The sequence below is a fragment of the Styela clava genome, chromosome 4, assembly GCF_964204865.1.
Source record: "Styela clava chromosome 4, kaStyClav1.hap1.2, whole genome shotgun sequence".
In the NCBI taxonomy this organism is placed as follows: Eukaryota; Metazoa; Chordata; class Ascidiacea; order Stolidobranchia; family Styelidae; genus Styela; species Styela clava.
In genome coordinates this window covers 14,791,237-14,913,398 of record NC_135253.1, presented here as the reverse complement: position 1 = coordinate 14,913,398, position 122,162 = coordinate 14,791,237, and the positions used below count along the sequence as shown (strand labels likewise).

Below are 122,162 nucleotides of genomic sequence, written 5' to 3'. Positions count from 1 at the left end.
GACCTAAAATCTCTTTTTTCACAATGAAACGCCGAAAAGTCATTTTAACATTTAATTTTAATCAACTTTATGTTCGGTAATGCAAGAAATGGCTAATGACATGTCACCAAGCACGCGGAGTTTAAAATCAGGGAAATTTATTTCAAATAACTTATTTGGTTTGACGTTTCTAAATTTACGGAACCGTCGGTACTTTTTTTTGCAAAATATGAAATTGAAACGATACGTTAAGTGCAAAGATAAGTATATAACACCATACCGCAAAGACAACGAACGACTTTTCAAATTTGTCTTTTTTTTTGATAGTGAACGCCGTTGGGAAATCTCGCACCATTCACGATTGAGTTGGAGACGCGCGAGTTCGGTGTCCAAGCAGAGCGGTGCAGGTCACGTGGTGCCGGATATTCGAATAGTAAAAGGTCATTCGAATATTTTATTATTCGAATATTTTGCCCAGCCCTAGTTGTTTCGTGTGTTGTTGTTACGACGACTTGGTATTTTAAATACGCGCTTAATGTTTATTGCTATTTTACCTTGCGTTGTTTGTGTGCGGCTCTTCATAACTTTGAGGTTTGAAATGCGGCTCTGGGACTAAAAAAGTTTGAGAACCACTGACATAGAGGACTTGCACAAGTCACGTGACTGTGTTTACTGCACGGCAAAAAAACAAAAACGTCCATTTGGCTCCTGTCAGCTGCGAGTTGGATTTTACGTTTCCGTTTTGTTCGGCTGTTGAAAATGGTTATTTCGTATTGTTCCGTTGGCTGTACGTATAGTATAAACCAGTGGTCGGCAACCTTTTTTAAGTGACGGACCGGTATATCCTGATCGAAATTTTGGCGGACCACCTTCATACAAATGGACTAAGCGGTGACCGTACATTTGAACCCATGTACATTTGAACCCATGCGTATATCCACGGGTTCAACCTATATGCGGGTGCTAAAACCCATGGGTTAGGGTCACTATGGGTTTAACTATCCGTGAAACACAAAAAATTTCCATAGGTGCAATAGCATACAGGTGCAATTGTCATGGGTTCAAATGTACGTGGGTTCAAATGTAATGGAACCGGACTAAGCCTATGTAATTAGGTACACGCGTTCGAAAATTTATTCAAAAAGGTGATGCTATGCGAGATCTCTATTTGTTTGTTAGCCATTAACAGTTTCCAATCTAGAGACATGGTCGACAGTGGAACACGTAACGCGTTTCTTACATCCAGCCTTTTTCGATATTTCGTTTTTGCAGTTGTCAATATTGAAAACCCGGCCTAAAAAAACGATGTTGTGAAAGTAACAATGCTTGTACCGCTTCTGTATCTATATCTGGGTATTGCCTTATGTTCGTTTAGCAATAACTAAGGCGTTGTGATTGTCTGCTTTGATGTTGGGTGATGTTTTTTAGTCGTAGGATTATTGGTTAGATTGTAGAGGTGTTATTAAGGCCTAGTCCGTTTTGTGTCACCTCACTGCGGACCAGTAGTGAACTTTCGGCGGGCCGGCAATGGGCCGCGGCCCGGTGGTTGCCGACCACTGGTATAAACAACGAAATGGATCTTTAGTTGTATTCCACTGTTTTCAAAAGATCCGGAACGTCGCGCAATGTGGATATCATTTATTGGCAGAACTGCTTGGTGTCAAGTCAAAAAGTCATCTCGCTTGTGTTTCACTGTTTGCTGACAGCACTTCGTTGATGGTGAGTGATAATGTGCCGAGTGCCGTTATCATTTTCTTTAAATATCCATAAGCTCCCTCATTTCAATGGAAAGAAGATGACAAACTACTGTTATTGGTAGGCCTGGGCGTAGGCCTACTTGCAGACTTGACTTGTGTAAGGAATCAATCATCAATTGCCATAAGGTATTGTTTCCCTAGTTAGCAGGTAATCTATTAGTAAGTGTGAAAAGTTGAATAGATAACTAAAGTTTAACGCCAGTGCTCAAGCAAAAAATAACCAGAATTCAATTGTCTGATTGTTTTGTTAGTTAGCAGCTAATCTATTACTGATCTGATACACAAACCTGGCACTGTCAAATGATGATTATTGTTTAATTTTTTTTCAGGAAAAAGAAAAGATAACCAATTATCAGCTGCTTATGTCCCATCAATATTAGGATTTTAGTCATTTTTAAGAATTTTTAAGAAAGGCAAAAGGCAGGACCATTTCAACAAATTCTGTTAGCTGTATGCGTTGCAATATCACTTTGCCGTTGTTAGCATAAACATTTAATGTGTCTTTCGACTAGACCTACCACACTTTTAAAGAAGCCGCCTATACCCATTTTCACTAAAACCATAACACTGTAAAATATTTGATAGAAATGGACGTTTTTGTATTTTTGCCGTCCAGTAAACAAAGTCACGTGACCCGTGCAAGTCCTTTATATTTACGGTCAGACTACCGGTCCTGTAAATAAAATATTTGATGCTACTTCATTTTGATTCTGAGCATAGCTCTCTTTTTATTTAGGAATTGATGACACTAGTTCGTATTGTGAGAATATTTAGATATTTGATGTTGGCCTGTTATCTCAAACCACTTGAAATTCTGATCATTTGCAGTGGACTGAACATAATGAGACGGGGAAAAAAGATGACCGAATATAATTCTATAAAACAATAGGTGTTTAGCAATAACAAATCATTCTGTATGGGAAAATTTACAAAGAGCTAAACAATTTTTATAGCATTCCTAAACGCGCAATTCGTCTTTTTGACAAGCATTCACATACTTTCTTAGCTTTTCATCGATTGCCATAAGCAAAAAAAAATCAAATCAAAACGTTACTGTGTCTATGATATACCCAGAGTAAGGAAAACGATATATATTTATATAATTTGAGCTCAGGCTGAACCATATTATCACATTAAATCATTATATGACATCATCACGATACACCACCAATCTGTTCTTTTTGATTACAAAAGTCTAATAGATCGTTCAGCAAATTAGAAAGAGTTTGCACAGAATAAACTTTATTTAATTGCTTCAAGTAATTTATTATCCCTGGGTTTATTCGATGTAATGTGTCGATTAGAATGATAGCGATCAATAAATATTCCTCTGTATCTACAGTCATTATTAGAGTAGCATCATCATTATTATGCATACAATCGGATCAATCAAAACGAGTGAGATCTACTCCATATTATGCATAGGTTTGAATGCAATTACACACATGCACTGATGATCTTGTACAAAATACAGTTTACTTGTAGAGTATACATGGGCGTTTCATTAGGTTGAGGACGGGATACCATTTCAAATAAAACTCTTTTTTTCTGGCTACAGATGGGTTACATGCATATGCGTAATAACAGTGGACCCCTTGACATTTTTCTACAAAAAATTAGCTTCAAAAATAAGGTTTTAATTTGCGTTTTATTGTTCATTCGTGAATCCTTGAATTTTTTTTTCTTTTTCTGATCTTTTCACTACCTACTTTCTTTACCACACAAGCGAGCACATCTTAGTTATTGTGAATCAAATGTATTTTGCACAATTGAACTTGAGCTCCGTGTACAATGAATTGAAATCGGTAGTTACCAGTTATATAGAATTACGGTGTGAAATTTAAAATTAGTGGTCGAAGGACTCAAAGCTAATCAATTTATTTAAATCAGAAAAGAAGAAAGTTACTACATATATATATAAATTGGATGTTTCGTCGTTTATAATAAAAATCCAACATTGAATCCTGAAGTGTTCGCAAGTACTTACTTCAATACTTATATTTGCAATATATGTAACTGTCAATCAATATGACAAAATAAAATAATGGTATGGTTTGTACAAAATCACTCAACATCGTGGGATGCCTGGTTAAAAAATTGTTTCTTCACATTTGGCTTCGTTAGAGTTTGAGACTTCGTGATCATTTTCATTGTTGAGATAGCCGGCATTGATGTGCTGCACGGTCTTTGTTTCTTCCTCGTCTCCCCGGTCTACTAGTGTAGTTTTAGGAATGCCAAAACGAAACAGTTTACAGCTTATAAATGGTACAAATAAGTCTGGATTAGCCTCTGAAATTTTGTTGAATCCTAATCAAGAAACGAAGATAAAAATAATATTAAAAATACAATTAATTTAAATTAAAAATTAACATTCTACAAATAAGTAGAAACATAATAAGCACAAAAATTGCTTACTACAGGAAACGTTATCAGTTAATTAATTCCGTGCTCAGTCGTGTTTTTACTATTGAATCAGAGCCAGTATAGAAAAAGAACGGACATAAAAATTAAATTTTTAGTGTGTGTGCAGTATGAAAGTACTTATGACGCTTTCAACAATTTAAATCTCTTGCGCCAGAAATTCAAAACCAAGTTTTATTGGGCATAGAATAGGCCTGTTCTTGTTCTTTATTATGAAATTTTAACGTTATGAAAAAATCGCTCTTTTTATCACTGGACCAATTGCTTTGAAATTTTCAGTGGTTGAAGATTGTATTTTTCGCTAGAAGGCTATTACTTTTATTTAATTCCAATATTTCTGTGAGATTTATGGGATTTGTTTTTTGTGTGCTATGACGTCTTCAAAATTTGCTTATCTTGTGGCGGTTCCACGAGCGCATATCGGCGGATCTCGTGCTAAGCGAAAGTCGGTGGATCTCGTGCTTAGTACAAGTGGGAAGTTTATTTCTACCGGGAATGGTAGACTGCGGTATCTGATCTGGTAATACAGAAGTGACTCGGATCACTTGGTATTTCAATTCATTTTATACCCAAAGTGATAATTTTTAGAGAAAACCCAAGCAAACTTTACGATCGAGCGACATCGAAAAATATTCATTAACCTGTTAAAAATGACGCAACATGCCCCAAAAATATTGATACTAGAAATCCACATGTTCCATATAAAAATGGCGACAGAGAATATAAGGTGTCACCGAGAACAGATCTGAAATAAAACAAACGAATCAATGAATTTTATTTTATATAATGACTTTTCTATATTCGAGCTGATAACCGATTCTTTTGTCATTATGGTCATATTTTTTCTTTAAACGTGAGTGGCTGCTGAGCAGGGATGTGTCTCGGACATCACAATAAAGATTTTAACGTTGGGTCAACTACATACAATAACACTCCTTTTCATACACTCTTTATATAACATTTGTAGGATACACATTATGATTAAGAAAGAAATTTGTAATTGGGAGATGATGATTGGGAATGGGATTAACATTGCTTTGTTCGCAGCGACTCCAACGGTTGAAAAGCATTCTATAACTGAATCTTAACTTATTAATTCAAGCAATAAGGCTTGTAGAAATTCCAAAATTACCGTTCTTCTTCAGGTATCGTGGATATCTGTGAAATCGTGGTTAAATCTGCGTAGTTTCCAATTGAAGACATGGTTGTGAGATTATGAGCAAAATTCACGGTGCAGTTGTCCGTAGATATGGGTAAAGTCTCACTTGTCGCTGGAAATGTTGCTTGATAAGATGAGGCGATAGCGATCCAGATACTAAATGCCGTGCCACCTGTAACTCCTGATAAAGCTCCCTGCAAAGTAAAAATCATATCGCGGAAACAAATTCCATCTATTCCAGATAATTTTATTTTTGGATTTAAGTTCAATATTTTATAACTCGGGAAGATATATGCAGAATAATTTATTCATACCCAACTATTTATCCATGGCATGAACAAGCCCATCGTAAAAGTGCCGAGTATAGGTGATGATATTGACGCTACAACAATGTTGATTTGGAATATATGAGTAGATATAGTGGACACAAGATAAGCAATTCCCATAATGACTGCACCGAATAGAACACCTGAATAAGGAAATTTTTTTTAAGTGTATTGGTGGTACTATTTGGTTAAAAATATCAATGGAACTTACTCAACAATTTGCTGCAAAGCATTTTCTTTCTCTTAGGCATTGTTGGAAAAAATCGTAAAACGAAATCTTCTAGTGCTAACGCTGACAAAGAGTTCACTCCAGACGATACTGAGCTGTTGTATAAATATTAGATTTAATAGTAAAATTTATATATTGATGTATTAAATAATAAACTAAATTTACTATTAGAAGGATAACAAAAAGAGATCAAACGCCCTAAGGTTGATCGTACTTGCAACTTACCGGTACGTATACATATATTGGCTTTTACACACTTTGTAGTTAATTGACAGGATCTCCTCAGTGTATTTGTATTGAAGTGAATAATGTATGAGCATTTTCAGGTGTACTTTATTTATAATAATTACTGACGTCAATAATCATTCCTAATTTAACAAATCACGTGATTTTTATATGCTAGTGCAAAAACTCGATTACTCACCTCAGAGTCCCACTGAACGCAGCAGACACAAACATTCCTGCCATTCCAGGCATATCTCGAAATAATTCCAATGCTAATCGTGGTATCGTCTGGTCACTTTTTGTAACCAAACCCGAAAGAACTGGATCACAACCTTCATAATAAGCATACAGAACTAACCCATTCGCTACACAGAGTATCAACAGGATTGTGCTAGGAATCCATTGTAACCAAACAGCTCTGGATAAATGAAATAAAAAAGTACAAGCAATTGAATATATACTTTTCAAGTATGAAAAATTATCAATATCATAAAGTAAATATCATAGTTTAAGGGCATCACTGGTTTTCAAAATGCTCTCTTTTTTGCCGAATAGGTAAAATTTTGAAAACGACACGACATCTAAGTATCACCATGAAATATACCTCATTTGAAAGTTATTTTCTAGTGCTTTTTTACATTCAGTAATTTCATCAGAATTATTTGCAACATGTGGCCATGTTAAAGTTAATTCTACCAAATAGCAATGTATATGCATACAAACTTACATCCTAGAAGATCGAACCGAATCACATGACAAATATCTTTGAACAGTAACTTGATTGCAACACGCAGAATAACAGCCCCCAACTGCCCCACCAATTAAATGTGTCCATGTTGAACTTCGAATTCTGGGATCTATATCAAGCCTAAAAATGAGAATGACATTTTTTTTTTTTTATAATTTGTGAGTTTAAATAAATAAGGTTGTGATAAAATTAATTCCTTTTTGTTAACTCGGTTATGAACATAATATGCTCGCTCGTGTGTTTTATCAAATCTCTTGAATTTAGTGTGCTGCTTTCGGTGGCAGCCGGTGCGTTATGACAAGCCCAATGTATATGCGTCATAATCAATGAGATGTTTACACTTACTTGAAAAAATTGAGTCTATTTCCACGTTCTGCGGCATCCCATATATCTCCAAATCCGCCATACAGAAGTGTAGCGCGTATGAAAAGAGAAAGTACGCCTCCGAGCATAATAAGGCTCTGCAAAAGATCGGTCCACACCACTGCTTTCAATCCACCCTTAATATATACATGGGTATTTTACATACTTGAATATAACGTCTCAACTAATTTATTTTTCCAAAAGTTATTTAAGAATGCATCTATTTTGAAATATTTGAAAAAAGGTCCCAATGCATAAGCGTGACAATGCCATGGGCACAGATGTCGGTGGATGCAGATGTGCATGGATACAAATGTACGTGTGCGCATGGGTACAAATGTGCGTGGGTGCATGGATACAAATATACGTGAGTGCAAACGTGAATGGGTGCCATTGTACGTAGGTGCAAATGTACATGGGTGCAAATGTCTGTGGGTGCAAATGTCTATGGAAGCGAATGTACGTGGGTACAAATGTACTCGGGTGCAACTGCCCGCGGGTGCAAATATGCAGGGTGCAAATGTACATGGGTGCAGATGTTCGTGGGTGCCAATGTCCTTGGGTGCAAATGTACGTGGGTGCAAATGTACCTACGTGCAAACGTCAATGGGTGCAAATGTTAGTAGGTGCAAATGTACACGGTTACAAATTTCCGTGAGTGCAATCTATATGCGGGTGCTAAAATCTATAGGTGGAAATGTCCGTGGGCGCAAATGTCGGTGGGTGCAAACGTATGCAGGTTTCAAATGTCCTCGGTGCAGTTTACGGGAGCAAATTTACGCGGGTGCAAATGTGCTGTCACCAAATAAAAAGAACGTCGTCCATATACTGGATACAGTAAAGTTCAACTATTTAAATAGACTATTAAATAGACTGATAACTAAAAAACATTCAAAAAAATAATAATCAGTCCTGTATACGTAGAACAACACTTTTTCGTAAACCTCATTGTTTGATACATGTTTAAGAGCTATTTTACTTATCTGAAACGCTAGTTCTTCATCTGGATTGTTTTTCGATCCGTTTATAAATATTTTTCTATACACTCCGAACTACGAACACCAAGCTGACTGCGATCTACCAACTTGTTACATTCGATGACTATGGTGGCCCATCGTTGTCACGCGCAAAATTTAAAAAAAAATGAAAAAATAAAATGAAAAAGCGAAAATAAAAAAATTGTTGTGAAAAAACATAAAAATAATTTTAAAAAAAGGAAAAGAAAAAAAAATTAAAATAAAAAACAAAAAATTAAAAAGAAAAATTGGATAAAAAGAAAATAAAAAGGTTGACAACGATGGTCCGCCTCGTGGCCCATCGTTGTCACGCGTTTTTATTTTTAGAAATTTTGATGCTGCTTGGGACCAACGTTGTCAGGCTTAATCCTACACGCACAAATGTGTTTCCTGGGTTTCTAACTCACTACTGATTTTCATGAGCAATATCCAATAAATTCAAAACGAAAATGTTCTATAAATTCTCCATGCTAAGTTCAACCACAAGCAATATATTTATAATAATGATAGGAGAATATAGAATTGAATACGAAAATTTGTTTTTACGTGTAAAAGGTAATTGAATTGGAAAATGCTGCTTAACTGCTCAGTTGTCTGGACACTCTTGCGATGCCGGTAAGGTACCGTCTGACCGTACCGGTACCCATGCAATCACTCATGAAAGAATGAGAGATACGGATAGTCTTGTAGAATATAGAGTATAGACTATACTGAAACACTCTCTGCGCCTGCCCCATAACGTACAGCCGTAACGTACCGATCCAGACAAATGATGAATCGCCCGTGCTCAACCATTTATTTCAATCCATACCTCGACTCACTATATTCTACTAGGATCGAGGCATGGATTGAAATAAATGGTTGAGCACGGGCGATTTATCATTTGTCTGGATCGGTACGTTACGGCTGTACGGTATGAGGCAGGCACAGAGAGTGTTTCAGTAGTCTATATTCTACGAGACTATCCGTATCTCCCATTCTTTCATGAGTGATTGCATGGCTACCGGGACGGTCAGACGCAAAGCGACTATAACCGACTATCGGTATTTGGTAAGACGGTACGGTACCGGCATCGCGAGTGTCCAGACAACTGAGTAGTTAAGCAGCATTCTCCAATTAAATTACCTTCTACACGTAAAAACAAATTTTCCGAATTTTCGTATTCAATTCTATATTCTCTTATCATTATTATAAATATATTACTTCTTGTTGAACTTGTAGCATTGAGAATTTATAGAACATTTTCATATTGAATATTGCTCAAGAAAATCAGTAGTGAGTTGCAAACCCAGGGAACACATTTGTGCGCGTAGGATTATGCATGACAACGTTGGTCCCAAGCTGAAGCAAATTTTCTAAGAATAAAAACGCGTGACAACGATGGGCCACGAGGCGGACCATCGTTGTCAACCTTTTTATTTTCTTTTTATTAAATTTTTTTTTTTTTTTTTTTTTTTAATTTTTTTTTTTTTTTAATTTTTTTTTTCCGTTTTTTTTTTCGTTTTTATTTTTAGTTTTTTTTTTTTAATTTCAATTTTTTTTTTTTTCATTTTTTTTTTCAATTTTTTTTATGTTTTTTCACAACTATTTTTTTATTTTCGGTTTTTCATTTTATTTTTTATTTTCAATTTTACGCGTGACAACGATGGGCCACCATAGATGACTTTTAGGTAAACCAGTTATATTTTGTATTATAGAAATCTGACGTTTTGATTTCAAATGTGAACTATATGATAGAAAAAATAGTATATAATATTTGAAAAAAAAAAATAGAATGAGTGAATAACAACATATACGTACGATGGTGGTATAGAACGTACACACTATGCTTGTGATTGCAATCGTCCATTTTAATTCAAGGATCGTGACAGCGCTCAATGCAAGGGCTGGAAGATAGACGGTTATACCCAAGTAGAATATCTAGAAAATTTAAAGATTCAAAAACAGCATCGCAAAATTTCTTATGTATTTTCGGAAATTCCAACTTTAGTGTTGTTAAGAAAAGACCTTGAATATAATTGCAAACTTCTTCTGAGTCCATGAACAGGAATTGTGGTTCAATGTTATTTCTATTTAACATTGTTCCCTCAGTTTATTTAGTATCTAAGATCGCTCTTCGCATTATCATTGTACAGTACGTATATACAATGAAAATCCTTGAAGGCGTTTATATCATTCGTTGTTTTTATGGATAAAGTTCACGAATAGGTTACCAAAGCCGTCATTGAAATTGCCGAGGCAAAAAAACGAATTCTTCGATTGAAGCGCAGGTCCAAATACTGAAAAAATAAAATCGAAATATGGGTTGTAAACATTTGTCCTAAACTTTTAGTTTCACAAACAATTGTTTTGAATACTATCACAATGGCAATCATATATGTAAAATGCAATGAATTAATAAGTATATACTGCAAATTCAATCCATAAATTTTGAATACAAAATATCCAGACCTCGAACACGGTCTTCAATCGTAGCCGACGATACAATGGGATGTAATATGTAGACGCCACGAAGTAATATATCAGTGCAGCAATTCTATCCCAAGCAAACACCGCACCAAATAGATATATTTCAACAGGAATGGAAATGACAGAAATTGCTGATATGAGAGACACCGATAAAGATATTGCTACGAGAACCTGAAATAAAATTTTGGGCAATTATGACATTCTACAAATAATTCATTTACCTCTTTCACACGTATTATCGCAGCGTCACGTCTGCTGCCAGTTCCACCTTTTTCTTTCCCCCTTCTCATGGGGACGTGACAGTTTTGCTCCACATTCGCAAGTGGTCGGGTGATCAAGAACAGTGGTCCCCAAACTTTTTGTTTTGCAACCCCAATTTTCGTAAAATCATTAAATACAGATATTCGCGCCCACACACCAAAAAATTAAAACAATTCCAAAATGAGTTCATTTTATTCGATTATCTTCATGAAAAAATGTGTCGATATATTTTCTCTAGCTTTCTGGAACTTTGTTGTGTTCTAAACCTCAATAGAATCAAAAATGGTGATATGTGAACAAAGGAAGGAATTTGATAGTCAAATTACGACACCGATATGTTTGAACGTTAACAGTAGGAGCGAACAGAAAACCCCAGAAAATAGCACAACAACAAAGTTTCTCGTGGACCGACAAAAAACTTGCTTAAGCCAGCTACTGGTAACCATTGGTTTAGCTCACAGGTAGCCTAACTCGTGAAAAAAGATTGCCAAATCAGGAGCAAAGTTAATTTAATCGCATTAAATGCTACCCGACCAGCGCAAATTTCACTTTGCAGCTTTCATATTCTTGTTACTTGTGTGCTCATGTTCAGCGAAAGTCAGGCGACCCCGAAATTCTGCACGCCACCCACAGTTTTGAAGCCACTGGACTTAGAGCAGGTTTTCGTTGATTGTCAATGTTGTACCGGTAGTGTGCTGGATTAGATTAGCCGTAGACCCGTAATATCTCAGTGTTTGAGTTTCACTGTAGACTACATGCTGACAAAATTTGATATCATGTATACTAAACGGCGGTAGTGGTATCTGCTACCTACCCAGCTCAAACCAATCTGTAAGTAGTAGGGCTGGTCATTTTCGAATACCTGATGATTTCAGAATCGAATCGAATATTTTTTTCGAATCGAATCTCGAATACTTATAATAATAAAATGGAGATATAAAATCGTATGTAACTTTCTTATTGTATATAATATATATTAGGTCCTCCAGACACATAGATTACTGAAAACATAGAATACATTACTCAGGCAGATTACTGAGCGTTCACACACAATAAAAACACGTTTTTATCAATAACTCACTACAGAAAAGAGTCATATGTCATAATTGCGTTCAAAAAATATGGCTTCAATGGCCCTGCCCTAGTAAGTAGGCCGTAGTAATCTGCCTTGGTCAATCGGTACCGATGCCTTCCATTTATTGGAAAGCTTTATAAACAAACCAAAAACTAATATGTTATGTTTTTGCTGTTGCGGACTTAACAACATACGGTGCAATATAAATTGTAATCTGAAAATCCTTCTAAGGTCTGTTGTACTCCGAAGCTTTTCCGCAGCAAGTTCACCAATCGCAAAACCTAAATAATACATGCAGATAACATAATAATTACTCCAGTTTTGTAATTTTCGGTTATGAATGTGATATATGCTCAAACATTGGCATAGCTGTTATCATTGCCATTGCCCAATGAAGAACTAAGCAAACAAGCGCTTTATTAACAGTGCCAAACTTTGCCGATTGCTTGTAATACGAAGAAATATTGTGTTCAAATTTGAATCTGAAAACTGCTTCTGATGCTTCAAACCAGTGTTAAACGGCCGATTCTTTGGAAATCAAAAATTCAATCCCAACACAAATTATAAATTAATGAAAAGATGGCTTATATACCGGTGATACATTTCTTCGGCCAAAGTAATAATTTTCGATCGTTTCATCGCGTCTGTCTTTATAAGCAAAATAGATTCCAATCGCAGCAGAGGAAAGCAATATTCCTAAATAAGGTGTGAGTGAATTGAATAAGACAAAGATAATAAACGTCAGATCTATTCTATCACTATTCTAAATAGAAGTTTTGAACGGGGAAATCGCTATTTCCCACGAAGCAAAGTTTCGATGCCAAGGAATGTGGTTGCCGGAAAAAACTTTTTTCAAGAAAAACTTTGCCATCATAACTGAGCCACAAAATGATTGTTGCCGTGGGAATTCGAAAATTCATTCAATGTTATTATTGCAAGCAAAATATTCAAAACTCACCCCCAAATATAACGAAGTCAGCAACTTGAATGTATCCATTCGAAGACTCCATTTTATCTCTGATAATTAGAAGTGGTTTTCAAACTAAAAGAATATATTGATATACGTATATTACTCAGTTGTGGTTTAATACGATAATAATGAATAGGAGGGATTGTCAATACTGGCAAGTTGAATAAGACAGTGTATTAAGTAATGTTTGAGCCGCCCGTAAAAGCCCCTTCGCTTTTCATAACTCGACAACCGTTTGATAGATTGTATAAAGGTAGTCGGTACTGAGTACTTTTTCCCAATGTTGCGTTCTGCCCGTCTTTTTCTTTTTATATCAGATGCTCATATCTGTTCGAGCTGGATGCACTTCTGCATGTCCCAGCATTTCGTGACGTGATACAACAACACCATTGAACATTCAAAGTGATAAAGCAGTTTAGGGTATGGAAAAGGATTTGTTTGACAATCAACATTGAAAAAGATTCGTTTGGACTGCTACATAGACCGTGAATTTTAATTTTGCGGTATTTCGAAGCGCGGCGAAATGTCAATCAAAAACAGATGTATCCTAAAACCCCTGACCTGATCAAAGAAAAATTTTAAATAGAAAAAATTCCAAAGAAAAATATGTCACTATAAACTGAGTATTTTAGCCTAGGATAGCTCCAGGATCCGGACACTGGGACGATATTGAATCGCCAACTAAATGCATTTCATTCAAAAAATTGCATCTAACATTGTTCCCCACCTAATGCGTGTAAGCTTGAAAACACCAGTTTTATTCGAAACAACATCCCAAATTGATTTATTTCTATGAAACGACCATGTATACTCCATAGACTTTTTGAGGGTTGTGGCGTTTTTGTTAACGGTAAGCACAGAAAGGTAAAATGAATTTATTGATTCATATAAACAGCTTTTAAAATAAGAAACAATATAATAAATGGAATATGTAAAATATTCAATCATATTTTAGTTCTGTTAGTTTTCGCGGCGCATTTGGCAACTCGCTACCCCTTTGGGAATCGCTGCACTACATCATTTTCTTTATCAATTTTACCCTTTTATTTTCCGCGAGGCGAGATAAAAAGTGTTCCGTGGCCAAAAAAGTTTGGGAAACGATGATCTAATCTATTGAAATGCATTGGGATATGAGTATTAGAAGAGAGTCTTGTCACGTTACAACTAACAATCACATGAATAATAAATTTCTTTAATCAAGATATCGTTCTGAACAAACCCTTTTTAGCTTACGAAACGATTTATTAGACTTTCGCAATCAAAATTAACAGACTGATTGGCCTATCCTGAGCTCAAATCGTATCGTTATACATACTCTGGCAATTTCAAAGACACAATAATTTTCCATACATAATATTCCGATTCAATGTATTCAATGATCGGATTCTGCATTTCCCACTGTTATGGAGAATTATTTGTAATCGCGGGTAGTGAACTTATATTAAAGTTGTCGCATTGCATGTTAATAATACAGCGTGTCGTAAATCCCTGATATGTAGGATTTTTAGGAGTAATTTCACGACATAAAAGAATTATATTTTGATTCATAGTTGCGTATTCGTAAACCGTAAAATTTAATGGTTTTTTTATTACATAATTTGGCAAGCTTGAACATTCGGTCATGAGCAAATTCCAAGTGCACTACTTCGCAAATGCCAATGAGCAGGTGTCTATTTGTAGGGATTTGTTCAAAAAGATTTGTTTTGGATCCATGCAGCTTTTCTACCTGCTTACTTTCAAATGGTCGTTTTATTTATTTATTTTGTATGACATAGATTTAGAAAAAAATGGAAAAAAATTGCCTAATCAGATTCTCAACCTCAAAATCGCTTACTTTCAAATGATCGTTTAATGTATTTACTTTGTTGACATAGCATAGAAAAAAGGGAAAAAAATTGCCTAATCAGATTTTCATTCTCAGTATCGCTTACTTTCAAATGGTCGTTTTATTTATTTACTTTGTTGACATAGAATAGAAAAAAGGGAAAAAACTTGCCTAATCAGATTTTCATTCTCAAAAGCGCCACAGGTATCGATGACTATCCCATACACGCCATTTCAAGCTATAGAACAATGCGTCCACAATCGATGTTGGCGGAGCAACCTGTAACCGACAAGTCGTTGGGTGAACCCCCTTGCGACGGCGAGGAGACAGCAATCCTCTAGCACAGTGTTCTTCAAACTTTTTCCATTACGACCCCCCTGGTACCGCCACATTTTTTCACGACCCCCAAAAACTAAAATAAAGTGAAAAAAAATTTAAACTTACAATATATACTTTGAATGGGACCGATGTGCTTGTATAATTTCACACAAAAGATCGGGGATCTTGACTTTATTTCGGTGATTCTAAGTCTCAGTACTGATTCCAAATTAGATCCATATTTTTTTCAACAAAAGTTAGTGTCGAAAAAGACTTCTTTTATCTACCTATAAAACCTATTGAATTCGAAATGTACTAATTGGTGAACTCACTTATAATAGTCGCGGAACCGTTGTACATTTTACTAAACACTTCTGCAATGGGTAGACTTTCTATTTGAGTAACATAATTGTTGTAGTTGGACACATAGATGAATCAGTTGTTGAGAGTGAACCTTTAGATTGCTAAGATATAGCTACCTGCTATATGCATGCGAATCCGTTTTCTCAGATGACTTTTTTGAAATAGAGTCCAGAAATGCCCTATTCCTGATATAGGGGCTTTATGTACATAGCGCCAAACTACACAATACCGAACAAGGATTATAAGATCTTATCCATCGTGTTAGAAATTGTTTAAATCAGAAGCTTGGCTCAGACGCCTCTGTATACGCGACCCTTGTCTTGGGATAATATGAATGAATAAAACAATGGGCAATAGCAAAATCTACCCCATCGCAAACGATTATGATCATAGGTGTAAAACTTGAGGGTCAGTAATATTGTTTTTCGTGTTCGGAAAATTCCATAAACATTATAAAAATATTAGGTCGGACGTCACAGGAGTACAAACACGACGACTTTTGAGCGCGTGCTCGCCCCAGATAGATGGCTCACTGGCATTTGCCATTTGTGTGATCAAATTTATGAATACGCAACTATGAATAGAAATATTAATTTTATGATCGTAATCGTTGACAAGGTTTTACGTCACGCTGTATACTGCGTATGAAACCTCAATGTAATAACTGCAATGTAAATACGACTCAAACGCAGAATTCATTCACTGCCATTGTATTGGAATTTTATATGGAAAAGTTTACTGAAAGTTTAAAAAATTTTACAACACATAAACACGCAATTCCTCTTTATCATTTATTTCCCTGCATTAGATGCAATGGTGCCCTTGATTGCTAACTGCAAAAATATTCAACTCAAAAGACACCTGTACCTTTGTACCCACGTAAATTTGCACACGTAAACTGCATTCAGGTTATTTGCACCTCCATACGTGTGCACCCACACTCCACAGACATTTGCACCCACGTACATTTGCATGCACGTACATTTGCACCCATGGACATTTGAACTCGTTTTTTGGAAACTGAAGAAGTCGCCAATAACACGTACAATTGCCTTTTGCTAAAATCGCCGATTGTTTTTATCATCGTGACGTGTTATTTAGGCCGTAAACGCCTTTACGTTGATGTAAATCACAAATTTTCCACAAATTAACTCCACTATAACGATGATAATTATTTTATTTTTGTACTTGCGCGGAATTATGCATCCGGTGAGAGTTATTTTACGTTCATCGGCGGCGAGATTCTAAAGACAAATTATGGAATAAACCCGCGACCTATATTATTGATTGAAAAGCGGCAATATAGAATACTGAAAATAAAACCATGAACAATATATATAAGTTTTGTTGGAGCCCGCGACAGTCTAAAAACGCTTTTCTAGGCAATGAAAATCGCAAAATTTCGTGTGCCTAAGGTCGTCGAAAATGTTCGTGGTAATATAAACAAGGTTGAGAACGCGACTTTTCCCGGTTTGTGATGATATTTGAGATAATTAATCTAGAGTAAATTCGATCAATTTTTATTATACTGAAATAAAATTTACTCCGTGAGATTTTACAGCAAATTTTTCGAAAGGTTTTATCTTTAAAAATAATCGGAGTGGCAGCATTGCGATTGAGCGGAGTCAGTGTTACAAGTACATCTCAAATTTGTCGAATTCGCAAGAAAGCAAAGATACGGATTTAATGTCGGCGGAATGCCGTGGTGTTTCAGAGGGGCTCTTGTTTTGTCGACGCAACCGCAGTTCAAATTGAAGACGATTAAATTAACAAATTGAGACATTTTAAATATGCCCCTACCGGTCATGGATTGATTACTTTGCACAACAGAAAAATCATTTTGCGTTGAAAAAGTGGGCTTTTTTAACAAGTGGCCTAATCGCAGCGACCATTCGGCGTGGATTTCGAGGCCGTGGATATGTATTTTTGATTTACTGGTATACTTTATGTGTATTTTCTTTGTATGAAGTAAAAGTGTATTATATGGAATTTAATATCAGATATATATTGAGCTTATCTCATATTTTTATGTCCACAGATCGCCGTGGTATTTTACTGCAGTAATGTTTTTATTTTGACGTAAGAAGTCGCAACCGCTAGTTTTGGACACAATTAAATTAATATATAACAACATTTTAGAATCTCGTAGTTGTCATGAATTGAATATCGTCACGCTAATAACCGAATTGCATAAGTCATTTTTAGCAGTTTTGAGAAAAACGTAAAAAACTTCCTAATGCCATTGAGAGTCAATAATTTGCCATGGTTCAATTTTTTGATCGTAGCCGGATTTAAGTTAATTTTTATGACGCAGTTAAGTGACGTCATAATGGCGCACTGTGACTTAGGCAGAAATGTGTCTATGACTTGGGGACATACGCTTTTTTGCAACTTTACTATATGCACCAGTCCTGAAAACTAAACATTCCAAAAACGAATGTAATTCTCAGTATCTACAATTTCCAATCCCCAAAATAGCTAATCAGTTTCAATTACATTATTTTTTATGTTTAAAAATATATATTTCATCAATATAACACGTTCTGCATACCCACCGAAATAAGACTATGATTAAATATGAAGAATAAAACTGCAATGCACCCAATAAAATAGCCAATCAAGGTGAATTGGACTCGGATAGTAAATATCACAAGTGCACGTCTTCCTATACTGTAGTATAAATTCAAATTAATACGCGCTAAGCTAGAATCGGAGATACAAAAACTCGAAAATACTTCGCCGAGGCTATTTTGCCTTTGTGAAATCACAATAGTCCTGCGGTAACAATGATAATTGATTATGACGAAACAACGAGAATATCGGTTGGAAACCGAAGACTTATCGAACAATAGTTAGGGGATCCCCCAAAACAGAAACTGCAGTTTCGATTCATCCGCTCTTGTAACTTGCGCACTGCGCATCGCACACACACACTCGGTGGGTTTCAGAATTCTCTCGCTTTACAAAAATCTAGATCACTATATCAATAATTGATTGATAACTTGCTAATTATACGACATAATTCGCCCAAAATCAATAGGCTTCTGGTCCGAGATAAGATGAATGCACATGCAAAATCTGGAGCAGATTCAATCTCGCTTTCGTGAGATATCGCGTGCATCTAACAGACACACAGACAGACAGACATACAGACAAATACCTATCAATATACTTACCGATCTTAAGATCGATAAGTAATTACACAAATGTGCATGTCATATTAAATCTCCATATTTATGGGTTTCGGAATTTTTAAAATAAAATCTGAGTTAACAGACACGTGCGCAGCATTACATAAATACCTATTTAAAAAAAACTTAAAATCGCCAAAAATGACTTACGCAATTCGGTTATTAGCGCGACGATATTTTACCCGACAGAAAAAATCATTATGCGCTGAAAAGGCGGCTCTTTTAACGAGCGCGTAATCGTCGTGACTGTTTTGGACGGCAATGGGAATTTTCGATTTTGAAACCTCCCCCCCCCCCTTTTGAAGATCCTGGTTGCGCGCCTGCATGCGCCTCATAAGCATGCACCCAATTGCATGTTCGCGAATAACGGTGTTTCATACAAACTTCAATTACCAACTATAAATATGTATATATTCGAAATGAAGACAGATTACAAATTTTAAGTAGACTGTATTCTTGGTGAGGGTCGCTACGTTTTTACTGTCATTGCGAGTTATAAATCCTATTCCTTGCCCAATTTTATCGGTCATTTTCTTTCGATGAAATAGCGCAGTGTACATTTCTTCGCTGACGTCACTTTTATTCTCTCATTTAAAATTTCACAGATTAGATTTTTCTCAAGTTTTATTGGTATCAGTAGAGATTACGCGAGACTAACTTACAATTCTTCCTCAATGCCTCTGCGCTAGTGGATCCGTATGCGTATAATGCAAGGATGATGTAGCGAGAATAAAAATATCATACTATGCAGTTCAACAGTCCTGCGGCACACTAACACAAATGTGTTTCTGTAACGTTTCGTTTGACCAAAATTAGACTATTTCAAACAAGCAGTTTACAACAATGAAAAGTAAAAAGCAATCGTTCTTTTCCTGTCATTGTTGTACTTTGCTAGTGTGCAGCAGGGCTCTTGAATTGCGTAGTGTTTATTGGGCTCCAAATTTGGACTCTGTGTGCACCTAACCACTGCGCCACAGCCATTTTGAATTTCGACTGTTGTGCGATTTTTCGTCATTGCATTTTTTTGTGTACATTGACTGTGGTTGCTTAGAGAATATATTCGTATGAGTATTGCTACTATAACTGTCAGTTGAGGTTAAGTGAGACCAACTAACTTTCGTTTATCTATGCCTTTGTTCGAGTGGATCCGTATGCGTATAACGCATGGATGCTGTAGCCAGAACAAAGATGTCTAATATATTTAATTCAAGAGCGCACAAACACAGGTGCAGCATGTTTCAAATATGAAAAAGAAAAGCAATAACAAGCACATACATAATGATTGAAGACAAGTTCAAATGTCAATTAATGATATGGACGTTTCCCCGACCCTTGAATAGTGAGGAACAATTTTGAAATGTAGTAGAGACCGAGTATTGAACTCATAATCGTATTATTATGGACGAATCCCCGACCCTTGGCCCCTGAAAAATTTTCCCTATACCTTATTGCAACATTTTCAACGCTGGTTTTGGGAAGTTGGCGCTTACAAACTGGCTCACATGTTAAAAACTGTCATTTTTATTCAAAACAATAAACCATGTCCGGTTATAGGTAGAGGCGCAGTTCTTACCACTTCATGGCAGCTCCTGCCACAAACGAACCGCAGCAGCTCTTGCCATGGTTTTATAGCGCTATGGACCTTTCCCCGACCTTTGACCCCTGAAAAATTCTCCCTATACTTTACCATTGCAAAATTTTCGGGGCTATTTTAAGAGTGCTTTTGCAAGTTGGCGCCTGTAAAATGGCGTATGTGTTTCAAATCATCATTATGATTCATTGCATAAAACAATCTGTTTTTAAAAAGTACTGCTAAAGAATTTTAGCCTAGTCTATCACAGCTATTTCTACACTAATTTTTTATTACTGTAAATAAATTAAAACTCCTAGAAAGACAGAGTGATCATTGAAATATCTTATTTATATTTAGGTTTACGAAACACAACTGAAAACTAACTAATAGAGCTCAAAAACGCGAAAAAGAGGTAATGTTTACGACCGCGCTTGAAAATCTGTCTGAGTGAGAAAAGTGTCTGAGCGGAAAGGGAGCATTGTTACGTCGCTTTTTGCATCTTGCTGATTGGCCGATGTCACGGAGTAAACAAGGTGGTGGATGCTTGGGGAAAAGTTCATTCAGCATTTAGTATTAACGGTATATTCACAAATAAATGTACCAGAATTCAATTGATAATTTGGAATTATATCTACTTAAACTCTAACCACAAGTCCATCAAAGCTGTATCCATAAGAAAAACGTCCCAACTTACCCAATATTTGTCACCATAAGGAACAGCCCTGTCTTTACGGCCCACCTGCCGTGGTTACGGCAGTAAAATTTTACCTGCCATAGGTTTTCTATTTGCTGCCGCGGTAACGGCAGCTCGTCATTGGTTTGTGGCAGCTAAAAAGTCAGTCGCCATCATTGAGGTCTATATAACACCTGTTATATACACCTCAATGGTCGCCATAGGTTTGGCCGTAGCCGCCATGGTATGGAAATACCGCCATTGTTTTGCGGCAGCTGCAGACGCCGTAGAATACTTGAAACTGCACTTGTATAGGTACTGATAGCTAGTATAGGTATAAGTTTATTTCGACTCCATAATCAGAATAACAATACATTTGACAAATAAATAAAAACTGATTATGAAATCAGGGGAGCAAACGAAACTTTAGATAAGGATTATAACGTACAAAATATAAGATGGAAGGTTTTGCCAAGAGGAATTGGTACGTGTTTACTCACCTAAAATTATTAAGTTATTTCACACACGCTCACATGCACCCGCCAGCCACACACACACACACACAGCCACTGAGAAGTTATTTAAGTAAGAATAAAACGCGATAAATTTAGGATATACTATACCAGGGATGGCGAACCACTGATCCGCGGGTCACAAAGTGACCCACCGCGTTTTATTCGTGACCCGCCAAGGCACGAAGGAAAAATGCTAACATATCTGTGATAAAAAAATATTAAAATCGGCCTTAAATTAATCTAACAATACCTAAACTATTATAATGTACCGTCAGTTGGGCAGTTAGGGCTGCGATCGCTTATATTCAAATTGTTAATTTCCGGTATGATAATATTCAAAACCCCTAATCTTGGACGCATGTCTGCACCGTTGTGTGCCGTTCTTCAGCTATTGGCTCTGGCGTAGTTTATGACATAACAATCCAATCGATGTCCATTTCTCGCAACGTCTTGTCTCTTCAGAAGTGCATCTGCAGACTGTTTTAGGGGTTGTACGAGAACTAGATGCCTCTTTGCATTTTATTAGTTTCTCGCCTACAATGCCGTTGAGGATACAAAATCTTTCAGACTTGAAATAAAAACCTAGAAATCTGGAATAACAATGGGGCAGTGTAAAAGTGCTTTTTATATGGTTAAAGCTGATATAAAAATATAGCACTATCAGAGTGGAATTCCCTTCAAACTCTTTGAAACCGTAAGATAATTTGCCGCATCATCCAAAACGTAATTCATATGTGGGTTTTCGTACCCTAAACTCTCTCGCCGCACGTTAGCCCATATGGGCTTCTCAACGCTATTAAATCTAGCACATGGTAACCTACTGTTAATATCACTCTTAGCTGTTTATTGACGTAATGATATGAGATATGAGAGAAGCGATAAAACCTTCCAGCCGTGACGCAAAGTGCGAATCGTATAAATAGCGTGGATTTCAAAATCGCCTGTCAGACGTCTGAAAATGTCGACTCAGCTCAGACAGGAAATACTCCTTATTATTCGCTATTTGATTAAGGCAACCCTTCACTGGGTTAGGCCCTCGATAGCGAAGAAGAACGAAGAAAACGAAAAACAAAGACGATGAGCTACGCCGCCGCCGCATCCTCGACCTCAGCCACAGAAGAAGTTTCCGCTGCTGCACCATCTCGACCTCGGACGCTTTTCCTGAAGACCGACGAAGACATGGATTTCCCGAAGATGATGGACGTCCTCCGGAACAACACCACAACAAGTAGGTTCTGCGATCAGGTGAAAGGGCTGTTCGAAGGCCGCAGAGGGATTTGGATCCTCACCTTTGCGCCAACGGACAGCCCGAATTCTAGCTGCAGAGAGAGTTTTCTTTCTTCTACAGGTGGCCTGATACAAACGGCTAAGAGTAACATCACTGTGACACTACCAAGTGAAGCTCCTGTCCGGATCTCCATACGGGGAATTCCGGCGGAAACTCCATACAACATGGCGGTGATCAAGATCAACAAGCTGGGCTGTGGAACGGTACGAAATGCAGTCCAAAATTGGTATCGAGGGACCGACGTCTACAACGGGCACACGTCATTCCTAATGGACGGTTTTAAAAAAGACCGTCTGCCGGAATACGTGGTTATCAATGGTGAAAGCTGCAAGACCTTCCTCCCACGAGAGTTATACACTCCGACGTGTGGGAAGTGCCTCACCAATGGCCATATATACAGTGAATGTAAGAACGAAGCCGTCTGTAAGTATTGTAAAACACCGGGTCACTTACTAAGAGAATGTCAAAAACGGGAGCGTGATCCAGTCATCACCAACCCCGTGACAGGATGGAACATGCCTCCGCAGAAAAGAAAACCCCTGCGAAAAGATACGCAACAACAACGTCAGAATAGCGTGCAACCTGCTGAAACATCAGAGCAGAGCCAGAATGACGAGCAACCTGCCGAAACAACAGAGCAGAGCCAGAATGATGCACAACCTGCTGAAACAACCGACAAGGTAGGTGATTTTTCTACCTCCGACTCGGAGTTAAACTGCCTAAGAGAAATTAAAAACTGGTCTGAATGTGAGGACGTCGGGACTGTAGTAAGTCCACTCAAAACTCCATCTCCACAATTGCCAAGACCACCCAGGCAAATCTACAGATTGAAGGAGTCGTCAACTATTGGAAACACGCCATTCCATCCCCTTCCAAAGGGCAATCCTTACATCAAAGTAAGGATTGATAACTTTGAGTCTTGCGACACCACGTCTTCGTCGGTCTTCGAAACAACACCGGAAGCAACGACATCTGCACCAGCGAACCTTGAGTCGAATCTACCGCCGCCAATTGTGGATCTTACAGAGGAAAATAACAAAAGAACCAGAAAGGACACAACAACTTCCACAGAATCCTCAACATCCGAATCAATCGTCAAAAAAAAAATACGGTAAAAAGAAAAGGTAACTACCATGTTTCGGCCCCAGGTAATCAAATTCCTCTGATGTCTCTCATTTCGGTTCTTTAGACATGCCATATTTCAATTCGGCTTCTCAAACCTCTTGTACATAAAACGCCCAGTTGCCGGCGTAAAATCTCAACTCAGTAAATACCATCTCACATATAGCGGATGTGATGACAGGAAGCCCACCACTCTACGTGGTATACAAAATGGTGATCTCTATTACAAAGAGAATTGATCCATAAACTTCCGTCGGCATAGTCTGGGTATGAAGGCATTTGGGCTGGATTCCAGACTTGTCGTTCTGATCCGTTACAAAAAAAAAAAAAAAAGGAAATACTCCTTTATAACGACTTATTATTGTTTTAGCATGTATTTTCAGTCATACTAACTATCCCTGATCATTCCTGGCGCTGTGTTGTTTTGATAAATATGATTTCGACTGCTCCATAGTTGGCAGAGGTATGGAGATTTTTTGTATGTAAAAAAAACGTAAAATTAATGGTAGTTTTAACGCGTAAATGCGCGTATGGGATTGTTTACGTCGTTCTACGCGCATTTCCGTCGAAAAAATTTAATTTTTTTACATTGGGGGTGGTCTGTGCAGTAATAATAAGAGCTGTGACGTCATCAGTATCGGTAATTTGACCTTGAACTTGACAATACTGTAAATACAATTGTGAATTTCAGAGTAATAACCATTTATGCTATAATAGTCGTTTCGGTATTGTTATGTTAGGAAAAACTTGAACGTTGAAGAAAAAATTAATTAATTAGGAATTAATTATTAACCCTCTACTGTACACAGAATATCTCGAAGTCCAATTTTTTTTTTAGAAATTTTTGAAATTTTTTTGCAAAATTTTTTTTTCGAGGAGTGTGTTTTAAAGATATATTGCTGAATAGAACTCTAGCAGACGCTCTTAAAAAGCCATGAGTGAAGCTTAAGGGCTTAATGGTTGACAAAAAAAAAAGGTTTAAAAATACCCATAAAATGGTCAGGGATTGGAGCGGTCGGAAGTAATTACCCCTTTTACAGCGGCTAAGCTCATATGAGAGAATATTCACGCTTAATTTTGTGCTCGGTAAACTACTGTTAATATCACTCTTAGCTCTTTGTTGACGTTATCGCCTGATATGAGAGAAGCGATAGAACCTTCCAGCCGTGACGCAAAGTGCGAATGCTATAAATAGCGTGGATTTCAAAATCGCCTGTCAGACGTCTGAAAATGTCGACTCAGCTCAGACAGGAAATACTCCTTTATAATGACTTATTGTTGGTTTAGCATGTATTTTCAGTCATATATACTATCCCTGACCATCCCTGGCGCTGTGTTGTTTTGATAAATATGATTTCGACTGCTCCATAGTTGACAGAAGTATGGAGATTTTTTGTAGTTGAAAAAAACGTAAAATTAATGGTAATTTTAACGCGTAAATGCGCGTATGGGATTGTTTACGCCGTTCTACGCGCATTTCCGTCGAAAAAATTTTTTTTGCGTTGGGGGTGGTCTGTGCAGTAATAATAAGAGCTGTGACGTCATCAAAATCAGTAATTTTAGCCTTGAACTTGATACACCTGTAAATACAATTGTGAATTTCAGAGTAATAACCATTTATGATAAATATGATTTCGACTGCTCCATAGTTGACAGAAGTATGGAGATTTTTTGTAGTTGAAAAAAACGTAAAATTAATGGTAATTTTAACGCGTAAATGCGCGTATGGGATTGTTTACGCCGTTCTACGCGCATTTCCGTCGAAAAAAATTTTTTTGCGTTGGGGGTGGTCTGTGCAGTAATAATAAGAGCTGTGACGTCATCAAAATCAGTAATTTTAGCCTTGAACTTGATACACCTGTAAATACAATTGTGAATTTCAGAGTAATAACCATTTATGCTATAATAGGCGTTTCGGTAATGTTGTGTTAGGAAAAACTTGACGAAAACGTTGAAAAAAAAATTAATTAATTAGGAATTAATTATTAACCCTCTACTGTACACAGAATTTCTCAAAGTCCAATTTATTTTTTAGAAATTTTTGAGATATTTTTGCAAAAAAATTTATTTTTCGGAGTGTGTTTTAAAGATATATTGCTGAATAGAACTCTAGCACACGCTTTTAAAAATCCATAAGAGAAGCTTTAGGGCTTAGTGGTTGACAAAAAAAATAACTTTAAAAAGACCATGTCAAATAAATTGGGTCAACAGCTGGAAGAGAGCAAACATAGAAGAAAAAACTGCCAGATTGCTTTGAATATGATTCTTTCACCTTAAAACCTGTAACCCACTTTCACTTGTGAATAGATATATGTTTTGTATATATTTAAGATGATTGTTAAAAAATTGAATAGTTGAAGATTGATAGCGTTTTTCGAAGAGTATGCAGTTAATCTTGCTTACAATTGTTTAAAATCACTGCCAGTATATGTTAGTTCTTCCTACTTTTGTAATATAACGATATCTTCAAAGTAGATGTCTGTCTTCTTTTACATCTGTGTTGCTAAAATCTAGGTAGTCGAGATTGCGAAAAATCATGTATGTACTGTACTATGTTTTTTGAGAATATTTGTGGTATGTTTCGGTCAGTCCAGGAATCTTTATATAAGTCGAATGCATCCATTACTGAATTGAGACAAAATTCTTTACATCTGGTCGTAAGTAAGGATGCCAAGTATGACTACTTACAAAGTATTCGATTCCTAAATTTACGATTCCTCTATATATCCTACCGAGAAAACAAGGGAGCGATGTTCAAATATATTACAAGAAGGCCAAAACTAAATAGTATGGGTATCCAATCTGTCACATGAAACAAAATCGCACAAAAAATCCCTCGGAACCCACAGAGATTTTAGAAATAAACAAACGTAAAAGCCTTCTAGCTGAGTGTATATGATATATAGCAACTCATGTCGTAGCAGGAAAGCAGTTTATACATACCGGTATACGTGAGGGAATTGCCACAAAACGTTACACATTGTTTGCAATCCAAGTTATAACCTCGAGAATCGATTCCAATGCATCAGAATCAATTCTGTAATGGAATCCGGACTCGGTTCCGCCATCGTAAGTCGCGCATCTTAAAACTTACAAATTGTTTAAGATTTTACCTGTTCACCAAGAATGTGCTAGAGGCACTCTCGTGGTGATGAATATATATATATCGCACAAAATGCACATTGGTGTGTTAATAAGGAGCAACACAATATTTAGGATCAATACTTAAAAAACTGCTGTGGTGCGCTTCCTTGCATTCCATGTCATAACCAATTTTTCGTCCTGCAGGGATTTACATCCTATTTTTTCGTCGTACGTGTTTATCGTTACTACGTCGCATAGATACACAGGATTTTGAAATTGCCAGGCTGTGACTAATAATTTTTTATGTTAATTGGAATTTAGAAATAACCCATTCGTGTTAGTTGTGAGAAGTTTTTGCGCCACGGAGCCATGTGGTTTGTTTTCAACATCGTTCGCCAGCCCCAGCAATTTTTTTTGGACATATACATTTTTATATTGGCTTTGCATATCATCCGCGCAGATTTATTTATCGTTCTATCTTTTTGGTTCAACCACTCCCTTATCGCCGTTTTACCTACTTTTTTGTCGCCTCTGTTTTCTTTCCAGCTACTTTGTTCGCCAACCTGCACTGACCTCCGGCCGCTTCATTGTACACGAAATGGGCGTATTGATCGCTTTGTTATTGGACTCGAAATGTACCTATAGATTGTTTTGGTATTATTAGACACGGAGGGATTGAAGATTGTATTTTTCGCTAGAAGGTTATTACTTGTATTTATGTCAAATATTTATGTGGGCTCTATGAAATTCGTTTTTTGTGCGCGATGGTGTCTACCAAAGTGACTACTTTGGTGTCTACGAAATCAAAAATAAAATGCGCACCGTGCCGTGGTTTCGTGACTGCATTTCAGTAAATTGGTGGTCAGACCGTAGTAGTATATATTTACGGTCAGACTACCGGTCCTGTAAATAAAATATTTCATGCTACTTCATTTTGGCCCTGAGCATAGCTCTCTTGTTATTTAAGAATTGATGACACTAGTTCGTATTGTGGAAAATATTTGAGAGATTTGATGTTGGCTTTGTTATCTCAAACCACTTGAAATTCTGATCATTTGCAGTGGACTGAACATTATGAGACTGGGTAAAAAAGATTACCGAATATAATTCTATAAAACAATATGTGTTTAGCAATAGGAAATCATTGTAATGAAATATTTTGTATGGGAAGATTTACAAAGAGCTAAACAATTTTTATAGCATCCCTAAACGCGCAATTCGTCTTTTTGACAAAGCATTCACATACTTTCTTAGCGTTTCATCGATTGCCATACGCAAAAAAAAATCAAATCAAAACGTTACTGTGCCTATGATATACCCAGAGTAAGAAAAACGATATATATATATATAATTTGAGCTCATGCTGAACCATATTATGACATTAAATCAGTATATGACATCATCACGATACACCACCAATCTGTTCTTTTTGATTACAAAAGTCTAATAGATCGTTTAGCAAATTAGGAAGGGTTCGTACAGAATATTCTTTATTGAATTGCTTCAAGTAATTCATTATCCCTGGGTTTATTCGATGTAATGTGTCGATTAGAATGATAGCGATCAATACATATTCCTCTGTATATACAGTCATTAATAGAGTAGCATCATCATTATTATGCATACAAACTGATAATCAGAACGAGTGAGATCTACTTCATATTATGCATAAGTTTGAATGCAATTACATAAATCCACTGATGATCTTGTACAAAATACAGTTTACTTGTTGAGTAAACATGGGCGTTTCATTAAGTTGAGGAAGGGATACCATTTCAAATAAAACTCTTTTTTTTTTCTGGCTACAGATGGGTTACATGCGGTGGTGGGATTCAGCCGGTTCGCACCGGTTCTATAGAACCGTCTCACGGAATTTTATGAGATCAGCGAACCGGTTAGCATTACTGGTTACTCCCAATGACTATATGTGACAGAACCGGCTGAAAAATATGACTTTTGTGATGGAACCGACTGAAAATTTTTTTAATCCCACCACTGGTTATGTAGCGAATGTGCATTGTGTAACTATGGATTATAATGTATTTAACCCTTTCATATTAATAGCATGTAATATTTCACAAAATAGGCCGCATTATGTTTCGCAACAGCGATAGTGCATTCGCTCCATGTATTGCCTTTCTCGTTTCGACCACGTATCGTTTCCGGTTTGCCGAGAATGCTCTATAATATTGTGTTTTTTGTTTCACTCGATATATGCCTTGTGATCTGACTGCATTAGAATTAAGTGTGTACAATTTTATCTGTATTTGGAATTTGGATCGTGCATCTTTTCAATAATATACAACAATTCGACAATCATCATCGTGTACTTATTATCGTCTGAGGGAATCCAGATTGGAGTCACATTCCATAACACGTGAAATTAATAACGTGGGAATCGAACTTTGAATATTAGGGTGAACAGTCTTTATCCCTAAGACCGCATTTCGTCTCCCTATAGTTACATACCTTGACATTTTTCAAATACATTAGCTTCAATTTGTATTTTAATGTTCATTAGTGAATCCTTGGATTTTTTTTTCGTTTTCTCATCCTTTCACTACCTACTTTCTTTACCACACAAGCGAGCACATCTCAGTTATTGTAAATCAAATGTATTTTGCACAATTGAACTTGAGCTCCGTGTACAATGAATTGAAATCGGTAGTTACCAGTTATATAGAATTACGGTGTGATATTTAAAATTAGTGGTCAAAAGACTCAAAGCTAATCAATTTATTTAAATCAGAAAAGAAGAAAGTTACTACATATATAAATTGGATGTTTCGTCGCTTATAATAAAAATTCAACATTAAATCCTGAAGTGTTCGCAAGTACTTACTTCAATACTTGTATATTTGCAATATATATATCTAAGTGTCAATCAATATGACGAAATAAAATAATGGTATGGTTTGTACATAATCACTCAACATCTTGGGATGCCTGGTTAAAAAATTGTTTCTTCACATTTGGCTTCGTTAGAGTTTGAGACTTCGTGATCATTTTCATTGTTGAGATAGCCGGCATTGATGTGCTGCACGGTCTTTGTTTCTTCCTCGTCTCCCCGGTCTACTAGTGTAGTTTTAGGAATGCCGAAACGAAACAGTTTACAGTTTATAAATGGTACGAATAAGTCTGGATTAGCCTCTGAAATTTTGTTGAATCCTATTCAAGAAATGAAGATAAAAATACATTAAAAAATAATATTTTTCAAATAAGTAGAAACATAATAAGTACAAAAAGTGCTTACTACAGGCAACGTTATCAGTTAATTAATTCCGTGCTCAGTCGAGTTTTTACTATTGAGTCAGAGCCAGTATAGAAAAAGAACGAACATAAAAATAAAATTTTTGGTGTGTGTGCAGTATGAAAGTACTTATGGCGCTTTTAACAATTTAAATCTTTTGCGCCAGAAATTCAAAACCAAGTTTTATTGGGCATAGAAAAGGCCTGTTCTTATTCTTTATTATGAAATTTTACCGTTATGAAAAAATTGCTTTTTTTGATCACCGGACCAATTGCTTTTCAGTGGTTAAAGATTGTATTTTTCGCTAGAAGACTATTACTTTTATTTAATTCCAATATTTCTGTAAAATTTAGGGGATTAGTTTTTCGTGTGCTATGACGTCTTCAAAATTATCTCATCTTGTAGCGGTTCCACGAGCGCATATCGGCTAATCTCATGCTAAGCGAAAGTCGGTGGATCTTGTGCTTAGTACAAGTGGGAAAATTAGACCGGCCGGGAATGGTAGACTGCGGTACCTGATCTGGTAATACGGAAGTGACTCGGATCACTTGGTATTTCAATTCACGTTGAAACTGAATTATGAAGAATGGATCAACGTCACAGGACCTGGAAAAGCTGTGACGGTCCCTGACAGTCCTTCGAAAATCAAAGTCATTATCTTTAATGCGGATACCTTATTAAATTATCAAAATATTCGGTCATTAGACTGTGCCAAATGACATTGTAAATTTTGCCTGCATTTTATACCTAAAGTGATAACTTCTATAGAAAACCCAAACAAACTTCACGATTGAGCGACATCGAAAAATATTCATTGACCTGTTAAAAATGACGCCACATGTCCCAAAAATATTGATACTAGAAATCCACATGTTCCATATAATAATGGCGACAGAGAATATAAGGTGTAACCGAGAACAGATCTGAAATAAAACAAACGAATCAATTAATTATATTTTATATAATGACTTTTCGGACCTCCTGAAGTATGCGCACCAAGATGGCGCATAGGGTTCAGGTTGTGCGACATCTTGGTGCGCATACTTCAGGAGTACCTGTCTTTATTCGAGCTGATAACCGATTCTTTTGTCATTAATGTCAAATTTTTTCTTTAACAGTGAGTGGCTGCTGAGCAGGGATGTATTTGGGACAGCACAATAAAGATTTTAACGCTGGGTCAATTACAAACAATAACACTCGTTTTTATACACTCTTTATATAACATATGTAGGATACACATCAAGATTGGGAATGGGATTAACATTGCTTTGTTCGCAGCGGCGCCAACGGTTGAAAAGCATTCTATAATTAAATCTTAACCTCTAAATTCAATCAATAAGAGTTTGCAAAAATTACAAAATAACCTTTCTTCTTCAGGTATCGTGGATATCTGTGAAATCGTGGTTAAATCTGTGTAGTTTCCAATTGAAGACATGGTTGTGAGATTATAAGCAGAGTTTACAGTGCAGTTGTCCGTAGATATGGGCAAAGTCTCACTTGTCGCTGGAAATGTTGCTTGATAAGATGCTGAGATAGCGATCCAGATACTAAATGCCGTGCCACCTGCGACTCCTGATAAAGCTCCCTGCAAAGTAAAAATCATATCGCGGAAACAAATTCCATCTATTCCAAATAATTTTATTTTTGGATTTGGGTCAATATTTTATAACTCGGGAAGATATATGCAGAATAATTCATTCATACCCAACTGTTTATCCATGGCATGAACAATCCCATCGTAAAAGTGCCGAGTATAGGTGTTGATATTGACGCTACAACAATGTTGATTTGGAATATATGAGTAGATATAGTGGACACAAGATAAGCAATTCCCATAATGACTGCACCGAATAGAACACCTGAATAAGCGAAATTTTTCTTAAGTGTATTGGTGGTACTATTTGGTTGAAAATATCAATGGAACTTACTTAACAATTTGCTGCAAAGCATTTTCTTTCTCTTTGGTATTGTTGGAAAAAATCGTAAAACGAAATCTTCTAGTGCTAACGCTGACAAAGAGTTCACTCCAGACGATACTGAACTGTTGTATAAATATTAGATTTAATAGTAAAATAGATATATTGATGTATTAAATAATAAACTAAATTTACTATTGGAAAGATAACAAAAATAGATGAAACGCCCTAAGATTGATCGTACACATATAACACTGCAACTTACCGGTACGTATACATATATTGGCTATTACACACTTTGTAGTTAATTGACAGGATCATCTCAGTGTATATTATTGAGCTCATATTTTTATTGTAGTGAATAATGTATGAGCATTTTTAGGTGTACTTTATTTATAATAATTACTGACGTCAATAATCATTCCTAATTTAACAAATCACGTGATTTTCATATGCTAGTGCAGAGACTCGATTACTCACCTCAGAGTCCCACTGAACGCAGCAGACACAAACATTCCTGCCATTCCAGGCATATCTCGAAATAATTCCAATGCTAATCGGGGTATCGTCTGGTCACTTTTTGCAACCAAACCCGAAAGAACTGGATCACAACCTTCATAATAAGCATACAGAACTAACCCATTCGCTACACAGAGCATCAACAGGATTGTGCTAGGAATCCATTGTAACCAAACAGCTCTGGATAAATGAAATAAAAAAGTACAAGCAATTGAATATATACTTTTCAAGTATGAAAAATTATCAATATCATAATGTAAATATCATAATTCAAGGGCATCACTGGTTTTCAAAATGCTCTTTTTTTTGCCGAATAGGTAAAATTTAGAAAACGACACGACATCTAAGTATCACCATGAAATATACCTCATTTAAAAGTTATTTTCTAGTGCTCTTTTACCTTCAGTAAATTTCATCTGAATTATTTGCGACATGTGGCCATGTTAAAGTTAATTGTACAAAATAGCAATGTATATGCATACAAACTTACATCCTAGAAGATCGAACCGAATCACATGACAAATATCTTTGAACAGTAACTTGATTGCAACACGCAGAATAACAGCCCCCAACTGCCCCACCAATTAAATGTGTCCATGTTGAACTTCGAATTCTGGGATCTATATCAAGCCTAAAAATCAGAATGACATTTTTTTTTTATAATCTGTGAGTTTTAATAAAAAAGGTTGTAATAAAATTAATTCCTTTTTGTTAACTCGGTTATGCACATAATATGCTCGCTCGTGTGTTTTATCAAATCTCTTGAATTTCGTGTGCTGCTTTCGGTGGCAGCCGGTGCGTTATACAAGCCCAATGTATATGCGTCATAATCAATGAGATGTTTACACTTACTTGAAAAAATTGAGTCTATTTCCACGTTCTGCGGCATCCCATATATCTCCAAATCCGCCATACAGAAGTGTAGCGCGTATGAAAAGAGAAAGTACGCCTCCGAGCATAATAAGGCTCTGCAAAAGATCGGTCCACACCACTGCTTTCAATCCACCCTTAATATATACATGGGTATTTTACATACTTGAATATAACGTCTCAACTAATTTATTTTTCCAAAAGTTATTTAAGAATGCATCTATTTTGAAATATTTGAAAGAAGGTCCCAATGCATAAGCGTGACAATGCCATGGGCACAAATGTCGGTGGATGAAGATGTGCATGGATACAAATGTACGTGTGTGCATGGGTACAAATGTGCGTGGGTGCATGGGTACAAATGTACGTGAGTGCAAATGTGAATAGGTGCAATTGTACGTAGGTGCAAATGTCCATTAGTGGAAATGTATGGGTGCAAATGTACCTACGTGCAAACGTCAATGGGTGCAAATGTTAGTAGGTGCAAATGTGAATTTGTTGTGAAATGTTCTCGGTGCAGTTTACGGGAGCAAATTTACGTGGGTGCAAATGTGCTGTCACCAAATAAAAAGAACGTCCATATATTGGATACGGTTTGGTAAAGTTCAACTATTTAAATAGACTATTAAATAGACTGATAACTAAAAAACAGTTGAAAAAATAATCAGTCCAGTATACGTAGAACAACACTTTCTCGTAAACCTCATTGTTTGATACATGTTTAAAAGCTATTTTACTTAGCTGAAACGCTCGTTCTTCATCTGGATTATTTTTCGATCCGTTTATAAATATGTTTTCATACACTTCGAACTACGAACACCAAGATGACTGCGATCTACAAACTTGTTACATTCGATGACTCTTAAACTAGTTATATTTTGTATTATAGAAATCCGACGTTTTGATTTCAAATGTGAACTATATGATAAAAAAAATAGTATATAATATTTGAAACATAAAATAGAATGAGTGAATAACAACATATACGTACGATGGTGGTATAGAACGTACACACTATGCTTGTGATTGCAATCGTCCATTTTAATTCAAGGATCGTGACAGCGCTCAATGCAAGGGCTGGAAGATAGACGGTTATACCCAAGTAGAATATCTAGAAAATTTAAAGATTCAAAAACAGCATGGCAAAATTTCTTATGTATTTTCGGAAATTCCAACTTTAGTGTTGTTAAGAAAAGACCTTGGATATAATTGCAAACTTCTTTTGAGTCCATGAACAGGAATTGTGGTTCAATGTTATTTCTATTTAACATTGTTCCCTCAGTTTATTTAGTATCTAAGATCGCTCTTCGCATTATCATTGTACATGAGTATATACAATGAAAATCCTTGAAGGCGTTTATATCATTCGTTGTTTTTATGGATAAAGTTCACGAATAGGTTACCAAAGCCGTCATTGAAATTGCCGAGGCAAAAAAACGAATTCTTCGATTGAAGCGCAGGTCCAAATACTGAAAAAATAAAATCGAAATATGGGTTGTAAACATTTGTCCTAAACTTTTAGTTTCACAAACAATTGTTTTGAATACTATCACAATGGCAATCATATATGTAAAATGCAATGAATTAATAAGTATATACTGCAAATTCAATTCATAAATTTTGAATACAAAATATCCAGACCTCGAACACGGTCTTCAATCGTAGCCGACGATACAATGGGATGTAATATGTAGACGCGACGAAGTAATTTATCAGTGCAGCAATTCTATCCCAAGCAAACACCGCACCAAATAGATAAATTTCAAGAGGAATGGAAATGACAGCAATTGCTGATATGAGAGACACCGATAAAGATATTGCTACGAGAACCTGAAATAAAATTTTGGGCAATTATGACATTCTACAAATAATTCATTTACCACTTTCACACGTATTATCGCAGCGTCACGTCTGCTGCCAGTGCCACCTTCTTCTTTTCCCTTTCTCGTGGGGACGTGACAGTTTTGCTCCGCATTCGCAAGTGGTTGGGTGATCAAGAACAGTGGTCCCCAATCTTTTTGTTTTGCGACCCCAATTTTCGTGAAATCATTAAATACAGATATTTGCGCCCACACACCAAAACATTAAAACAATTCCAAAATTAATTCATTTTATTCGATTATCTTAATGAAAAAATGTGTCGATATATTTTCTCTAGCTTTCTGGAACTTTGTTGTGTTCTAAACCTCAATAGATCAAAGATGGAATACGTGATATGTAAACAAAGGAAGGAATTCGATAGTCAAATTACGACACCGATATGTTTGAACGTTAACAGTAGGAGCGAACAGAAATCCCCAGAAAATAGCACAACAACAAAGTTTCTCGTGGACCGACAAAAAAACTTGCTTAAGCCAGCTACTGCGAACCATTGGTGTAGCTCACAGGTAGTCTAACTCGTGAAAAAAGATTGCCAAATCAGGAGCAAGGTTAATTTAATCGCATTAAATGCTACCCGACCAGCGCAAATTTCACTTTGCAGCTTTCATATTCTTGTTACTTGTGTGCTCATGTTCAGCGAAAGTCAGGCGACCCCGAAATTTTGCACGCCACCCACAGTTTTGAAACCACTGATTGTACCAGTACTGTGCTTGATTAGATTAGCCGTAGTCCCGTAATATCTCAGTGTTTGAGTTTCACTGTAGACTACATGCTGACAAAATTTGATATCATGTATACTAAACGGCGGTAGTGGTACCTGCTACATACCCAGCTCAAACCAACCTGTAAGTAGGCCGTAGTAATCTGCCTTGGTCTACCGGTACCGATGAGTGCCATTTATTGGAAAGCTTTATAAACAAACCAAAAACTAATATGTTCTGTTATTGCTGTTGCGGACCTAAAAACATACGGTGCAATATAAATTGTAATCTGAAAATCCTTCTAAGGTCTGTTGTACTTCGGCAGCAAGTTCACCAATCGCAAAACCTAAATAATACATGCAGATAACATAAAAATTTATCCAGTTTTGTAATTTTCGATTATGAATGTGATATATGCTCAAACATTGGCATAGCTGTTACCATTGCCATTGCCCAATGAAGAATTAAGCAAACAAGCGCTTTATTAACAGTGCCAAACTTTGCCGATTGCTTGTAATACGAAGAAATATTGTGTTCAAATTTGAATCTGAAAACTGATTCTGATGCTTCAAACCAGTGTTAAACGGCCGAATTCCAATTCTTTGGAAATCAAAAATTCAATCCCAACACAAATTATAAATTAATGAAAAGATGGCTTATATACCGGTGATACATTTCTTCGGCCAAAGTAATAATTTTCGATCGTTTCATCGCGTCTGTCTTTATAAGCAAAATAGATTCCAATCGCAGCAGAGGAAAGCAATATTCCTAAATAAGGTGTGAGTGAATTGAATAAGACAACGATAATAAGCGTCAGATCTATTCTATCACTTTTCTAAATAGAAGTTTTGAATGGGGAAATTGACGCCATTTCCCATGAAGCAAAATTTCAATGCCAAGGAATGTGATTGTCTGAACAAAACTTTCTTCAAAAAAAACTTTGCCTTTATAACTGAGCCACGAAATGATTGTTGCCGTGGGAATTTAAGAATTCATTCAATGTTATTATTGCAACAAAATATTCAAAACTCACCCCCAAATATAACGAAGTCAGCAACTTGAAAGTATCCATTCGAAGACTCCATTTTATCTCTAATAATTTGAAGTGGTTTTCAAACTAAAAGAATTTATTGATATAAGTATAATACTCAGTTGTGGTTTATTACGATAATAATGAATAGCAGGGATTGTCAATACTGGCGAGTTTAATAAGACAGTGTATTAAGTAATATTTGAGCCGCCAGTAAAAGCCCTTTCGTTTTTCATACTCGACAACCGTTAGATAGATTGTATAAAGGTAGTCGGTACCGAGTACTTATTACCAATGTTGCGTTCTGCCCGTCTTTTTCTTTTTATATCAAATGCTCATATCTGTTCGAGCCATAAATCCTGGATGCACTTCTGCATGTCCCAGCATTTCGTGACGTGATACAACAACACCATTGAACATTCAAAGTGATGAAGCAGTTTAGGGTATGGAACTGGATTTGTTTGACCATCAACATCGAAAAAGATTCGTTTAGACTGCCACATAGACCGCAAATTTTAATTTTGCGGTATTTCGAAGCGGCGAACTATCAATCAAAAACAGATGTATCTTAAAACCCCTGACATGATCCAAGAAAAATTTTAAATAGAAAAAATTCCAAAAAAAAATATGTCACTATAAACTGAGTATTTTAGCCTAGGCTAGCTCCAGGATCCGGACACTGGGACGATATTGAATCGCCAACTAATTGCATTTCATCCGAGAAAATGGAACAAAACATTGTTCCCCACCTAATGCGTGTAAGCTTGGAAACACCAGTCTTATTGGAAACACCCTCCCGGATTGATTTATTTCTTTGAAACGACCATGTATACTTCATAGACTTTTTGAGGGTTGTGGCGTTTTTGTTAGCGGTCAGCATATAGAGGTAAAATGAATTTATTGATTCATATACACAGCTTTTAAAATAAGAAACAATATAATAAATGGAATATGTAAAATATTCAATCATATTTTAGTTCTGTTTTCGCGGCGCATTTGGCAACTCGCTACCCCATTGGGAATCGCTGCACTACACCATTTTTCTTTATCAATTTTACCCCTTTATTTTCCGCGAAGCGAGATAAAAATCGTAAGTGTTCCGGGGTCAAAAAAGTTTGGGAAACGATGCTCTAATCTATTGAAATGCATTGGGATATGAGTATTAGAAGAGAGTCTCTGTCACGTTACAACTAACAATTACATGAATAATAAATTTCTTTAATCGACATTGTTCTGAACAAACCATTTTTAGCTTACGATACGATCTTTTAGACTTTCGCAATTAAAATTAACAGACTGATTGGCCTATCCTGAGCTCAAATCGTATCGTTATACATACTCTGGCAATTCAAAGACACATTAATTTTACAAAATATTCCAATTATGTATTTAATGATCGGATTCTGCATTTTCCACTATTATGGAGAATGAATTGCAATAGCGGGTAGTGAACTTATATTAAAGTTGTCGTATTGCATGTTAATAATACAGCGTGTCGTAAATCTCTGATATGTAGGATTTTTAAGAGAAATTTTACGACATAAAAGAATTATATTTTGATTCATAGTTGCGTATTCGTAAACCGTAAAATATAATGGATTTTTTATTACATAATTTGGCAAGCTTGAACATTCGGTTATGACCAAATTCCAAGTGCATGATAAACGCGCAATTTCGCAAATGCCAAGAAGCAGATGTCTATCTGTAGGGATTAGTTCAAAAAGATTTTTTCGCGCCCCTCAAGAACTAAAATAAAATAAACAAAAAAAATAAAAAAGCCTACAATACTTTTAATGAGACCGACGTGCTTGTATAATTTCGCACAAAGGATCGTCTTGACTCTATTTCGCTGATGCTGCGTCTCAGCACTAATTCCAAATTTGATCCATATTTTGTTTTAACAAAAGTTAGTGTCGAAAAAGACTTTTTTAATCTACCCATAAAACCTATCGTTTAGATTTGTAGCACGCGCAATCTTCGAAATGTACTAATTGGTGAACTCACTTATAGTCGTGGAACCGTTGCACATTTTACTAAACACTTCTACAATGGGTTGACTTTCTATTTGAGTAACATAATTGTTGTAGTTGGACACATGAACGAATCAGTTGTTGAGAGTGAACGTTTAGACTGCTAAAATATAGCTACCTGCTATATGCATGCGAATCCGTTTTCTCAGATAACTTTTTCGAAATAGAGTCCTGAAATGCCTCATTCCCGATATATGGGCTTCATGTACATAGCGCCAAACTACACAATACCTAACAAGGATTATAAGATCTTATCCATCGTGTTAGAAACTGTTTAAATCAGAAGCATGGCTCAGACGCCTCTGTATACGCGACCCTTGTCTTGGGATAATATGAATGAATAAAACAATGGGCAATAGAGAAATCTGCCCCATCGCAAACGATTATGATCATAGTTGTGAAACTTGAGGGTCAGTAATATTGTTTTTCGTGTTCGGAAAATTCCATAAACATTATAAAATATTAGGTCGGACGTCACAGGAGTACAAACACGACGAATTTTTGAGCGCGTGCTTGCCCCAGATATATGGCTCACTGGCATTTGCCATTTGTGTGATCAAATTTATGAATACGCAGCTAAGAATAGAATTATTAATTTTATTCTCGTAATCGTTGACAAGGTTTTACGTCACGCTGTATACTGCGTATGCAACCTCAATGTAATAACTGCAATGTAAATACGACTCAAACGCAGAATTCATTCACTGCCATTGTATTGGAATTTTATATGGAAAAGTTTACTGAAGGGTTTAAAAAATTTTACAACACATAAACACGCAATTCCTCTTTATCATTCATTTCCCTGCATTATATGCAATGGTGTTCTTGATTGCTAACTGCAAAAATATTCAACTCAAAAGACGACAGTACCTTTGTACCCACGTAAATTTGCACACGTAAACTGCATTCAGGATATTTGCACCTCCATACGTGTGCACCCACACTCCACAGACATTTGCACCCACGTACATTTGCACGCACGTACATTTGCACCCATGGACATTTGCACCCACAGACATTTGCACTCGTTTTTTAAAAACTGAAAAAGTCGCCAATAACACGTACAATTGACTTTTGCTAAAATCGCCGATTGTTTTTATCATTGTGACGTGTTATTTAGGTCGTAAACGCCTTTACGTTGATGTTTATTGTCTCAAAATCACAAATTTTCTACAAATTAACGCCACTATAACGATGATAATTATTTTATTTTGGTACTTGCGTGGAATTATGCATACGGTGAGAGTTATACGTTCATCGGCGACGAGATTCTAAAGACAAATTATGGAATAAACTCGTGACCTGAATTATTGATTGAAAAGCGGCAATATAAAATACTGAAAATAAAACCATGAACAATATATATAAGTTTTGTTGGGGCCCGCGACAGTCTAAAAACGCTTTTCTAGGCATCGAAAATCGCAAAATTTCGTGTGCCTAAGGCCGTCGAAAATGTTCGTGGTAATATTAAACAAGGTTGAGAACGCGACTTTTTCCCGGTTTGTGATGATATTTAAGATAATTAATCTAAAGTAAATTCGATCAATTTTTATTATACTGAAATAAAATTTACTCCGTGAGATTTTACAGCAGATTTTTCGAAAGGTTTTATCTTTAAAAATAATCGGAGTGGCAGCATTGCGATTGAGCGGAGTCAGTGTTACAAGTACATCTCAAATTTGTCGAATTCGCAAGAAAGCAAAGATACGGATCAAAACAATATATATAATCGGGTAGTTTACCACACATTTTAATGTCGGCGGAATGCCGTAGTGTTTTGTCGACGCAATCGCAGTTCAAATCGATAGGGTTGGTAACGTGCCATACATATACTGCCAAGAATATGCATATAGCGCCAACTAAATATACATATAGCGCCAACTGAATATCCATATACAGCCAATGTTATATACATATACAGCCAATTAATATCCAAAAACAGCCATTTTGTTGATGTACAATTACTGCCAAGTCATATGCATATATAGAGAAATCAATATATTAAAAAAAATCAAAATAAGATAGATTTACCTATTTATACCGGGAGAGAAGAAAGCCGATAAGACGACTTAACCATATGGCGAACCACGGCCGCTCGTCCGGTTACCATTTCATGTCGGGTATGGGATTAGGTAGTTATTTGTTTTCGGAAGCATGAACTTGATGGTGGAGGAAGCTGTAACCGACAAGCGGTTACTTGAACCCCCCTACGGCAGCAAGGAGGCCAGAAATTCTTTCGCACATAACCATCCCTGCTTGGGATTCGAAACTGCGAACTCACGCAGATTAATCAGAGATGCGGTGGCGAGCGTATTCCTAACGCTTGGTACGATGAGTCACACCGCGTAAACTGCCAGTGTTAATATCATAATATATACCCCACAATAGCTGGTCATTGATTACACAAGAAATGTGCTGGCTGAAAATCGCTCTTCAATGAACTATTCTTTGGATAATGGCAATAAACTGTTCACCAACTAATCGAATTAACGCTTGGTGGAAAATAAAAAATATAAAACTGCCAATGTGCGTAGTTCTTGAGAAATATCCAATATGCACCAACTTAGCTCTTCAGAAATATCCAATAAGCGCCAAATCTATGATGTCACAATACCCCGCACGACAGCTTATCGTTGAAAACACAAGAAATATCGTCACGCTAATAACCGAATTGCGTAAGTCATTTTTAGCAGTTTTGAGAAAAACGTAAAAAACTTCCTAATGATTTTGTTATGCAATTGAGAGTCAATAATTTGCCATGGTTCAATTTTTTGATCGTAGCCGGATTTAAGTTAATTTGTATGACGCAGTTAAGTGACGTCATAATGGCGCACTGTGACTTAGGCAGAAATGTGTCTATGACTTGGTGACATACGCAATTTGCAACTTCACTATATGCACCAGTCCTGAAAACTAAACATTCCAAAAACGAATGTAATTCTCAGTATCTACAATGTCTAATCCCCAAAATAGCTAATCAGTTTCAATTAAATCATTTTTTATGTTTAAAAATATATATTTCATCAATATAACACATTCTGCACACCCACCGAAATAGGACTAAGATTAAATATAAAGAATAAAACAGCAATGCACCCAATATAAAAGCCAACCAAGGTAAATTTGACTCGGACAGTGAATATCACAAGTGTACGTCTTCCTATACTGTAGTAAAAATTCAAATTAATACGCGCTAAGCTAGAATCCGAGATGCAAAAACTCGAAAATACTTCGCCGAGGTTATTTTGCCTTTGTGACGTCACAATAATACTGCGGTCACAAGGATAATTCATTATGACGAAACAATTGCACAAATGTGCATGTCATACTAAATCTCCATTTTTATGGGTTTCGGAATTCCTAAAATAAAATCTGAGTTAACAGACAGGTGCGCAGCATTACATAAATACCTATTTTATAAAAAACTCAAAATCGCCAAAAATGACTTACGCAATTCGGTTATTACCGTGACGATATGCTGCATAAAAATCTATTTTTAGAGAACTATTCTTTGGCTATCGGCAATAAACTGTCCACAAAATAATCAAATAAACGCATGGTAGGAAATACAAACATAAAACTGCCAGTGCGCTAGTTCTTCAGAAATATCCAATAGGCGCCAACTTGGTTCTTCAGAAATATCCAATAGGCGCCAACTTAGTTCTTCAGAAATATCCAATAGGCGCCAACTTAGTTCTTAAGAAATATCCAATAGGCGCCAACTTGATTCTTCAGAAATATCTAATAGGCGCCAACTTAGTTCTTCAGAAATATCCAATAGGCGCCAACTTGGTTCATTCAGCAATATCCAATAGGCCCCAACTTAGCTCTTCAGAAATATCCAATAGGCGCCAATCTATGATGTCACAGCGCTCCACAACAGCTGATCGTTGATAATACGAGAAATGTGATGGCTGAAAATCTTATAACTATTTCTCGGCTATTGGCAATAATCTGTCCACAAAATAATTAAATTAACGTTTGGTGGAATATATGAAACATAAAACTGCCTGTGCGCGTAGTTCTTGATAAATATCCAATAGGCGCCAATCTATGATGTCATAATACCCCCCAACAGATTATCTTGGATAGCGTGAGCCGAAACTATTACTGCACACCTTGCAGTTCGTTTAATTCAAGACGAATCGTCATTGCATTTAGTAGGATGAGAATTGAGACTACTACCGTTACGCGTACAGAAACTCGAAAACAACTTTTGATTAAAACATGAGAAATGACTTGTAACAAGCGTAAAGTATAAGGAATAAAATATCATGATATGAGCATCATTTAACATAAGACATAAAACTGCCGGTGAGGAGTTTTTGAGAAATATCCAATAGGCCCCAACTCAGCTCTTCAGAAATATCCAATAGGCGCCAATCTTTGATGTCATAGTGCTCCAAAACAGATGATCGTTGATAATAAGAGAAATGTGAGGGCTGTCCACAAAATAATCAAATTAACGTTTGGTGGAATATGTGAAACATAAAACTGCCTGTGCGCGTAGTTCTCGATGAATATCCAATAGGCGCCAATCTATGATGTCATAGTGCCCCACAACAGCTGATCGTTGATAATACGAGAAATATGATGGCTGAAAATCTTATTTGAAAGAACTATTCTTCGGCTTTTGGAAATAATCTGTCAACAAAATAATCAAATTGATGTTTGGTGGAATATATGAAACATAAAACTGCCTGTGCGCGTAGTTCTTGATAAATATCCAATATGCGCCAATCTATGATGTCATAATACCCCACAGCTGCTCATCTTGAATAGCGTGAGACCTGGAAATGTCGGAATTGTCGTACTTATTCAGTTGAAGATTCAAAAACAAATGGCGGAATTGAAAACTTGGCAAGATGCTATATCATCCCACCATGACACACCGATGGTAGTGTCAATCTACAATAGCATCCGTGACCTATTTCCATATACAACCTTGCCCACTGGTGATAATAAAATTGGATGTGTTTCCAATGAAACATATTGCAAATTAAGCGGCAACACATCCAAAATTTCGACGGGCGTTACGTATAAAATCGACCTGGACAAATTCATAATTTTAATTTTGGAGCCGGATAAGCTAGATATTTCAGTAATCTTTCACACGATTATGCATGAAATGGCCCATGTCATGGTGCCGGTAAAAATTTTCAGCCAAGCACATGCAAAAGAATTCAAAAAATGTGGGAGATTCATTCTAAGGCATGTTAAATTGAATTGAAAAATGTTACCCGAGCAGTGGCAGTGTTTTCCAACAATTGACCATTCAGTTCTTAATAAGTCAGTATGATGGGATATTTAATATTTTCATATGTAATGAAAATACCTTTCTCGAAATCAAGTTGCAAGTACAAGCTGACAATTAAATTGTGTAATTAAATTAGTTTGTTGACAAAATAACCAAAGAAAACCAAATAAATAAAAAAACCGAATAACCAAAAGAGATTTTCAATGTCGTCGTTGGCAGCGACACATTTCGCATGTTATCACAATCAGCTGTTATGGGTATATAATCAGCTGATTATTTATCTTATGGCATTATGGATTGCAACCTATTGTATGTATTCGTGCACCACGAGAGGCAGGCATTGTAAGCTTCGAACAAATAACATGTAGACTTACTTGTCACTAGAGACTAAATCATGCTAATATCACAATATTTTATTACATATATTTTACACTTATTGTAAGTAGCGTCATCAAAAGCCGGTTTGAAGTTTCTGAGAGTTATTTTTAAAACCCTAACCCTAACACACTTATTATATCATATGTATATCCAATTGGCTGTACATGCATATGACTTGGCAGTATTTGTACATCACTTAAATGGCTGTATTCGGATTTTAATTGGATGTATATGACATTGGCTGTATATGGATATTTAGTTGGCGCTATATGTATATTTCGTTGGCGCTATATGTATGTTTTTGGCTGTATATGTATATCACGTTACCAACCCCACTCGTTCAGATTGAAGACAATTAAATTAACAAATTGAGACATTTTAAATATGCCCCTACCGGTCATGGATTGATTACTTTGCACAATAGGAAAATCATTTTACGTTGAAAAAGTCGGTTTTTTTAACAAGTGGCGTAATCGCGTCGGCGTGGATTTCGAGGCGGTGAATATGTATTTTTTAATAAACTGGTATACTTTATATGTATTTTCTTTGTATGAAGTAAAATTGTACTATATGGTATTTAATATCATATATTGAGCTTATCTCATATTTTTATGTCCTTTACTGCAGTAATGTTTTTATTTTGACGACGTAAAAGTCGCAACCGCTAGTTACGTTGGACACAATTAAATTAATATATAAGGACATTTTAGAATCTCGTAGTTGTCATGAATTGAATATTTTACCCGACAGAAAAAATAATTATGCGCTGGAAAGGCGGCACTTTTAACGAGCGCGTAATCGTCGTGACTGTTATGGACGACAATGGGAATTTCCGATTTTTAAACCTCCCCCCCTCCCCCCCCCCTCTCGAAATGAAGACGGATTACAAATTTTAAGTAGACTGTATTCTTGGTGAGGGTCGCTACGTTTTTACTGTCATTGCGAGTTATAATCCTATTCTTGCCCACTTTTATCGGTCATTTTGTTTTGATGAAATAACGCAAACGTAGTCGAATGTGCGGTGGTTAGTAGACGATGGGGAAGAAATGTGGTCGTACATGAATTAATCAATTCAGTGTTAAATCAATTGTACAAGACAAGAGAGAGGTGCTTGGAGAAAGACGAATAGATAAGAGAAAAACAGGGAGCGAGATACGACTTCGACTTGACGAAAGCATGATTTTGGGACGGACTAAGTGTAGGCACCTGCAAATTAGGCACTTCGGAAAAAAGTGAAATGGGCGTAATAAGTTTTAAAAAGATAATGAATTATTTGAAAATAATCAAATTAAATGTTGAACACGCTACAGGTAAACTTAATACCAATATTTGAAACGTGGTATTAAGGGGAGTCGCACGCGCTCGGTCACCACATATGCTATTCACGTTTGTAGGCACTTCGAAAAAAGAAGAAAATAGGAATTATCAACCAATAAAAGACCGAGAAAGACAGGTATTTGGGAAAAATAATAAATTGTTACCGGTAGGCACTTCGACAAAAAGGTTAAATAGGTGTAATAACTCTCAAAAAGTTTTAAAATGGTCAAATTAAATGTTGAACACGCAAAGTGCCACAGGTAAACTCAATAACAATATTCAAAATGTAGCATTAAAGACATACGCATACGCGCTCTGTCACCGCATATGCTAGGCACATATTTAGGCACTTCGAAAAGAGAAGAAAATATAGATTATCAACCAATAAAAGACCGAAAAATAACAATATTAGTCACACTAAGTAGCCTGGGTAAATATCAACTAGATGCATTTGAGTCTAGTAGTGGTATTTAGAAATAATAAATTGTTACCTGTAGGCCCTTTTTTAGGCACTTATTGAGGTACCTCGAAAAAAAGAACGTAATAACATTTAAAAAGATAATGAATTAGTTTAAAATACTCAAATTAAATATTGAACATGCAAATTGCAACAATTAAACACAATGATAATATTTAAAATAAGGAGGCGCACGCGCTTTATCACCACATATGCTAAGCACATATTTAGACACTTCGAAAAATAAAGAGAATGAGAATTATCACCAAATAAAAGATATCGAATGTATATATCATTTTTACGAACGAAAAATTATCACTAAGTAAATATCTAAATTTGAGGGCATCACTGGTTTTCGGAATGCATTCTTTTTTGTCAAATAGTTCAAATTTAGAAAACAGAAACGTTCATTTCCTAAAAAAAATCATTTTAAGTGAATCATCTAAAATAATGACTTTGCTAAAGTTAATTCCACCGAACAGTAACGTATATAGATATAAACTTACATCTTAGAAGATCGGAATGAATCACAAGACAAATATCCTTGAACAGTAACTTGAGTGCAACACGCAGAATGGCAGCCCCCCGACTGCCCCACTAATTGAACGTGTCCATGCTGTACTTCGAATCCTGGGATCAATGTCTTTTTTAGCTTTTCTCTTTTTCTAGTTTTCCTTCAACTCCTTTTTAAGCTTTTCTACACTTTTTTCTCAATGTGAAATTTTCACTGAAGAGCGACCTGCTGACCAAGGCGGAGCACGAAGCTTAGAATTTCATCCACCTGCTTTACATAGCCCACGAGTTTCATTCTTCCATCGCTGTTTATGATGCCCACTTTGCAAAGCACGTGTCTTAGCTCTCGGGTCTCTAACACCTTTCTTTTGCAAAACTTTCCCTCTAAGACCAATAGGAACCCGAAAATGGGGTAGTAGCGCCTAGGTGTACTCCAGTGCAATAAACAAATGCATTGCCGACGCCTCCGACCCAAGAGTTTGAAAATTTGCTTTTGAAAAATGCATGATAATTTATTTAATCGGGGGATCCCAGTTGAACTGGTCCTATTTTTTTTTTTGTTAAAAGTACTCCGTGGAACAAAGACAGTTCCAATGTTTCGGCGTCCATAGCGTCGGCGAAGATACATAAAATGGAATTGTATTCAATTCACAATACGGAAAATTAAATCAGCACTTACACACTGTCAGTTGGGTACGAAGTTAGGTTTCAGGTGGTGCGCCATCTTTGTGCGCATACTTCATGAGGTCCAAACATTGATTATATACCTGTGACCCACTCTCTTCTGTTCTGCGATAAATATATAATTTCTGACCCATTCATTGAAAAAGATTCGCCATCTCTGATATAGACAATGCCTGATCGGCCTGTAAAAGCGGATGCATCGAGTTGCATGCTCATAATGGAGCGTGGCGGAAAACCCGGTAATGCAGACATTTTAGGAGGCATTTCACGACAAGAAAAATGATAATTTGATTCATAATTGCGTATTCATAAACTGAAAACATATTAAATTTGTATCACATAATTTGGCCAGTAAGCAGACGTCTATCTAGGAGGGAGCAATCAAATAAAAATCGGTTTTCATATATAATATATATATATAGCCTACAGTTTTCTACGTAATGCTGCTCGCCACTCTGTTAACTCAGTTGGATTCGGAAACACATAAAGAGGAAATAGCATGTGACATGCACATTGTTGCGTGATAATAAATTACTACAGTTCAACATAGAACTGTTGTGGCGCCACAAAAACATTTTCGATTTTTTGCACCATTGATTCTAGCTGAGCGCTCATTAATTTGGATTTACACTATAGCATAGGAAAGTGAAGTGGACCCTTGTGATATCCCACTTTTTAAATTGGATGGCCCTATTCTAGAATGTATTGGTATTTTAATCTTTGCATTTAATATTTATGGAAAATCTCATTTTCGGTGAATGTGTGAAGCGCTTCATATTGATAAAATATACATCCCAACTCCCAATGCCTTTGGGCTAGTCGACCGGTGGATCTCTATGCGTATATGTAATGCAAGGATGCTGCAGCAGAAATAAACATATCATAGCTTACTGTGCAATTCAAGAGTCCTGCTGCATAACAATGATTTTACACAAATTTATTTATTGCTGTATTTGAACCGCATGTTGTTCTTTTCTTGTCATTGTTGTAAACTGCTTGTCTGAGGAAGTCTGATTTTGGTCAGACGAAACGTTACAGAAATACATTTATGTTATTGTGCAGCAAGACTCTTGAATCTCATATAGTATAGAAAATCTGTTTTTGGATTAGACATAGGATTACTGTGAATAGCATACGTGTTTGGAATGTTTGGTTATCAGGACTGATCGATATAATCAAGTTTCAAAATAGCGGCCCTCAAGTCATAGGGCATTTCTGCGTGAGTCGCAGAGCGCCATCATGACGCCACATGCCGGCATGCGCAATACAGATAAATTTAAATTCAGCAACGAATAAAAAATTGAACCATGGGAAATTATAAATGGCATAACAATATCTTCAGGGAGTTTTTTTTTTCATGTTCTATTCAAAACCAATAAAAATGACTTACCCACTTTTGTTATTAGCCGAACGATATAAAAAACGAAAAACAACCCTACTGACGCCTTAGTTTCACAACTATGTCCATATTCATTTGCGGCGGGACTGGATTTTCTATTTTTTATTGCTATCATCTATATTATAACATTAAAGATTGCGCGTGCGGGAGTGCCTGGCGCCTGACCCATGGTTGCGACTTCCACAGTTTCTAACCTAAAGGATAAGATTTATCTCTACGTGTGCATCAAACTATGGAACCTAATAATTAGACTTGTAACAATTCCTTTGGATTCACATCCAATCGTCTTCGGAATGGCATTAGTCCGGCAGAATCGGGCTTTAACATTGTTTTGGGACATAAAGTTTTTTTTATTGTTTAGATATAATGTATATGACATATATAAAGATACCCAGGTGGGTGTGGAGTATATAATGTTAAGCAATTTTTTTTAAGTGGATTTAAAGTATTCGGTCTAAGATGACGCACATCCTGAACCGTAACCTGGTAAACATACAATGTTCAGGTTGTGCGCCATCTTAGTACGAATACTTCAGAAGCGCCTTTTTGTTAAAAACAATTATTTCATAACTACATGGTTTAGTTTTGCATACATAGTAACATTGAATCTCCTTACAATGTCAGAAATTCAATTTTAGTAGAATAAATGGTAGTTTATTTCACTAATACAAGCCAAGATCCATCGACAGCATCTAGCCACTTTCTATTGCGCTCTTCAAACTACATTTGCGTTGCCGCGCGCATTTCGTTTTCCTAGTTTAAGCTTAGGGACTTGGGAAAAATTTTATTAGTTGAATTGGATTGGAATATTTGACTTCGTCTTTCACTCCGAACAAGGCCATGTAAAACCATCCACTGGTATCTAAAGATGTGTAACGTGTTTTCTTTTGGAAGAACCGCAACCTTTCAGTGCTGCATTGACTTTGGCAAAATTAATATATCCTTGTGGAGATAGAAGGTATGCGTATGCAAAACCGAGATGTGCACCTGTTATGCCAACATAGTTGAGTCAAACGTTTTGAATACTAGTACATCACACACATTTTCCTGCGTGCTTCGGTTGTACGTAGTAACGCGCACATTTTTGCGCACATGCATCAAATTCCACTTGATTATTGAGCTATAGGTTTTTGACGAGCTTTTGTGTATGATTTCATTCCATAGAATTTGTATGCTGTTCTAAAGAATACTAGTTTCAGCTTTTTCATTCATTCAAACCGCGTGTTGAAAGTAAGTTTTGTAATATTGCGTGTTGGTTTCCAACATCCTTAAATCGGTTATGCCAGTAAATCTTCAATACAAAAAGATCAGTAACATCTGCAATAATAACAGCAGTACCCACTCAAATGACAGCTGGGGGATGGATACTCTTAGTATCTGCTCCATCGCGTGCCTCTTACAGTCTTACCAGTTTACATGGGTGCAAATTTGTATCTAAGCTCTGCCAGAGACAAAAAGTTTCGGACTGCAGTCGGCGTGACAAAATGTTTTTAAATATATATTCTACAATAAGATTATTTGATTACTACTGAAAGTTCTGCCTTATATGTCTTTTCCCATTGCACTATTCCTTTACTGATATTCGATAATATGACGCTCATCTGACATAGTTCTTAAAGTGTGTAGATGGGTATAGTCTTTTCCACGCTGTTCATGGGAATGCGCGAATATATATAAGAATTGCTAATATTGGTTTGCAATGCGATGAAATCCCATCTTGGCATTTCTGCCTCTCGCAATTGCTACTTATCGGGGAAGTTCTGTGGCGTGGTTATTAAATGAAAAAAAAAACATGGGAGTATTTTTTCTACTTCTCTACTACTATCAAACCTTGACATTTTGTGAAAACTTTTTTCCATGCAACCTTTTTTTAAAACATCCCCAACAACCACAATTAATTCTGTTATTAAAACTTCCGAAACAAACACATAAAATCATCAACAGATGCATAACACCAAGTAGATATTGCTGAATTGATCTTTATTTTACCATTTCTCATGTAATTCTTTTTGGTAAACCTGTTATCTATCGTAAATACAGCACATTTGACAATGTTGTAGTGTGACTTTTTTGGCCTCACATTTTTGATATTTGTAGTTAGAGCTCTTGGGGCTCTGTCAAACAAAGTTACATACAAAATATTGGTTGTAAATTGCAAAACATGATCATGTTGTTGGAATAACTTGGCATTTTACCACCCGTATATCATTCATTGTTGAGAATATTAATAAAATCATAAAATTAATAATCCGTTTTAGTGAAATTTTTGTTGTAGCTGAATTCCAGGGACAGCATGACAACAGGCAAGAGAAGCACGGTCGCCTCTTTTAGTTTATGACAGGGTTTCTTAAAAGGGGACCCCGTCCTCCTTGGAGGCCGCTGATCGGTTATCTGGGAGCACGAACAAACAGATGAAAATGCGAATATATAATAACAATGTAGTTTTATAGAAGAGAAGAAGCAAAAGTGTTGAGAGTCTTTGGTAGTTTGAAAAGCATTGGCATGAAACAAAAGAATGAACTACATTCTTTCCCAGGGATATACTATAAAATGTAGCAATTTTCTCATTCTTGTTCTCGTGATATCATTATCTTTCACTGCGTCGTCGTGATCATCCCGCTGCATAACAATTCTCGCTAACAAATAATTGACTTTTCTCCACCGGGTGTATATCCACTTGAACCACTGGCGACTGCATTAGCAGGCTTGTATGGTTAATTGCAACAAAAACGGGTATTTTGAAATAGTACTCTTTATTTTACGCGTATGTTTCGACAGAATATCCATATACTATATATGGGTCGCGACCCAAAGCTGGGCTCAACAAATACCTAAAAGTTATTGATTTTACTTCCTAGTAAATTTGGTGCTTGCGTAGTTTGTGCACCAAGATTGCGCACAACCTGAACGTAGTATTGTAACAGATTATGGTTCAGATTGTGCGTCATTATGATGCACATGTTTGACGAAAAACACTAATACAAATATCGAGCCGTAAAAAAAATTGCTCAAGGCTGCAAACTCCACACCCATGTAGAAATGATGGGCAATGACTCCAAGATGAATAATTACAAATAAAAAAAACTTGGGCCAAAAAGGTCCCCTTATCTACCGGACTACATCCGTGTAGGGCGCTATTGGGATGCCATATAGCTACACAGCGTGTGTACGTGCCAATCAAGTGGGAGGTTTCATGTCAAAAAGTTCTTCAAATGGTTTCATTTTTAAATGAAAACGTTGGAAAGATTCCCAAGATCTGTGTAAAGTTTGTTATAAGAAAGCCGGAAAGAAATACGCGAGTCATAGGGTTAGCACAAGCGTATAGCACATAAACGAATAGCAACCGCGTGAACTGGCAAAATACGAAAAGATGTGCTGGGCCGAGTGTCCCCTCTCAGACCAGAGAAAACGATGCGAGCAGCATAGGTCAACGGTCATGAAAGTTGGTACGGTATATAGCAGTTCGAAATTCGGATTTTTGCCTATTTCTGCTGTTTTTATTGGATTATCGTCAACAATTAGCCTCATACATGTACATTCTTCGCTGACGTCACGTTTATTCTCTCATTTAATTTTTCACAGATTAGATTTTTCTCAAGTTTTATTGGTATGAGTAGAGATTACGCAAGACTAACCTATAATTCTTCCTCAATGCCTTTGCGCCATTCACTCGGCTAGTGGATCCGTATGCGTATAATGCAAGGATGATATAGCGGGAATAAAAATATCATACTATGCCATTCAAGAGTCCTGCTGCTCACTATATATATATATCACAAATGTGTTTCTGTAACGTTTCGTTTGACCAAAATCAGACTACCTCAAACAAACAGTTTACAACAATGAAAAGTAAAAAGCAATCGTTCTTTTCCTGTCATTGTTGTACTTTGCTAGTGTGCAGCAGGGCTCTTGAATTGCGTAGTCTTTATTGGGCTCCAAATTTGGACTCTGTGTGCACATAACCCCTGCGCCACAGCCATTTTGATTTTCGATTGTTGTGCGATTTTTCGTCATTGCATTTTTTTGTACATTGACTGTGGTTAATTAGGGAATTATTGGTTAATTAGGGTTGTGGTTAATTAGGGAATATATTGCTACTATGACTATCAGTTGAGGTTAAGTGAGACCAACTAACTTTCGTTTATCTATGCCTTTGTTCGAGTGGATCCGTATGCGTAGTAGTATATATTTACGGTATAAAGCATGGATGCTGTAGCCAGAACAAAGATGTCTAATATATTCAATTCAAGAGCGCACAAACACAGTTGCAGCATGTTTCAACTATGAAAAAGCAATGCAATAACAAGCACATACATAATGGTAAAAGGCAAGTTCAAATGTCAATTAATGATATGGACGTTTCCCGACCCTTGAATAGTGAGGAATAATTTTGAAATGTAGTAGAGACCGAGTATTGGACTCATAATCGTATTATTATGGACGAATCCCCGAGTCCCGACCCTTGGCCCCTGAAAGATTTTCCCTATACTGTATTTTATTGCAACATTTTCAACACTGGTTTTGGAGAGTTGGCGCTTACAAAATGTCTCATATGTTAAAAACTGTCATTTTTATTCAAAACAATAAACCATGTGCCGCTTATAGGTACTGATAGCTAATTTTGGACTAGTCCATCGCAGCGTTTGCGGTATTAATTTTTGAATATTGTAACTAAACTAGGTCCTCGGGAGACATAATGACAATTAAGTTATTTGATTTACAAATATATCTTGGATAAATAACTGAAAACAGACGAATAACACGCAAAACTACTGAAAAGAGGCAATGTTTACAACCACGCTTGAATATCTGTCTGAGCGAAAAAAGTGTCTAAGCGGCGGCATAAATTCCAATTGTTACGTCTTGTAAACTTATTGGTGATTTGCAATTGTTACGGAAATAAACAAGGAAATCGATGCTTGGGGAAACCTTCATAATGTTCAAACTAATACATAATCTTTACAAAATACATTTATGTTAGAGTGCACTTAAACTGATGAATTAAATAGAATGGACGATGTAATAACAAGTGGAAAAGAAGCTTCAGTCACAAGTTACCGGTACGGTACCCGCATTAAGCAGTAAAGAGTAATAAAGATTGGAACTTATTTAACAAAAATGAAAAAAAAGGATTTATAATGAATTGCGTATTTATGAAAAACTGTTTTCTTACGTGTGTTTGAAGGCGGGAGCGTGATTTAATTCAGCTTGTTGCAGCGATGTATCACAGCTTGAGTCGAGTGAATGTTCACATCACCAGTGAGTGACGATATGCAGGATATCATATAATATTAAAGGAGTGGTAAAGGTTACTTGAGATTCAGAGATTGCAAAAGCAGAAAAGGTGTTCGGTATATCTACATATACGGTACCGGTACTCATAGAGCAGTAGAGTATGAATCTATCTAACCTGCATACAGCTAAGGATGATGAAGATCAAAATTAGGAAAATATACTAAATTAAAGTATTTCTAACAAAACTTATTACTGTATTATGATTGCATTCTACTGTTGTGGGTGGACAAGCGGAGAAAACAATTACCCTAGCTGATTACTGGATTAGTATGACTGAATGATGAGAAATTTTAATAAAATAAAACAAAGTATTGCAGTATTGTAGGGTGCTCATAGACCTGTAGACGCAAGAAAATAGAGGCATGCTTTTTCTAAAAATTCAAATACAAGCACTGCATTGCAGAAAATAAACTATTGCCCGAATTTTATAAGCCATGGTGTCGATGAGGAAACTTCATATAATTTTGTCTCCGAAGTTGCAAATTCGCAAATCATATAATGCGTGTTCAGTGATTCAATTGCATAATCGAGGAATAGTTCAGACTTGGATTTATCATTTATGTCCAAAAAATTGTCTGTCAAGAAATATATTGACCATGTCATGTCATATTGCAGTATTGAATGAAGCTATTATCATATTTGTCATCTCGAAAACAATAAATTGCATTTATGAGGAAATTTCACAATCTCTTTCAAAAAACTGATTCAGTCTGCTTTATTATGTGCTCACAGCGATGCAATACTGCAATATGATCTGGGTCCATATTGACGACTTGATTCAAATTGAACATCCCACCATGAATCGTTGAAATAACATGTGCTTGTACAGTTTAAGTTGTTAGTCACAATTGTTTCATCCGTGGTGATAACTAGAGATGTATCGGCCAATTTATCGGTATCGGCTAAATTTAGACCGATATTGCCAATATATTCAGCTTCTCAATATGGTCCAGAATGTTTTGAAAAATAGGTTAGAATACCGATCTTGAAATTATTTTTTGCTTGGATTTATTGTGAACTTTGAGCTATGCAAAATTCTGCGCACATAACTCAATGTATCAGTTTCATACGATAAGTATACTAAACATTTACTTATTTTACCACCAACACAGCCAAATCCTATTAGTTTTCTAATTGAACACCAAGATTACTAGCGCCAGTGCTCAATGCATCTGAATCAATTGGAGCATTTGAATCCCAAACATCTACTTCTTAATATATATATATACATGTGTGTGATATTTCTCTTTTTGACCCCAAATAATGTGCACTATTAATAATGCTCGAAGACTCTTGTTTCAAACCGTCTGTGCTGCACACTTAAGGTAATATTTACATATTATCGGAATATCGGTATCGGCCTTTTTAATTGGTATCGGTATCGGTACATCTCTAGTGTGAACTGATGCTTTACAGATGATTTTTCAAGATATAATTTAATGTTCACAGGTTATCCTTCGTGTGTTATCAATATACTGTTGCTCATTTCTTAATATTGTTACAAAATTGTGGAACATTTGAAAGCGATAAAATATGTCAATGATTCAAATTGATCGCTAAGAGCTTGAAAGATGTAATGCCCTGGTGAATGCACAAATTTATGTACTTGAATCGAAACCTTACATTTTATATGTAAAATTTCCTTGGGTTAAATAAAAAAACTAGTTGTGTTGTTAAATTCATATTGAAGTATACATTGTATTTTACCCTTCAGATAAAACTAAGTGAAAAGCGTTAATAGTTGTTAAATTCAAGCGAAAGCTATCTTCTGTTATCTGAATTCATTATATGAAAATACCAGGGAATACCATGTTGCCTCCCACGGAAATACACATCATACAGAAAGACAAAGCTATCGACAGGGGGTATGTTGATTTTTCTACATAGTAATTTAGGACAATAAGCCATGCGCTTGACTTTTTAATAGAAGCTAAGTCTGATATTTTAAATACTATTTCGTGTTTCATATAACGATTAATGACCGAAAACTGTCTTTACGAAGCTTGACGTACTTGAAGCTGGAGTTAAGGTTTTATACTCACACAAAAACCAAGTTTTTATTTGACATCTAATTTACATTGTATACAGTGCAAGAAGACGAGAAAAAAGCCGTGATGCAGCTAGAACTCGTCGACAGCTAGAATCTGATACATACAATGAGATATGCAAAGTCATCCCGATTCCAAACAAACAATTGGCTCAGATGGACAGGTTTGTGTATTATTCATATTGATAGATTTTTGTTGTAATTGATTGCAATATCGAATATAAAATTGCTTCTCAAATAAACCAACTCAATATTATGGTTGTAGGCTCTATTCAGATAGCACATTGATTTATTAGGAAATGATGTATTATTTTTGTATTCTTCTCTTTGGATCACATTATCTTCAAAATAGTGACTTGCGACGTTTCTGCTGATGTTATTGTGGCCATCGACTGCTTGGCTTTAGCAGATGCGAATTAAACGTTGATTTTAAAGGTTTAATTGGCATTCATATAGTCTACTTTGAAGAGATGATAATGGTATATTATTGCTTTTTAATTTTTTTTGATCATGTCTACAGATCCACAGTCATGCGCCTTCTGATCAGTTTTATGAAACTGAGAAACATTACAAATTCTGCAGATTTGGTCAAACAACCTGGTGAGTATACTTATATAGAAGTTTTTTTTCTCACACCATACTTCTCTGAAATAATTTCTAGCATGATATGATGCTATTTCATTTACACGGGGAGTTATACCTCAAAGTCACTCTTATTCACTTAACATTTGTATATATCAGCATCGACGATAACCTAAATATTATATCTTCTTTCACATTCAAATGTAAGCAGATTTGATGGAAAAATTCTAGATATTCAAAAAAATTTAAAATATTTTTATTAAAATTGGGTCATTTCTATAATAAATTGGGTAGGCCTATCAAAGAAACACGTTTCTGTCTATTGTCCAAGTTCATTTGCTTTTAAATTAGAAAATAAAATGAACATTTTTATTCCACTTAAAATCGAGTTGGAGTATCGAGTCGCTATCGAGTATAATTCACATGAAAAAATCCAATCATAACTCATAAGCATTCTGGTCATACTACTGGTGTGAAATCGGTGGTGGTGTGTTTAGACCTCACCCCAACTAAGCCTTAATAATATGAATAAAAATAATAATTAATTCGATGATGAATCGTAATTTTCAGGCAGATTTGAATATTTTGTAATTGAACGACTTTTTGTATTGATTTTAAATTTACCGTTATAGAAGTAAAGCAAGAGGATTTGGATGTTATACCAAATGATGACGAATACATCAATGCTTTGAATGGATTTATCATCGTTTTATCTCATGACTGTGATTTACTCTACGTTTCTACGAACGCAAAACAATATATTGGAATCACAAGTGTAAGTTATATACTATTTATGTAAATATTTTAGGATAGGAAATCCTTTCAGAATTTTTATTAGTAATGTATTAAAACAGAGCAGAAACAAACCCCTTTTCTGAACTGACTAATGAGAGGTGTGGCAAACTCATTACACAGTATCTAGAAGTACTAGGGTTAATGCTTAATGGGGATCAATTCATTGCAAACATTTATACAAACTCTTGTCTATGGGTGTGCACAATGAAATATGTAATCTCAACCCACAATTGAAGTTATTGCTTATGGCTAAACATGATTTAGACATGTTTCATCTATGGCACATACATGTTATTCAGATTACTATTTTATGCCTGCCTATTTGCAGTGTGATACCTATTTGTGATTGGATAATTTTATTCAATGACTCGATTTGTATTGTATGTTTTATTATTTTTTTTTCAATTATTTTGTGTCTGATAAAAATAAGATTGGCTTCCTAATGGGATTCAAAAATCAGAGCGATTTTTTCCATTTCAGACTTATAGGTTTTGGACTTCAAATGAAAATATATTTTTATGGGTATTATTGTTCTGTAATAGGTGTATTTCTTTCGGTTATTAGACTTTACACAATAAATCATTGGAGACTGAACATTTTTATTCTATTTGTCTGCAATCATCTCTTACAAAGTCTCAATTTTAAAAACAAGAATGAACTCATATAGAGTATTGACCTGGCAACGTCAGCTTCGATTACAACATTCATAGACTGTTACGTCAGTCGTCAATACTTTAAAAAATGTCATAAAATTGACTACTCTTTTAAGTTATTATATAATTTAATGATACAAAAAATAACATCCTCGACCAAGTATGAACCAAGTCATCAACCAACCAACCATTTTGGCAGTATTGCTGTTACTTTTTAAAATCTGGATAATTTTTTTAGAACATGTTGGGTAAGATCCTGCTATTTTGTTATTTCGTTGAAATTGAATATCAATTCAAGAATGTGTTATTGCATTATGAGTAAAGTAGTGTATTTGACCATGTGTGAGTTCAATGACTCAAAATTTGTTGATGCGGAAACCCTTTGTTTTCTATTTACAAAAATTCTTGAAATTTTTGAATCATAAACAGGATTTGTATTGCTTCTAATATTAGACCGATATTGAATAACTTGTCTTTTCATCTTTATTTACTCAATTTACATACCATGTGGTATAATATCATAAACATCTGGCCACAATTGATATTTTTTTAAATCAATAGCCTATTGTAAGGTGACAAAAATATTCAACGCTGTTTTTCGGAGGTTTCCAAATTACCGAGATTTGTAAATTTCTAAGAGATAGAACTGAAACCTCTATCCGCTAAGAAATCAATAATTATGTTATTAAGAATAATTTTTCGCTCTCTCTATCTTTATCATTTTTAAAATACTCTTCTATTTTCATAGCTTGATCTCATTGGCCAAAATTTGTTTGGTTACACTCATGAAGGTGACCATGGCGAGATTACAAACTGCCTGAAAGCTAGCTCAGGTATGTTGCGTTTTGCTATATACAATGCTTGTCTAGTTATGAATTAGTATAATGAAGAGACAGTTCTGACATTTCACAGAAACGTACCATTTTCATTGTTACTGTCACTTGAAAACTGTATGCGAGGAAGTAAGTATAGGAAATGATCTTAAAATGACCTTTTTCATTATACGACTAAGAACTAAATGAATATAAAATAGTTAAATTGTGTTTTTTCACATGTTGTGGCACTTTGGATGTGTGTATAAACTTGCATACAGTCTAATATAGAGCAATGTATATTTGACAAAATAATTGTTAACAATCACTGAACTTTACATTACATCCTTGATAAACTTGAATTGGTTTTGGAACGTCATAAACTTTGCAAGAGCTCATTTTATGCCTCAGGTGTTTATCAGACCTTATCCGTGCTTATCATTGTTGCGGAAAAACTGTGATTATAGTTTCTCGAGGTTCTTTAATTCACTCGACTGGTACTGGTTTTGGAAAAATACCGCTGTGTAATAATTTTTAGAATATTAAAAAAATGATAATAATCAGCACTATGGGCGGTATTTATTTTTATTTGATGGATGAATAAACAGGTTATCAAAAGATTTTCTAGACGCCATTGAAAAGTAAAGATAAGACTTTACTTTAGAATACTGTTCTGTACCTAAGTTATTTCAATTCAACCTTTCTTGTAAACAAGACTCGCATCCTGACAAAAAAAATTGGAATTTTCAGTTTCTCTTGTATTGCCTGATCATACTAGTCATACTATCAATGTAACATGATAAGCATACAAACTAGTATTTAAATATTCAACCTGTATGGCATACATACCTTTATGAAAAGTATCAAATTTACATCACTTTTTCAGAAGAAACAGAAAATTGCTCATTTTTTATGAGAATGAAGAGCACCTTGACATCTTCTGGCAAAAATGTAAATCTCAAGTCCGCTACATACAAGGTACATTTTCTATATTTTATAATCATAGGTAAAGTTAAAACAAAACATGTTGTTCCCAGATGCACCTAAGCGTTATTAGTGTATTTCTTAGAATATTAAATTATTTGCGTATAAATATCTTTATCTGAAAATCATACAAGCAATGTCTTGAACAATAAAGCATTATCATTTAAATGTCAGGTAATTTAATGCTGTAATGAGAAACTCGCTTTAAAATGAGATCTGAAAGTTGTTTGTTACAATCGTATGGTATTTCAACAGCAAATGATAAGATTAAAATCTGACATTTCTGAAGACGTGTCCAACCCAGAAATATGTGCTTTTTAATTCCTAATGTTTATTATGTGAAAGATATTATAACAAAACAACGAATAATATTTTTTTGTTAAAGAGAATAGGTGTTTATCGGAAATTGACGATTGTTAAACAACAGCTCTTTATGTATATTTAAATTGGTATTGGTATAACGAATATGATAAGATATATTAATTAATTTTTCAGGTTCTAAAGTGCGATGGAGTAGTTCACCATTCCGCTGGTGAGATTGTTCATTACTTTTTTGATATTATGAGATTTATTAATAATTTCAATTCAAGACATTATTTACACAACGTAACTCCTGGAACCCCCAAATTATGCCGATGATAATTATGTTTAGATTATCTTAAAAAATTATTCTGTTCACTGATTATGAGTATTCCAATATAATATTCTAAGAAACTACTTTTGATAAAATGTTAATATACTAGAGTTTTATATTATTACTTTCTTGACAGAACCAAATGACACATACATGGTTGCCTATTGTGAACCTATACCACATCCAACCAATATTGAAATGGTTTTGGATCATAGTACTTTTTTGAGTCGCCACAGTCTTGACATGAAATTCACAGTGTGTGAAAGGTATTTATTTATCTTTGATTCCCGTTTGGATTAGTCAATTTTATTAATATTTAACTTTGAAAGGATTTAGAATGTATTGGATTTTAGTTTCATCAACTTTGTTTTTAAACAATTTGCAATATTTAATTTCATTGGGAATGAGTAAAAAACAATAGTCAACAACTTTGGTTGTTCCCGAATAAGGTACTAATTGGATAAGACCAACACATTTGTGTATTGCTAAATGCTTCCAACTGAAGTTTATTTTTAGCGTAACGAAAAGTGCATGTGACAAACCCATTTATTATCTAATCTACATCAGATAAATATACCACGAACAATCGGTGCATCATTGTGATAATTCTTATGATAATGAGCATATACAAGTTTTTGAAACAAATCTTCTTTATAAAAGACTTTATTATTATTCTGTCATTTTATTTTGCAATCACATCTATACAAGTTATGCAGGGTGCTATTGTTGATTTTCAATAACACAAATACATTGCTATATATTACTTTTAGATAGTTTACGTAATGTGTGCCTGAAGTAGGTTTATGAACGCTATCTGAAATTTTGAATCGTAATAAGATATAATCAATTACTGAAATCCAACCGAAGTGTGCTTTTGTAACTGAGTATCTTTATTTGATGAAATTTCACTATTCTATTCATTTTTTTTCAAGGGTCAATGATCTTTTAGGATATTCGGAAGAAGACATGATTGGAAAGTCATTCTATGATTTCTGCAACACAGAAGATTTGAAATCAATCGAAACATTGATGAAAAAATGTAAGTAATGTCAGACTTTGTTGGATGCTTGAATAGTCCTTGAATTCTGATTTGAGATTTTCAGAAAATTTAGTTCCAACCAAAATTTGAAATGATTGTTTTTCTTATTCTTAGTTAATTTACCATTTTTACTATGATGCCTTGATGCACTTAAAATTTTATCTACATATTATGATTTAAATCGTAAGCTTCACATTAATTTGGCATGAATTTGGATTTGAGATAATTGTTTCAAATTCCGCGAATATCATAATTTATCATTCAAACTGATTTTTCAACATGTTTGAACACTGTATATAAGAAAATTTAAAATAGTAATTATTGACAATTTTCAAAGAACAATTTATTTGCCATGTCATTTTTTGCAAGACCTTTGCAGGATTTTTTTGCTGTTGAGTCATTACCCGCCTTATGGATTTTGCGGAAATTGTTTTTTAATGGGCTTTTGTGTTTTAGCTTAATGGAATATGACCCGGCATAACCCGCCATTATAGACTTGTGTGTTGTCATGTCTAGAAAATCAAACAGTGGGTGAATTACCTGAACTACCATACAAAAGAAATTAACTAATCAATCAAATTTGGTAGGAAAATTCAATTGCCCATATTTTCATCAGTTTCTGTATCAGTTTCAGTTGATCTGTTAATTGATTTAGGTTTATAACTTCTTCCATCTATGTAGCATACATAACATTCATAGTGATAAACTGATAATCATTCTTTGTAATATTTGTATTAATTTTACGCATTTGGGACACTGAGTTATTTAACAAAATCTTCATTTGTATATAATGCAGACATTTCCTATGTCTTATGATAAATATACAATGAGGAATTCGTGTTTCCAAATTATGCTAAATGTACAGTAAATGTAAGTGTTGTTTTCATCATCGAGTAAATGTATTCCAGAAGTTTTCGAGTTGTTCCACTTATTAGTATGATTTATCTTTATTGCCTAATCGGTATTTTCATTTGCTCTTTCCAGTGTTTCGTCTCGGCCAAGTTACCACAAATCACTATCGGATGTTAGCGAAGTATGGTGGTTATGTCTGGGTAATTTCACAAGCTACAATCATCAATAATCCGAGGAATCAACAACCATCATACGTCGTATGTGTGCATTATGTCATCAGGTGAGCATATCATGTGAATAAATTGTGTTGTGCGGGGAAACAGAAATTTGAGTAAACTTTTTTAGTCATTCTTATTTCTTATTCTAAAATTATATCTTGGACAGACATTAAACCGGGTGTACATAAAGCCCTACTACAATTCGGATTTTGGTATGAAGTTAGTTCTCAATATATCCTGAACTTTTTTTTTTAATAAATGTTTAAAGTTTTTTTCACTTTATATAATACACATGTAGTAGCCAATAAGTTTTGTATTGTATTGATAAATTCCAATTGCAATTTGAAAATTTTTTTGACATAAAGAACACTTTGTATATCGGAATATCATATAAGTCATAATTCAGGCTTTTGATCCCATTGTTGGATCTTGTAGGAGATTAAAATAAAGTAATCTTTGTATTTAATTATAGTGACAGTCTCACCGCAACATTTTGTCTTGTAAATCTCGTTTTTATTAGTTTTAGTTTTTTTTAATGTCTTTGTCATACTTATCTGGGTAATTCCTATTATCTGGCTATTGTGACTGAGTATTGAAAGTCATTTTAAAAATATAATCCATAAATCTGATGAACTTTGGTATGAAGATACTGACAAATGTATTTCGGTTGAGTGAGTAAAATGGGTATTTCCATGAAGATTGCGAAATAATAAGACTTTTTGCTACCGGATTTTCCTATATTACCTCTACTAGGTCTTATGACTGTGATTAATTAATAAAATTTCTTGAAAGTAATTAATATAAGTTCTGGCACATTGCGTATAGAAACCGATCGTCAATTATGAAACATTGCATTGATGTGTAATGAGTTACAACACATACTTTATTTCTTCTTTTTTAATTTTATTGAATTAGTCAGTTTCGTCTTAGATGGATAGAGAGCTAATTTTATATGTTCATAAAATGTAACGCATTTTCTAATCGTCATTATAACCTAATATTTAAAACTTGCCCTCAAGGCTAAGTTGTGAATGATTTAGCGCAACTTACTTTCTGTTAAGCATCAAAAAAAATTCCCTGTTTTACCGATTATGTAGACTAAAGAGTATGGTATATTTTTGATGAATCAGCAATATACTTTCATCAACAGTACTTGCATATTGAAATTAAAATATATCAAATACTTTTTACCATAATTCCCCACCTCTATTATGTAAGTGTGGTTATGAGCAACATGCGTCGATAGTTATATTCAATTATTTTGTATTACTGAAGATTAATAATAACATCAAAGTCTATTTTGATTGGGATGATATAATAAAGTGTAGTGGAAATGAAAAAATTAGCAATACAAATAAAATAAATACCCCTTTTAGTAGATTTGAGTAGTATAAATTATTTGATGACAGTTACATGCAATTAGGATTTGAAAATGCTATTTAGATGGTCATAATTATGAATACTAATTATGGATACTAATCTGTAGAATATATTGAATATGACATGAGTTATGCATGGACTAAATAGTAATTTGTGTGTTGTTAAATGTTCCAGAAAATATTTTTACCACACACCAAATAATTTCGGTTTTAAAGCTTATCTTATGGTCATTGAATATTATATTATATGGCATATTGCCGCACCTACAACACGGCGGAAATACCAACTTGCAAAATACGCCCCTCTTTTATGATTGGTTAGTGTTTTTGGCTCGGACATATCACGAACATAGCCCGATGTAACGTGTCTGTTTTTTACGTGTATTCGCTCGGCGGACTTGTTGTACCCGTTTCACCCCTTTTGAAACATGTTTAAAATAAACTAAATATATAGCGTATGTAAAGCGCTTCAACAGGCAACTACAATTTGCAAAAGCAGACAACACATCTTCTCGTCGTCCGCGCGGAAAATTCCATTCCCTTCGCTTTCTTTCTAGAACGCGGTGTTTTTATTTTATCCTACCTTCGCGAGCTTTCGTCGTAAACAACTTATCCGTTCAATAGGAGAGAATTTTCTCTCTCTTGTATTCGTTCCAGTGTGACGCAGGAATCACTTTTTCTCACTCTCTCTCTTTATTTCATTGCGTCTGCAAACCGCGATTTAATCCGTCTCCTTCACAGTTAGCGTGTTTATGTCCATATTCTTTATGCGGGATCATGTATGATTTCATTAAAAGAATTTACTCCATTGCGCAATAATTTTTGTGGCTTGAGCCATTGAGGCATAACAGCCTTCAAATAACAATGCTACTTTGCTTATGGCAATGTTCTCAAGTATACAAAAACGCAGGGAAATTTTTCAATATTATAAAACTAACCTTCAAATGTCCTCAGTAACACATGACCATGCATAATAAATGACCATTTTCTAATACACCTATTTTAAAATCATGTTGGAATTTGTAATAAACATGTTTGTCTACATATTCCATATATGGAGGTATGATATTTCCTAAACTTTACTAATAATAACGAAATACCCCTAAGGGTAACTAAAATAAAAAACTATCAACAGAATATAGTGAAAGCTTGATGGAATCAACATTAGAAAAAGTTCTATAAAATACTTTTCATGAGGAAATAATGGTTGGATAGCATATACCTGGTTGAAATTTCGTACCATTTGTTATTGATGCATTTGTTTACATTCAAAATACATTACAATCAACATATATCTGAAACTTATCATATGTTGAGGTTTCTTCTTTTGATTTCAGATTGGTTAGATGTTTCAGAATTCCCTGTCGTAAATTATTCCCAATCATTTTCTTTATATTGAAGTAAATTTGAACTAATATGAAAACATTAGATGAATGTAACATTTGCTTATAAAATAGTTTTTTTTACTGTTAAACTGCTTGTATGGCCCCCTTTCCAAACATATTTAAATACAAATTTAATTTTGCTTCTTGAAATTAAATTTTCTGAATAGAGGCTCTGTAGTGTTTTATTTGGACAATTTAACGCACATGTTTGCTTAAGCATATGTATGTGTCTTTTGCCCAGAAGATTCTTGTTTTTGAGCTCGAGATGGACTGGACATACATATATAAATAGTGTTTTAACCTCGTGTATATATGTATGTTTATTCGTCTTGTAATGGGAAGGAATGAATGAGCAAAACCATACTCGTCTAAAACACACAAAAGTGCAGTACTAGAACTAAAATAAGGAAAATTGGGAACAAAATTATGACCTAACCCTAACCTGGTACACATACTACTTTCCGATGTCCGCCATCTTGGTTCACATACTACGGGAGTACCCAATTTTAGTATGATAATGCTAATACAATATCTGACTATCTGCTTTCATTTCCTTATTTTGTAAAAATAGGTATTAAACAACTATTTATATCTTCTTTGTTTTAGTGACATCATAAACAGTGGATCGATCATGTCACTTTCTCAGCTCGGCTTCTTTGAATCTAAAGTTCCTAAACTTGTCAAACAAGAAGCAGAAGACTTATCTGATGATCAGGTAAAACTATTTGAATTGTTTTGGGTGTATAAAGGTACTTGTCTGTATACTTTTAGCTTGGCTGTTTGCAATGAAATAAAATGTTTTTGGATGCTGGAAGATGTTGTCCTCATATTCTCAATCTTATTTCTGGTGAATATAATTTTCTAAGGTCAGATCACAATACTTGTAGTTTACTATTGGCCTCAAGTTTGTGACACCAGTTTGAGATCTGCAAGCAGCCTATGAGCGTTTTTAAAAGTTTCCTTATTCATGGAAAAGATCTACGTTAGATCATAGTAAGATTCATCAGACAAGAACTGAGACAGATCTAGCAATTTGAGTTTCGTTGTTGTACAAATTTGCAACATGCTATTTCTAACCCGCGGAAGAAATGAAGTTTGTACGAAGCAATGCTCAACTATAACTTATTTATTTTAGTTGATGCAGGAGATTGATGAGATGTTCGATGGACTTTCATCATGCGGAATTTACTCCAATGCACATTATTTTTAAATAATCCTCCACAATAATCATTTTTCTGTATATATTCTACACTTTTCCAGCAGAAAAGGATGGAGGACGTTATGTGTGAATCAACAGCATATTATTTAGAAAGCTTGCTTTCATATCCAAGACAAAATATAAAAATCCAGCTTGCCATTGACAACCAGAGTCAGCAGAGTGTAAGGAAATATAATGGAAGTACAATGTCAGAATGTGAGAAAGATTGGGTGCTGTATAATATTATAAAGAAGTAAGATGAAGGCTTAAGCACCCAGTTGTAAAATCAGTTCAACTATAATAAGTACTTCTTTCCTTATAATTCAGCATAAACAATTCACTGATGGCAAATTTTGAAGGGGAATATTTTGTTTTACTAATAGTAATATGAATTTTACTAATCCTCTGTATGCCATATGACATTGATGAATGTTCATATTTTGTCTTGGCTTTTACCCAACAAATGCCCTTTTGAATTATGTTTAGAAAATATATCAATAAAACAATTAGCTAACATTTATCTTCCCAGTTATTGTGCTTATATCTAGGGTGGAATTGAATAAGTAAGGACCATACAGTTGCAAACAACCGAGTTTTTCAGTCTAGTTTCTCTGGAAGAGATGGGTGATTCAGATTGAAACTTGTTTAAAATCTAATTTTATGACAAGTTCTGTAGTAGAAAGTTAGAAATGACTACCAGTTTCAATGGCTTGGCGGCAGTTAAAGATTTATCAAATCCTTTCTTATTAAAATCATACTGATGTTGACTGGTATCGAGAGCTTAAATAGCAGTTCTGAGTTGAGTAATTTATCAATCTGTCATTGTTGGATTTCAGTGATGTATAGCAATATAGTACATGGGATACAGTACATGACATTGATAGAGTTTTACTAGTGCGAATTTGTCCATTTTTGCAACGGAGATATTTTTGCAATTTGGGACTATTATATGACTATATGTTTTAAATATATTGTCTCACAGAGACATTAGAAGAATTTGAGTGCTGAAAAATAAAATTACAGTTTGTATTAGTTTTTAGTGAATTAGTATAACAGTATACGGTCGAGAAAAAGTTATGAAAACCTTCATTTATTTGACGCGCTTCCTTTCCCCTGTTTCTTAATATTGCATTTCTTTGGATTAATAATAATCAGAATTTATCATGATATCCTACAATACAATTTTTTTATTACAGCTCGGCCCACTAGATTGTACAGATGAAATTTTCTGCGACAGCACAGACTCCATATTTTGCAGCTTCGCTCCTGATGGTAACGATGATGTGAATTTAGGAGGTATTGTATAATATAAACTGTAAATTCTATAGATCTTAGTGCAATAGGAGTTATGTATAGACATGGATTGTTGTGGTAAAAGATAAATTGGCATTGACGTTTGTGGCGAAATGACTTGCAGTATTTGCTCCTCGAATTTGCATATCATGAATAACAAGTGAAACCATGTTGTTTTTTAAATGATGAGTTATAAAATTAGATTGGATATTCATGTTCTCTAACAATGATGAGTGTACTTGTATTCTTTATACACATAATAGATTGGCAAAGGATCCAGGCTTTATAATATCAAATTTTAGGCTTATGTAAATTTGGAGCTGTGATATGAATAATTAATGTGTTAAAATCAGAGATAGAATATTATTTAAACTTTTTCTCTTTTTAGGTGATGTAAACAGTCATTTGGATATTCCATTGGAGGTGATGGCACAGAATGCTCCCTCTATCGGAGATGAAATTGACTTCTCTGATATTAATTTCTCAGAAACATTTGGAGTTGGTATGTCGAAATTATTTTTAGTGAATTTTTTTTGTGAGATAATATTAATGTGATTATTATAATATTGGTGACTTTACATTAAACAAATTAGCACTGCTAATTTTTATGTCTTTTAAATCGAGAGGTTCTGTGCATAAGTCAAACGCACATTGTTTGAATTTTATTTGAACTTATTATCTATTTTTTTATTATCTGAAGACTAGAATGTAATTTCAATTTTAAAATTTGATTTTATCTTACTTTCATTATATTTTTTGTCACATATCAGGCGGAATCTATTCAACAATGTACAATAAATATTGAAAATATCGTAGGAGAATTGTCCTTTGCTATTTTTAATTTCGAAGAAATTTAACACCTGCTATATTTAGTTGTCTTTGAAACCATAGCTTATCAATACACTGTGTGTCAGACGTAAATCAATTTCGTTTTTATCAATCGATCAAATTCAATATATGGAACTATGCCTGCCCTATGAGTTTAACATTCATAATACATGGAAACATTGCTGAAATTTTTGAAATTGTTTTCAAACTATACACAATTTACTGATCTTGAAATAATATAGTGAATTTATATATATATATAGATAGACAGGTAGGAATATTTGAAAGAAAAAAATATAAAATACATCGATTATATGTTCAAAAGAACATTTTAGTGATAATTGTTTCGACTCAGGTATAACTTGATTTTGACATTGTTTTATGTTGCATCATAGTAAGATATCAAATGGTAATATATATTTTGACTTCCCATTGTTACTGATCATTTTACAAGCATATCGTTTTCTTAGAATCGATTGAAAGCCTATGTAACAATGCACCTTCCATTGGAGACCCACAATTCAGTGTTCCTTCTAGCCAAGGAGGTATGTTTTGTAATTCAATTATGTTTTCATTTAATATTAGGTTTTTATTGGATATGTATTGTTTTTTATTCCTCAGTTAAATATGAATGATAAATTTCAGTTCAAAGTAATCTGAAGCTTGTCAGAATATCTACGGGTAAAAATAGGTCCTTATATGTTGAATATGTATGATTTAACCTTAACCGCACTAACTACATCCTGTATAGCTCACATAAGCGTGATATGAATACCAATCTGCTTTTTTCTATCATACTTCCTTCTATTGACTAAAAATGAAAGCCGTGATGCAACGAATGAGTGACGTACTTATTTACTTGGTCGTCTGAGAAGTGTTGCGCAATAAATATGTGTGATATTTTATGACACATGCCATGATCCTTTACAAGTAGCCATTTTGTAAAAATAAATTAAGAATATCTGTTGAAAATCCAATATAGTTGAATATAGCGAAAGTTTATAATTGAGTGGGACATATGTAAATAGAAGTTAGTGAATTTGTTGGTCATTTTTAACATGTTTAAATTATGTATCAAAATTGTTTGTTATGTTTATTCGAGTATGATCATTTGATAGTTCATGTTTAATAAGGAATTTTTGTGTGGCTGAAATTAACCGCTTACAAAATTTAATTAAATCTCTCTGAAAACTAGAAAACAGTACATGTTTTAATGTTTTAAAGCTTCTTTCTTTATAATCATTTTATGACTGGTAGCCTTAGGCCCTGTGGGAAAATTATGATAAAGTTTTAATAACTTCAGAATTGAGGAAGCGGTCGAGGTACTACCGTCGCGTCAGATTTACCAGTGAATGTCATTGCCAATGTCATTGAGTTTATGCTAATAGGCCTGGCTTGTTTTCTTAGTTGTCTGTGTATTTTTCATAAAGTATGCAATGTTCAAGCTTGGCCGAATTATATTTTGACATGTTCTTAAAGATAACCAAATATGAAAATGATAAGTATAAGATTATCGATTTGCATTGGCTGGATAACTAAAGTGCAATGAAGCATTACGGAACGGAATTCTTTAATGCAAAAATGATAATTAATGTTCTGTATACAGACTAAACCAAGGGTAGACAACCTTTTGTCACTCGTGGGCCGAAATTGAGGGTTGCAAGTCATTGGCGGGCTGCACATTTTTTTAGAAAGTTGAAAATCGAATGGATGATACTTTTTATAATAAAAATCAAGCAGTGATATATCTCTCCCGATCCGCCCCGCGGGCCATAGGTTGCCGACCTCTAGACTAAAAATCCTTGCTATAATGTGAAATAAATATGTCGAAACAAAATTTTATTAAATGTCAATAGATCGGAAATAATTTTATGAATGAGCCAGTGTTTACGATATCAAGTAATTTAATGAAAAACAAATTAGGAAGCGGCCGCAGTCGTTTTATCTAAATTTACCAGCATAAATTTCAACAATCGACTTTTAGTTATATGTGAACCAAATGAATACAAAACACAAGGACATACAATGTCAAATTGATATAGTACACATTATAGATGACGTAAAAGAATAATCATTAGTTTTACTCACTCCTTTCAGCTTCAATATCTCCAAGATCTCATTATAATCTTTGCCTTCACATATCAATTCAAATATTTACATAGACTATTATGTGACATGGAAAATAGTGAAGGTTCTTCAGCTTTATTCTAAAGTCTAGTAATGTAAATTAGATTATTAATAATACAGGCCTTAATTGTGCAATATTATTATATTGCCTACTTATTGTGATTGTTTTATCCGAATTGAACATCTACACCAGTGGTTCTCAAACTTTTTATGCCGCGCCCCTTTGAGGAGTTTGTCAAGTCTCGCGCCCCATTCTCAATAACTACCGGTAGCTAATAATAAGCTGAAGTAAGGCAAATGTATATTTTATTCAAAAAACACGTTGAAAATATGTTGATGGAATGTAAATAATGAAGCAATTGGAAAGTTTTGAAATGTAAATATCCAAAATGAGGGCGGCATGATCAAATCTATTAAATATTATTAATTTAATTCCCCACCGTTTGAGAAGCACTGATCCAGACCGTATCTTGTTTTTTGTTAGCATGATGTTTCACCCAGGCTGAAGCCCAATACTAATTTCTGAATGTAAGAACCAGTCAATTGAATATATCCCTATATCATTTTTTGGCAGATTTTGGCACTCTCTTCCCAGAAGTGAATGTAAATATTGACAATATCAATGGTTTAAAGGACAACTATCCTAATCGTGGATTCAGGGGTCCTCAAATGGTAAGTTATACAGGATATGCTTTCGTTTTTTATCCAACAATTATAATATTACCAAAAAGCCTTATATCATGGCTGTCAGTTTCAGTATTCCTGTTGTACGTTTTTATTGCTCATTCGGGTTATCAAACTTATAGGCTGTATTGTTAATTGGTTAATAGATTTATTGCTTAACATATTTACTTCAGCAATTTTTTTATATGAATGAAAGTAATAAACAAATATCAGTAAACAATACTCTGGTGTTGGTTTTTAAGAAATATTGGTCATATCAACTTCATGTGTGCTCATTCAGAATCATTAAGGGGATTGAGCCACTGAGGGGAAGGGGAAGAGCTACTGAGGCTAATAAATACTGATTCACCTGATATCTAAACTAGTTCCTGGTATTACGATCAGGAAAAAAGCTATGACGTTGTGAATTTCAAATAACTCTTAATGAGGTTCTGGGGAAAAACACTCATATAAATTTGTTTTGTCTGGTACCATATTTATCCTAGTTTGTTAGCTAAGCATGATACCCCTTTTTTCATCTGTATTCATTCTTTTTAGTCCCCTCAGCATACAGCAGTCACTTCTCATTCTCTCACACCTTCACCTCCTGACGATCCAAAACGGAAATTACCAGACATGAGATTTCAATTACTGACTATTCCGAGATCACAATATCAACAGCATATGAACTTCCAGCCACAGAAGCGACGAGTAGACATCGATGGGAGCGTGTACAAAGCAAACCCACCCGAATTTAGTCCCCTTGCAAAAAGGCAAAAAATTTCGCAATGTTTTGAGTCTTATGACCCAATGCCACAGGACCTGCCTGCACCCTATAAAGGTATGACTTGTGAGATTTCATTTTTAATTTGATAAACGCTGGTGCGTAGCATTTAAGAATAATAATTTTGTCAAGTATTGAGGCTAGTTCCATCCAAGGTAAAATCCTAGAAAGGTTACAAGTATTTTTGTATATTAGATTCTTTCCTTATTTGATCATTATATCACCTATCTTACACTTCATTTTTCAGACATAAAGCCTCTATTGCCTCGTTTAATTTTTGTTAAATTTTCATCATTCTACAGCTCAACGAAATGTTCCTGATGCTACAAAACTACTACTCAGTGGACACACTCAAAGAGACAAATCATCTTTGATGTCTTTATTACTACAACCTGGCAACAGTTGCGGTCAGTTGAATTTTTTGACAAAAAAATTTTTATATTGTTTTTTTTATTCTGTATTGTGATAAGTTTGGAACTTAACTAATAATGTTATTATAAATTTTCAGATAATGCTTATTTGGATCGAAGTACGGATCAGAGGGAGTCGTGCAGTGACAGGGATTGCTCTCGACCCCTTGGACCCACGTCTAAGATTAACACAAGCTCTTTACTGCCTGTTCTGTCAGTGCACGATTGTGAAGTGAATGCACCAATCAACAAAAATCTTTCCACCATGGATTGGATGACAATCGCATCAACATTGGGCATATAGCAGTGGATCAATTCGATCTCCCAACTTTGTTATACTTTATGACATTGGGAAACAGATGTATACTACAACAGCTTGTAAAATATTCTCACATTTCTATTGTGTGCTGCTTGTTTGTGTCTATGTCTACTATGATCTGAATTCCTATCAAAGCCAATAGGTTGCTTGTGTGATCGCAACCGTGTCGAGGCCCAATTTCTTGGTGAAAATAGACGTCTGACTGAACCGGCTGACAAATTAGTACAAAGTGGCCAACATTGGCATCAAACACTTTGACAATTTTTATAATGAACACTGAACATAATATATATGACATGTTTTAGTGTCATGTGGCGTAATATTGATTCCTGGACATGTTGACAATATCAAGATGAAAAATGTTTTGAAAATTTTCTATTGTCTAATTTTGGAAAAAAGATTTTTTAAATTCAATTCGATCTAAATTCACGAGACATCCTGTTAAAGACTGGAAACCCACTTGAAAATGAATGTTTAATCCTATTTCCTAACTAAAAACATATCATTGTCTTGTTGAGTTTTATCGTCTAATTCAACAATGGGCGCTCCTGAAGTATGTTTACCAATATGAAGGTAACTAACTTTGTTCACCTTTTTTACATCAAGTTGTATAAAGGGACTGAAACCTATGGGCGAGTGTATATTCACCTGGCTAACTCAGACAGTCTCCGAACTCTGAATAAAATATGGCCTAACCCTAACCTGGTACACATACTATGGGAGTACCGACAATTTTTATAATAACTGTTAAACAAATATAAATATATGACTTGTTTTATTGTCATGTGGCGTAATATTGATCCTTGGACTTGCTTACCTTTGACAATAACAAAATAAAAAAAATTGAAAATGGAATAATTTTCTATGGATTGTCCGATTTTTGGAAAATATATATTTTAAATTCAATTTAATTTAAATTCATGAAACATCCAGTTAAAGACTGGAAACCTACTTGGAAATGAATGTCTGCTCTTATTTCTTAACTAAATCTCTTTTTAATTGCATATCAGTATCTTGTTGAATTTTATCGTTCAATTCAACGACGTTTATTCTTTTTACCCAAAGAATTTATTTAGTGCATCTGTACATATGTCTAGCTTTTTTAACTTGTGTGTGTTTAGGTTTCATGAAATTGTTCATAATGTGTTTTTACAAGAAAAATGAGCCCTTGTACCTAATCGACCATAGAACGTCAAGCAATACTTGTACTTCATCCAATCGTGGCATAATTCCTATTGCAATTATACGAACTCCCCTTCATAATTTTGAATTTTTGATTAAATAAAAAAAAAAAGATGAATGCAACTATTGAAAATAGGTGTATCAAAATTGTATGAAATTGTATCTGTTCAAACTGAAATGAGTAGATTGCTACTTATTTAATATTTGATGTTATGCAGTGGTGGGATTCAAATTTTTTGTCAGCCGGTTCCTTCACAAAAGTTATATTTTTCAGCCGGTTCTGTTACGAACAGAACATTGACAGTAACCAGTAATGCTAACCGGTTCGCTGATCTCACAAAATTCAGTGAGACATTTCTATAGAACGAGTGCGAACCGGCTGAATCCCACCACTGATGTTGTGCTAAAGTGACTAATTACTCTAGCTACATGTTAAAAATGTGGTATCATTGTATGAAATTGAATCAGCACTCTCTAATTGGCCCAATGTGGCATCATCGCCGAGCGATCTAAAGATGTTTATAGTCGCATGGCAAAGTGAGGGTTTTATTTGGTTAACGTACATCAAGATTGCTACATCTTGTAAATTCTTTTTTCTTGTTTCAGTATAGCAGTAATGTTTGAGTTGATAAAAGCCTAGAAAATGGCCCAAATAAGTTTCCTCGAATGATTTCACAACCAATTACAACGATTTTGAAACTTGATGAGTAAGATTTCTAGATCATGGTGCAATGCCAATCAATAATGTTCCGTTTGACCTACTGGCCAACTAGGACTTACAATATAAAAAAATCAGCATTTTATATTTTTTCATCTATAATTCGCCTGAAATAATTCATTCGGGCACCTTATAATATATTTTAATTGACTAATTTCTTGCTCTCTTTTTTACTTTTTGAGCGTATGTGGGATAAAATATTGAGAAAGAAAAGCAGATACCACCCACTGCGCACCCAGCAGTCCTATTAGAAAGCTTCTGCTAGGGATATGTTTTCTGGTTCCATTTATATTTATGTAGCTTTTAGCACCTGGTGTTGCCTGCTACTTTTTTTACATTGCTATTAATTTTGTGATTGTAATCTTCCCGTGGAAATTTTTATTAGGGCTATGAATAGAAGGAAGGGATCTTGTTATATTAGACCTAAAAATTTTGATGAAGATCTAAAGATATATTTTACTTTGAAAAATTCGAATTTTATATTGTGAGATATTTTTTGTCATCTGCTGTACAGTTATGTTTTGTGACTATTTTGCTGACAAAGATTTCTAATATGAATATCTTTAAAATGTCATAGTCCAGAGGTGACCAATACATTGATATTGTAAGTTGATTTATTTTTATTCTGACAGTGGGTATAGGAGATGGTTTGCAATGCAGTAATACAAATGTTATTCGAAGGTGCTTTTTTCTGTATTCACCAGCCCTGTCCTATAATTTGTGAAAGTCTTATATGACACTTCAACGCTACAATACAATTTATTTTGGCATTCTGAAAACACAACACTCAATACAAAAATCATATTACAGAAATGCCTGGAAAACGAGCAAAATTCAAGAATAAAGTTTATGTGTAATGCATTCGCTCGTTCACCAAAAATAACACACACAATGACAATTATTTTAAAAAATGACTGGACGTTATGAGGAAAATGGAAATATAATATTTAAATAGGGTGTTACGCTTCAGGACATTCTCAAAAATATTTAGTCTGCATGAGGTGTTATCTGAAAAAGCCTAGAAGGAAGCTGACACAATCAGACCTCAGTCATATCAAACGCATCCATCGCGGAAACATTCATCGCATAGGCAAGCAATATTTGACTCATGGGAATGTGGTTATTTGTATGACGCAGTCATGGTGGAAAGTCTGATTTACAATTTTAAATAGGCTATCCTCTAATTTGAGTACGGTCTATAAATCGATGAACGCTTGCGCGGACGGCCTGTATTTTGTTTCTTGTTCTCGCAATGACGCGTCATTTCTCGTCGTCGACTTCAGCCTGTGAGGGGCAACGTAAACAGTGCGAATAAAAGTAGTGTTTTTATGCGCTTTATCGCCACCTCGAGTTCTATTGCTAACTAAACCATCCGTCGATTCGTGTTCCAAGCTGCGGTATTATAACGGCTACAGCACCAATTATACAATGGTGATGTTCGAGTTCTGCCTGATTAAAGGAGATGTTTGCATAAGCACTTTATTTTCGTTGACGCGGTTCTATTCGATAGTTTGCAATCCACACTCCAAATCTGTTGCTTGAAGGGTGTTTATTGAAGAATAATTGAGTGTGAGAAACGTTGACGAAAATGATGAAATAGCAGTCAAATAGAAATCCGTTAAAATACAGTGCTTTCTCACAGGAGGGACTGATACTAACTATATGAAACAAGGAAAAACATAATTATTGAATGGGTATGGTTTGTTTTTATTACACAGTTAATTGCTAGCCGCAGGCCGCAGCACTGGTGTATTCAGCACGATTAATTAACTTTCAACCAATAAACTTCCAAATGTCACTATTATGAAAAGACTGCCGAATTTTGCTTCCCTGAATGTTGTAAAATGCTTATAGACATAGTAATTTATCGCCGTATTCTAGAATTGGTACTCCTGATTCTGAAGTACGCGCACCAAGAAGTCGCATAACCTGAACCCTAACCTGGTACACAACCTGAGTTCAAGTTGTGGCCATCTTGGTGAGCATACTTCAGGAGGTCCCTAGAATTATTATTCATTACATTTATGTAAAATTTATTGTAGCACAAACATTTAATTATCAGTCAAGTTTAAAGACAAACATCACCACCTGGCATCTACTCCTCGCTGTGTTCTTGGAAATTTAGTAGGTTTAATTTCAGACTTGTTGCCGTCTTAGAGCCGCCTCCAAAAATAGTAGACCCAATCAACTTCTGGTAAGTTACATATGTCCGTTGGTTTTTATTAACATTGTATGTAGGTATGTATGCTTATTTGCCTCAAAATGTAACAGTATCAGCATAATAGTTAAACAGTGTCAAGGAGACGGGATACATGTTCAAGACCTTACTGGCATAAAACACAGATGTGCGACATGTACCCCTAACGAGTATAACAGCAGTTTAGAACTGCTGTGTCATATTAGGACAATATACTAGAACTAGATGACTGAACAAATAAAACCCCAGTACAATACACAAGGCAAAAGATACGGCACAACGACGATATGCACAATAGTCAGTTTATGGCACGTCCATGTCCCCGGTTCTAACGTTGGATAAGTTTTCCCTATATATACTGTATATATTTGGATCCACTCCATTTTTGTTGGAGCGTCTAATGGTGATTACACTATAATATAGAGCCTTGTTGGACGTTTCCGTCTTTATATTTGTTTCTTCGTGGTATTTATTTTTGATGTAATCGATTTACGCTTTTTTAATTGCTTTACTTGGTGTTGTCAATTCTGCAATTGTTTTCTGTCGCTTGATTGCTTTGGCAATTATCCACATGTGGTGTCGGGAGTTTCTTTCATGAATCTTCCGTCACAAGGCTGGCCCACAATACAATCTTGAGAAATTAGCACTTGAGAAACGCCAACATCATTCCGGGTTGTAAAATAGATTGTCATAATATTCGTGTTTGTCATTTTTATTCCCAGCAGACAAACAAATTATGAAACAAGCATTTACTTCGAATTTGTTCATTTCTTCGGGCGTGAAAAAATCTCTGGGATTGTTGGTGATTTTATTTTTCAAAAAAATCCAACATATTTGTTGACATCAGAATAATGGTGGCTATTATATATGGAATTTTCAATTTCAGTGTAATTTTCAGAAGCTATGAATATTCGGTCGCTATCAGGCTCATCTTATTATCACGATAATGTTTGCTTCTCAACAGTTGTGAGTGAATACATGGCTTCTGTTATTCCATTTTTTTTTTAGAAAATAAACGGTCTTTGAGACATGCCATTTTTTTGCGGTACCCGATACAAATTTATGACAGCGATGTAGCCATTGTAATCAACCGACGCTTATGCCATAAATGTTTTGGTGCAGCACAACGCATGGGACTTGGTCTCTTCGAAATTACGCAATAGAATTGGGAATCGGGGCTTATGGCATTTCAGGTATATGAATTGACGTTTTTCTATTTAATCTACGGTGTCGTCTATAATATGCCATTTGTAAAAATCTATGTCTTTTGAAAAATACTTCCTTTGATAGATTATAATTTGAATAACGTACGGTAATTACATTCAACGAAAAATTGGAACTAGCATTCAACTAGGCATTTGTCAAAATATGCTTAACTTTATTGATAAAACGACGCCAATATTGCAAATAAAGATTACAAAAAGGCCTTGCCGTGGAACTCGTTCGACCCTGTTTAGGGTATGTCCGGTGGGTATACTGGCGAAGTACCGAAATGAAAGTACTCAAAGTCTGGTGGGTATTCGTCCATTCCAGCGACTTAACTAAAATCTCTTGCAAAATTATCTCATTCGTTGCAAACAGATTATGCACTTCATTATTTTAGTCGGACCGATTACGAATAAACATCAGCATATGCGTCCGTTGATCTTAATGTTCAATATCAATTCTACCATCATTCTCAATATCCTGGTTGTCGTTTATGAAAATACCGAAGCCAGCTGAATTTCTACGAGTATTGTGTGAATTCCAGTATTATTTTTCGTTTCCCCATTTTCGAGTTCATTTAGTTTCCTCATTTCAGCAGCTATATATATATATATTTTGAGTCTTTTATCGAAATATGAAACTGCTGTGTGAATTCCCGTCTGCTTTTGTGTTTCCCCACGCTTGAGACCACCGTGCCGTTTGTTTTTCGACGATTTTAGTTTGAGTTTTTTGGTTGCAACGTTGATTATTCTGTTGTACAAATTTCGACATTGATTTGCCCGCATGTTGTTTTTCTCTCTGTGAATCAGATAGTCTCCTCCGTCGTCATTTCCGATATTGGTGGTTTATCTTATTATTATTTAAAAACAGCCATTTCAATTTTTTGTCCAACTTTTTTTTTTCTTCTCTTTTATAGAAAGTAATAGTTTCCCACCATTTCCATCCTCTGTTCAATTATATATGTTTGTGTCCCTGTTTATTTGCCAGGGATTCCGCGTGTTTATTGGTGATTCTTTTGGTGGAATGTTCGGTACTCCCGTAGTATGTGTACCAGGTTAGGGTTAGGCCATAATTTTGTTCCGATTTTCATTATGATAGTTCTATTACGAGTTCGGGTACTTTCTGTGTTAGCCAAGTTAATATACCCCCTGCCCATAGGTTTCAGTCCCTTTACACAACTTGAAGTAAAATGAGCGAACAAAATTAGTTACCTCCATATTGGTACACATACTTCTGGAGCGCCGAATGTTCTTGTGAATTGTTATACCTCATATCATCGATGGGTTGATTAATTTGGTCTCGTTTTATTTTGATATCATATATGAATTTTAAGTGTATTCACAGCGAAAATATTGATCTTTTTTTCCCCCTTGGTACCTATTTAATAGTATGTTCTTTGCAACTTTGTGTTTGACTCAGTATTCTCTTACAATTCTAGTTTTTTCAACCCTCCAACCCCCTCCGAAATTTTGAAGTCATATTCCGTAGATCGTGAGTTTTGAGGGTTTTAATAGTGATCGAGAAGATATGTTGCCCAGTACCCAAAACTTTTTGTCAAATTAGATTGTGTGAATACAGAAATATATTATAAATATTATTATTAGATACCTGGGAAACATACCATATATTTTTGTCTTCAAGCAATTGTATACTTTCGCCAGAGACCATGTGACTTTCCCCGCATAGGGGGACAAAGACGGTATTTATGAAAATAAATATAAATGATAAATAACAATCCTAAACAGAGAAATTGAAGATGTAATGAAAATATAGACTCGTCAATATAAAAGAAAATGTTACGGCTTATCTAACTGGGCCAGCCGCCAAAGAAATAGAATTTAATCTCACTATACGTTCGATTTAAATCTGGTATGTTTATTTGTAATAAATTGGGTTCCTATATTTAATATCTCAAGAAACTAAACGTTTAAAATGAACCGGAAAAATTATTTTACAATAAAAGTAAACCGTTTGATAATTATTAAGTTGTTGATTTATATTCTAACGATTTCCCTTTCCGTAACATGAAACGGTCAACATACAGACATACTTATTGACAGATGAAAAATTGTTATTGTATGCTTGCGGTCGTGAACGATGATTTTTTCAATTATTAATAAGTACTTATAAAAGTTTTTACAGCCAGTTATAGTAAGAGCGGTAAATGAACGACAATTGGAATATTTTTGCTCGTGTAATATATTTGTTGACGCTAAAACATATCGGTGCCAAATTAAGTTGAATTAAGTTCTGTGTATTGGCGAGGAAATCTTAAACTTAACTCACCATTAAGTAATCCGATTAAATTATTCTTCCGATACTACGTTTGTGTTTACCTTATTTGGTGTGTTATTCATATTTCTGGTATAAATTTGCAATTTTTTGAGTGAATTCTCCGAGCTAAATGAGGTCAATTATGAATGACAGCTTCAGCTAGAAAAGAATTTTCTCACAAATAGAAAATGACGAAAAAGAATACAATAAAAACCAATAAACAAGAATATGGAAGTGAACGAAATTTTTATCCATGTGCAATCGGCTTTGCCATATGCATTGGAGTAAATAACGGTGAGTAAAAAATAAAAATATTTATTTTGTAATTGACTGTTTGAAAGTTTCAAACATAGCTGTGAAGTACATTTGGCGATACAAGTAAATTTTCTACAGATTACGGTACTAAGACATAGTGAAAATGATCGTAAATATTTTTCAGCTCTGGCGGCCTTACAAAGCAGCGCGAACGTTAAAGAAGGAATCGGCACAAACTCTATTATGATCAAAACCACAGCTAGAATCATTGGAAGTCTAATTGTTGTCCCTCTCGTACTTGAACGATATGGACAAAAAGCTGCTATGCTTTTTGGACAAATAATTAATATTTCATTCACTCTGGCAAATCTTTATCCGGGTAAGTTATACGCTAATGCTACTGCAGCCCACCTTTCAAAATCTTCATCAGGAATTGATTCAAGTACATGGCGGGGCATTTTAGAATGCCTGATGATATCGAATCGAATATTCTTTTCGAATCTCAAATACTTGGAAAATATTTAAATTAATACAACGGAGAGTTGTATGTGACTTTTTTATTGTAATAGCTCCTCCTGACATTTAAATTACTGAAAACATAGATTCTGACATTCAGGCAGTTCGCTGAGTTGTCACACACAATAAGAAACATGTTTCATCTATAACACGCTGAAAATAAAAGATGTCAGAATAGCATAAGGGTTGCAAGTATGAATATGTTTCGGCCAGGCCGCAGAGAGAATTAAAAAAAAAAACAGTAAAAAACGACTTCAATAAAATTTGAGAGATACATCTCGACTTTTGTCGTGCGAAAAAAAAAGGCGGCGATTCGAAATTTTCGTCTGTACCGAATCGAAAATTTACCTTTGCCCTGCATAAGTACAGGACATGGGGTGACCTCCCAAAACATAACCCAGGTACTTTGGAATATATATATATATATATATATAGAGAGAGAGAACATAACTTTGTGCAGAACAAAATATTACAGAAACCTTTGGTACATCATACTAAAACAGGAGTTCAAGCGTTAAATAAATCTTTTTTTATTTTCGTTGACGTATTTAGAAATGTTTGTCTTTTTGGGGGCTACCCCGTACATATGCAATGAGTAATAATGATAAAATGTACCTTTAATGTAGCTCACTTAAATTTGCTGACTGACAAAACAGCTGTCAAATTCTCCACGTCCAGTAAAGTTGAAAATAATGTCGGTAATTCTCGATCGATTTGAAAATTGCATTCATTTTAACTTCACCCTCCGCGTACGTACACTGACTATCACTGGGTAAATGTCAGTACGGGACTTGAACCAACTTTGCTGCATCTGCTTATAAATCATACACATTTATGTCGGTCTACTCCGCCGCTCGTGAATTCCTATTCCATAGAAATGATTGATATATATTAAATTCGTTTTATTCAGTTTGGTACGTAATGTACCCTGCAGCAATCATTGCTGGTATGGCAGTGCCCTGTACTTGGGTTGGAGCTTCCGTGATTATCCAGAGCATTGCATCCAGTGCTGAAAGAGATCAAAACGCTGATTCGTCTTCGCAAAAGTACTTTGGGATGTTTCTAGCAATATTGTCGCTGGGACAAGTAGGTTCAGCAAAATATTTCTGTCTAGAGTTGCGAATGTTTACTAAAACTTATGTACACTAATAAATATATATTTCGCCAAAATGAAAGTTGGGTTTAATATTTGAATAGATAAGATAGGAATTTCATTTTTATCCCGAGCCGATAGGGCAGCTCAATCATAAAGCAAACCACGACCTATCGCCCGGCTACCAATCCATTTCGGACATGGGAAAAGTTGACAAGTTATTTGTTGCATGGATTTGATGATGGAGAAAGACAAAACCGGTCAGCTGTTACGTGAAACACTCTATGACGGTGGGGGTCCTGCAATCCTCTCGCACATAATTATCCCACGCGGGATTTGAACCTGCGAATTGCATGTAGGGTGATTAGAGCTAGAGGTGCAACGGCAAGCGTATTTCTAACGCTTAGCAAGATGAAGAATTTCGCGCGAGGAAAGTTTCCAAAAATTAGGTTTAGGGACAGATTTAATATTACTATTAGAAAATAATTAAAAAAGATATCCCGCTTTTTTAGAATTGGAATATTTAGTTTAGTCCATTGGTCCACGCAATTGAAACAGGTTATTTTTCATTTTTTGTTTGTTATGTTTGGTCTCTTATTACACCAGGTATTCACTAATGTTATGACTGAACTGATACTTGACTGGAATAACATTGCTCGATACGTTGACAACTTTGTTGAGGGCGGCTTCAATCACAGCCGTACTATTTCTTCGTATAATATAACGTCTGATAACCTGTTGACATGCGGATCAATGGATTGCCCGGTAAGTTCATCATTTTTGAACTTTTCAGGACGTTTCGATGAAAAGACTAAGCTTTAACAGCTTCCCATTTATTCAAACTCCCATATGATATATATTCCTTTTTTTCTTTTCATATTTGTACAAAGTTTAAAGTAGTTTATCAATCACTCGAATTTGTATATTTATATTATGTAATTACATATCGTCACGCTAATAACTAAATTGCGTAAGTCATATTTAGCAATTTTGAGGGAAATTGAAAAAAACTTCCTAATGATATTGTTATGCCATTGGGAAAAAATTATTTCCCATGGTTCAATTTTTCGGATTTTAAATTAATATGTATGGTGTGGGTATGTGACGTCATAATGGCGCACTGTGACTTACGCAGAAATGTGCCTATGACTTGGGGACAATTTTCCAACTTGACTACATCCATCAGTCCTGAAAACCAAACATTCGAAAAATGTATGTGATTTACATTATCTACGATATCTAATCCTTAAATAAGCTTATCTGTTTTAATAACATTATTTTTTTTCATGTTCAAATGATATATTTCATCAATATATATACAGCGCTCTGCACTTTCCATAAATATTAAATATAAAGAATAAAAAAGCAATGAATTCTTGCCTAAAAGCCAACCAATATGAATTGGACTCAGAAAGCGGATATCACAAGTGCCCACTTTCCGATGCCGTAGTGTAAATTCAAATTTATAAACATTAAGCTAGAATCTATGATGCAAAAAAATCGAAAAATACTCCGCTGATGTTATTTTGCTATTGTATAGTCCCGTAGTCTTGTAGAATTTATATGACGGTACAATTGCAATAATGTGCAAGTCGCATAAATCTCCATTTTTATGCGTTTCGGACTACTGGGGATAAAATCTGACTTAACTGACAGGTGCGCAGCATTACATGAATAACTATTGTATAAAAAACTCAGAACCGCCAAAAAGTGACATACGCAATTCGGTTGTTAACCTGACGATATTGCGTTATCTTCACATAGGCCTTGTAGGGCCTAGGCCTATATATTTCAATGCTTTTTCAGTAATTGCAATTTTTCATAATATTTTCATAATACATGATAAATTTAAGTTCTTATTTTGGCGCTCTGAAAGTATTCGTACCAAGATGACGCACAACCTAAACTACCCTAACCTGGTGCCCATACTATGTTCAGGTTGTGCGCCATCTTGGTACGAATACTTCGGAAGCACCCTTATTCTTAATAACAGTGAAACCTTGTCTTCACTGCATGACAAGATGGCTGGTTTCATAGTTCAGTGTGGATATTGATTTTCTTCCATATTTACACATAAAAGAGACATTGACTTAAATTACCTTTTTTTTAGATCGATTACTCATTTCGTCAGACGTCAGGCAAATTTTTTGTGCTTATACCGGATCAAACATTACTACGAGTTCTACTTACTGTCTACATCTTAATGCAGATTGGAGGAGCAGCTATTCATTATGTTTTTGTCACGGGCAAGAGCTCTGCGACTGAACAAGGTACGTTTGAATTACTACTGGCCGTAGACCGCAGGGTTGCTTTTGTTATTTCCAAAGACCTATTTGTCGATATGCGTATACTTTACAAGAGAAAAGATTAAAAAACTGCACCATTTTACTTTGATTGATTGATTACAAAAATGAAATTTAATAAAAATCGTTCTATCAATACAGTTCCTATTGTTAATATTTTTGCATTTGATAAATTTACCGAAAAAATCTTAAAAGAATACGTCCCCGATTTACTTTCCAGCAGTAATTAGAAAGCTATGATACAAATAATGTAAGGTAAAACTGAGGCAAACTAAATTTATAGGCCAGCGCGGATTTCTTTTTCAGGAGAGATCAGTCCATCGATGGAAACGCCTTTGCTAACAGATGAAAAAAGAAATGTCTCGTCCGGTATCAAAAAAACATTCAAATATGCCACGTCTTTGCAAGAACTATTGACTTTTCCTGTTAAATTGCTATTCGGTATAACAATTGCGTATATTTGGACGGAACACAACAGGGCATTTGTGTCTTGTGTTGTTGGAGTCGATAAGGTTTGTGATATTTTTATCTTTAAATGAGACGCTGTTGCATGCATAAATATGCCAAACTATAAACTGTTATTACATTGACTTCTAAATTGGTTACCAATTTTATATATGACTATTTTTATTAGAATGTAACTAAATTTGGAGTAGAGATTGGACAACTTTTCAAATAACAATAAGTAACATCCGTCGATCCGTGCCAATAAAATCGGACTGGAATTTGTCACATCATAGTCACTGACATGCGCATATTTGATGTGAAGTGGTACCGATCTGGGTGTCTTAAAAATGTCGTATCCCACTTGTCACACGTTTCCCACTTGTTCAACCTGTCCCATTGGGCACGTGGCACAAGTAGGACACGTGGAACAAGTGAGACACGTTGGGCAAGTGGGACACGTTGGACAAGTAGAACGAGTGGGACACTTGGAACACGACATTTTCGAGACACTTGTGCCGATCCTATGAATTTTGTAGTGACTGAGTAAATTATTTGTTACGCATCAATTTCAGGTTGGAATATGCACTGCCATTGTCGATATAATGTCCTTTGCAACATCTTTAGTAATTTCGAAAAATTCGGAAAACGTCGGTTTACCAGTTATATTTTCCGTGGGATTGATTTATGATTTGATCAATTACACGTGTTCGTTGTTATGGAAACCAACCGTTTCTACTAAATTCGTTTCGTATATTTTTTCGGCTACTTTTGGGATTACCCATGGCATCAGACGTAACATCGCATTTTGTGAGTACAATTTTATAATTAGTACACCATGTTAAAGTTCATAGATAAAATCTTGATTCAAATTAGTTTATTAACTTTTTTCTATTTGATTGGCGATTTATATTCTGTGTATTCGTCATCAAACTTAACAATCCTTTTACTTCCAAACTCAGGAATGTGGAATTCTGAAATAAATAGGAAAATTGGAATGAAATTATCTATTATGGCCTAACCCTAACCTGGTGCACCTTCTACATTCCGGTGTCCGCCATCTTGGTTCGCATACTTTGGAAGTACCAAATCCATTTCAAATGAAAGTATATGACATCACGAATAAAACAACGACTTACGTTTTATTTATTTATTTTCAGTGGTAACGGCAGTTCATTCACCAGATAAGTCTACTGGTTTTATCTTGCAATTTATATTGCAATCACTAGGGGCGTCTATCAGTACTGCCTGGAGCGTCCCACTTTGCGTCATTGTGAAAATATACATCAATATGTCTTTAACAATAACCGCCACTTTATGCTGGTTGATTGCAAAGGTGCTTCTAGATAGATATAAACAGCAACGAGAAAAACTTTAGAATCCCGAATTCAAAGAACTAATTCTACAAAGGGAAAGTAGCAAGGCACCATTATACATGCTTCCATTTTCTTTCACGAAAAGACTTTATGGAGGTCTAAACTCTAAACACTGGATTAGTGGCTTTTAACGTAGATCGGAACCCAAATGACAGGTTCGAGGAACACATGTGCATTAGTTCAAGTGTATTGTGTATTAAAGTTATTGTTATATATTAGTGTATCGTGCAAAAAAACATCATTTCATTAATAATTCAAATTATTAATAAATATCGAACCTAATAATGACGAAACAAAAATGATTATCAAAGTGTCGCAAGTTTAATAATAGCCAACGATTATAGATATTTGATTATGTCCAAACAATATACAGAACACATATTGACAAGAATTTCGAAAAAAGGGCCGACAGGATTTGGACAGTTTTGATTCAAATTGAGTTTGAATGTTTCGTTTTCTTTCTGCATAACTAGTTTTGTGAATTGCTGTGGAATTATATATTATATATATACCTCTATTATTCACCTTTCCGTATTTGGCAAATACAGTCGGAGTTCAAAGACACTTGTTTATATTATTGTCTATATTATAATCGCAGTTATTAGTTTTGAGTTAAACTAGGACAAGTTAAAGAGAGCTACAGGGTTTTTTGGTAAAAAATTACAAACCACTGCAATATACATCGACAGGTTTATATGCAGCAAGGTTTTGAAATTTACGGTATGTCAGTAAGCATGTTGCGTCTGTTGTTGTTTCTATTGTTAACTGCAATTCGGGGTAGTAAGCTAATTCATGCCTTACTGAAACCATTTCCTGAAGAAGTTAGTGCTGAGTACGGGGACTTGATCTACCACACTGAAGTGAGATCGTTGAGTAAGATAAAGTTTTAAATGGGTCCATTGCTTTTATAAAAGGAGCCACAGGAATTCCCCTATCTTGATGATCCATCGTGGAATGAAGATTGTTTGACTATGTTTATATTTCCTCACTTGAGACCTTGTTGTCGCGGTAAACGGGTTCAAGGCTGTGCTTAGACTTTTCAAGTTAACTTTTAAGAGGGATACTAGTACATTCTCCAATCGGTTGATCGGAACGTAGGCTACTTCTTGAATAAGACATCCAGACGCTGGAATTCAATATACTCAACAAATCAAATAGCTCACTGAAGAATTTGACACCAGACTTTATTTCTCGAGTGGAGAAAAATTGCAGCTGAAAGTAATCGAAAATGCATTTTCAATAGATCCAGAGAAAGTCTGAAAATCATTGATTTGAAAGCTTAGCTGCATATAAAAAAAGCACAAAGAGAACAGTTTGTTATTCACAAGTGTTTGCAAAAGCAGAATTTTGAAAACCTACTGGTGTTGGTAAGGCAAATATTCAGCCTGTTCGGGGGAACTTACATATGTGACCAAACCTTCTCGGTATTAAGCACAAACAACAGCGCTCTAATCTCACTGATAGAAAATATGTCACTTGGACAAAAATTTAAAGATATAAATACATTATAGTTGCTTTTATTTCATCTTGCAATGACGATGGCTTGTGGCCTGCGAACCATAGGCCCATTACTAATTGTTTGCTGCGGTCCTTCCGTTCTTTTGAGTTGGTGCAGACCGGCACTAAGCACGCGAAATAGACCTATGGAAAGTTTTGATATTGGACACGGAGTGGACCTATGAATCGTTTTTTTTATTATGTTGTTGTTGGTCTTGTTTTTTATGTTAGAATATATTTCTTCCCATTGTTATGGAACCATCGCTTTTAATTTTTTTTAATTAGTGGTCAAACAGCTTTGACATTTTCAGTGATTAAAGATTGTATTTTTCGTTATTTAAGGCTATTACTTTTATTTATTACAAAAATTTCTTCGAGGTATATAGGATACGTTTTGTGTGCTATGACGTCATCAAACTTTCGGCACCTTATGGCGGTTCCGCGAACGCATATCAGCGGATTTCGTGCTCAGCGAACGTCGGTGAATCTCGTGCTTAGCGAAAGTGGGAAGTTTTTTATGGGGAACGGTAGGCTGCGGTGCCTGATATGATAATACAGAAGTGACTCAGATCAGTTGGTATTCAAATTCACGTTGAAGTTGTTTTCAGTGGTTGAGTGGTTTTCAGTGGTTGAAGATTTTACTTATCGCTAGAATGCTATTTTATTTATTTCAAAAGTTCTGTGGCCTCTATGGAATTCGTTTTTTGGGTGCGATGACGTCATCAAAATTACCCGTACTATTTCGTGGGCATATATTTGAGCATCGCCCCCCTTGTTTATATATCTACACGCGCCACTCCTCCATCAGTAAATGTATACACTATTAATTTTAGTCAAAAGCTTGGGCCTGGATCTTGTTTCGTATGATCAGTTTGAGCTAAGCAAAAATATCGAAGGCAATGTTTTGGAAACTTGTATGGACAACTTTTCGACCGCATTTCCAACCTGCTTTTCGATGCTCGTTATTTAGTTTTGATTCTGTGTAAACCTCGAAAATAATTCTCCGATGAATCATAAAGTTCTTTTGCCAGTTTGTATGGTTGGTTTATTTGACGAGAAAAATACTGAGTTGATCCAAGTTCTGGGAGTTTTCATTTATTTGAAAAACAATCAATCTGGGCACCACCAATAAGAAATGTAGCCTGGTCGTTAAATCGATCGCTTTTGTTTGTTTATTTATTGAAGACATTGCGGCCGTTTCTCCCGCAGATCGAGTAACGTGATGGATCTGTAAGGCGCTGTGCGCTCGAACGATCGATTTTTACGTCCGACGAATGCCTCGGAGTGTTTGTTACGTCGTGTATATGCCCAGTAGAAGAGTAGTACAGTAAGAGGTAGGCCTAAAGAGGCATACCAAAGATAGAGACCAGTATATTAGTTTATAGGAATGCTAAGAGAACAGTTTCGTGAAGATTTGAAAAATATATTTCAAATTTTTGTACTGGATTCCATCTTATTGTGGGGTACGGTGGGTACCACACATAACAATGGGTAAAATTGCTTGTAACGGCTGAAGCTTTTTAAAGTTACTTATTAGTATTCCAAACGAACAATTAGCCTTTATGTTCCAGCTATCTAACGCCTAATTGAACTCTTATTTTGCTATGTATTTGTATATTTACGTTCTAATTTACTCTTTTGTGGGTGTTGTTACAAATGTACACACTGGGAAAAAGTAAATCAGAAATTTTATTCAAATTGGCGCAACTTTGCTCCTTTGACCAATAATTAAGCGCAGATTCTTACCCTAAAAGCGTTTGTTGTGTGGCATTTTCGTCTCATGTCAATGTGAATTTAAGAAGATGTAATTGCTGCAACTGCGTTTTTCGACCCCAAAATACTATGCATATTCACGGAACAAATTTCGTCTTGCGTAACATTTCTCGCGTAAGTTTATGCGGTAGTTACTCCAGTATATAAAAAATCCACTGTTACGTGCGGACTCGAGATTGAAACGTTTCGGCGATACTTTGCATTTTTTATATCGTCGTCTCTTTAAAATCTTTACCAAACACGAGCGATAACTGTATGGCGTCAAAGCATGTTAGTGAACTCGCTTCACGTAATTTGAGCGAATACTTATGAATGAGCAGAAAATTGTCATTGCGATTTCGCTATCCTATCCGTAATAATATGACTCATTCATTTGAGGTCAGATTTAAATTTTTCAACGTTGATTTTCCAAATCCTGCATGTTATAGGCCATAGGGGGAAATTGAAGCCTTTGTACGTACTGGGTTTTACAAATGTTGATTCGATATAATGGATTTGATTTGATTTCTAGATTTGATGTAATGGAATTTATCATAAGTTGTTTTTCTTGTCAGGCATATCCTCGAAAACACTTCATCGATCCTGCTTTTCTAGGACCTTATTGTTATTATTATTACATAATTATAATACCTCAGCGACAGTGATGATTGAGATAGCGATCACTCCCGTCGGTGTGTTTACGACAGCTATGACGTACATGGAGCGGCATAAACAGCATATAGATAACAGTCTTGTCATTATTCAGTATGGCATGCCCATGCACACCAGCAGTTAGACAGTATGTCGTGGTTTATGTATTAAATAACTCTTTCAAAACAAGATCCGTCGTGATTTCTCTTTCAACCATATTTGCGTCAATCGCTTATATTATTACATGTAGAAATACATGTATATTATTACCTCGCAGCGAGCAAGCATTATTCTCAGGTTACGTAAAAATCAATCAACCAACACATTATGGTAATTCCGTACGCTTTCCTAGTATACACCAGAGAGCGAAGCGCGTTTGGTAATCCTTAATGTCTATTTTTCGTCTAGTGTGCGAAATTAGGCAGGCTAAAATTGAAGAGGCAAAATAATGCAATGCAAGGGTCCACGCCACCGGATCATCGATCCTTCGAAATTTTCGTCCTTGTAAGTAATGCAGTAAATTGTTTACATGTAGGAGCTTCTGTAACATTATAGCGCAAATTGATATAACACAGCTGATAGATTTAAGATTAAACCTTGTTTTTTCAAAGCGAGGAAAAATAAAACCGAAACTGTGGTTGCGTAATATCTTCGAAACTGCACCACACTATTCCGAATGAATATTGATTTAAATAAATCGCACAATGGATTTCGTGCCTTATGCCGATGTACTTTCAAACTTCCCACCGCTTTTGTGACTTTTCAAACAGCCTCCTGGATCACTCTTTACTTCGGTGTCAGGTTCACGTATGTTCTGATGGATTCAATTCCCTTTAACATACCAAGAGTACTATAACAATTTGGAAACCCACTCTCACATATCGCGGAGCGAGGCGTATTTCTCATATTGGATAGTGATATTAGATCGATAAAAAGAGGCTATTCTTTTGTTTGTATGTGCATGTCCGTTATCACATGCAATATGCTGTTTGTTTTGAAGACAAAATTTCGCCAATGAAACAATTCTGGTATTACTCGATTTTTTTTAATTTAGTATGACTAGAAGACAAAATTTCGCCATTTAAACAATTCTGGTAATACTCGAATTTATTTAATTTACTATGAACCGTACTAATAGTCTATCTCGATAGCTACTCCCTTGTTAGTATGTGCATGTCTGTTACCACCTGCGGAATGCTGTTTATTTGGATGGCAAATTTTGCCAATTAAACAACTCTGGTATACCTCGAAATTTTTTAATCCAGTATGAACCGTACTAAAGGTCTATCTCGATAAAGTTATGCATCACTATTTCGCGCTTGGCAGCGGCTTTTGATATGGTGTGACTGTGTTGAAACGGCGCATACCAAAGTAAACAAGTTTTATTCAAACCTACGTCATGGAGTTACAACTGTGATTCGGATGACGCACGACATTGGTCTCCCGCGAGGCTTAGAAATACGAGACGTCACGTGACAGCGGTTTGAAGTACGCACAGTTCATTTGGCCTCAGAGGTAACAGTTCCGATTTCGCCTTCAGCTATAAGTTATTGTTTACCTTCCCATAAGCCATCGTGTCTCTTGAGCCGCGCGAATAAACCGTTAAGTGGAACGCACCGTGGTTGCGTAGGGCTGAACATGCGTCACGCACAATATGACGCTTTTGGCATACAACTTCGACTTTGCCTTTAGAATTTGGATGGCTTTCGGAACTACGCAATGTTTTTAGGTAAGATAAAACTATCAACAAAGCAAAAGCAAATCATCATTTGTCGTGTATTAGTAAGCAGTGAAAAGACAACGTTTACTGACTAAACATATCTGATCTGTTAGAACGATTAATGTATAGTTAGCCCATGTATAGGATAGGTATTTGTGGTATAGGTGTGTAGTAGAAGACAAAAATGCAAGCGCTTGGTCGGATTTATGTTGCGTCTCTTCTTTATTGTAAAAAAATACTCAAAATTGTGGAGGTCTGGAAAACAAGTGAAATGCCAGGAACTAGGTAAATTGAACTATAGAAGACAGGTACTCCATATAGAGCGCACAAATTTTAAATAAACCCGACTTCTAGTACATACATACATTTGACTAGTGATGTTCTCGTTGTGGCAGTAAACCTGTCTTTCACTCTGTGTTTGAAATGAATGACCAAAGTCACAAGACTTTGCGCCCCATCGTGCTGACCGACAAATGGCCAGGACATGTGGTAATAATCGCTGATTATCTCGCGACATTTCTGAACGGTTTCGGTTCCTGATGATGATACAACTTATGGAATAATCATAAGTATACCGTCGAGCGGAAATCAGCTGTATGATGAATCAATATAGAAATATATTTGCCAAACATTTTATCGATAATATGGCTTTAACGTATGACGTAGACGTGCATATGGTAGATAAGTAATACTTATTTATTTGGCAGCTAGTCTCAATTAGTTTGAACATAGTAATATTATATATATATGATTTTCAGATAAGGGCGAAGCGTGAGGCCCATACATTATTTGAATGATGCTATTGCCTGTTAATAAATGCATCACGCTATATCGATAAGCAGAACCCAAAGCTCCGCATGAAATAAAACCACATAACCAGCCTTCTGCGAGTGACGTCCGAGAGAATTGTGATGATGTACCCTTATCCAATGATATACCAATAGAAGTCAAAAAGTTAACGTGTGAACCTCGCAAGCATGGTAATGGCAGAGCACGCCATTCGAACTACAAGGACCCCTATAAAAGTGGGATTTTATGATATATTACGGACAATAGGACGGGGAAACTTTGCCGTGGTCAAGTTGGCGAGACATCGCATAACGAAAACGGAGGTAAGGACTTTTTAGCTAGAAAATTCAAGTGAATAGAATGAGTTAAAAGTTTGGCAAAGCCTCGTTTGCTTGGTACAAAACTCTATATGGGCATTACCGGGATCACCAGAAAGAGAAACTATGAAACAAAGAGTAATACATTTAGAAATTAAGGCGGAACTATATAGGAACATGTTTATTCGAAAGATTTCGCGAGATTTATCAGGATCCTAGATTTAGCTCACAACGCAAGCACGCTAAACCTTTTGCTTTGCGCAATACGTCAATTGGACGGCCAGGAAATGCGCTCAGACACGAACAACGAGCACGATGACGCCAATTTTAGTAACTTTCGTCCAGTAGTCACCACGGAACTCTGAAACGATAAATATTATATATATTTCCTTTGTATAAAGTCCAATGGACTAGCTTGAAGTTTATCAAGGTGTTTGTATTTTGAATGACATACTCATTGAATCACTTATCCTGACACCCAAACAAAATATCTCTACCGGTGTTTTCAAATTCTAAAGTTATAACCGTGAAAATTTGTCACAAGACGAAAAAGATATATGGTGTAAATTGTTGAACCTTTCTCAGAATTGGGAAAGAATAACAATTGTTTACTTCGTCGTTTGAATCAACACGAGGTTTTTGTCTGCGTAAACTTTTCTATGAAATCGTTTCTATCGTCTGAATTAATATGAACAAAACAAACACGATAACCGTCAATATCGTACAATGGTGTATTAAGTAGGGCGTGTGGGTGGGTGACGTGCTACGAAAAAGAGGCGCTCAAGAAGTATGTGAGGTAACTATTTTTCACTTGGCTAAAACAGACAGTCCCGAACTCGTAATAGAACTAAATTAAGGAAAATCGGAATAAAATTATGGCCTAACTCTAACCTGGTACACGTACTACGGGAGTACCCGAAAAAGCAGCTGTAAATTTCTAAATACAATCTAAAAAAGTAATATTAACAATGACGCACAAATTTGTTGTGAATCTTGTGTTGTACTTCACATATAAAATTAAATTTTCCTGAACAGCAAAAAAACCATCCAAATCCTTTTCCTATAATTTAACTTTCTCGGTCGGGTTGGAAGCAAAACTCCGAAAATGAATTTTATTGTGAATGTAACTGCAATGTTTAGAAGTCGAGCATGTAATGTATATAAATTGTCATTGAGTTAGTTACGTCGTCGGTGACGGAGTCGGTTTTAAACTTTCGTAGTTAATTCAAATTATCGTTATGGGTGTATCTTTTAAATTTGTTTTTCATTTTAGCGAAGAAATATTACAAACTTAGTTTTGTATATTTCAAGAAATGATATCTGGCAAAGTGAATGATTTAGCTTCGACACGCCATGATTGGGGCTACAGGGCTATGACGATCCACGTGATTCATTGCCCTTGAAAAATGACGTTCGTATGTACGTCCAGATATAGTTCCGGGCGATCTTGTTTCGTTCCCTAATTCACTCGTCTTTGTGAATATTCAACCCACGAGGCCACCGACGAGGAACTGATGATGGCCAAAGGGCGCGTTCAAATACACTACTAGAAAATACACGTAAATTTGGTGAAAATTATCGGTCATTTAAATCCTTCATAAAGCTATATATATTTGTCGTGTAATGGCAAATACATTAATAATTTCTGGTCCATGAGTAATTTAATGGCTAGGCGTTGGGTTTACCAGTACATATATATATATATACCACAATTTGAGGTTAGTATACCACGAGCTCTGGTATTTAAATGAAGCGTAGATACTCGTGCGTCATATCGAATACTTAACGATCGCTCAAGTGTGTAATTACGCAAAAGCTTTACGCAAAACTTGCTTAGGGGAAAATCGAAATGAATTATTCTGACGCATAAACATGTGGCAAAGTGCGTTTTGTCAGATTGACACCGATCTAATGCCAAAAAAAAACATGAAAATAATTTCTGAATGGATGCATGACATGGACATTTACCGACTTCCATAATATTACTCATTCACAGAGATGACGACTAAATGGTCTATGCATAACTTAAAACAAAGCTTCTTCTGTTGTTAAGTAATGCGTGGTTATACAACAAACCATAGTGAATTATATCTTCTCATCATTATGCACAGACATACCCATTTATACAAATTTGGTATAGATAGGTCTAGTTAAAATTACAATCTCAATAACAGTGAGCTTATGTATTGATTTAGTTATTTCATACAAATACTAATCTTATATTAGGAGCATAGGCTCAACATTACCGTATTTCAATTGATATTGCTAAAATTGGAAGTAGTATTACATATTGATCCCTTAATTATAAAAATCCCCATTTTGGTATTCAGTTGTCGAAACAACAAGATAATGAACAGTATAATAATCCCAAATTCAAAATAAATTTTGAAGCTGTTATGAATACATTTTTTTGACACATGGACAACATTGGGAGTCATATTTCAAAATTTTCGATTTGATAATTTAACAAAATATTATGGCACTATATGTGATGTTTAGAATTGTAGACAATATTCACAACTTGTGCCACTTAAACAATTAATTGTGATCCTTGAAAGAACACATCGTTTTCTCCTTAACAGGTCATACATGTGTAATTAAATCAGTCTTTGGTATTTAATTATGTCCTTAACAAAAGATTTTTATCAAGTGACTGATTTGTCTTCATTCATACAGGTTGCCATTAAAATCATCGACAAATTGAGGCTCGACCAATTAAATCTTAAGAAGATATACAGAGAAATCCAGATTTTAAAACTTCTCAATCATCAACATATAATTAAGCTTTATCAGGTAAATATGGCTTGACTGTGTCGGAAATTAGGCATTTGGCCATGTACAAGTGTGAAGTATAACATGATAACTAAATAGATGCCGCCTTCATTTGGTTAATGTACATGTACATGTGCTTACTAGACACTGTATTTTCATGTATATTTCAAAATACAGCTTTGTGCAATGTATCAACTTTTGGATTGATAGATAGGTCTTTCACAATTCAAAATAGGGTTATCATCTTACTTTTAAGTGTCATTTCGATCCACAGAGGTATTCATTCCGATATACTTTTGAATAAATGAATAATTTATTGAAGAATAAGTTAACATAAAAAATGACCAATTTTTTTCTGCAGGTAATGGAAACATCTTCCACAATTTACCTTGTTTGTGAATATGCAAGAAATGGTGAACTATTTGGTAAGTTGTCAAATGTTAATAGAGATGTTTGCTGACAAATTTAAGATAATTTATGTTTATGAGTGACCTATGCATAATTCTGATAAATTTAGTTTCAATAAATGAGTATGTTTGCTTTGGTCGTATATAGTGATGATGAACTTATAAAACTTGTTATGGCATGCTGTGGGAGTAATTAATTGAATGGAGATTGTCATTTAAATCGTTTATTGAGAATTTATTTTTTTCAATCATGCCATATTAGAAGCTAGTGTCCAGCCTCACTCAAAGTCACCCCAAACAAAAAGTGAAATCACAATGCAACACCATTATATTTTACTATTATTTTTTATGTAACATATTGATCTCAATAATTATTTTTCTATGCTGGTCCAATACTTAGAAGTATTGGTCAAAGTAACTCTTGAATAATGTAATTCTAAATAGCGTTGACATCATTCCATTGATTTTAAGTTTATTTTGATGTTGTTAGCTCATTTATTTACTGACAATAACTTTATTCTTCATTTAGATTATATAACTGAACAAGGTCGATTACCTGAAGAAAAGGCAAAGAAAATGTTTTGGCAAATTTTAACAGCAGTTGAATACTGTCATAAAAATAATGTTGTTCACAGAGATTTGAAAGTAGGTATTGTTAAACTCGGATTTATACATTATTTACAAACTCAAAAACTTGAAATCATATATTGTTTTATCAAAATTCATTGTGACTAAGTTTTAAGCAAGCAATAAGTTCCATGCAGGTTCAATTATTGAATTATGTCCAAACCTAAAGTATAACATGTATAAGCTTGATTAAATAAAACATTGGCAGATGTCTCATGAAGCCATGCTGATTATTTTTGATGACCCAAGAGGGGATTTTAAAACATTGAAAAATTCACAAAATATATCAAAATTTTATGATCCTTTTATGGCCCAAATTTCTCTGGTCATTTTAATAACGCTTATATCCATTGTTTAGGCTTAGCGTTCTCGGCAAAAATTCCGATATAATGAAAAACAAATGAATATGTAAATATTTGTTATAAATTTTGGGTTTTGCATAATAACATTATACACTTAATTGTACAGCATAGTCCTAATTAACAGTTACTGAATTTCATTAAAAATTTCATCGGACATGATCTCTTCCTCGTTTTGTTTTTTATTTAAAAAACAAATTTGACTTAGTAATTATATAAAACGTCTTTCTAACCTTTAGTTTTTGTTTTGAATAAACTACCGTAATATTTAATGTGGAAATACTTGAATAACTCCTTATTTCGAAATCAATTATGTCAAAAATTTAAAGTATTACTTGACTCCAGACACATTGTTTACTGACTCATATATTTTGATTGATACACACGTTCATTTGCACGATACTAAGGTCACCATTGACGTTAGCCGAGATTATTTTATCGTGACCTTTCATTCAGTTTGAGAACTCATTGATGAACAACAATGTTCACTGTCTTTTTAAATTTTAAACATTGGCGAGTACATTAAAATGATTGGGTCCTTGCAATAAATCTATACGAACACGATTATACCATATTTTTTGCAGTGATGCCATTATACGGATTGTCTTTGCTGTTTTTCTCCACATATCGTGTGCTTTAGTCCAAAGAGATGAAACGAAAAAATGAATAAATTATCATTTATTTTGACATTTGACTTTGATATTTTATTGACATTTTCATCCAATTTTAAATTGAAATTCTTTGATAAATATCGCATCAAACTTTAATTGGAAAACCAGTTTAAAAGCATCTAATCTTCGAAAGTTCAGCATTTGCCTGTTTTGTATTAAAACCCTCGATATACAATGAATGGATATATTTGATTAACACAGAAATCATACTGTTCATGGTCTTCAAATTTATCAATGGAATTATGAAACATTGCTTGGCAATAAGGCATTACAAAAATATCTTGTTTACTAAAAAAATAATGATTCTAATGACATGTTAAATTCCTTATTATTTCAGGCAGAAAATTTATTACTCGATTCGAACAACAATGTTAAGTTAGCTGGTAAGTATCAATGTCCATTTCAAACAAAAAATATATTATGGCTCGAAAAGTCTTCCAGTCTATTGTTAAGCTATTGATACCATAGGAATATGATATAGTCAATGATTCTAGTACTGGGACTGTAACATAGGATACGAAAAAAACTTTCGATTCCTATATCTATTTGATATATTGCAACTTTTGACTCCTAAAATACCACAGAAACAGTAGACATAACTCTGCCTCTAAATTTAGATTTGTATTGTAAGTTAAATTTGAAATGTTTATACAATTCATGATAAGAGATTACAAATTTAGAATATTTCTATTTTTGAATAAATAAGAGTCATTGTCAGGTAGGCCTATATATAGATTTTCTTAAAATAGTTTAATATGAGAAATACCTGTATACAAGTGGAAAGTCAATTTTATTATTGTTAAATTTTCGCACACTAAAGAAAAACTTTCATGATATCAAACACTCACAATTGAATTGAGAATAAATCAAATAAGAGAATTTAAACTTCTAAAAATTTTTTCAGATTTTGGTTTCAGCAATTTTTATCAATCTGGCAATATGTTGAGTACATGGTGTGGAAGTCCACCCTATGCAGCACCTGAGGTTTTTGAAGGAAAAGTATACGAAGGACCACACTTGGATGTTTGGGTATGAATATTGTTTAGAATGCTGTCTCAAATTGACCTGGCTATAATGTTGATGTTTAAATGATGAAAAATTTGACGAATGATAGAAAGAGATTTATCACATGTAGTTTTATCTCCTCTCCCATAAGCTTTTGCACGCATGGCGCCCTTTTTATAATTCTAGTGCTATTTATAGTGTTATTTTTAGTGGTAGAATACAAATCCCATTATGTTTAAACAAAACATGCACAATGAAGGGAAAAACTCTGTGAATAAATCTTATCAAGCAATAAAACTAGGAAGGATGGGTATTCTTGTCAAAAGAAAAGTAAAATTAGTTTTGTGCTTATCAATGTGGCCCACCTCCAACTACTCTATGGTCCCCTACAAGCCCCCGTTTGGGAACTGCTGTACTACTCTATTTTACATGATATTTTGTGCGAGCTCAGTTAAAGGCAAGTTGTGGGCCTTCAAATATTTAAAGAGAAAAGCAACATACAAGAATAAAATATATTCTTGACCTCAAAATGAGACTATTCAAGGGAATTGTTAGGGCAAAGCCGAGAACTAGGGCTTGGAATTTCAGGGAAACTCTTTAACCGCTAACCGGGTAAAATTAACCGGTCAACCGCAGCGTGACGTTTCACATAATAATTTAGCAATTTCGTGTGACCTTATCCCGATATTGCTCAAAATTATTCACTAATCGAGATAGTTTCGTGATCGCTCTGCTGCAAGATATAGGTAGCGTGGGTAGGACATATGGAAGTATTTTAAGTAGAACCCGATTTCATTATGAAATGTCATTTATGTGACAAATTTTCAGTGTTCAATGTGCAAATTCTACTTTGAGATTTATAAAGAAAAACAGCATCAACTACGCACTTATTGGTTGACATTAAATATACGATACAGATTTTGAAATAAAATCGTGAACAATATATTTTGACCGAAAACTGATTCATAATTAATTATTGTCAAATTTTCATAATCAGCAATCTTGGTACTTCAATTATTTTTCACGTTTAGGTCCTCACCAATACAGTTAGCAATATTCTTTTGAATTAAACGCCACAGGAGATAAATTTGTGATGACGTAATCATTTTTGAAAGAATTGTACATTATAAAGATGATAAAGATTATAAAGTCAGTTGTCAGTTAACGGCTAAAATAAATCGTAACCGGTTAACCATTTCCAGCCCTACTGAGAACCAATAAAATTGAAAGTAAATAAATATATTCTTGTCTCTTGTGAATTTAATGCCTATTTTTGAATTCAATGTCGAACCTTGTTCTTGTTATTTACAGAGTCTGGGAGTTGTTCTGTATGTTTTAGTTTGCGGAACTTTTCCATTTGACGGTTCAAATCTTGCAAATTTGAAAGATCGAGTTTTGGGAGGTCGTTTTAGAATTCCATACTGGATGAGTCAAGGTGACTTTCTTGATTTTTATGTACCGTAGTTTGTGTAGTTTTCTGACGCTAAAGGAAACTCTGATCGTAATGTAAAAGTATATCTGATCTAATATTTATTATTCAAATTTATTTATTGTTGAAGTACATTCAAATATAGATTGTGTATCTGTATATTAATAGCTGTCACAAGCATAAATGAATTTTGGCTTTTATTTACCCAATTTTTTATCTATGCTTTGTATAGTGACAAATTTAACATCATTTCTTTTTTTTAGTAACTTTTATGTAAAAAATTCTATCTAGATTGTGAAAATCTTGTACGTCGAATGTTGGTAATAAATCCTAAGAAGCGTCTTACAATATCACAAATTAAAAAACACAAATGGATGCAGGCACATGTAAGAAAAATATTTTGATACCTTTTCTTGTTTTTATAATTAATCAGCGGTATAAAAATAGCATGGACGCGATATTTTAAGAAAGACTAAACAAAGTAATTGTTTCCTGGTGGGCTTATGGTAATAAACCAACCACAACACTATATTCGAATAACTGTTTAGAAAGCAGATTTTTTAAATTTACAGTAATAACAGTATTAAGAAGATTATAATATTACGTTTAAGCTACGTTTAGTAGCTTTGGCACTTGTATCTTATTATTTATATATTTTTTTCAGAATCCAATAATTGTTTTAGCACAAACAAAAAGTTCACCTCAGTTACCCAGAAGAGGAAAATTATCAGAATATAATGAACATGTCCTAAAAATTATGCATGGACTCGGAATAAACAGACAAAAGGCACTTGAGGTAAAAAAAAAAACTTGAGCTCTTAGTAATATCAGTATCATATACACCAGAATTATAACTGTGTACTTCTAGTTATAACTATTCTAATATAAGATTCTTATGAAAACATTTTCAATCTTCTTTAATAATTCATAGTGTAAATTTGGATGCAATATTTTACAGTCATTAAACATGTCAGCTTATGATCACTTATTTGCAATATATCATCTGCTGGCGGACCGATTGAAATTACATAGGACAAGTTTTCCACTTGATTCATCAATTTCCTATGATGGAGGACGCAGGCGACCTTCAAATGTTGCTGACCAGGCACTTTCATCGGTATGTCAAAAAACCTGTTATACATTTATTTTTGTAATATAAGATGAATTTTTTTTTATCATAATTGTTAGTATACACTTCTGATTGGGAGTAAATGTAAGTATGAATTTTGCTAGAATAAGATTTTTACCAGTTCATCGAAAGTGGAATTGCAAATATTAAGAAATTGAATATGAAAGTTAAAATAAAATGACTTCAAAGGTGTGGATAAATCTTGATTCAGTCAGTAATTTATTTTCCACCAAGTCAGAAAATACGTAACATAAATATACAGTGTTGAATAGCATTTCAATACAGTGTAAATAGTAGAGTCCAACCATTTGAAAAATATCAATAGTAAAGGACAAGCATCTGAAAAAAATTACTGGCTGACTAATTCCATACTCTACGTGGACTTGTAACTGGACAAGAGGCCGTGGTACGCTCTATGAGCAATCATGATTATCAACTTTCTTCTGCCCCGGGATAAATATGAAAATCCCATTCTATCTGTTTTGGTATTTATATTATTCATGAAACAACTGAAGCCACTGTGATACAGAATACTGTGAAAGCAATAGCCAAATTCTGATTTGTTATAATATGCTTTCAATTTTATTCTTGGTTATCCATTATTTAAATTGAAAATAGAAGGGAAACAATAACCCAAATTTAAGAATGATATTGAATGGAATAAGCACTTCTTATATTTGGAAAGATATTCCCGATAGTTGAAGAGTGAGACAAATAAAAACTATCTAGATTCTAGAATGTTTAAATTGAGTCATTTTGCAAACCATTATAGGAAGCTTTTGTTTATCAGTTTCTGATGCCAAGTTAGATTAGTTAGGTGCATAATATTTAGTAATAGTATTATAAAGTTAGACACTGTTGACACTGTTAATTTTTGCTTCATTTAATGATTTAATCAAATCTTTTGTTACTTACCATTCGGTGACACAAATGCAAACTGATTGCATTTATTTTTTGCGCAAACATAACTGACAGTAATAAGTCTAATGCCAGCACTCCATCCATAGTAAGATGAATGATTAAACTGTATCAAATCAGAAAAATTTTAGTCGTTGAGATCCAAGGTACATAGGACCTTGAACCTTATTATGATTTTTGAGTGTACTAAAATAAATATCTAGTGAAAGAATGAATCCTATATCAAATACAATTTTTCGTTATGTAGGACCATTGAATTCAGTGAATATTTAATTAGATTCAATAATAAAATTGATAATAAAGTTGAAGATTAAACCAAGATGACGTGTTTGTTTTCAATATTGGCAATACGTACGCATCACAAAATTGGCCAATATGTTCAATGCGCAAATAGTTCTAAATAAACATTTTTTCTCACAATACTTGGAATAAAATAATTGGTATGCCTTTTAAATGAAATGTACTTAAGGATAAAAGCCCATTTGTTTATATTACGTCTGGCTTCTCTTGCGTCATAGTCATGCATTTTTTATAACCATGTAATTTCAGACAATGGATTTTGCATGCAAGCGATAAGTCATCTGATGGAATGGAATAAAAATTTTTATTTTTATTCGAAAAACAATTCATCAAAATTAGTCATATGACAAGTCTTTATCGACTTTATATAGAAATAATAATTCAATTACTGAATATGCATTCAAATACTTATTACTTATTTATACACATTTACCTCTGAACGTTTTGTATAAGAAGTCACAATAGTCACTTTTGTAGAAGCGACTATATTTTTTTGTCGACCAGAATATTTTTGGTTTGGCATTCCCTCCCCTATAAAAACCTGGGTGAGGTGGTAGGCATGGGCTGCACCCACTAAACCATAGAACCCACAAAATTCTTCAATACCTTTACCCCCATTTTTTGCTCATTCGCAGTACTTGCATGTTGCTATGTTGTCATGGCAACTAGTTGATCTTTGAATTTTTAAATAAACATCCATCAAGCAAAACCAAACAAAATGTGTAGGCATTGTATATGAAAACAAATACCTACCGGTAACTAATCCCATACCCGACATGAAATGGTAACCGGACGAGAGGCCTTGGTTTGCCATACGTTTGAGCAATCTTATCGACTTTCCTCTCACCCGGGATAATTATGTAAATCCTTTCCTATGTCAAAAATTTTATGTATTATCATAGAGACATTTAAAAAAAATCAATTCAATGCAATAATTGCGTATAAATTATAATTTTAATTAGACGTCCGGCCATAATTACCCACTGAATGATCAATAGCCTAAAATGATTATGCATTTTCACTTGTATTACATAATACCAATTATCAATGTATTGTCAGATAACACATGCAGGCCCTTCACTGTCAGCCCATACCGAATTTAATACAATGATGCAAGACAAAACAACAGCTGTTTCAGACATGCAATTTGATGACATGACAACAGGTCAGTAGCAGAATACATTTATGTAATTTGGAAATTTCACCAATAAGCATAAATGTGGGGTTGTTCCAGCAGACAGCACTTGGCTGAAAATGATTAAAAAGATACAGTCTAGAAAACTGAAAATATGGAAAAATTAGGAATATTTTGATCTGCTATGTCTTATTTGTTGCCCTTTCACACATCACCTTGATAATATATAAACAAGTTGTTCTGCCCAGGCATTGTGGATTGTATGCTAATTGGATAATTTCAACTTTCTTTTGCTATTGTTAACTGTTATTTTCACTAATAGCCAATTACTATAGTGTACACGCAGATGCAATTATTTTTTTGTCATCGTTTTTCAATATAGGCCATTAATAAAATGGTTGCAGAAATACATTCATGCAAGCATACAAGTATTGATAATTGTTTTCAAAATATCTTATATTTTTAGATGTTGATATGTTGTGAATGTTCATTTTATAGGAAATTTTTTTTAACTGTATCATTTGGAATCCTAATTTTAGGTCTACCTACTGTTCAGCGATCGCTTGCTGCACCAATTCGCTACTCTTCACCACCATTACCACAAATCAGAATGTCAATGTATGAAGAAAAAGAACAATTGCAAATTAAAAATGCAGCCAATTATAGTTCACCTCTCAATCCATCTTATGTGCAGTGCCAAAATGAAGATAATTCATCAATACCCAATAGCAGTTCACCGAACACACCATATACATCTGCCAATTATAGACATAACAATGTGGAAATGGGAGAAACTAATTTGGTAGGTTGGTTTTGACGAAAAAACACCCTGTGATCTTTTCATTTGGTGTTTTTTTTTCAATTTCAGTTGAGGTCTGTTTTGATGTGGGCACTAATGCATGCAACACTATGTATTATTTCTGTAAAATTTTTTGCCAGTTATTGATAATTATTGGAAATAAAGTGGACTTATCGATCGTTTTGTTGTTCTTCTTGTTCTTGTGAAAAAATCGCTTTCTCTTCAACTACTGGACTAATTGCTTCGAAGTTTTCAGTGGTTAAAGAATGCTGTTGTTGCTAAAAAGCTTTTAGTTTTGTTTATTTAAAAATTTCTGTGGCCTCTATGGAATCCGTTTTACCTTTTGAATTTTGGTTGTGTGATTAAAATTAAAAATTTTGCACTGTGCCGTGGTTCTGTGATTGCATCTCAGCGATCTGATGGTCTGACTACCGGTACAGTAATAGATTTGATGCTTCCTTGTTTTGGCCTGCGTGTTCATATATTTGGGAATTGCTTTCTTTTTATGGTAATAATTCATCTAATTAAGGTAAAAATAAATTTCCTAAATATAATTTGTTTAAAAATTTTAGGGAGGTTACAATTTAAACCAAAGACGACACACTCTCATGGTACCAAGTCCAAGTCAGATGCAAATGTTACGAGCTGGAATGACTTCAGGAAATGAAGTACCGCTACAAATATCTCCACATACAAGCACTGCCAAACTCAGTAAATCCGGAGATGAAATGACATCATATGTAAGAAACAATTTCTGTGTAACTATGTGGTAATATGACATTCCTAATAGAATATTTTACATTTAGCTTGCCTCTATTTTCAAAATATCATCCATGATTACTTGGATTTGATTTTAATTTGAACCATACATAACAGGTGTGTGTATGTATTGAATAATTTCAAAAGCATTTTAACTAAAATATTTCATAGGCAAATCTCTTTAGTAACTGTATTTGATCATTAAAAGTTGACACAGCAGATTGAAAAATTCTAAAATGAATTTTTTTAATTGAAATTCATTATTACAGGGGTATGCAGCAGAAGCACAAAATTACCTAACTCATTGTCAAAATGATGTTACAGCATGTATTCAAAGCAGTGAGGAAAATACATGTAATAAGTAAGTTTCAAACGTGAAATGAATATATTTGATGATACAACATAGAAAAATTGTTTTATGTATACTGTGAGAATCAATATACTGACTGTATCAATATATCAGCAGAATAATATTTGTTTATTTAAATTTAGTCCTGCATGTCGATGCAAACAAATGAAAGTTGGGTTCTCAGACAACCATAGAAGAAGAAATCTATTACTACCATGCAAAAATTTACCTACACCACCTGAATTAAATTTTGGTCAAAATGAAGTGGAGGAAAGACCTGGTTTGCAATATCGACGCAGGTCTGGTATGCCACCTCTCCCACCAAGCTTGCAAATTGATCAAGCCAACAGAGAAGATTTTGAAGAGGAACAGAACAATGTTGAGGCAAAGGCGGCTTTCATTATGAAACAAAGACAAAAGATGGATTCTTCACCTATAGGTTAGTGTATTTATAGTGTATGCATGTTTGATATTTTTTTGATTGATAATATTGTTATGTTGTCAGTATTTGTATTCAATTTGAAAATATGGGCACCCTGATTTCAAAAACCCATAGAAGTAAGAAATGAGTTAGCAGTTAGCTCATGGCTAATTTTGAATGATTTCAATGGTACTTATAATCTGGAAATGTTCAAAATTATTTAATGTGTGTTTTAGCATAATTTATTTATAATAACGACATGGACTAAATTGATGATATTGGTAGTGACCAAAAATACCCAATTAACAATGTTTTGTTTCACAGGGTTCAGGGAAGGCAGACGGGCAAGCGACGGCTTGCTATTACTCGGTGATAATATGTTGAAAGAACATTTGCAAAAGTTAGCTCGTGCTAAGGCTGTACCTGAAATGACAGTGGTATGTTTCTATTTATTATTGTGAATGTTACTTGTTTCATTCAACATTCTTATGAAGGATTTTTCACTTTGTTTTTCACAGGAAGATTCAGAAGAATCATGGCAAACAGAAGGAAATTCAACGAAAACCCATCATTACCTCCAAGTTCCTGTGAGTATTTACTATTTTTTTAACAGTATTATTGTGTACGTGTACCAATATCAAGTTGTGTACAGGGACTGATTACTATGGTTAGGGGGTGTATTCACTTGGCTAACACAGACACTCTCCGAACTCTTAATAAAACTAAAATAAGGAAAATCTGAATAAAATTATGGCCTAACCCTAATCTGGTACAGATAATACGGAAGTATCGTTTTTTCAATGTTGTTTAAAACAATTTTCAGACAAAAATATGAATAAGTAAGTAATCCAGTGCGTCAAAAATTGATTACAATTTTCCATTCTCTAGAGACCTGTCAACCGAACAAATAGTGCAGAAGGTCAGACTTCACCACAACTTCAATCATCACCAAGTACAACACCAGTTGGAAGTGGAAGCAATATTTCATATCAACCTTATAATAATAACCAGAGTTTTGCAAGAAGACGAAGTTTACAGGCTCAGCACATTCAAATCAGGTGCATTATTATTGACATTGCTATCAGCTGGCATTTGACTGGTTGTGTGACATATTTTGAATGAATTTTGATGACCTTTGCAATTCCTGCTTTTATTGATATTGCTGCTTTACTATTAATAATATCTTCGCTATGCAAAGAAAAAATGTGTATTTAGCCATTTTCATCAGATTCTTCTTCAATATCTTATCGGTACTCCCGTAGTATGTGTACCAGGTTATGGTTAGGCCATAATTTCCTTATTTTAGTATTTATTATGAGTTCGGGTACTGTATGTGTTAGCCAGGTGAATATACCCACTGTCCATAGGCTTCAGTCCCTTTACAAAACTTGATGTAAAGTAGGCAAACAAAATTACTTACCTCCATATTGGTACACACACTTCTGGAACGCCATCTTATTATCATAAAATCTTTAGCTTTTAAAAAATATTTTGCACAAATTAAAGTTTATAGGAACAAGCTCTAAAATAAACAAAACTTCAAATTTTACACAGATTGCACAAAGCCTTGTTCTGAGCAAAAGGCATATAAGCATGTCATATAGTTTTTTTTTTTAATAACAAAGAAATATATTCCCGGGATGACAGCTCCATTGCGTATTTCATAGATTACTACTATATCTTAACAAAATGCTTGTTTTTCATTATTTTCAGAAGATATATTTCAGTTGCTATTGCTTATTGAATTTAAGTGAGGATAAAATTATTATTTTTTTAGGAATGCTACATTACCTCAGCAACACGAAGCACAAGATGTATGCATACAAACCAATGCCAACCAATCCTATGTAAGCCAACAACCACTAAATCCACAGATACAAGACAGTGATATTGAAAGACCAGGTTTTATCCAAATACCTGAAAATAATGCAAAGTACCAGTGGTCATCTTGGAGATCAGTCCAGGGTGTGAATTTGAATGAAGGTTAGAATTAGAAATATTCTATTCACAGGTCATTGCTTAAAAAAATTTTGAGTACCGTATTTTACTGACTAGGAGGCGCTCAAATACTTTTTCTCAGAAATTTATTGTGTGCCTCATAAAGTACCTCACCTAATGTATAGATCAGATTGCGCTTTCTGGCCTACAATGAAAACCAGTTCCAGTTGTGCCTTTTGCCTGGTGCGTCTTATGTATGAAAAAAAACCCAATCTAAGCAATGTTTGACAGTGCACCTTGTTTCCCGTAAATGAATAAGTTATCATTATTTACCCTTCCATGGCTAGCATAACTGGTAGCTGGAAGAGGTGTGGTTGGTTGCATGTTGAAAATCCATGGCTGCCTACTTTCCTCTCTAGGATATGTAATTTTCATCTAAGTGAAATACCAAGCTAATTTTTATTTTCTGTTTGTGAAGCTGTAATATTTTTTAACAGGTATTCAAGATCCAGCTTCATCAATGTGGCATCAACTCAATATTATTAAGTCTGGTATAGGTTTGAATGAAGCAGAAATGTCATCAATAGCAGCGGCCGTTGCATCAGATGAAGTCTTGTCATCTAAAGCTGCTGCTGCTCAACAACAACAACAGAGAGAAACAATGACAAAACCTATCAGACAACAGAGCCTACCTATCACACCATCTACAAATCATCCATTCGGGGCAGGTCAACACCATAGTCTGGCTCAAGTATTGCAACAAAGAAGGTAAGTTAAACATTGGCAATGAATAACTTTCAAGCTATTTAGCTTACATGTGATTGTCTTATCTTCTGATTGTTATTTTTCCATTTTCATCTTTTATTACCCCAATTTTAGGTTACAAAGAAGATTAAAAGTTGCGGCAACACACCAACAACATATGCCTGGTTATCAACTTCCTCTTCCAGAACTTGAACAATTGCGAATTGACAACCCAGGTGCATTTGGACACTCACAAAATATGCCAATGAATCCACAAAACACTGATCAAGAATGGTTGGCTTACTGGGGACACCAGGGCATAAAATATGCAACTGCTGTTCATGCCCCTGAGCTTACTGAAGGCTTGTTTGCCAACGAGGCAGCTGTACCCTCTGGACTATCAGCCCAAGAAATATTAAATTATCAAAACCCCGAACAAGCGGAACAATTTGCTTTCAGGGCATCTCCGGTACAAAATATGTTTTCGAGCGCGATACCCATTGCAGTAATGGACAAATTTGTAGACAAACAGTTTTCATGGTCGTACGATTCACCACCTTACAGAAAATCACTCGAATTCGGAAAAAATATACTTTCGGTCGCGGAAAATATGTCAAACTCAGCTGAAAGACTGGAGCATGCCAGTAACGATGCAATGGAGTTCGCTATGTACTAATATCGTGCGGAACATGAAGAATTTCAAAACTTGATGGGCGTGATTTATCCATCTAAGTTGGACAACCCATCGCCAATGTTTAAGCAGTACAGTAGCAATGAGCTTTCAGTGTTATTCCAACTATAAAAGTGTGAATTTACCTATGTCATTATAATTTTTATTTGTTCTTATTACATCTGATTCTGTGTATCAGAAATTGTGTGTTGAAAAGCAAAAACCAATATTTGTAATTTTATGCTTTTTTTAATTCACAATTATTTGTTCTGTGCTATGCACTGTGCTAACATTGAAGTGCTCAATGCACACTGTCATCAGAAATACACAATTACTGTATCATACTTTATTCACAAACTTTGTTTTTTGTTGAATTTTTGACGCAGATTGTCACTTGTCCAAATACATCTTTCAACATCATGCTATAATTGTGATTGAAAAAGTTGGTGCGGAAATTTTTATTGTTTCTTTTACTCCAATTGCTTTCACTGTTGAGTGTTTCGTATTTTCTGCTTTAATATCTTGTTGACAAGATGTGAATACTTCGAGTGCTTCGCATACGTATATATCGTGTTCAAGCTCCTCGGAAACAGAAGGTACCGGGTAACCTATTAAATATATACTTCTGTTATGATTGGCACTATATAGCCCATACAGTGAATGACTTTTATACTTTAGTATTAACAAATTGTCATGTCTGATTTATTTCTCACCTATTCGAGTATGTGGGTATAGACGGTACAATTTACTCTTGGAAGTTCCAATTGATGCTCTTCTTTACTTTGACAACACAAAATTTATAATCATTTCAGGAAGTGTTTGTAAGTAGTGTGTAGTAATGTGAATATTTTTCAGTCCATTGTCATTGCAATGGTGTAAATTTACGATCAGTTTTGCACTCTTTCCCTAAAAATTGCCAGTGTTGGAAGAGTGAAATACGAAATCATGTAGTGTATGCCTTCAATTGTTTCAAATATGGTGAATCTCAGAATGTTTCAATTAGATTCAATTTCACACTTTGTATTGGTATTTTCTAATTTTTTTGGTTATGTCGAAATGAATGCTGGAGAATATATATGAGCATATATGCCAGTATTTTATGCTTGATTTGTCTTTTCATGCGCTTTTTTGTTTCTATTTTCATCATAAGCACTGTGAATACATGGTTCTCATGACAAAACTGTGTACGGTTATTAATTAGGAAACCTCAGTTTTAGGGATGGGTAACAATATTCTAGGCGTCCATAATTATACGAGAGTGGTTCGCTGGTAAGCGGACGAGGGCAGTCATTCACATGATTAAACTAAGTATGAAAACCCTATATTTATTCGAGAGACGTGGAATCAAAAAGATTTTTGATTGCGTTTGGAATACAGCACGCTTGGCAAGTTAATATTAACTCAGAAATTCGACCTTTCCCAATCTCTGGACAACGTATTTAGATGGAAGAGAGAGAGATATTTATTTTCACAAAACAATGTTAAAAGAAAAGACAATAATACAGATTTTTGTAGAAATACAGTGCAGTAAATAATTCAAACATTGAATTATGTTGGTTAGTATGCAAGACCTTTAAGACAAAAAACGATTTCGACACTTTACAATCATATTTATTGTCGAGTTCAGAGGGCATGTGTAAAATCAATCCTTTCAAATGATAGTACTCCACTGTGATATAGATAGTACAGTACCGGTATTGATCACTTCTACGGAAGAAAGCAGCAGAATGACGTTGGCTACTCGCAAAAAAGTATAAGCTTACTTCAACTTGCCTCACACTGATGCCATTGCGAATTAAATTTCGGTTCCACTTGTTAGGAGCATGATTCTCCGGAGCCCAGTTTCAGACACAAAATTCGGGGATTCCCCTAAGTGCTCGACTCTCTGGCAGCTTTATAAACAGGGATGTGTCTTAGTTTGACCAAATGTGACTAACATTTTTAATCATGTTTTCTTTTAAATCATTTCTGAGTTTGATGCCAGCTTTGTTAATACACTTAGTTAATATGTCATGCCCTTCAGTAGACTTGAACACTGGACAACAAATGCCAATTGTTGGTTTAGGCACATCAAAAAGTCATGGTGCAACAATTAGAAATGCTATGGAAGATGCTTTAAATGCTGGTTACAGACATTTTGACTGTGCATATGTCTATCAAAATGAGATGGATATAGGAGATGTAATCCAGAATTATATTCTGAAAGGCAAACTTAAAAGGGAAAATTTGTTTATTTCCAGCAAATTAGGATGCAGCTTTGGACACCCGAGTCATATCCATGATGCTTATCAAAAGACATTGAAAAATCTTCGCCTTGAATATCTGGATTTGTTTTATATACATTGGCCATTTGCATTAAAGTATTCTGGTCCTGATAATTTATTCCCTTCTGATGAACACGGAAACTTACTGTTTGATGAAAAAACTGATTTTATCGATACCTGGCGTGAGTTGGAAAAACTCTACACGAGTGAGAAAGTGAAAGCGATTGGATTATGTAATTTCAATATTTCCCAGATTCAAAGGATATTGGATGAGTGTAATACTACACCAGCAGTACATCAGTTTGAATGTCATCCTTATTTGGGACAGCAAGCACTTGTTGATTTTTGTCATTCTAAAAATATATCTGTGGTAGGATACAGCCCATTATGTTCTTCAGATAGGCCAAACCTGCCTGCAAATGTATCTATATTTAATGAAGGTATTCTAAAAACTTTGGCTGCTAAATATAAAAAATCAGTTGGACAAATTATTCTGAGATATCAGATCCAAAGAGGCATAACAGTGATACCAAGGAGTACTAATGCAACTAGAATTGCTGACAATATAAACATATTTGACTTTGAACTTAGTGATGAAGATATTTCTTCTATAAATGAATTAGACAGAGGTATTAGAATAATGTACCCAGACAAATTTTCAACCCATAAACATTTTCCATTCTGACAGTGAAATCTCCCAAATACTCTTACATGATACAATACAAATTTCACATTAAAATTTCTCCACAAAAGATTGAGGAAATTCACCTATCATTCCTAAGTTTTGTGCAATATTGTTCAACATAATATCAGCTGATGCCAGATGGTAATCTTAACTAAACATTAGTAATTGTACACGCGCGTATAAAAAATATCCTAACCTATTGGTGAGAGTAATTAACAAATACCACGATTTAAGTATTTCCATTTTATACAGCATAGTTGTGATATTGGGTATTTATGTAAGTTATTTGACTAATGGATTACTTGCAGTGTGTCATGTGATCCAATCGGTACAATCTTCACTGCTGTATTTCCAAGCCAGTTGGAATAATTGTATCAAAATTCTCGAGCAATTTTAACTCTAACTCACAGAGGATATATGGAAGTGTATGTATATGTAATGTCAAGTCCATAATCATTGCACATGAATGTATGATATACTTCTTAACTGGTATCATCCACAGGCTATTCGACATACAATGTTAATAAAACAATTGCTCGATATGCAATTCCCTAATTCAAAATATGTTGATCTTTTCATTTATAGTGTTATGTTTATCACTATTAGGACAATTATTACAAGAAAATCGAGAACATAATAGCATCATGGCTGCAAAACATTTGGCTCTAAAATCTGGTGCAAAAATGCCAGTTATCGGACTTGGCACATGGGGGGCACCAGCTAAAGTTGTTGCAACTGCTGTTGAGAATGCCATCGATGCAGGATACCGACATATTGATTGTGCTCACGATTATGAAAATGAGTCTGAAGTTGGTGATGGAATAAAAGCAAAACTTGATGGAGGTGTAATAAAACGGGAAGAGCTTTTTGTTACCAGTAAACTATGGCTTACTAGTTTTGCACCCAACAAAGTGAAGCCTGCGATTGAGAACAGTTTGAAAAAGTTGAAACTGGAATATTTAGACTTGTATTTGCTACACTTCCCATTTGCTTTAAAAGAAAACCAGGTCGAGGTGAAAGATGGGAATTATGATGTCAACAATGATGAAAGTATTGATTATGTTGACACATGGAAAGAACTTATCAAGCTACAGAAATCTGGCTTGACTATTTCCATTGGAGTTTCAAATTTTAATCGTTTTCAACTGGAACGTTTGTCAAAAGAAACGTCTTATGTGCCAGATGTCCATCAGTTTGAATGTCATCCATATCTTGACCAAACTGATATGGTGCAATTCTGTCAATCAAAGGGTATTGTTGTTACTGGTTACAGCCCGTTGGGTTCCCCAGGAAATCGTGATATCTCCGATCCTACTCTTTTTGAAGAACCTATTTTAATAGATATTGCAAAGAAGTATATGAAGACAGTGGCTCAAGTTTTACTTCGTTACCAACTTCAGCGGAATGTGATAGTGATTCCAAAGAGTGTTACTCCGGCGAGAATAACTTCTAACATAGACCTGTTCAATTTTGTTATTGATGGAGGGGACATGACCAAAATCAAAAATTTAAACAGAAATTGGCGAACTTGTGACGTAGATGGTTGGGCATCCAGATCACACAAGTATTACCCTTTTCGGAAAGACTATACAGAGTAACTTGTATGCGGTTCTTGACAACTTCCATGAGCTCTGGGAATCTACATGAAACTTGGTCAGATCTATGAATTTCAATATAACATAAACCTAAACTGTGCAATGTATTTATCATACAGTAGTGCTCAGTTTAGTCAAACGAAGCACAATAATAATCCTATGTTGATTCCTTCATATGTTATTCAGAAATGTTGACCAAATTTGTATGTACGGTAACCATCTATTTTGTAGTCCTGCTGAGCAAAATTTTTATTAGATATATCAATTGGCAGTCCATACCAGACTTCCATTTCTCACAATGGAATCAAGGGAAAGGACTAATTATTTGATGTATATTATCTTACTATAACATTACAGTCCTAATTTGTTGAAAATTTTTGAAGACATCTGTGTCTTAGGCCAGTAAGGTCTTGTACATTCTGTTCCTCTGATATACACATGCTTTTCTACCATTTGTTCATGAAATAGACATAATGATAATGAATGTGTGATTGTATACGATTACTTCCATCAACTTAACATAGTTCGCATGTAACCTTTAGTTTCATCAGATGTTTCGGGTAGTGTGCAGTCACTCTGTACAGCATCAATTTTTTTGTATTCCATATTCCTGATTTCTTCATCAACCACATTTGTCTTGATATTTCTTGCTTCAAATTCTTCAGTGCAAATTTGAAAGAAAAATGGTGTCTCGATAGCACTTTCTTAAGGGCCATAAGAGAAGTCCACATGATAGCATTGCGATCAGAGGGAGATAACACTTTTCTACACTTCAGAGTTTTAATAATTCCCATATTCACAATATTTTTGTAACTTTGGATGCAATAGATGATATTTTTTGATCTGGATTCTTTGTCCATATAGAAGTGAGCAAGCCATTGCAAAGATGATAAAATGGAAATTTCAAAAATGTTCCTTAATATTTGTGCATGTGAGTTGCATAGTCTGTCACAGCATATGTCGGTCAGCCTAGTAATCGTTATCGCAATGATCGACTTCTCATACAAAAGAACATATTGTTGAGCTGCAAATGGAAAACGTTTTCTGTTTCGTTGATCATTAATTGATATAACATCCCTAACACTATTCAAATTATTACAGCGGCTGTAATCTTGAGCAATTCCGTGGCCAACAAATGATGATTCTTTAGAAAAATTAGACTTGGGCAGGAACAGATGCCCAAACCAAGGGAATGGTTCATGAGAGTCGAGGACATTAATGCAATCTGCATGAGGTATCTTCACATACTCAGGCAAGTTAAAGTTGATTGTAGTTTTACTTGGATTTATTTTCAGGCCATAATCTGGATAACCATTATGTAGTTTATTCAAAAAATCCAATGCTTCATTCAAATCAGTAGTGACGAACAAGAAATCATCAATCACCCTCATCAGGACCCTGTTCGGGCATGTGCTGTCGGACAATAAGTTGGGAAACTCCTGCTGCTCCAAATGACCGTAAAACAGATTGCATAAAATGCTAGCGATTGGCAATCCTTGTGGAATTCCCTCAGTTTTTATATAAAATCGTCCAGCTAGCCTAAGAATGTAATTCTGTAACAACATTTTCAAGCTTTCCCAGACCTCTTCCGTGCTGTGAGATATACATCCATATTTAGCTGAAAGTGGTATCCTTGAGTATGGGTATTTCAACAATATATGCCTCAATACTTCAAGTAGTTTGTTATGTGGAATAGTATCGAAACAACGAGCCACATCGACCTTGACAAAATAGTTTTTCATTTTTTGCTTACTGAATTCATGACTGCTCTGTGCCTTCATGAAGTTTCTCCATTTTTTGTGAATATATTTGATGCCGAAACCTGATGATCCACTCATAACTGGATGTGCTTTCCAAAGCCCTGTTAACAATACAAGCAATGTTTTTATAGAAATATGCTCTTGCCTTCTTTGTAGCCCTCTCTCAATTCCAACTTCCCTCTTTGACATGACAAGTCTAACATTCTTGGTTTTTGGTATTGGTCTTACATCATAAAAAGTGATGTCGTTTCCTTTCACATGTTCGTGAAGTTCGATGCAACAGCTATTATCTCGATTCTCAACAGATGTTATAAGTTTCCAAGAATCAGACTGCACCTGATGTTGAGCATGAAGTCCAATTATTTGTGCCCAAATTTCTTTTCGATAAAAGAATATCATGTTTTTACGATCAGAGTTTTCTGTTATGTAAAATAATCTTTTGAGAAGTACAAAGACAAATTCATTCATCAGCCAATAAATAAATTTTTCTAAATTCAATTTTTTGTCTTTGCCCTTCAGCCAATTCATCTCTTCTATTTTAAGAGTTCTGATTGAAGTCTCCATTGTGATTTTATCATGTTTTCTTGAATTCAACAGTCTCCTAACCGCACCATAGAAATTTGAACTATTTTTCAGGGATCCCCATATATTTTTTGGCAGAACTTTTGTCAAAATAGACCGAATAAAAAGAAAAACCTTATTGGTTGGGGTGTAAGCTTGTATAAGATTGCTTATGGACACCTCTGGAGTCAGAAGAGGTGTAGGACAATACCTTGACAATAATACCTTCAATACTGGAAGTTTCAAATGCTTTAAGAAATGATAAGTAATATCTATTACATTCAACAAGTGATGGGGTAACCTTGTCTTCAATCCACTTATATACAGAGGATCATATTTTGTTTGAGAATGATCTTGCAATGATGTTATGTAAAGTCTATCAGAGTCCTGCATAATTGATTCCCTTTTCCCCGTTGTCCTCTGTTTTGAGGTACTGTAGTCATTTTTAATAAAGATGTGAAATACCAATTTTCGAGCATTTGTTTTGTTTACAGGTTGCAAAGCACCAATTGTGTGGTATTTTCCAAGTATCGAATACACGTGTCTTTTCGGCAAATGGTGGCCATTTGCAGTGGTCCAGCAGGAGTCATAAAATGTTGTTTGAAATGGTAGCATTACAATTATAATGTGTCAAAATTGTATTTTAAACCTGTAATCTTGAATAGAATGCACTGTAGTGAACAAGGGCTCACCAGAAAAAGAGGTAAATGTTCAAACAATGGCAGCAATAACAAAACTGTGCCTAATAATGGACCATTGAATTGAAAGATTTCCTGATGTCACATTTTACCCACTAATAAGCAATACTCTGTTCATAACGGAAAAACAGCAGGTAATTATATTCAGGTCCGAAGACTAAGGTATATATGTTTATTTGTCTTTGAATAAGACGGTAAACAATAAAAATAACAACTGCAGCTACACTGCTAATTACGCTGTACATTCAAATATTGGGGAGAATGACAAGAAACAGATAGGATGGGATTTATTCTGGGGAGGGGGGGGGGGGGGGGGTAGGGGAAATACGATAAGACGGATTAATTAAATGGCAAACCAGGGCTTCTCGCCCGGTTACCAGTCCATGCCTGTTGTGGATAGGATTTACATATTTATCACAGAGGGAGGAAAGCCGATAAGACGGCTTAATCGTATGGCGGACCACGGCCTCTCGTCCGGTTACCAGGTCGGGTATGGTATTTGTTTTCGGAAGCGACCAGTGCGAACCACTCTACGGTGGCGAGGAGTCCAGCAATCCTCTCGCACATGATCATCCCCGCATGGGATCGAACCTGCGATCCCACAAAGGGTATTCAGAGATGCGGTGGCGAGCGTATTCCTATCGCTTAGCACGATGCGCCGAGTCGCGATATTGTGGGATTAGTTTAGCCAGTTATTCGTTTTTAGAAGCTAGGACTTGATAGTAGAGGAAGCTGTAACCGAGAATTAATTGTTATTACGTGGTCATTATCAAATGAATGAACCCGATTTCCATATGCCAATGACGAAGAATTAAGACAATTTAAACAAAACATAAACACAAAAATAGTGTTTTATGTTTTGAGTCTGCGCTGATTTAAATATTTCATGTCGGCTGTAATGCTTTTATTTTTGCTTATAAATTAAAACCGCCAACTTAAATTGAACGATAAATGTCATCAACAACGACGATAAAATCCGCGATAGATAGGCTACTACATATTATTTAAGAGCTATTTTATCATACGCTGTAAATTGCAAGAAATGCAAAAATTTCCCGTTATGGTCGGTCACTATCGAAACTGAGGATGAAAACAATTAATTACGATTTGCTCTTTGATTTATTGCCGTGGCCGCACAAACTATCTTGACTAAGTTGAAATATACGATATTAATTATAAAATAATTTCAATCAATATAAGTACTTCAATTTCTTAATCTCGGCTTTAATTTAGTGCCGAGACGCACATGTCTGTCTTCGATCAAAATAAACCAATTGTAAAATATTTTCAATCAAAACGTGGATGGCGAAAATAAAACGGCAAATAACAATATCAAACATAGCTAGGATGTGCGCGCGATATTCGGTATTCTTATAAACACGAAAAGCGATATTCGAATATTTAATTCGAATTGGACATCCCACCAAACAATCTGGTTATGTATACTCGTACCCAATGGCATTGATAAAATTGTTGGCAGGAAACCAGTCCATAGAGCGTAAAATTGAGACATTAGTTGAAAAGTGAGAATTCTAATGTTCAGGATGTTGCGGTACCTACCTGTATCTATCCGGCTTTGTAACCATCAGCTCATCGAATACGGGTACCATCTATTAGACTGCGCTGGTTACCAGCGAACTACGGGAAGATAAACGTTACAAACAGGTTATAAGCACGTATCATAGCTTGAGCAATAAAAGCAAATCGCATGTTCCCAACACTCTGGTACTGCGTTCCCACGCTGTGCAACCTTGCGTGCAGTAATAGACTATCCATCGCAGACCACTGTGAAGCTAGTAGCAAACCTTCTTCGAATTGTGCGCAGCGGTGCGTTAAGTCTCGTTTTTGTGCTCATTGAAGAGTGATATTACAGCTTTGTGCTTTTTGAAGGGTGATGGAGTAAAACGTAGGCGATTTCTAAATTCCACACGGCAGAATTGCTCTCGATTATGGAATTGCTCTCAATTATAGATATGGAAGAAACATCAAGACCAACCATCCGAGACCAACAATCGCCGTGAAAACGCACAATTGACGATTTTCACAGCGCTAATGTTGTTATTAAAATAGCCGATTATTTTCGGCAGCGTGACGTGTTATTTAGCCGTAATGACAAATAGCGGAAGACAAATGTCTTGTTTCATGAAGAAAGATTAAAATTACATATTGTTTATTTATTTTTTGTCAATTGTGCGAGCGAGGCACTTTTTATTCATTGTAAAAATACCGGCGGGAAACTAGCGTAACTTTTTATATAAAATAATTAATGTGTCAAGTATCTTCAATCAACTTTTTGAACTAAATTTAACTCAATGAAATTTTATTGCTGTCGCAGGGATTTGTCTAACGGTTGTCTTAAAAGCATTACAACCGAAAGAAATGCGATAGAGCCGTGTCAATATTACAAGAACAGCTCAGATTTATCAAATTTGCGAAAATACAAATTACATACAACACGATATTATCAGGCACTTTACCACACATTTTTATGTCCGCGGATTACCGTGTTAATTTGAGAAATAACGCTTTCATTTTGTTGACGCAATTTATCTCACATTATTATGTCCACAGATTGCTGTAGTATATTACAGTAGACTCTATCGACGCAACAACGAGTTACACTGAACACAATTAAATTAATATAGAAGGACTTTTCAAATTCCTGTAGTTGTCGCGGATTAAATATTTTACGCCACATAAGAGTCATTGTACGCTGAATACGTCAGCCGTTTTAACGAACACACAATCTCGGCGAACGTTTTAGAAGCCGTTGCATGGGAATTTCCGATTTTGAACAATCGGTGATTTTAATAACAATATTAGTGCTGTGAAAAACGCAGTCGATGTTATGAAAATTTCATAAGAAATTATTCTGCGCTTTTAATAGAGCGTCTCGCATAGATTCGAGATCAGACATGGGATAAATTGTGTCCAAATATGTTCTTAATAGAAAGTCCTTCCGCTCAAGTGGCACCCAATTTTATAATTTCTTATCAAAGTGGAATATATGAAGTTTATCACACATATTGAACCTAAAACTACTCGAACTTAGAAAAGGGAGTACTTCCCTGTTGAAGATACCTCAATTCATCAAAATTACGTAAAGCGAAAAAGGGTTAAATTTTGCAATTTTCAAATATTAATAGAAAGTCTTTCCGCTCAAGAGGCACGCGATTTTATAAATTCATATCAAATTATAATATATGAAGTTTATCACACACATTGAACCTAAAACTACTCGAACTCAGAAAAAGGAGTACTCCCCTGTTGAAGATACCACTTTTCATCAAAATTACGTAAAGCGAAAAAGGGTTAAATTTTGCAATTTTCAAATATTAATAGAAATATCTTCCGCTCAAGAGGCACGCGATTTTATAATTTCATATCAAAGTAGAATATATGAAGTTTATCACACACATTGAACCTAAAACTACTCGAACTTAGAAAAGGGAGTACTCCCTTGTTGAAGATACCCCTATTCATCAAAATTACGTGAAACGTAAAAATGGTAAATTTTGCAATTTTCAATTATTAATAGAAATATGTTCCGCTCAAGAGGCACGCGATTTTATAATTTCATATTAAAGTGGAATATATAAGGTTTATCACACACATTGAACCTAAAACTACTCGAACTTAGAAAAGGGAGTACTCCCTTGTTGAAGATACCCCTTTTCATCAAAATTACGTAAAGCGAAAAAGTGTTTGATTTTGCAATTTTCAAATATTAATAGAAATATCTTCCGCTCAAGAGGCACGCGATTTTATAATTTCATATCAAAGTAGAATATATGAAGTTTATCACACACATTGAATCTAAAACTACTCGAACTTAGAAAAGGGAGTACTTCCTTGTTGAAGATACCCCTTTTCATCAAAATTACGTAAAGCGAAAACGGGTTAAATTTTGCAATTTCAAATATTAATAGAAAGATCTTCCGCTCAAGAGGCACGCGATTTTATAATTTCATATCAAAGTACAGTATATGACGTTTATCACACACATTGAACCTAAAACTACTCGAACTTAGAAAAGGGAGTACTCCCCTGTTGAAGATACCCCTTTTCACCAAAAACACGTAAAGCGAAAACGGGTTAAATTTTGCAATTTTCAAATATTAATAGAAATATCTTCCGCTCAAGAGGCACGCGATTTTATAATTTCATATCAAAGTAGAATATATAAGGTTTATCACACACATTGAAACTAAAACTACTCGAACTTAGAAAAAAGAGTACTCTCCTGTTGAAGATACCCCTTTTCATCAAAATTACGTGAAGCGAAAAAGGGTTAAATTTTGCAATTTTCAAATATTAATAGAAATATGTTCCGCTCAAGAGGCACGCGATTTTATAATTTCATATCAAAGTGGAATATATTAAGTTTTTCACACACATTGAACCTAAAACTACTCGAACTTAGAAAAG

The 122,162-nt window shown here is 34.8% G+C and overlaps 7 protein-coding genes and 2 pseudogenes across 9 annotated transcripts; 5 read left to right on the top strand and 4 right to left on the bottom strand.

The window, feature by feature from the left end:
- Positions 1-3,575: 3,575 nt before the first annotated feature.
- Positions 3,576-7,307, bottom strand: LOC120326846 (sodium-coupled monocarboxylate transporter 1-like). The gene is made up of 8 exons (XM_039393200.2): positions 7,190-7,307; positions 6,824-6,964; positions 6,296-6,514; positions 5,854-5,966; positions 5,631-5,785; positions 5,290-5,510; positions 4,799-4,902; positions 3,576-4,043 (listed from the first exon to the last, which is right to left on the bottom strand). Exons 1-8 carry the CDS (start codon positions 7,294-7,296, stop codon positions 3,826-3,828), a joined length of 1,278 nt encoding a protein of 425 aa, XP_039249134.2. The 5' UTR covers positions 7,297-7,307; the 3' UTR covers positions 3,576-3,825.
- A 2,582-nt stretch (positions 7,308-9,889) lies between these two features.
- LOC144422112 (sodium-coupled monocarboxylate transporter 1-like) lies at positions 9,890-13,075 on the bottom strand. The gene is made up of 6 exons (XM_078111934.1): positions 12,987-13,075; positions 12,621-12,724; positions 10,675-10,863; positions 10,437-10,502; positions 10,048-10,143; positions 9,890-9,949 (listed from the first exon to the last, which is right to left on the bottom strand). The coding sequence occupies exons 1-6, from the start codon at positions 13,036-13,038 to the stop codon at positions 9,890-9,892; spliced, it is 567 nt and encodes a 188-aa protein (XP_077968060.1). The 5' UTR covers positions 13,039-13,075.
- An 18,906-nt stretch (positions 13,076-31,981) lies between these two features.
- LOC144422111 (sodium-coupled monocarboxylate transporter 2-like) lies at positions 31,982-37,172 on the bottom strand. Its single transcript, XM_078111933.1, has 7 exons — positions 37,121-37,172; positions 36,752-36,855; positions 34,497-34,616; positions 33,488-33,642; positions 33,126-33,266; positions 32,597-32,815; positions 31,982-32,241 (listed from the first exon to the last, which is right to left on the bottom strand). The coding sequence occupies exons 1-7, from the start codon at positions 37,170-37,172 to the stop codon at positions 32,115-32,117; spliced, it is 918 nt and encodes a 305-aa protein (XP_077968059.1). The 3' UTR covers positions 31,982-32,114.
- Positions 37,173-56,143: 18,971 nt separating this feature from the next.
- On the top strand, positions 56,144-75,962 carry LOC120325681 (hypoxia-inducible factor 1-alpha-like). The gene is made up of 18 exons (XM_039391775.2): positions 56,144-56,312; positions 56,536-56,658; positions 57,015-57,094; positions 57,709-57,851; positions 59,273-59,357; positions 60,223-60,314; positions 60,816-60,852; positions 61,091-61,220; positions 61,887-61,993; positions 62,978-63,125; positions 66,434-66,542; positions 68,222-68,321; positions 68,707-68,820; positions 69,617-69,691; positions 71,848-71,945; positions 72,495-72,777; positions 73,023-73,127; positions 73,229-75,962. Exons 1-18 carry the CDS (start codon positions 56,236-56,238, stop codon positions 73,432-73,434), a joined length of 2,112 nt encoding a protein of 703 aa, XP_039247709.2. The 5' UTR covers positions 56,144-56,235; the 3' UTR covers positions 73,435-75,962.
- Positions 75,963-76,811: 849 nt separating this feature from the next.
- LOC120326289 (protein unc-93 homolog A-like) lies at positions 76,812-87,681 on the top strand. 2 transcript variants are annotated; one of them, XM_078111457.1, is made up of 9 exons: positions 76,812-77,043; positions 81,180-81,320; positions 81,466-81,660; positions 82,708-82,883; positions 83,497-83,655; positions 85,001-85,160; positions 85,500-85,705; positions 86,213-86,447; positions 86,798-87,681. In XM_078111457.1, the coding sequence occupies exons 2-9, from the start codon at positions 81,215-81,217 to the stop codon at positions 87,013-87,015; spliced, it is 1,455 nt and encodes a 484-aa protein (XP_077967583.1). In that variant the 5' UTR covers positions 76,812-77,043; positions 81,180-81,214; the 3' UTR covers positions 87,016-87,681. The 2 variants fall into 2 exon arrangements, with proteins under 2 accessions (XP_077967583.1, XP_039248484.2); XM_039392550.2 differs by lacking the exon at positions 76,812-77,043 and having other exon boundaries at positions 80,766-81,320; positions 86,798-87,680.
- A 4,810-nt stretch (positions 87,682-92,491) lies between these two features.
- LOC120325930 (uncharacterized) lies at positions 92,492-111,351 on the top strand. 2 transcript variants are annotated; one of them, XM_039392111.2, is made up of 22 exons: positions 92,492-92,642; positions 93,392-93,745; positions 96,416-96,532; positions 96,873-96,936; positions 97,448-97,563; positions 98,913-98,958; positions 99,480-99,604; positions 100,892-101,015; positions 101,301-101,395; positions 101,674-101,805; positions 101,968-102,126; positions 104,416-104,521; positions 105,031-105,293; positions 105,863-106,030; positions 106,319-106,410; positions 106,542-106,837; positions 107,144-107,256; positions 107,338-107,406; positions 107,708-107,877; positions 108,597-108,802; positions 109,255-109,525; positions 109,637-111,351. In XM_039392111.2, the coding sequence occupies exons 2-22, from the start codon at positions 93,611-93,613 to the stop codon at positions 110,175-110,177; spliced, it is 3,408 nt and encodes a 1,135-aa protein (XP_039248045.2). In that variant the 5' UTR covers positions 92,492-92,642; positions 93,392-93,610; the 3' UTR covers positions 110,178-111,351. The 2 variants fall into 2 exon arrangements, with proteins under 2 accessions (XP_039248045.2, XP_039248046.2); XM_039392112.2 differs by lacking the exon at positions 93,392-93,745 and having other exon boundaries at positions 92,619-92,642.
- Positions 111,352-111,632: 281 nt separating this feature from the next.
- LOC120326037 (aldo-keto reductase family 1 member B1 pseudogene) lies at positions 111,633-113,705 on the top strand (annotated as a pseudogene).
- A 59-nt stretch (positions 113,706-113,764) lies between these two features.
- On the top strand, positions 113,765-114,718 carry LOC120326036 (aldo-keto reductase family 1 member B1 pseudogene; annotated as a pseudogene).
- A 512-nt stretch (positions 114,719-115,230) lies between these two features.
- LOC120326033 (telomerase reverse transcriptase-like) lies at positions 115,231-119,509 on the bottom strand. The gene has a single exon (XM_039392241.2). The coding sequence runs from the start codon at positions 117,649-117,651 to the stop codon at positions 115,231-115,233; it is 2,421 nt and encodes an 806-aa protein (XP_039248175.2). The 5' UTR covers positions 117,652-119,509.
- Between the last annotated feature and the right edge of the window lie 2,653 nt (positions 119,510-122,162).

What these genes read in the sequence shown, in the direction of transcription:
- LOC120326846 (XM_039393200.2), bottom strand. Translation starts at nt 7,296, where the DNA reads ATGCTCGGAGGCGTACTTTCTCTTTTCATACGCGCTACACTTCTGTAT. An exon ending in GCGTTCAGTGGGACTCTGAG is followed by an intron (nt 5,967 to 6,295) that starts GTGAGTAATCGA and finishes TTTATACAACAG; the next exon opens with CTCAGTATCGTCTGGAGTGA. An exon ending in TGTTGCGTCATTTTTAACAG is followed by an intron (nt 4,044 to 4,798) that starts GTTAATGAATAT and finishes TTTCTTGATTAG; the next exon opens with GATTCAACAAAATTTCAGAG.
- LOC144422112 (XM_078111934.1), bottom strand. Translation starts at nt 13,038, where the DNA reads ATGGAGTCTTCGAATGGATACATTCAAGTTGCTGACTTCGTTATATTT. An exon ending in GCCGAAGAAATGTATCACCG is followed by an intron (nt 10,864 to 12,620) that starts GTATATAAGCCA and finishes ATTTTATTTCAG; the next exon opens with GTTCTCGTAGCAATATCTTT. An exon ending in CAATTTCAATGACGGCTTTG is followed by an intron (nt 10,144 to 10,436) that starts GTAACCTATTCG and finishes TAAATTTTCTAG; the next exon opens with ATATTCTACTTGGGTATAAC.
- LOC144422111 (XM_078111933.1), bottom strand. Translation starts at nt 37,172, where the DNA reads ATGGAGTCTTCGAATGGATACTTTCAAGTTGCTGACTTCGTTATATTT. An exon ending in AATAGACTCAATTTTTTCAA is followed by an intron (nt 33,267 to 33,487) that starts GTAAGTGTAAAC and finishes TCTGATTTTTAG; the next exon opens with GCTTGATATAGATCCCAGAA. An exon ending in GCGTTCAGTGGGACTCTGAG is followed by an intron (nt 32,242 to 32,596) that starts GTGAGTAATCGA and finishes TTTATACAACAG; the next exon opens with TTCAGTATCGTCTGGAGTGA.
- LOC120325681 (XM_039391775.2), top strand. Translation starts at nt 56,236, where the DNA reads ATGAAAATACCAGGGAATACCATGTTGCCTCCCACGGAAATACACATC. An exon ending in AATATATTGGAATCACAAGT is followed by an intron (nt 57,852 to 59,272) that starts GTAAGTTATATA and finishes CTATTTTCATAG; the next exon opens with CTTGATCTCATTGGCCAAAA. An exon ending in CTGCCTGAAAGCTAGCTCAG is followed by an intron (nt 59,358 to 60,222) that starts GTATGTTGCGTT and finishes TCACTTTTTCAG; the next exon opens with AAGAAACAGAAAATTGCTCA.
- LOC120326289 (XM_078111457.1), top strand. Translation starts at nt 81,215, where the DNA reads ATGACGAAAAAGAATACAATAAAAACCAATAAACAAGAATATGGAAGT. An exon ending in GCGGATCAATGGATTGCCCG is followed by an intron (nt 83,656 to 85,000) that starts GTAAGTTCATCA and finishes CCTTTTTTTTAG; the next exon opens with ATCGATTACTCATTTCGTCA. An exon ending in GTGTTGTTGGAGTCGATAAG is followed by an intron (nt 85,706 to 86,212) that starts GTTTGTGATATT and finishes CATCAATTTCAG; the next exon opens with GTTGGAATATGCACTGCCAT.
- LOC120325930 (XM_039392111.2), top strand. Translation starts at nt 93,611, where the DNA reads ATGGTAATGGCAGAGCACGCCATTCGAACTACAAGGACCCCTATAAAA. An exon ending in CAACAATGTTAAGTTAGCTG is followed by an intron (nt 98,959 to 99,479) that starts GTAAGTATCAAT and finishes AAATTTTTTCAG; the next exon opens with ATTTTGGTTTCAGCAATTTT. An exon ending in CTGTACCTGAAATGACAGTG is followed by an intron (nt 107,257 to 107,337) that starts GTATGTTTCTAT and finishes TGTTTTTCACAG; the next exon opens with GAAGATTCAGAAGAATCATG.
- LOC120326033 (XM_039392241.2), bottom strand. Translation starts at nt 117,651, where the DNA reads ATGCTACCATTTCAAACAACATTTTATGACTCCTGCTGGACCACTGCA.